This window comes from Pongo abelii, chromosome 2 (genome assembly GCF_028885655.2).
Source record: "Pongo abelii isolate AG06213 chromosome 2, NHGRI_mPonAbe1-v2.0_pri, whole genome shotgun sequence".
Lineage (NCBI taxonomy): Eukaryota > Metazoa > Chordata > Mammalia > Primates > Hominidae > Pongo > Pongo abelii.
Genome location: NC_085928.1, coordinates 81,137,304 through 81,262,000, shown reverse-complemented (window position 1 = coordinate 81,262,000; position 124,697 = coordinate 81,137,304). Strand labels below are relative to the sequence as shown.

At 41.8% G+C, this 124,697-nt stretch overlaps 2 protein-coding genes, 1 non-coding gene and 2 pseudogenes across 6 annotated transcripts; 4 read left to right on the top strand and 1 right to left on the bottom strand.

Moving 5' to 3' along the window:
* Nucleotides 1–9,219: 9,219 nt before the first annotated feature.
* Nucleotides 9,220–79,349, top strand: PPP4R2 (protein phosphatase 4 regulatory subunit 2). 4 transcript variants are annotated; one of them, XM_024244067.3, is made up of 9 exons: nt 9,220–9,869; nt 10,501–10,582; nt 59,368–59,538; nt 71,214–71,307; nt 73,183–73,220; nt 75,831–75,905; nt 76,161–76,304; nt 77,009–77,298; nt 77,553–79,349. In XM_024244067.3, the coding sequence occupies exons 1-9, from the start codon at nt 9,458–9,460 to the stop codon at nt 77,876–77,878; spliced, it is 1,632 nt and encodes a 543-aa protein (XP_024099835.2). In that variant the 5' UTR covers nt 9,220–9,457; the 3' UTR covers nt 77,879–79,349.
* LOC112132869 (U7 small nuclear RNA) lies at nt 39,924–39,989 on the top strand (annotated as a pseudogene).
* EBLN2 (endogenous Bornavirus like nucleoprotein 2) lies at nt 73,227–75,798 on the top strand. The gene has a single exon (XM_002813517.5). It carries the CDS (start codon nt 74,334–74,336, stop codon nt 75,057–75,059), a length of 726 nt encoding a protein of 241 aa, XP_002813563.3. The 5' UTR covers nt 73,227–74,333; the 3' UTR covers nt 75,060–75,798.
* Nucleotides 79,350–94,101: 14,752 nt separating the features above from the next.
* On the top strand, nt 94,102–94,205 carry LOC112132919 (small nucleolar RNA U13). The gene has a single exon (XR_002914620.1). It is a non-coding gene; the product is annotated as a small nucleolar RNA U13 (small nucleolar RNA).
* Nucleotides 94,206–112,033: 17,828 nt separating this feature from the next.
* Nucleotides 112,034–112,101, bottom strand: LOC112132862 (U6 spliceosomal RNA; annotated as a pseudogene).
* Nucleotides 112,102–124,697: the final 12,596 nt, after the last annotated feature.

Below are 124,697 nucleotides of genomic sequence, written 5' to 3'. Positions count from 1 at the left end.
CCAACCTGTGACTCTGCCTGAAGGCTCCCTTCTGCCACTGCAGCCTGCTCTGCTTGCCTACAGGCAGGCTCAAAGTATTGGGAAATTAACACCTCTGGGAGTAGTAACAATCACTGACTGACAGGAGTTGGTAGATAAGTACCTCAGCTTCTCATCTTCTCTGGAAGGGTAACTCTGGTCTGTTCCAGAATTGCATCCCAGAATTTCCCAGTGTGAAGAAGCTCAAATTGCCCACAGTAGTAACTTCTTTAATAATATATATTCTTTATTGGCCTTCTTGCCATCCCCATCTCACTCCCCACTCCTACCAGTGTTTTCTTGGATTTGGCCCCCAAATAGACCACTTGAACTCAAATCTTTGTCTTGTCATTTGCAATTGGTAATTTTTTTTCATGTGAATAAAAAATGGAATTTTGGTCGGGTGCAGATGGCTCACGCCTGTAATCCCAGCACTTTGGGATGCCAAGGCAGGAGGATCACCTGAGGTCAGGAGTTTGAGACCAGCCTGGCCAACATGTTGAAACCCCCATCTCTACTAAAAACACAAAAATTAGCCGAGCGTGGTGGCACATGCCTGTAATCCCTGCTACTTGGGAGGCTGAGGCAGGAGAATTGCTTAAACCCGGGAGGCGGAGGTTGCAGTGAGCCGAGATCCCGCCACTGTACTCCAGCCTGGACAACAGAGTGAAACTCAGTCTCAAAAAAAAAAAAAAACAAAAAAAGAATTTAAATAATAATACCTATATTGTATCTAAGTTTACTAACCGTAAAAATAATTATCCTCCTCCCCACTCTACTGCTTCTTCACATCTGTTTCTGTTTGTTGTTGTTGTTGTTGTTTTGTTTTTGAGACCAAGTCTCACTCTGTTGCCCAGGCTGGAGTGCAGTGGTGTGATCTTGGCTCACTGCAACCTCCACCTCCTAAGTTCAAGCGAGTCTCCTGCCTCAGCCTCCCAAGTAGCTGGGACTACAGGCGTGAGCCACTATGCCCAGCTAATTTTTGTATTTTTAGTAGAGATGGGGTTTCACCATGTTGGCCGGGCTGGTCTTGAACTCCCGACCTCAGGTGATCTGCCCACCTCGGCCTCCCGAAGTGCTGGGACTACAGGCATGAGCTACTGCGCCTGGCCCTTCATCTCTGTTTCTATTTTTATTTTTATTTATTTATTTTTTTGAGATGGAGCTTTGGCTCTGCCGCCCAGGCTGGAGTGCAATGGCACGATCTCAGCTCACTGCAACCTCCGTCTCCTGGGTTCAAGTGATTCTCCTGCCTCAGCCTCCCGAGTAGCTGGGATTACATGTGCTTGCCACTATGCCTGGCTAGTTTTTGTATTTTTAGAAGAGACAGGGTTTCATCATGTTGGCCAGGCTGGTCTCGAACTCCTGACCTCAAGTGATCCATCCACCTCAGCCTTCCAAAGTGCTGGGATTACAGGCATGAACCACTGTGCCTGGCCAATCTCTGTTTCTATTTTGGAAAGTTTGAATTAACTGTGCACAAAGTATTTAGAATTTAGCATTCTTATATATTCTCTTATTTTTCTCTCATCATTGGATTTTACTAGCTATTATGATGTTACATATTCAAGGTTTATAACATTTCTCCTCCAGTTTGTAGCATAGCTATTACTTTAATTTTATTATGAATGATAACATAGTTGGGTGATTTATTTTTAACTCCAAAAATCCCCCAATGCTTTTATTATCCCTATTTCCCCTTTTAAGGTATGTACTTTAAATGCATTGTATTCTAAACTAGTTTTTTTTTTTTAATTTCTGACTTGTGTTTAGGGAGTCAGTATTTTTGTACAACTCTTTTAAGATATAATTGATATAGAATAAACTACATATATTGCTTTTTTTTTTTTGAGATGGAGTCTCACTCTGTCGCCCAGGCTGGAGTGCAGTGGTGCAATCTTGGCTCACTGCAAGCTGCGCCTCCTGGGTTCACGCCATTCTCCTGCCTCAGCCTCCCGAGTAGCTGGGACCACAGGCGCCCGCCACCACACCCGGCTAATTTTTTGTATTTTTAGTAAAGACAGGGTTTCACCGTGTTAGCCAGGATGGTCTCGATCTCCTGACCTCGTGATCCGCCCGCCTCGACCTCCCAAAGTGCTGGGATTACAGGCGTGAGCCACTGCGCCCGGCCTCAATTGTTGTATAATAATAATTGTTGCACCATTATGTTTAGCAATTATCTACTAAAGTTTTTGGGGGGTTGGAGGTATCTCTTCAGCAACTTACTCTCAAATAGTTCAGGAAAACAAATGTTCGTATTGTACTTGCAACTTGTTTGTTTGTTGGTTGGGTTTTGAGATGGAGTCTTGCTCCATCACCCAGGCTGGAGTGCAGTGGCAAGATCTTGGCTCACTGCAACCTCCAGCACCTGGGTTCAAGCAATTCTCGTGCCTCAGCCTCCCGAGTAGCTGGGACTACAGGCATGTGCCACTATGCCTGGTGAATTTTTTGTATTTTTAGTAGAGACGGGGTTTCACCGTGTTGGCCAGGTTGGTCTTGAATTCCTGACCTCAAGTGATCTGCCTTCCTCAGCCTCCCGAAGTGCTGGGATTACAGGCTTGAGTCACCATGCCTGGCCTGTACTTGCAACTTTTATGTGAGATTGAAATCATTTCAAAAGAGAAAGAAAAACCATAAATTATTTTTGTAATTCTCAACCTATGTAAGTATGAACAATACCTAATATTGATTGAGTCAGATCACTGGCTTAATTCTCTCAGCAAACCAATGAGTAAGTCACCACTATTAACTTCAATTTATACATAAGGAAACTGAGGCATTTTGATATTAATCATTTACCTGAATTCAAACAGCTAGGAAGTAATAAGCCAGGAATTAAACTAGATATCTGATTTTAGACCTTTTTCTCTTAATACACTATTCGATTTTATCATATTCAATTATTGAATATATGTATATGTGTGTATTTGTGTATATACAGTCATGCACCACATAACAATGTTTCATTCGACAACAGATCACATAAATGACAATGGTCTCATAAGATTATAATACTGTATTTTTACTATGCCTTTCTATGTTTAGGTATGTTTAGATAAACAAACATTTACTATTGTGTTACAGTTGCTTACAATATTCAGGACAGTAACGTGCTGTATCGGTTTGTAGCCTAGAAGCAATAGAAAGTACCATAGCCTAGGTGTGTAGGAGGCTATACCATCTAGGTTTGTGTAAGTACACTCTACGATGCTTGCACAACAATGAAATTGCCCAATAGCACGTTTCTCAGAATCTATCTCTGTTATTATGTGACACATGACTGTATATGTATAATCAGGGTTCTTCAAAGAAACAGAACCTATAGGATGTGTGGGTGTGGGTGTGGGTGTGGAGAAAGGGAGAGAGAGAGACAGAGAGAGAAAGAGACAAAGTGTGCAGAGTTGAAGAAGAGAATGGCTGTTGGGTTCAGTGAGCGTCCTTGATCTGTGGAATACCCTACTCTCCTCATAAATTCCCATTTTCTTTCACACAACTTGAAGTCAACTTCCACTACTACAGTCAGACCTAATCAAGATGGCCACCTAGGCAGCTTCACTCTGCCAGTTCCCTTCTCTGACACTGCTCTTAAACAGCCAACATGGCCACCAGCAGCCATCATGCCTGTGGTGACTCCAGAGAAAACAACCCAGGGTTTTTTGCATAGACTCTTTGTTACCCTTGTTTCCACTAAAAGAGTGGAAAGTCTCTGGGAAAAAAGTGAAGCCTGATGGTTTGTGAAACTGCCCTCATACTTGTTTAGAAAAGTGTATTCAGTTTAGTTCCTCTTCCTATCTCAACTTCATTTGGTACCCATTATATATACAAATAAGGACTTCAGGGCATGAATAAAAAGCCACGAGAATCAAAGAACGTCTAAAGCTTTGTGTAGCGGTATTGTAACCCAATCTGTCCTCTGTTCTCCAGCTTGTTTAGACTGGATATTGGTTTTTCCAGATTTTTCTTCAATCTCTTCTTGTCCCTTCCCACAGACCCATCTCAGAAGGACAGCCAAGCTCCAGTACTTTTCCCTGGGGTTAAAAAAAGATCCACCCACATGTTCTCTGACATAGTTCTGGCTGTTTTCTCCCTCCCATCTCTTTCTGTCTCCATGTTCTACAGCCTACTTTGTGTCTCCTCCATGTTCAGGCCTTTTCCCTCTTGTGCACACCCAGAACATGGGCCTTCATCTTGCCAGTCTTCCTGAATGTTCATATTTATTTAAGGTCTACCTCCCCTATTAGACTATGAGCTCTGTGGGGGAAAAGAGACTATGCACCAACTTTTCCCGAGCACCTTGGAGACCCTCACAGACTGTTTACCTTGTTAACACCATTCCCTCTGCCTGGAGGGCTCTTCTCTGTCAGTACAAATCTTTTCCAGTCTTTAAGTGAGACCCTTCCATCTCTTCCTGGAAGAAATTTTGCAGGCCTCTGAATATCTGATACACAGCTTTGCCTTCTACCTTGCATGAGGGCCTACACTTACATCTTATCTTTCCTAGTATTTTGCAAACTTCTTGAGGACAAGAAAGTGTTTGGGGGCTCTGAAGCCAGTCTAGGTTTGAATCATGGGTCAGTCACCTGCCTATGTAGTTGTGTGATTTTGTGCAAGCAATTTCACCTCTTTATATTTGTTTTCTTTCTTTCTTTTTCTTTCTTTTCTTTTCTCTTCCTTCCTTCCTTCCTTTCTCCCTCCCTCCCTTCCTTTCTCCCTCCCTCCCTTCCTTCCCTCCCTCCCTTTTTTCTCTCTCTCTCTCTCTTTCTTGAGTTTCGCTCTTGTCACCCAGGCTGGAGTGCAGTGGCGTGATCTTGGCTCACTGCAAGCTCTGCCTCTTGGGTTCAAGCAATTCTCCTGCCTCAGCCTCCCAAGTAGCTCGGATTACAGGCGCCCACCACCATGCCCAGCTAATTTTTGTATTTTTAGTAGAGATGGGGTTTCATCATGTTGGCCAGGTTGGTCTCCAGCTTCTGACCTCAGGTGATCCACCCGCCTCGGCCTTTCAAAGTGCTGGAATTACAGGCGTAAGCCACTGTGCCAGGCCTCTATATTTCAGTTTTCTTTTCTGTTAAGTGAGGAGGATCCTCATAGGATTTTGTGAGGATTCAATTAAATACTTTTGTAAACTGCTTAGGAGACACTTTTTGATAGTTTTGTAAACTGCTTAGGAGACACTTTTTGATAGTTTTGTAAACTGCTTAGGAGAATGCCAGACACGTGAAAGTATTTAATAAATATTAGCTGTTACTATTAAATTTCTTATTTGTTGCAGTAGTTTCTAAAATTTAGAGGCTTAGAACAGTTATAGACATTGTCACCTTTTACAGTTTCTGTGGATGATGTATTGGGAAGTGACTTAGATGAGCCGCTCTAGTGTGGGATGTCTGCTAAGGTTGTGATCCAGATGTCAGCTGGGGCTGCAGTTACCTGAAGGAATTCCTGAGGCTGAAGGATCCACCTCCAAGGACAGTTCTCTCTGTGGGGCCTTTCCATAAGACTGTCTAATGTTCTCATGACATGGCAGCTGGCTTCCCCCACTGAGGCCCCATTCACCAATTCAGGAGGCCAAGGCAGAAGCCGTAGTGCCTTCACACAGACAGCTGTGACTCAGTGTGCCGGATTATACTAGGGCATGAATCTCAGCAAGTGAGGATCGTGAGGGGTAACTGGGGGCTGGCTGCCACATTTGTATTCTGTTTTCTTCCCAGGAAATTGGCATCAGTAGGAGGCTTTTTATTTTTTATTTTTGAGTCAGGGTCTCACTATGTTTGTGGCCCAGGATGGATTACAGTGGCATGATCCCGGCTCACTGGAGACTTAAATTCCTGGGCTCAAGTAATCCTCCTAGCCTCCCAAGTAGCTAGGACTACAGGTGTGTGCCACTACCCCTGGTAATTTTTTATTTTTTGTAGAGACATGTTGCCGGGCTGGTCTCAAGTGATCCTCCAGCCTTGGCTTCCCAGAGTGCCGAGATTACAGGTGTGAGCCACTATGCCCAACCAGTAGGAGGCTCTAGTAATTGCAGATATTGCGATACAGGCCAGCTGGAGAAGAATTCAAGGAAGAAGGAAGGAATGAACCAAACAAAGTTATTTTTTCGGCCTCATCTTTTGCCTCTTCTCCCCTTGTAATCTTGACTTCCAGACACTGGATAAGGTCTATGACAGGCGACAAAGTGCACACAGCAATGACAACCTAAGGGAATCGTGGAAAGTGTACCAGAGGAAGTGGTGTTTAAGTAGAGATCTGAATTTGCAGAGGAACGTAGCAAAGTGCATTGGAGAGGAGGAGCTAACCAGAGAGGCACAGGCCTTGATTATCTGAAGACCAGGTGGGATCTGAAAAACCATAAGAAATTCAGTTAAGCGGACAGCAATGAAAGGGACAAAACAAAGTGTTAGAAATTAGCATAACGTGTTCTCCAACACAAAGTTCCAATGGAACTTTTTGCAATAATGAAATTTTCTTTATCTGAACTGTCCAATACAGGAGCCACTAGCCACATGTAGCTACGGAGCACTTAAAATGTGGCTGGTGTGACTAAAGAATTGGATTTTTAGGCCGGGGCGGTGGCTCACACCTGTAATCCCAGCACTTTGGGAGGCTGAGGTGGGTGGATCACGAGGTCCAAAGTTCAAGACCAGCATGGACAATATGGTGAAACCCCGTCTCTACTAAAAATACAAAAATTAGCCAGGCGTGGTGGTGGGAGCCTGTAATCCCAGCTATTCGAGAGGCTGAGGCAGAGAACTGCTTGAACCCTGGAGGCAGAGGTTGCAGTGAGCTGAAATCACGCCACTGCACTCCAGCCTGCACGACAGAGCAAGACTCCGTCTCAAAAAAAAAAAAAAAAAAGAAGAAAAAAAGAATTGGATTTTTATTGAAGAACTCAGGAACTGAATTTTAAATTTTATTTAATTTTAATTAATTTAAATTTCAATATTCACACATGGCTAATATCTGCTGTACAGCAGAGCTCTTACAGTAAGAGACTCTTCTGAATAGTAGAGTGGCAGACAGAAGGGGAGGCTAAGCTTTGCCATGTAGGCAGTAGGCCCTTTCAGACTGGAAGGGACCTGGATAAACTAAACCTGGTGCCTGGTAAGTGCTGGCCAAGTGCTTGATGATGCTACCCTATTCCCTCTCTCTGCAAGGATATTTGTAATTGAGCTAGATGCTCTGAACAATGAAGGTCTAAAGACACAGGGGACTGGTTCTCTGATGGCACAATTTGAGAGAGCTATTTTGGGTGTGAGTGTCTTTTGCCTACATCTACCACCTAGGATCAGGGTCAGACCCACTGTCTTTTAAGAGGGTCAACAGTGTAAAGGCTGTTTCCAAACTTGCATCTTCTTAGACCAAACAATAACCTTCCCTCCCTCCCTTGGTCCTTCTCTCCCCTCCTTCCTTCCATGACTTTGTGCTATGCTGGGTTTTGGGAAGAGGAGGTGGAACAACTCAATACCTTTTCTTTTCTTTCTCTCTCTCTTTTTTTTTTTTTTTTTTTTTATGAGACAGAGTCCTACTCTGTCGTGCCCGGGCTGGAGTACAGTGGTGCTATCTCGGCTCACTGCAACCTCAGCCTCCCAGGTTCAAGGGATTCTCCTGCTTCAGCCTCCCGAGTAGCTGCGATTACAGGTGCCCGCCACCACGCCCAGCTAATTTTTTATTTTTATTTTTTGTATTTTTAGCAGAGACAGGGTTTTGCCATGTTGGCCCCACCTGGTATCAAACTCCTGACCTCAGGTGATCCGCCCGCCTCAGACTCCCGAAGTGTTGGGATTACAGGTGTGAGTCACCGTGCCCGGGCAGTACCTTTTCTTTTAAAAGCTCACAGATGAGTATAAAAATGTCCACGCACTGGCTGGGAGCCAGATGATTTGGGTTCTGGGTTCTAGTTCTGTCTCCCCAGACTTGCTGTCTGTGACACAGCTTTCCCATTTGTAAAATGTCAGGGCTGCAGAGGACTTCTGAGGTTTCCACCCTCTCCTACCGCCTGGGAGATTATGTCATGTAATCATGATAACAGTGGTAATAAAAACCCAGCCACATTGAGTGTTCCAGGTTTCACGCACTGTGCCAAATGTTTCACATTTGCCATTTCACTCAATCCTCGTGGCCATTTTACAACCCCCATTTTATAAATAAGAACCCTGAAGCTGCCTGAGTTTAGGTAACTACTTCAGGGCCATACAAGGAGTAAGTAGTTGAGGTGGGATTTGAATATTGATTCCAAACCTTGAGCTCTTAATGACTTTGCTGTATACATTACTTCTTGCCACAGGTGGGCCAGTGACGAACGAACGTTGGGTTAAGCAGGGAGGTATTCTTGTTAGGATTATTAACAATGCTTAGTGTATGTATGTATTTTTAATTTTATTATTATTTTTTGAAACAGAGTCTCGCTTTGTCGCCTAGGCTGGAGTGCAGTGGCGCGATATCGGCTCACTGCAACCTCCGCCTCCTGGATTCAAGCGATTCCCGTGCCTCAGCCTCCCGAGTAACTGGGATTACAGGCACGAGCGACCACGCCCAACTAAATTTTGTATTTTTAGTAGAGACGGGGTTTCGCCATGTTGGCCAGGTTGGTTTTCAACTCCTAACATCAGGTGCTCCGCCCGCCCCAGCCTCCCAAAGTGCTGGGATTACAGGCTTGAGTCACCGCGCCCGGCCTGTATTTATTTTTATATAGAGAAGGGCGAGGGAGCGGGCTCATTTTGTTGCCCAGGCTGGTCTCGAACTCCTGGGCTCAAGCGATCCTCTCGCCTCGGCCTCCCTCCCAAAGTGTTGGGATCACCGGCCTGAGCCCCCTGCCCGGCCTCGTTGAACGTTTTTTAGGCGCATTCTGAACGTGAAGTGTATACTTCTCGTTGAATTCTCACAACAACTGCATAGGGCATCGGTACCAGTGCCCTCACTGTACAGATGGGGAAAATGAGGCTCACAGAGGCGAAGTAAGTAGCTTAAGTTCACACAGAGAGCAAATGGCAGGGATTCAAAGCCTAGGAGTCCGCCTGCAACCCTCTCGCCTGACCGTCCAGTCTTCAGCTCCGCGGAGCGTGGGCACGGGGCCAGGGCTCGGGCAGCCGCCGGGACGCAGCCGCCACTGGGGCCCCAGCGTCACGCCTCTGCCGCGCACGCGCTCTCGGGTTCCGGGCCGGAGCGCGCGGCGGGAGCGAGGACGGCGGCAGGGAGCGTGCGCGCGGTGACGTGCCGGGCGCCATGTTGGAGGGTTGGTGGTAGCGGCTTGGGGAGGTGCTCGCTCTGTTGGTCTCGCTCTCTCGCACGCTTCCCCCGGCTCCCTTCGTTTCCCCCCCCCGGTCGCCTGCGTGCCGGAGTGTGTGCGAGGGAGGGGGAGGGCGTCGGGGGGGTGGGGGGAGGCGTTCCGGTCCCCAAGAGACCCGCGGAGGGAGGCGGAGGCTGTGAGGGACTCCGGGAAGCCATGGACGTCGAGAGGCTCCAGGAGGCGCTGAAAGGTGGGGGTAGCTGCCCCCTCTCCATTCCCCCTCACCTTCTCCGGCTCGCTCTTCTCTCCTTTCAGGGCGGATGGTTCCGAGGACCGGGGCCGGGCGCGGCGTGGGGAGAGTGCTTCCCGGGCTCCCATCCCCCTCCACCTCCCCAGGGGCGGGGAGCCCTGTGGGCAGCTCCCTCCCGCCCCGCTCTGGCTTTGTGTCGGCCGCCGGCGTCTGGGCTGGGGGAGGGGAGCCGGGGAAGCTCTTGCGGGGGCCCCAGTCTTTCTCCCACCCGTTCAGGGGACGAGTCGTGGACCCGCAGACCCCCTCCCTCCCAGACATCCTCCTTTCTCCACCAGGCTACCCGCACGCTAGGCGTTGGGGTGGGAGAAAAAGTAAAAGGTTGGTGGGGGCGGGGGTAGGGGGTGGCATCGCAACTTTTAAGTTGTCTCAGGATGCCTTTTTCAGGGCTTTTGAAGTCATCCTTCCGCGCCCTAATTTCAAGGTGGTTGTCTTCACTGTTCTTGATTGCATGCCTTCCACGCAACAGGCTTGAGAACAGTGGCTTTCAAACTTCGAATAGAGAGATTTCAGCGTTTTGAGAATTATTCTTTGACATACAGAATCATTTGGGGACGGCTACTTGGGATAGTTGGTGTTTCTTAAAAAGGCAGATTTATGGACTTAGATAAACAATTGGTGGGAGTCGGGGCCTGGGGATTTTTATTTTCACTGGATTCCCAGCTTAATATAATGCTGGTGTATCCCCGGACCACACTTCGAGAAGCACTGCGTTAAAAATGGTTTGTGAAGTTGAGTGCCCCCTTTAGGAGGATTCTTGTTATCTGTAAAGAGGGTGACATGTTGGAAGTAGAACTTGGAGGATTGAGGTGGTTAGTTATTTGGTTGAGAGGCCTTATTTTTTTAATTTTGTATTTAATTGATTCTTAATAAGGGAAAGGACTAGGAGGAAAGTTTGTTTTTAGAGCGCTTTTGAGAAAACTGATAACATTTTTTTTCTTCCTTTATCTAGATTTTGAGAAGAGGGGGAAAAAGGAAGTTTGTCCTGTCCTGGATCAGTTTCTTTGTCATGTAGCCAAGACTGGAGAAACAATGTGAGTTGAAAACATGCATTTGTCGTTGTAGACCAGTGCATTATTCAGAATTGCTCAGGAAAGGGAAAAAAGTGTATTTTGGGATAATTAAATAATTCATTCTAAATTGTAGAAGTCCTGGTCATTTAAATAATTTGTATATAAATTTACATTTAAAGAACGTATACACTTATTTACCCTACACATGGTCTCTAATGGATTTTAAAAACTTGTGTATGTTAAAATTTTCTTTATAGCTAGGCTTTGGCACGCTTAGAGAATGTATTAGTCTTAACGAGCCAGAGAAAGGAAGAATGCCTATTCCATTATGACCCTTTTTGGCCATAACAAATAGGCTTATTCCTAGAATTTTGTGGCTTTGATTCTCTTTCAGAGTCTTGGTGGTATTTTCTCATACTGTTGTGTGTCCAGCCTTTTTTTGGTCGTATTTGCATATGTAGGTGTTTAAAGTGTCACTTCTGTTTATGTCTTGAGGACTCTGTGATTATCTGACAAATTCCAGATGCTACAGTTTTGACCTGTAGACTTTCTAAGATAGCTAACTTGTTACATATGCTCAACATTTTATTAAGCTCGTTTCCAAATGTTCTGAATCTGAAACTTACACTATAAAGTTAGGGCTGTGTTCAGAAGGAACATTCCAGGTCATTGTTTTGCAGTTTGTGTGGTAGACACAATCTGGCTAAGTTTATTTGTAGAGGACAGTGCATCTTTGATGACTTCTTTTTGTAGTCTTTGGGTGGGGGCTGGGGCAGCAGGAAAGGGGTAGGTTTCTATGGTTTCAGTGTTAATAAGTGGGTTATCTGCCCAGTATGAGTGTAGCTTTCAGCAAGTATTGTATAATTTCTCTGGCTTTATTATTAGCAAGTGTTCATTTCTCACAATATTTGCTTATGGTTGTAGCCTAGTCTTTTAACAACTGGCCTAATTTTAGAAAGAAAAAACCTTTGCTGCCTCAGTGCTTGATTTAATGGTCATGCCTGCAAGCTGAATCTCCTTAGTATTCTATTAAAATATACCAGTCATTTTGAGAACGACACTGTGATGTGTTCAATCTTGTATTTCTATTTATTACATTAAAAAATGGGACCCTCTCGTGGGGGAGCCATTTTTACCTTCGCGTTAGGGTTTCATATAGAACGTCTTGATTTAGAACAATATAAAACTGTTAATTTGTGCTTATATAGATAAGCCTAAAAATGACCACGTGCCATCTTTCAAAAATAAATTAATCCCTAAAACAAATGCTTAGACTGCCACTATTCCTCTTGAATTGCTAGTCGGCACAGACTTAGCCCTGTCAACAATGTCAAGCCAAATAGCATTTTACTTTTGGCTGTTTTTTGATATACAAGATTTTATCAAACTTTGGAGATGAGTACTTAAAACCTCTTATTCAGTTTATCAGGTTTGTACACACTGCTTTCCCTTTTTGATAAAGTACATTGCCTATAAATGTATAAATAGTTGAAAGCTTCTAAAAGATAGCTTTTTAATATCCTGTCTTACTGGAACACCAAGTGGTTGGGGAAGTTATCTGATTTTTTTTGGACAGTTATTTTATCCTGGTAGAAGAGGACTTAAAATTCCCAATCCCCCACCCTTTATTAGGTGTCTATATATTCACTAAGCATGTTTTATACTGAAATGATTGGTGTACTTAGATTCTTATATTCAATGGAATTTGGAAAATATTTTTTATTTTATTATGTAAATAGCAGCCAGTGTTTATGCATTTAGCTTTAAGCTTTGATTTCTTTTTATCAACATGGCATATCTTTGATACTGACATTTGCAGAATTTCTGTTACCCATTTATGGCTAAACTAAGCTTTGTCTAGTATGTGAGATTGTAACAAGAGAATGAGAATGAAAATTTAAAGAACAGCAATTTAGACTTTTCTGATGTTTTAGGATGGGTGGATTGCTTAAGATAAGCATTTCCACCGGATGTGGTGGCTCATGCCTGTATTTCAGCACTTTGGGAAACGGTGGATCACTTGAGCTCAGGACAAAAAATTTAAAAGTTACCTGAGTGTGTTGGTACATGCCTATAGTCCCAGCTTCTCCAGAGGCTGAGGCAGAAGAATTGTTGGAACCTGGGAGGTTGAGGCTGCAGTGAGCCATGATGGTTGGTGCCACTGTACTGCAGCCTGAGTGACAGAGTGAGACTCTGTCTCAAAAAAAAATTTCATAGTTGTTTTTATTTTCACTGATGCATTATAGTAAGAAAGCATTAACAGAAGTAGCATGTGAAACTGTTTATGGATCAAAATCAGTGACCCCCGCCCCCCAACAGGCTACTTAGTTTTCTTTTTAAAAGACAATTGATTTGACACTTGTTTTCAGCTTTAGAGATGTTTTAGAATTGTAAGTGTAGGCTTTTACAATGGAGGAGGTTGTAGGAAAAATTTGAACATTTTTACTTCTTAGTCTATTAAAATTACCTGTAAACATCTGATGTAGGAAGTTAGGAAAGATGCCAAGACATACTAAATTGATGTGAAGAGGGAAACTATATATGTATATAACTAAAATAATTAATCCCCAAGTGAATTGTTTCTGGCCACTTCAAAAAATTGTTTTTATGTTGGAAAGAATACACTCTTCTGAAGGTTGACGTAGTTTCTGACATCATGCTAAATACATAGTATGCGCTGAATAAACAGGAACATATGGCGTGTTTCAATCATGAATTTAAACACTTGATGCATTTCAGTCATGGATTTAAAGGTATTTGATGGGTTTGAGTTGCAATTATTATCTTTTTTGACGGTCAAGTTGTCTCCCATTTGGCCAGTAGTAGCCTTTTCCAGTTGGCTCCTGAGTCCTTTTGACATGACCTTAGTAGTCTTTGATGGTATCCTTATTCTCTGGTATAAGAATATTTTCCAAGCTCATTTCCTGCCCCAGATGTGAATCAGATAATTCTCAAGAAGACCTGCCTTTTAGTGGGAAATGGTGTTTCAAGACTACAATCCTAGTGGTAGAGATGTTTATTATTACTCAGCTAGATAAAATACTAAAACTTGGAATTCAGAATCAGGAATACAGTGTTTTCAAAAGTTTTTTTTTTGTTTAGGTAAAATATATTTATATAATTTACTGGCCAGGTGCGGTGATTCATGCCTGTAATCCCAGAACTTTGAGAGGCCGAGGCAGGTGGCCCAGGGTCACTTGAGCCCAGGAGTTCGAGACCAGCCTGGGCAACATGGTGAAACCTGTCTTTACAAAAAATACAAAAAATTAGCCTAACGTGGTGGCATGTGCCTTAGTCCCAGCTACTCCCAGCTACTTGGGAGGAGGAGGTAGGAGGATCACCTGAGCCTGGGAGGTTGAGGCTGCAGTGAGCCGTGATTGTGCCACCACACTGCAGTCTGGGCAACAGAGTAAGACCTTGTCTCAAACACACACACGCACACTTGCACACTTATATAATTTACCATCTTTACCATTTTTGTTTGTTTTTTTTTTTTTTTTTTGAGATGGAGTCTCGCTCTACACCACACTGGATTGTAGTGGCACGATCTTGGCTCACTTTAACCCCCACCTCCCGGGTTCAAGCGATTCTCCTGCCTCAGCCTCCCGAGTAGCTAATTTTTGTATTTTTAGTAGAGACAGGGTTTCACCATGTTGGCCAGGATGATCTCGATCTTTTGACCTCGTGATCCACCCGCCTTGGCCTCTCAAAAGTGCTGGGATTACAGGCGTGAGCCACCGCCCCCGGCCCCATCTTTACCATTTTAAGTGTACAGTTTGGTGGTAATAAATACATGTATATTCTTTTTTCCCCCCTTTTATCTCTCCTGTTCCTTGCTCAGTCTCTAGTAATCACCAGTCTTTAGACTCTTACCTTTGTGAGATCCACTGTTGTAGCTCCCACATATGTGAAAACGTGATGTTTGTCTTTCTGTGCTTGACTTAACTTCACTTAACATAATGGCCTACAGTTCCCTCCGTGTTGTTGCAAATGACATGATCTAATTCTTTTTTATTGCTGAATAGTATACCACATTTTCTTATCCGTTGATGGGAACTCAGGTAGGTTCCTTGTTTTAAAAAAAATGTATTTTTGAGGCAAGGTCTTGCTGTTGCCCAGGCTTTAGTGCAGCAACTCAGTCATAGCTCACTGCAACCTCAAACTCCTAGGCTCAAGGGATCCTCTTGCGTCAGCCTCCTGAATAGCTAGGACTTACAGATAGGGTACATGCCACGATGCCTGGCTAACTTATAATTTTTTTTGTAGAGACAAGGTCTTGCTATGTTGCCTAGACTGATCTCCAACTCCTGGCCTCAAGCAGTCCTCCCAAAGTGCAAAGATTACAAGGCATGAGCCATTGCGCACTGAGCTTGTTTCATATTTTGGCTGTTGTGAATAGTGCTGCAGTAAACATGGGAGTGCATAGGGGTTTTCCTTTTTTTTTTTTTTTTTTTTTTTTTTGAGACGGAGTCTCGCTCTGTCACCCAGGCTGGAGTGCAGTGGCGCGATCTTGGCTCGCTACAACCTCCGCCTCCTGGGTTCAAGCAGTTTTCCTGCCTCAGCCTCTTGAGTACCTGGAATTACAGGCATGCGCCACCACGCCTGGCTAATTTTTTTGTATTTTTAGTAGAGATGGGGTTTCACTGTGTTAGCCAGGATGGTCTCGATCTCCTGACCTCGTGATCCATCCACCTTTGCCTCCCAAAGTGCTGGGATTACAGGTGTGAACCACTGTGCCCGGCCCAGAGTTTTTATAACTTTTTGCATACCAAAAATCCTGGTTCTCTCAAGAACACAGGCAGGGTATGATAGAATCAGGATGTCTTGTAATTACTGACTGTAACCAACATTACACATCAGAAAGTCTAAAATAATAATGCGAATATTACTGCCACCAATATAATTACTAGGAATGTTAAAATTTTTTTTACATATTCTCTATTTCTAGCCCCCATTTAAAAGTTTTTCTGTCTGCATTGTCTGAGCATATTGCTGTTACATAATTTTCCCTTTTGTTTTTTTTGAGACAGAGTCTCATTCTGTTGCCCAGGCTGGAGTGCGGTGGTGCGATCACAGCTCACTGCAACCTCTGCCTCTTGGGTTCAAGTGATTCTTGTGCCTCAGCCTCCTGAGTAGCTGGGGTTACTGGCACGTGCCACCATTCCCTGGCTAATTTTTGTGTTTTTAGTAGAGACGGGGTTTTGCCATGTTGACCAGGCTGTTCTCGAACTCCTGGCCTCAAATGATCCTCCGCCTGCCTTTGCCTCCAAAGGTGCTGGGATTACGGACATAGTCACTGCCCCGGCCGACTTTCCCTTTTAACTGTCACTCTTAGTTTTACAGTAGGTATATATCTCATGCCTACAACCAGTCTTTATGTCATTGTCATTGTATTGTCTCTGTCTCTAGTTAGTTTGGTTGTCTGAATGAAGCTTATTCTTTAATAGATTATTGAAAAGGGGCTAATTGAAACAATATTTCTGGAGTTTTTTTTTTTTTAGACAGAGTCTTGCTCTGTTGCCCAGGCTGGAGTGCAATGGCGCCAATCTTGACTCACTGCAACCTCCACTTCCTGGGTTCAAGCGATTTTTCTGCCACAGCCTCCTGAGTATCTGGGATTACAGGTGCATGCCGCCACGCCCGGCTACTTTTTTGTATTTTCAGTTGAGACGGAGTTTCGCTATGTTGGCTGGGCTGGTCCTGAACTCCTGACCTCAGGTGATCTGCCTGCTTTGGCCTCCCAAAGTGCTGGGATTACAGGCATGAGCCACTGTGCCTGGCCTAACTTTTGTATTTTTAGTAGAAATGGGGTTTCATCATGTTGGCCAGGTTGGTCTCGATTTCCTGACTTCAAGTGATCTGCCCGTCTCGGCCTTCCAAAGTGCTGGGATTACAGGCATGAGCCACCGTGCCCGGCCTGGAGTTCTTATGTGTATGTGTTGTATGTTGTCTGTGCCTTTTATTCTTTTTTTTTTTTTTTGCCCCCCTTTTTATTTCCCCTTTTTGTTGAGCATGGGGTCTCGCTATATTGCCCAGGCAGGTCTCAAACTCCTGGACTCAGGCTATCCTCTCATCTGTGCCTCCCTAAGAGCTGGAATTACAGGCATGAGCCACCATGCCTGGCATGTGCCCTTTAATCTTGAAGGTCACTTTGACTGGAGATAAAATCTTTGGTTCACATTTTCTATCCTTGAGTGTCTTAAGTTTGTTTATTCTATTGTTTCCCTCAATAAAACTGTTAAAATCTATTTATTTTTGAGACAGAGTCTTGCTCTTTTGCCCCGGTTGGAGTGCAGTGATGCAATCATGGTTCACTGTAAACTCTGTCTTCTCACCTCAGCCTTCCCAGTAGCTGGGACTACAGGTACATGCCACCACACCTGGCTAATTTTTGTGTTTTCTGTAGAGATGGGGTTTCACCATGTTTTTAGGCTGGTCTCCTGAGCTCGAACTCCCGAGCTCAAGTGATCTGCCCACTACGTTGGCCTCTTAAAGTGCAGGGATTACAGAGGTGTCACCGTGCCTGGCCAGCTGTTAACATCTGATAATTTTTTTTTACCTTATAAACTGCCCACTCTTTTTGCCTACCTTCCTAAAAGATTTTTTTTCTTTAAAATACAGTGTGGGGTGTGTGTGTGTGCGCGTGTGTGTGTGGGGTGTGTAGTGTGTGTGTGTGTGTGTGTGTGTGTGTGGAGTCGGAGTCTTGCTCTGTTGCCCAAGGTGGAGTGCAGTGGCGCCATCTCGGCTCACGGCAACCTCCGCCTCCCAGTAGCTGGGATTACAGGTGCCCACCACTATGCCTGGCTAATTTTTGTATTTTTAGTAGAGACAGGGTTTCACCATGTTGGCCAGGCTGGTCTCAAACTCTTGACCTCATGATCTCCCCGCCTTTGCCTCTCAGAGTGTCGGGATTACAGGTGTGAGCCACTGCGCCCGGCTAAAATACAGTGGTTTTTCTAGACTAGATCTTTAAAAGCATTTTGAAAATCAATGTTGGATATTTTGGAGTCATTGTACTCAGGTGTATGGTGTGGTCTTTTTTTTTTTTAATCCACTTATCTACACACTGGTGGTACAGTCTTTCAATATGAATTTTTAAATTTTTAAAAAATATTAAATATTTCAAGAAAGTGATTGGATTGTTGTCTTTGGTTTTTTTGTTGGGGAGGGGAGGGAGACTATATTGCTGCATGTTTGCATATCTTCAGTACTTATCATTTTGTCTTGAATTCTTCTTTTGAGTCCTTTTTTAAAAAGTAGTGTTACTGGCTGGGTGCAGTGGCTCACGCCTGTAATCCCAGCAGTTTGGGAGGCTGAGGCGGGCGGATCACCTGAGGTCGGGAGTTCAAGACCAGCCTGACCAACATGGAGAAACCCCATCTCTACTAAAAATACAAAATTTGCCGGGTGCGGTGCATGCTTGTAATCCCAGCTACTCGGGAAATCACCTGATCCAGGGAGGCAGAGGTTGCAGTGAGCCGAGCTCACGACGTTGTGCTCCAGCCTGGGCAACAAGAGTGAAACTCTGTCTCAAAAAAAAAAAAAAAGCAGTGTTTTTGAGGTATAATTGACATACAATACACTGTATTTATTCAAAATGTACAAGTTGCTAAGTTATAATATCTACACTCAGGAAACCATCACAACAGTCAAGACTGTGAACATGTTCATTCATTACTCCCAGAAGTTTGCTCATGCCTCATTGTAATCTTCCCTCCCTGTGTGTGCTTCCTTCCCTCCAAGAAACTTTTTGTCAATGTAGATTAGTTTGTGAGTTCTAGAATTTTATGTAAATGGAACCATACAGTATGTATTCTTTGGCTTCTTCTATTCAACATAGTTTGTATTTCTTTTTATTTCTGAGTAGATGTGTCGTATGAATATGCCACAATTTTTTTTTTTTTTTTTTTTTTGAGACGGAGTCTCGCCCTGTTGCCCAGGCTGGAATACAGTGGTGTGATCTCGGCTCACTGCAACCTCCGCCTGCAGGTTCAAGCTATTCTTCTGTCTCAGCCTCCCTGGTAGCTGGGACCACAGGCACGCACCACCATGCCTGGCTAGTTTTTGTATTTTTAGTAGAGATGGGGTTTCACCACATGGGCCAGGCTGACTCCTGACCTCGTAATCCACCTGCCTCGGCCTCCCAAAGTGCTGGGATTACAGGCGTGAGCCACCACAGTCGGCCCAGAGTAGCTTTTCTAACTATATGGAGTACTCTCGTTGCTTTTGTGAAGTGTTTTAAGAACGTGGCAGTTTGCATTCTGAAATTCCAGGCTGTGTTCACCACTCCTGCTCTTTTTTGAACCTTGTCTTCATTTCTCTTGACTCTCTTCTCATTGTGGGGCTTACCTCTAGATTGGAGCATTGTTGGGTCACTTTCAAGAGCTCAAGTGAGCAAGACCTGCTTCGTCTTTTTGAACTCAGAGCAGTTTATTCACTCATTGCTAGAGTTGGCAAAATCCATCTCAGTTTCAGCTGCTGTTCTCAAATTGGTCTGCAGTGATTTCCAGTGAATACCTGTTGGCTATTTTATGATTCTCCTGTTCCTAGGCCTTTGAGATACACCTTGACTTCTCTCTGTCACAGATCCCAGTAATGTTGAGGTCATGTGACTCTCAGTTTTTCCTCATCCACTTTTTGGGGTCTGTGGGAATACTGTGTCAGCTAGTTTTGTTGTAAATATGGTCCACTGGTTTTTGGTTCTGCTCTCTAGTTTGGTCGGCCATAAGGTTTTAGAGAGATGAAAAACTGTAGCACCACTGCCATCTTCTTAGAATTCTGCTTTTTAGAAAAACTTTTACATCCCTGTTAAGTCACTTCCCTCATTTATAAAATGGGATAATAATAGTACCTTGAAGTGTGGGCAGGCAATACATAGGAAACTCAGCACAGTGCTTGGTACGCAGAGTAAATGCTCGATAAATAATACTCGTTGTTATGTTGTTGATAATGCATATTTTGATTCTGCTTTTTTTTTTACCCCTCTACAGTTTGAAGTTCTTTGTGTTCAGGTATTTTGACATAACAGTAAGAAAATAAAAGTTTGTTTAAAAGTAGTTATCGACAACTAATACCCGCATTATTATAAAGAAATTCTCCTTAAGCCCATGAGGCTGTTAGATCCTTTTTTTTGTGGGGTTTCTTTTATCTTTTTCTTTTCTGTTTTTTGTTTGTTTGTTTTTTTGTGATACAGAGTCTCACTCTGTCACCCAGGCTGGAGTGCAGTGGTATCTTGGCTCCTTTGAACTTCTGGCTCCTGTGTTCAAGTGATTCTCCTGCCTCAGCCTCCCAGGTAGCTGGAACTACATGTGCACACCACTACGCCCAGTTAATTTTTGTATTTTTAGTAGAGATGGGTTTTCACCATGTTGGCCAGGCTGGTCTCGAACTCCTGACCTCAAGTGATTGACCCGTCTCGGCCTCCCAAAGTGCTGGGATAACAGGTGCGAGCCACTGCATCCGGCCTCTGGGGGGTTTCTTAAGAGGGAATTTTGTTTTATTTTGTCTAACATAGTATTTCTTGGACACTTTGAAAATTGTTTCTAAAATGTCAGCCAAGTACTACCTTTATGAATTTTTCCACATTCTTGTAACATCTGTACAATTACTTCTTTAATGCTTTTCTTCAGGTCAGGTGAGTTTTTTTTCCTCAAAAGTTTTTTTAAGTGGAAAGAATATTACAGATAAAGGTCAAGCCCTCAACCTCTGGCCCCTGCCCCCCGTCCCATAACCACTGTGTTAATTTTTTTCCCTTAATCTTGCTTTGGGAAATAAGATCTGAAGCCATTGGCTTGGTATAGTGGTTACGTTTTCTGAGTCACTTTACAATCTATAAATACTAAAATTACTAAAATATGAATTATCCACGTGTCACCTAAAGTCTTCTCATGTGCTATCATCACAGTGGTACACAGAGGAAGCCCAATAGATTTTCAGTAAATATTAGTTGAATAGATGCCCTTTTGCTTCTAAATAGTCCAGTGAGTGAAGTTATTAAGGTATGAACATGAATGAAATTATAGTTTCTTTTTCATCACATCATGTAAACCTGAATGGTACACTGGAAGTTAGGCACACCAACTTTCTGAGTAGAGTTAATTTTTCTTATCTTCATTCTTTTGGGTGCCCAAATAAGCTCATGTTTTCCATGGTCAGTTTAGTTTTTACTAGTTGTTGGCTAGTTTCCTAATTGCATGTGAGTTAGCATGTGGTGATGGTGGAGTAATGTCGTGTCTTGGAGAGAACATTGCTTGAGTTCCAAACTTAGCTTTTCTACTTCTTGGTGAGACTTTGGACAAATTATTTGTGAGCTTGTTTCCTCACTTAAAAAAATGGGATTTGTACCTTTAGTTGTTTCAGCTGTTGTGAGGACTTGAATAATAAAGTATATAGCTATAGATACGAAAACTTCGGGGACAGTAAAAATTATCTGTATGCTGGGCATAAATAGAATGAATATGGCTCAAGAAACAAGTCTAAAGTACTTAATCTTGTGGAATGAACTCTGATTGGACAGTCAGGAGAGCACTAAACAGATTTAGGTTTGAATTCTGAATTTCATCACGTAGTTACTATATGACCAAGGCTGACTTCTCTCCCTTAATTTCCAGATGTGTAAATATAGGTAATAAAGTAGGTCTATTTAAAGGGATGTTGTGGGGATTAAATGAGTTTATATTTATAAGGTGCTTAATGCAGCGACAGGCATATAGTGAGTGTCCCATAAGTGGGAGTTACTGTAACTAATTATTCTACTTTTAGTGATTTTCATCACTTAAGTTACTATTGGTCACAGTTTCCTCAGAACTAAATGAGAGGCTTGTAATAGATGATCTCCAGGGTTCCTTCCAGCTTGAAAGCTTAGAGGAATCTCTGTGCTGCAGCACTGTTTGTCTGAGAGTGGTATTGTAGCAGTAGCGACTAGAAGTGGGGAATGGGGACATGGTGATAGTGCTTAGTGTTAAAGTGTCTGATAATAATGTGAGATGTTAACTGTTAGGGAGTAATTAATAATTGGTTAATGGTGTGGAGACATTAAAAAGTTGAGAAGCAGTTGTCTATATTGCATGACAAAGAGCAGTCACCACTACTACTAAACTCTTTAAAGTCACAAAGAGGTTCTCAAAATATCTGTTAGTTTTACCTGTATGCACATGTGTATCTATATCTACGGATCCACTTTGTGTCTGCCAGTGAATGTATGGGTTCGTAATGTTTATGGACTATTACTGTATATGACATTACTGGACACCTGTCAAAAACTTCACGTTGCTTCAAAACATCATTAGTAAGCTTCAGATCTCATTAGTAAGAAGAAAAGGAATTTATAGTCCACAGAACACCATGCTTTCTCTCTGCTTGTAGACTGAAAGTCTTTTCCCTTTTTGATGTAGAAGTTTATTATTCAGGATCCATAGCAAAAAACTGAATCGCTGACTAAAACATAACTGTAGATAATTGAGGAGAGTGTTTACTGTTTAATTACATGTGCCTATGGAAAGCATTATATGTTGAGAAATGTATTTTAGATCTTCATTTTCACTAGCTCTCTGATGTGTTCGTTTGCTTGTCTTCTCTCTGGTTTCACCCAATAGCAGTCCTGTTGATGTGTCAGGCTGCCCAGGTTTTGCATTGCTTGTAATACATGTGTGTGGCAATCTACTTGTAACCACTTGCACATTCCATCCCTATCGGATACCTTGGGTAACCTATTACCTGAATATTAAATATTTTTGAGAACTCACACCATTGACTATAAAGTGAATAATAGCTCATTTAAGTCTCAAATTAGTAATGATATAAAACAATAGTAATAATGCCTTTAGTGGTTTTTTAAAAAATGTGGCATGGAAGTAGGGCTTTTTTGTTATCACTTACCACTTAACGCAAAAAAGTAAAAAACTTTTTTGTTTTTTTTTTTTTGAGACAAGGTCTTGCTCTGTCATCCAGGCTGGAGTACAGTGGTGCCATCACGGCCCACTGCAGCCTCGACCTCCCAGGCTTAAATGATCCTCCTGCCTCAGCCCCCGCCCCCAGTAGCTGCCAGAGGCATGCGCCACCATGCCTGGCTAGAAAAATAAAAAGCTTTATTAAGAGGCTCTGTAGAGTGAAGAGCCATTTGGAGCTATAAGTGTCATAGTATCTCTCTTGTCTCTATTCTTGTAATCTGTTTGACCGTTGCTTAGAAGACAGTCATGGTTAAAACTCTACTTCTTTCAGTATAATTTACTTGTCTCTCTCTTTTCTTTTTTTTTTAAGACAGAGTCTCACTCTGTCTCCCAGGCTGGAGTGCAGTGGCGCAATCTCAGCTCACTGCAGCCTCTGCCTCCCAGTTTTGAGCGATTCTCTTGCCTCAGCCTCCTAAGTAGCTGGGATTACAGGCGCCCACCACCACACCTGGCTAATTTTTGTAGTTTTAGTAGAGACAGGGTTTCACCATGTTGGCCAGGCTGGTCTTCAACTCCTGACCTCAGGTGATCCACCTGCCTTGGCCTCCCAGAGTGCTTGGATTACAGGCGTGAGCCACCGGGCCCAGCCTTTCTTTTATTCCTAAATGGCAAATATTTAATGAACATTTATTTTGTGTCAGACATTATCAAATATTTCATATGCATAACCTGATTTAGTCTTTACAACTACTATCTGAAGTAGGTCTTTGTCTTTTTTAAAAATGAGGCTGTTGAGTCTTAGAAGGCTTAAATAATTTGTCCAAGGTTGTACAGCTGATAAGTAATGGAACTGGGTTTTATACTCAGGCATTCTGGCTCCAAATCCTCTTGTAATTTGCATTTTATTAATATATACCACTTGCTCCTTGTTCAGTTGTCTTACATCCTCCTCCCCTACTGTAACAGTGCCAGAATCTTTTCAAAACCACTGTTAGAATTCGGAGCTTTTAGGCCAGGTGCGGTGGCTCACTCCTGTAATCGCAGCACTTTGGGAGGCCGAGGCGGGTGGATCATCTGAGGTCAGGAGTTCGAGACTAGCCTGGCTAACATGGTGAAACCCTGCCTCTACTGAAAACAGAAAAAATTAGCTGGGTGTGGTGGCGGGCGCTTGTAGTCCCAGCTACTCGGGAGGCTGAGGCAGGAGAATCGCTGGAAAGCGGGAGGCAGAGGTTGCAGTGAGCCAAGTTTGCACCACTGCACTCCATCTTGGGCGAAAGGGTGAGACTCTGTCTCAGAAAAAAAAAAAAAAAAAGAATTGGGAGCTTTTTGCTTTTGTTAGGACTCTTAAAATCGTTATTTCTGTAATTTCTGAGATTTTTCAAGTGGCTTACCTAAGCTTGACCTCATGTACTGTGGGGGATTTTGGGGCAATTATGAGAAGGTTGAGTGTGGAAGGGTCAATAAGATAGATGACTGATGTACCCTTAACATTTGTAATTTTGACTATTTTCCAGTCACTTCAAGGAAAAAGCTTTTCAGTAATTGTAATTTTGTAGAGACAAAATTTGAAACATACAGGTGACGAGACTGATACATGTATTTTTAGCTTGAAGTGACTCTAAGCTTTCTATTTAATATATGCATCTTGGATTTGTTATTCTCAGTTAAGTAAAAATCTTACCACACCAATATTGGGGGGTAGTTCTAATATTCCCATTTGTAGGTGATGAAACTGGAGAAAAATATATGCTATAGAAGTATTTGAAATATAAGGAAAGTGCGAGGTCTTAAAGAACATCTGTAATTTTTGCACTATTGTGTATATGGGAGGAAGGGGGAGGGTGAGGTAGCTTTCCGTCAACTAATGGCAAAGTACGGTTGTCCCTTGTTACATGTGGGGGATTGGTTCCAGGACCTCCTTTGGACATAAAATCTGTGGATGCTCAGTCCCTGATGTAAAATGGCATAATATTTGCATATAACCTTTGCACATCCTTGGTGCATCTCTAGATTACTTATAATACCTAATACAATAAAAATGATACGTAAATAGTTTTTATACCTTATATTGTTTAGGAAGTAATGACGAGAAATGTCTCCACATTTCAGTACAATTTTTCTCAAATATTTTCTTCTTTTTTTTTGAGACGGAGTCTCGCTCTGTCGCTCAGGCTCGAGTGCCGCTGCGCGATCTCGGCTCACTGCAACCTCCGCCTCCCGGGTTCACGCCATTCTCCTGCCTCAGCCTCCCAAGTAGCTGGAACTACAGGCACCCGCCACCACACCTGGCTAATTTTTTTTAATAGTTTTAGTAGAAACGGGGTTTCACCATGTTAGCCAGGATGGTCTCGATCTCCTGACCTCGTGGTCTGCCCCCCTCGGCCCTCCAAAGTGCTGGGACTACAGGCGTGAGCCACTGCGCCCAGCCCTTTCTCAAATATTTTCAATCTGAGGTTGGTTGGATTTGTGAATGTGGAACTCGTAGATACAGAGGACGCACTATATTTCTATTTAAAATTGTGCAACTAAAGGGAATTTAATATTTTTGGAGATTGTTTTATTAGGGATACGGTTGTCTATGGTGACTTCCAGGGTGGCTTTTGAGGTGGTGGCCATTTTTGTTTCAAAGTGATTTGTTAACTGGAGACTGGTCCACCTTTTCTAGGGCTTTTGCATACTAGAGTGTATCTTGCTGTAAGGAGCAATCTTAAATGTAGATAGAAAGTAGGCTTTTTTTTTTTTAAACCACCCTTACCAGTGAATACTAGTGTTGAATTTGAGATTTTCATGTTTGTAGGGTCATTGCAAGATAAGTCGTGTTTCTTTTCCTCTTCTGTAGATACTGATACTTTTCTAGTCTTGCCCTGCTTGCTTGTTCATAGTAGAGAGTTTTTGGGGATGATACCTTGTTAAGTTGTCATCCAGTTTTCTTGTAAATACTGTGTGTGGTCTTTGGTTTTGCTATGTTGCTTTTGGTAGGATATGGCTAAAATCAGTGCCATAGCCAGCATGTGGTTACTTTAAAAATTATTTCTGACAAAATATTAGATGGTTAGATGAACAGGTAAGATTTTAAAAGTAGTTTTAAAAACTTGGATTTAAAATATGGAGAATATCTTGATACATGCTTTTTCTATTTACATCTTCATTTTGGTTAAGGAGGAATTCGGTGAGAATAACTGCATTTTGAGTGTAATGGATCCCACGAATTAGGTAATTCTTGTGCCTATAAATGTGGAAAACTCATGTGCAGAGATGATTGAAATTAATACTGCTTTAGATGTTTCTGTCTCATTTTACAAAAATATAAGAAAAGAGAAAAACTATACTGTTACCTGTTTCTTGTATATTCTTAACAGAATTTTCTGTACACGTAAGTATATGTGCGTTAATCCTCTTGTTAAATGCCATGGAACTTCAGTTTGCCTTTTGTTACTTTATTTAGATACCTTTTTTCTTTTTCTTTTTTTTCTTTTCTTTTTTTTTTTTTTTGAGACAGTCTTGCTCTGTTGCCTAGGCTGGAGTGCAGTGGCACAACCTCAGCTCACTGCAACCTCCACCTTCTGGTTTCAAGCAATTTTTCTGCCTCAGCCTCCCGAGTAGCTGGGATTACGGGCACGTGCCACCATGCCCAGCTAATTTTTTTGTATTTTTAGTAGAGACGGGGTTTTACCATGTTGGCCAGGCTGGTCTCGAACTCTTGATCCCAGGTGATCCGCCTGCCTTGGCCTCCCAAAATGCTGGGATTTCAGGCGTGAACCAATGCGCCTGGGCTTATATTTAGATATCTTACCAAAATACAAAAATTTACCTCATTGTCTTCATGGGCTGCATAATATTTTATAGTTTTGGGTGTTCTTTATTTAACCTGTCGTCTTTGATGGTTTTTTGGGCGGTTTACAGTTACCAACCAATTCAAACAGTGCTTAAGTTAATATACTGGCACAGATGTAAGAGTGGGATTTATGGGTTCATGATTATGTACGTTACTATGTTTGACAGATACTGCCAGCTGGCTTTCCAAAAAACTTGTTCAGTAGGTGCTTCTACTAGCAGTGTATGAAAGTTATCTCTATATCCATGTGAACACCAGGCGTTATTCAGCTTTTAAAATTATTTTTATTTTTATATATATTTTTGAGACCGGGTCTCACTCTGGCCCAGGCTTCAGTGCAGTGGCATGATCATAGCTTACTGCAACCTCAGACTCCTAGGCTCAAGTGTTTCTCCCACCTGAGCTTCCCCAGTAGCTAGGACCACAGGTATGCACCACCACACCCAGCTAATTTATTAATTTTTTTGTAGAGATGGGGTCTTGCTCAGGCTGGTTGCCAGGCTGGTCTCAGCTGAGAATTGCTGAACTCAAGCAATTCTCCCACCTTGGCCTCCCAAAGTGCTGGGATTACAGGCGTGAGCCATTGTGCAGAGCCCGTTATTAGGCTTTTAAATCTGAAAATCTGGTAGGTGAAAAATGCTTTATTTAATTTGCGTTGTTTTATTTTGTGCTAACGTCTTACAGTTTTTTTTTTATTGCCACTTGTAATTTTCTGTCTGATTCTTCATTGATACAGTTGTTCCTTTTTCAGATTTTTTGGCTAGACTAAAAAAATTGCCTGTATCATTTCTTTCATTGGAGATTTGAAAGTGGTAATATTCTAAATCTAGCATTGCTTTATCATTTATTAGTTGGAATCCTTGTTTATTTATTCATTTTAATGAGATGGGGTCTTGCTGTGTTGCCCAGGCTGGCCTTGAAACCCTGGCCTCAAGTGATCCACCTGCCTCAGCCTCCCAAACTGCAGGGATTGCAGATGTAAGCAGCCTCACCCAGTTGTAATTTTTTTTCCTCGAAATACACTCCTGGCCTGTTCATTAATAAACATGCCAAAGCAAGCCATTTAGGATATAGGAAGAAAATAAATACTGAGAGCATTCTGAGATCTCAGAAATGTCATAAAGTCCTATAAAACAGAAGGAATGAAAACACTACCCACAAGATTTAAGATTGCTCTCTACTATCTTTTTTTGAGACAGAGTCTCTCTCTGTTGCCCAGGCTAGAGTGCAGTGACTTGATCTCAGCTCACTGCAACCTCTGCCTCCCTGGTTCAAGCAGTTCTCCTGCCTCAGCCTCCCGCATAGCTGGGATTACAGGTGTGTATCATGCCCAGCTAATTTTTACATTTTTAGTAGAGACAGGGTTTCGCCATGTTGGCCACGCTGGTCTTGAACTCCTGGCCTCAAGTGATCCGCCCGCGTTGGCCTCCCAAAGTTGGGATTACAGGCATGAGCCACCACGCCCAGTCTACTGTCTGTTTTTTTTTTTTTTTTTAGAGTCTCTCTCTGTTACCCAGGCTGGAGTGCAGTGGCTCTTGGCTCACTGCAACCTCTGCCTCACGGGTTCAAGTGATTCTTGTACCTCAGCCTCCCAAGTAGCTGGCACTACAGGCGTGTGCCACCATGCCTAGCTTTTTTTTTTTTTTTTTTTTTTGTGACGGAGTTTCGCTCTGTCGCCCAGACTGGGGTGCTGTGGTGCAATCTCGGCTCACTACAAGCTCCACCTCCTGGGTTCACGCCATTCTCCTGCCTTATCCTCCTGAGTAGCTGGGACTACAGGCTCCCACCACCACACCCGGTTAATTTTTTTGTATGTTTAGTAGAGACGGGGTTTCACCGTGTTAGCCAGGATGGTCTCGATCTCCTGACCTCGTGATCCACCTGCCTCGGCCTCCCAAAGTGCTGGGATTACAGACGTGAACTACTACGCCTGCCATGTTTTTTTGAGTAGAGACAGGGTTTCACCATGTTATCCAGGCTGGTCTCGGAACTCCTGACCTCAAGTGATCTGCCTGCCTCGGCCTCCCAAAGTGCTGGGAATACAGGCGTGAGCCACCATGCTTGGCCTCTACTATTTTAAAAATAGTTTTAAATGACATATTTTAATCTAAATAAAAATAAAACATTTAATTTGACATATGCTGTTTAAGCTAATAATAACCCTTAACAATAAATTAGATCTGAAATTATTTGAAGATGTATGAGATTCTTTGAGATGTGGGGGTTTTTTTTCCACATTTTCCTTTAATTCTATAGTATTCTCGTTCACTTTTTTTTTTCCCAATGCCTTATAGCAGTGGTTCTAAACCAGGGCTGACAATGTCTAGAAATCTTTTTGGTTGTTACAGTTTGGGGGCATGTTGCCGGCATCTAGTGGGGTAGAGGGCAGGGATGCCGCCAAACATCCTATATTGCTCAGGACACTCCCCAGCAATGAAGAATTGTCTGGCCCCAAATGTCAGTAGTGTCAAGGTTGAGAGACTGCTTTGTAGGAGAAAGCATACCTTAAGGTTTTAAAAGTGTCTTGAAGTTTTCTTCTAGGACCTCTGAAATTTAAAAAAATGGTAAGACCACCAATTAAGGTCTTTAACTAAGTCTTTTAGTTTTACCTATCAGAATTCTATTTGAGACGCTAAAGTCTAATTTTGAGAAATAAATAATATGAATGTCCTAGATGTCTGTTAACTGGCTTCATTGGTTCATTGTTGTTGTTTTTTTTTTTTAAATACAGAGTCTCACTCTGTTGCCCAGACTGGAGTGCAGTGGCACACTGAAACCTCCACCTCCCGGGTTCAAGAGATTTTCATGCTTCAGCCACCCGAGTAGCTGGGATTACAGGCGTGTGTCACCACACCTGGCTAATTTTTGTATTTTTAGTACAGATAGGGTTTTGTCATGTTGCCCAGGCTGGTCTTGAACTCCTGAGCTCAAGTGATCTGCTTGCCTTGGCCTCCCAGTGCTGGGATTAATAGAGAATGGGGTATGGCCTATGTTGCTTAGGCTGGTCCCGAACTCTGGGCACAAGCTATTTACCACCTCAGCCTCACAAAGTGCTGGGATTACAGACATCAGCCACTGTGCTCAGCCAGGTCATTCTTTGTACCTGTGGGGAGAGAGCCTTTAATTCCTCACTTTCTTGATGGATTAGTAGCCTCATGGCTTCATTAACCACAGGTAACCCTAGAGGTATACCTAACCTTTAGTTTCCCATAAACTCTGCCTGTTGTTAGCCTGGAAGCTGTGTGTATTTTACAGTCCAGGTCACAGGCCACTGCTGATACACCAACCAGTCTTCAGTGACAGCAGTGCTGACCACTTCCCCCACCCCCAATTAGCACCCAAAGGAGCTAGCTGCCCTAGCCACTGGTGGGTCCCCTGCATGCTGTCCTTGAAAGGGAAGAGTTAGATATATTGAGTCTAGAAAGAGAGAGAGAGAGATTGGTTATTTCTGTCATCTTTCAGAATTAAGTGTATGTTAAAGTGAGGACTCTGTTCCTTATATATGCATCATATATATGCATTTCGGAAACTCTTGACAAAGTTGGAAGAACCTGGAAGTATAAGGTGGAGAAGTCTACTAAATCCATACCAGCTTTTTTTTTTTTTTGAGATGGAGTCTTGCTCTGTCGCCCAGGCTGGAGTGTAGTGGCTCAATCTTGGCTTACTGTAATCTCCACCTCGTGGGTTCTAGCAATTCTCCCTGCTTCAGCCTTCCGCGTAGCTGGGATTACAGGCGACCACCACCATACCTGGCTAATTTTTGTATTTTTAGTAGAGACAGGGTTTCACCATGTTGGCCAGGCTCATACCAGCATGTTTTAATGCAACTATTAACAATATTTTGTTAATGTGTGGTAGAGATGGTAAAGTGGCTGGGACACCAGGTGTGCAGATATAGACCACGTTGGTTTTGGGGAAACTAGGAGGTATGGTCACTCTATTTTGTTTCCTTTGATGTCCTTTGTACATCATTGCTAGTTAATATCTTTCTTATATTTTTATCCTATCTTTCTTATACTTTTAGCCAGGCAGATACACTTGACCCTTACGCAACACAGGTTTCAACTGTGGGGGTCAACTTAAACGTAGATTGAAATACAATATTTGTAGGATGTGTGAAACCCGCCTACACAATGGACTGCTTTTTTTGTACTCGTGGGTTCTACAGGGTTGACAGCGGGATTTAAGTATGTGCAGATTTTGGTATACACAGCAGTCTTGGAACCAGTTCCTGAAGTATACCAAGGAATGACTGTGCTGTCATAGTCTTTATTTTATTTTGTTTTATTATTTATCCGAAACAGGGCCTTGCTCTGTTGCCCAGGCTGGAGTGCAGTGGTGTGTCCACGGCTCCTGGCAGCCTTAACCACCCGGGCACAAGCAGTTCTCCCACCCCAGCCTCCCATGTAGTGTCTTGGACTTTAAAATTTTTTCTTCACCTGGGTTCTTTTTACCTTTCCAGTCTTCTCTTGCCACCATTCGTAACTTTTTCACATTACTTGAAGTTCACTGAATATGCAGTGTTCTACTGTGCTGGTGTTAAATTCTCATAGCCCTTTGTTAATTGCCTCATATGTTCTTCCTTATGGGATACCTTCAACTTGTCTTTTAAGACTGTTCAGATGGCCCTCATTGAAATATATATTATTTACTGAGAAGTTTTCTTGGGTCTCCTTTTCTCAATAAAAACTGCCATATTTCTGACATGCATCTGTTGCATTTTCTGTTATAGTTGTTTGCTTACTAGTCTGTTTCTACTTGTGGTTCTGTAAGTTTTGAGGGGGCCGAACTTCCCTTACTCAGAATGTGTCACACAGTAGGAGCTGGGTTAGATAAATGAATAGAGGTATGTACCATATAATGACATTTTAGTCATCGATGGACCACATATATGATGGTGGTCCTATAATAGTATAATGCCGTATTTTTACTGTACTTTTTCTATTTTACCTATGTTCAGACATACGAGTACTTACCATTACAGGTTTGCAGGCTAGGAGCAATAAGCTATATACCATATAGTCTAGGTGTATAGTAGACTATACCATGTGGGTTTGTGTAAGTGCACTCTGTGATGTTCACACATTGGAATCATCTGATGACACATTTCTCAGAACATACCCCCGTCATTAAAAGATACATCACTGTAGATGAAAAATAAAACCCTGTCTTCATCTACAAAGGAACTATTATTTTATTTTATTTTTTGGGGGGGACGGAGTCTCACTCTGTTGCCCAGGCTGGAGTGCAGTGGTGCGATCTCAGCTCACTGCAACCTCCCCCTCTTGGGTTCAAGTGATTCTCCTGCCTCAGCCTCCCTAGTAGCTGGGATTATAGGCATGTGCCACCACACCTGGCTAATTTTTGTATTTTTAGTAGAGATGGGGTTTTGCCATGTTGGCTAGGCTGGTCTCGAACTCCTGACCTCAGATGATCCGCTCCCCTTGGCTTCCCAAAGTGCTGGGATTACAGGTATGAGCCACCATGCCCAGCCCCTAGAAGCTATTATTTCTAACTTTAGAAAATAATAGAAATTATTATTGGGATTGGAGTCATGAGTGTGAGTGGGTGAAAGGGTATTCTGAGTGAAGTATACTTGCTCTCTCTCTTCTCTCCCAATTTCCGTATGTCCAGATTCTGTCTATTCTTTGTCCACTTGGCTCTTGTCTGAGAGCTTCCCAGATTTTCCTAGAATATAATAGCCTTGCCATTTAAAATTTTGTCTTACTTTCTGCTCTATGTTAGGGGTATTTTGTTAAAAATATTCTGCCAAGTTGTAGGCTTCTTCTAGAGGGCATAATTTGGTTGTTTTATCATTATTTCCTTCTGCATCATATGTCACTATTCCTTCAAAATACAGATTTACTGTCTTAGCTTGGGATGCTATAACAAAATACCATTCACTGGGTGACTTAATAGAAATTTATTTCCTCATGGTTTTGGAGGCTGGCAGTCTAAGATAAGTGTGCCAGCATAGTCAGGTTATGTGGTAAGGCTTTCTTCCTGGCCCTGTTTTTTTGTTTCGTTTGTTTTTGAGACAGGGTCTTGTTCCATCACCCAGGTTGGAGTGTAGTGGTGGGACAATAGCTCACTGTAGTCCGAGACTCAAGCAGTCCTCCTGTCCTTAGCCTCCTGAGTAGCTGAGACTACAAGCACACGTCCCCATGCCTGGCTTATATTTTAAAACATTATTTTGGCCAGTTGTGGTGGGTGGCTCATGCCTGTAATCCCAACACTTTGGGAGGCAGAATCAGGCGGATCGCTTGAGCCCAGGAGTTTTGAGACCAGCCTGGGTAACATAACATGCTGAAACCCTATCACTACAAAGAAATGCAAAAATTAGCTGGGTGTGGTGGTGTGTGCCTGTAGTCTCAGCTACTCAGGAGGCTGAGGTGGGAGGATCACTTGAGCCTGGAAGGTCAGGGATGCAGTGAGCCAAGATGGCACCACTGCACTCCAGCCTGGGCCACAGAGTGAGACCCTGTCTCTTTAAAAAAAAAAAAAACAGAAAAGAAAAGAAAAGTTAAAAGACTTTTTTTGTAGAGACAGGGTGTTGCTATGTTGTCCAGGCTGGTCTTGAGCTCTTGTGCTGAAACAGTCCTCCCACCTTGGCCTCCTGAAGTGCTGGGATTATAGGTATGAGCTACCATGCCTGGTGTTTCTGGCATAATTGGTGTGTCCTCACATGGTGGAGAGAGTATAAGTTCTCAGGTCTCTTTTTGTAAGGGTGCTAATCCGATTATGAGTGCTCCTCCAAAAGGCCTGGGCTCCAAATACTATCATATTAGGAGTTGGGGTTTCAGCACATGAGTTTTAGTGGTGTGAGGCAGGCGGGTAAGGGCACACATTTAGTATAACACTTGTCAAAGATTTGTGCGTTAGTCTATCTTGCTTAATGTTTACTGGTTAAATTCAGGTATGGATTGCTTTATGCAGATAGGTTTTTGAAAATTATGTTAACTAAGTTGTGCGTAGTAAATGTTTTAAGTGAACTTATATAGCTCACTTAAAAAGAGTGGGAAGGAGAAGGGGCTGGGATTCATTTTATTTCATATAAAAAAATTTTTTTTTGTTTTTTGGAACAGGATCTTACTGTTTCACCCAGGCTGGGGGTGCAGTGGCAAGATCACTACTCACTGTAGCCTCAATCTCTCTGGCTCAGGTGATCCTCCCACCTCAGTCTCCTGAGCAGCTGGGACTACAGATTTGCACCACCATGCCTGGCTAATTTTTATATATTTTTTTGTGGAGATAGGGTTTTGCCCTTTTGCCCAGGCTGGTCTCAAATTCCTGGGCTGAAGCTTTCCTCCCACATCTGACTCCAGAGTGCTAGGATTACAAGCATAAGCCGTCACGCCCAGCCTGGAATTTATTAAATGTATACCATGTGACAGGTTAGATACTTTCAACATAAATTAGGAAAAAAATACTGGTGTGAATTTTCTCAAAGGGGAAGCTCTGTTTATCACAGTGTTTGTGTAATTCCTGATTTTGCATTGTTTGCTCACATTCCTTCTCATGTTTATTAAGGTATCACTTAAGTCAACAAATATTTATTGAGTATATATTCTGTTCCAAATACTGCGCTAGGTATCGGGGGTGCTGTGGTCAGCAAACCACAGTATCTGGTAGGAATTTTAAAAATTATTTTAACAGTGAAGTATTACATTTCTCTCTGTATATGTGTGTGTGTATATATATATATGTTTTTTGTTGTTTTTTTTTTTGGAGACAGTCTCGCTCTGTTGGTCAGGTTGGAGTGCAGTGGCACAGTCTTGGCTCACTGCAGCCTCCGCTTCCCAGGTTCAAGTGATTCTCCTGCCTCAGCTTCCCAAGTAGCTGGGTCTAGAGGTGCCTGCCACCACTCCTGGCTAATTTTTGTATTTTTGGTGGAGATGGAGTTTCACCATGTTGGCCAGGCTGGTCTCGAACTCCTGACTTCAAGTGGTTTGCTCTCCTTGGCCTCCTAAAGTGCTGTGATTACAGGCATGAGCCACTGCGCCCAGCCTGTTTCTTGTAATATTTTGCTTATTGCTTTTATCAGCATTGGCCTGTACGAAATACATTAACTTCATTTTAAAAATTAGGCCTGGAGGAAATCTTTTATAAATGTAGCCCTTTAAGAGAGTAATTTTTTTCAATTGAGTTTTAGATAAGCTTAGGTTAGGGGCCTAAGACTGGTGAGGTATAGAAGGTCAACAAACAATTATTACTTTTGTTATGCATTGAAAAATTTTAGTTATGAGGTGAAAGTTGTAGTGTCAAGTGATAGTAGCCTCATAATGTGTGAAGTGCTTAGTGCATAATGTGAGAGAGCTTGGTTAGATTAGATGGGAGTAAAATTGAAATTTAAATTTTTGCCTTTAGAATTTTTTCTGCTATATGTGTAAATTCCAAAGATTTTGACGTAATTACAAACTTCCATAAAATGAAGTTTAATGCTATAATATCGTTGCTACCAAGTTTAAGAACTTCAAATATCATCATGTTTTTCTCTGCATTTTAATATCTCTGAAATTGGAAAGTCTTTGAAACATCAGTAGTGACCTAGAATTGCAGCTTGCCCCATTTCTTTATTTTTTTAAAACAATGCAGTCTTACAGTTGATACTGACTTAGATTTAATGGATACAATATTAATAACTCTTGGAAGGCTTAGGATATTGGATAGTACAAGCAACTTGGAAGAGACATTCACTCTTGAAGGAAAGACTTCTGAGTATTCAGTGTAAATAGGCTGATTTAAATAATGGTGTGTTTCAGGTAAGAAAATGTTTTAAGAAACATTTTAGTATGTTGCTTTTATATTTAGTTGGTATTGTTTGCTCTCTGAAGTTCAGGTCATTATGAGGATTTGGGTAAAATTGCATCCTTACTTTGTGACTGTTTAAGAGATTTTGCCTTTTTAAAATTGTTAATGGAACAGTATAAAAACTTTAAATTATGGAATCATTATGGAATGAGGTTTCTTTTCTTTTCTTTTCTTTTCTTTTTTTTTGAGATGGAATTTCGCTCTTGTTGCCCTGGCTGGAGTGCAATGGCACGGTCTCAGCCTCCGCTCACTGCAACCTCCGCCTCCTGGGTTCAAGCAATTCTCCTGCCTCAGCCTCCCGAGTAGCTCAGATTACAGGCATGCGCCACCATGCCTGGCTAATTTTGTATTTTTAGTAGAGACAGGGTTTCTCCATGTTGGTCAGGCTGGTCTGGAACTCCTGACCTCAGGTGATCCGCCCGCCTTGGCCTCACAAAGTGCTGGGATTAGAGGCGTGAGCCACAGTGCCTGGCCAGAATAAGATTTCTTTAATGTGCCCTTTTTAAAAATCACTGAATTTGGTATTAAGATGAGGCATAGGGTGTTAAAAAACACGGCTGGATATTTAAAATATGTTTTTTATTACAAAAGTAGGAGACCTTGTTTAAAACAATTTAAACAGTGCAGTACTTCATCAAAGGAAGACATGACAGTCCCTCCATTTCTATCCCATGTAATATAGCATATTAATTTAGAATATACTTAATATTTATGTGCATTCAGTAAAATAAAAAATGGAAGTGGACCATTTAGTAAGTTGCTTTTTAAAAAGTCACCATGAAAAATGAAAGTGTAGTTGGGCAAACCTTTGTATGTTAAGGAATTAAATTCAGATTTTTCAGGTGTAATATACTTGAAAGAGAAATGCCAGAAGCCACTTAAAAGAATAATTTGGATTACCTTTGCTTTTTGGTATTCAGTTTGAATGTTTTTGTTTCTGAATTACAAAGTTTCATCATTAGTAGCTTAATTTTTCTTAATTTGTATTTTCACTAAGCATTTACCTTTTTAATACTTTTAAAAGGTAAAAAACATTAAAAATAAAATAGTTTTTGTAGCTATGATTGGCTGAAATGAACAGCCTTTTTCAGACTAGAAACTTAAATTCATAAATGTATACATAATAAATTCAGATCTAATTTCTAATGTAGGAAAATCAGTGTTTGGGTCTGATGCAGGAACATTTATATATTTTGAAGATCTAGGATACTTATGTTGGAAGAAGGTAAAATTCACCAATTTATAATCAAAGGTAGAAAGGAAAATTTATCAAACTAAAATCAAGGGATAAATTTCTAGGAAGAAAGGAAAATAGCAATAAAGTTACTTTATTGGTAGTGATCTGTCTTAGGAGGATTGTCAATGTGTATAACAACATAGAGGATCTTTTACATTCTGTAGGGTTACCTGCAGAGAACCAAACTAAAACCTAAATTCTCTGAATATTTTGGTGGACCTTAAGGTGTTGGGTAGTCTGCTGGACTGAGTGTTTTAAATGGTTCATTTGGGAATGTCCACCCAGATTTGAATTAATTTAGTAGTCTCATAGCGTTTTAAATATTAAATAGGAAATAAACTTCTAAATTATAATTTGAAAGCACAAAGGAGTTTCTTTTCTCTCTCCTTCCTTCCTTCCTTCCTCCCTTCCTCCCTCCCTCCCTCCTTCTCCTTTCCTTTCCTTTTCCTTTTTCTTTTTCTTTCTTCACAGCTCAGATTTCTGCTTTTAAGCTCAAGCATTTCAGATTTAGTCCCAAAATAGTACTTGGCTTTTTGAAAGCATCAAATTCATTTAAAAATTTTTGCTTCCAAGCAGCACAACTGATTTTGGTTCACGTAAGCCCAAAAGAAAACCAGAAAAGAAGGGAAAGAAATATTTATTAGAAGGATATTGAAGTAGCACTTAGAAACAAGGGTTGAGCTACACTACCAAGCCAAAGAGTGTGAGGATGGAGCCCAGGGACCTCAGCAGCAGAAGTTGTTAGACTTGTTCTTCAGGTTCTAGCAAAGGACTGGGTTCCAGTCTTGGTATCTTCCGTATTTCACATTTTTGGAGGAAAATATCTGATTGGCCTGGCCCTGGTCAGGTGGGGTGATGAGAGAAACAGAGCTGGCTACTGGAGGCCCATCCTTGTGTATTTAGTACCTTTTAAAGAAAATGGGAACCATGAGCTGGGGAGCTGACTCATTAGTATGTGCTATAATCACCATATATGTGTATACAGTACCTGCAATTCATCATATTGGTAAAATGTGTTAAAATTATTATCTTAAAACTGTTGTGAAGGTAATAATGGCAACTTAACTGTGTCAGTGGGAATCACCTTCTGACCTTTAAGGGTCCAGATAAATTTAGCACTGACCCTTGTTCTATTATTGTGAAACGTTTATTGTTCCTACTAAGATCTTTGAATTGTTGAAATGCTTATATTTCTTGATACTGTAGCTTCTGTTAGCCTAGTATCATGGAACCTGATCTTATAAGGAAAAAAAGACATGGAACTGGTGATTATGGTCTGGGGAAGAATATAATAGTTGCTTTAAGGAAGTTATAAACAGAGTGCTTTGGGAGCAGTAACTTAAGTTTATTTCTGGCAAGGAATATTTAGCAGTGCATCATGGTGCAAGGAGGCATTTCAACTTAGTCTGGGCAGAGGGAACAGTGAGCAAAGGAATAGTAAAGTTCAGAGCTGTGGAGGAAGAATTAGGATAGATTAGAAAGGGTCTTGCTAATGCATAGAATTTTGGCTTTAGAAAGACATTAGAAATTAATGAAGGCTTTTGAGCAGAGAAAAGATAAATCAGAGCTTTGCCCTGGAGAAATTGAGTCTAATTCAAAGGAATTAGGGAAATCACTCAGGAGACTATTATGGTATTTAAGCTAGAGGAGATGAGAATTTGTAATGGTGCAGCATTAGTGGGAATGAACATGAAGGTTCACAGACAACATTGGGTTATGGTTCTGTAGATAATATCTGTTCGTCATTCTCACTTTGCCTGGGTTTTGTATAGGTTTCCTAACTTGATTTTGCTTGCCCTTTCCAGTCTTGTCTAATATATGCTATTAATAGTAGTCATGCTACAGTGTAAGTATGTTATTCCCATGATTAAAATCTTTCTGCACCTTCTCCCTTGCTCAAGTTAAAACTTAAGGTTCTTATGAGATTTAAGGCATAAATAAATAATTGTGGCTCTACTTAATTTGATATTTTTCTGTTTGTTCCCTGTGTTTTTCTTTTCTCCTAAATTACTCAATTCTCTAGTAAATCCGTACTGCCTCATCCCAGTGACTTTGTATGTATTGTTCCCTTTGCTGGAACAAAGACCTTACTTTTCCTTTGTGCACATTTTTTCTCCCTCTTCTGTGTAGCTCTTGACTTTGTGGTCATTTTAAAAGATACATGCTAGGGGTCGTCTCTTCTAGAAAACCTCCATTGACCCTGAATTAGATGTGACTCAGCCCACTTCTATCATCATATATAAAATTTGCTGTGCCATTATTTTTTGTTTAGATTGTGAGCTCCCTGAGGACAACTAAATTCTTTATATATCTTTTCTTACCACATAATAGCTTAGGGATGCATATTTGCATTAACTGTTTTTTGGCCTATACTGAGCTTATACAGCCCGCAGGCTGCATGCAGCCCAGGGCAGCTTTGAATGTGACCCAACACAAATTCATAAACTTTCTTGAAACATTATGAGATTTTTGCGATTTTTTTTTAAAAAAAAGCACATCAGCTATCATTAGTGTTAGTGTATTTGATGTGCAGCCCAAGACAATTTCTCTTACAGTGTGACCCAGGGAAGCCAAAACATTGGATACTCCTGGCCTATACTGTTCCTGTAACTAGATGTCGTGATGTAATTAGAGTATGGATTCTGAAGCCATAATGGCTGGGTTGAAATCCTAGCCGTTGCTTATTACCCGTGCAATTATGGGCAGTTTATTTAACCTGTTTCGAAGTTGTCTTATTGATAATAAAATGGGGAGAGTAGTACCACCTAACTCATACATATGCTTCTGAAGATTGAGTTAATATGTCCACAGTGCTTAGAACAGTACCTGGCATTTGTGATTATGTATGTGCTTGCTATTTTTATTATGCATTACAGTTCAAATATGAATCTATTCCCCTGTTTTTTTTTGTTTTTGAGACAGAGTCTTGCTCTGTCGCCAGGTTGGCGTGCAGTGGCGTGATCTCAGCTCACTGAACCTCCACCTCCCAGGTTGAAGCTCTTCCCCTGCCTCAGCCTCCCGAGTAGCTGGGACTACAGGCACGCGCCACCATTGCCTGGCTAATTTTTTGCATTTTAGTAGAGACGGGGTTTCACCATGTTGGCCAGGATGGTCTCGATCTCCTGACCTCATGATCCGTCCACCTTGGCCTCCCAAAGTGCTGGGATTACAGGCGTGAGCCACTGCTCCCCGCTATTCCCCTATTAATTGCCAAAGCAGTTCTACACATAATTCCCAGATCTGCTTGGAAGGTGGCATTTTTTCTACCTGATTTCTTTTTTCTACTGTAGATGGTTTGTAGACATTATTCCCACAGAGTGGGCTTCAGGATATTCATTTATTCAATCACCAGATAATTATTGAGTGCCTACTATTTGCCAGACTTTGTATTTGTTTTATACATATGAATAAATTCTTGGTACTTGTAAGATGTGTGTGTGTGTGTGTGAGAGAGAGAGAGAGAGAGAGAGAGAGAGAATAAATATGTGGGCAGACAGTAGATAATTAAATAAATTATATATTATGTTACTGGATAGTAAGGGCAATGCAAAAATAAGAAAAAGGGTAAGGGAAATGAGAGTTAAGAGTGGAGAATGTCACAGCTCTTTTAGAATTTGTCTAGTAGGCTTTCTGGGAGGTCTTTACTAGAAAGCCTCCCCACCGCTCCCCTCAAACTCCCATGTTAAAAAAACTTTTTTTTTTTTTTTTTTTTTTTAAAAAAGAGTGAATAGGTAGTTGGATTTTTTTTTTTTTTTTAAAGAGACAGGGTGGGCTGGGCACTAGTGGGTCACGCCTCTAATCCCAGCACTTTGGGAGGCTGAGGCAGGTGGATCACCTGAGGTCAGGAGTTTGAGACCAGCCTGACCAACATGGTGAAACCCCGTCTCTACTAAAAATACAAAAATTAGCCAGGCGTGGTGGCACACGTCTGTCATCCTAGCTACTCAGGAAGCTGAGGCAGGAGAATAGCTTGAACCCCGGAGGCGGAGGTTGCAGTGAGCTGAGATCGCACCACCACACTCCAGCCTGGGTGTCAGAGCAAGACTCCGTCTCAAAAAAAAAAAAAAAAGAGGCGGGGTCTTACTCAGCCTTCCAAAGGCTGGGATTACAGGTGTGAGCCACCATGCCTGGCACAGGTAGTTGGAATTTTGAATAAGATGGTCAGAGGAAGTCTCAGTTCAAAGGTGACATTTGATTGAGGCCCAAGAATAAGGGAGTCAGCCATGCAATATATAGAAGATAAATCCAGGTAGAAGACTTTTTTTTTTTTTGAGATGGAGTCTCTTTCACCAGGCTCTAGTGCAGTGGTGCAATCTGTGCCTCCCAATTTCAAGCAATTCCCCTGCCTCAGCCTCCCAAGTAGCTGGGACTACAGATGCGCGCCACCATGCCCAGCTAATTATTGTATTTTTAGTAGAGACGGAGTTTCACCATGTTGGCCAGGATGGTTTTGATCTCCTGACCTTGTGATCCGCCTGCCTAGGCCTCCCAAAGTGCTGGGATTACAGGCACTTTTGTGAGCCACTGCGCCCGGCCAAGGTAGAAGAATCTTTCAGTGCAAAAGCCTTAAGTAGGACTAGTGTGTCTAGCCCTTTCACAGACAACAAGGAGGCCACTGTAGCTGAAGTAGACTGATCAAGGAGAGGAGGAGGTAAAGGGAATGGGGGAAATACAATGTAGGGCAATGTGGAGCACTGTAAAGGCTTTGGCCTTTGAGTGAAATCCAGAGCAGTTGCAGTTTTTTGTTGTTGTTTTTTTGAGACAGTCTCACTCTGTCATGCAGTGTGAGTGCAGTGATGTGATCATGGCTCACTGCAGCCTCGAACTCCTGGGCTCAAGCAGTCCTCCTACCTCAGTCTCTTGAGTAGCTGAGACTACAGGCTTGCGCCACCATGCCTGGCAAATTTTTAATTGTTTTGTAGAGACAGGATCTTGTTGCCCAGGCTGATTTTGAACTCCTGGATGCAAACTATCCTCCCAGATTGTCCTCCCAAAGTGTTGGGATTACAGGCGTGAGCCACTGTGCCTGGCTAGGATTACAGAGTTTTGAGCAGGGAAGTGACACTATCAGACTTAAGCGTTAAAAGAATTGTCCAATGAATGGCTGTGCTGAAAATATATTTGAGGTGAAGTAAGCTGGAAGCAGGGGTATTGAAATCAGGCTAAGAGATGTTCGTGGTTTGAATTAAGTGGTAGCAGGAGGTGTTAAGAATTAGTCACATTGTATATGTATTTTGAAGGTACAACCAACAGGAGTTTCAGGCAAGGTAGAGTGTAATGTGAAAAAGAAAGGAGTCAGTAGTGACTGAGGAATTTGTCTGAGCAGCCGAAGTGTGGAATTTCATCACATCTGAGAGGTGAAAGGCTGTAGAAGGAGCAGTATGTGGGAAAGATCAGAAGTTCAGTTCTGGACATGCCAAATATTAGTTGGCCAAATGGTTGGGTGGATGACTGGGGATCAGGAGTCATCCTGATAAAATTGGCATGCGGATAGTATTAAAAACTCCAGACTGGATGAGATCACCAAGTGTAGATAGAAAAGAGAGAATTGTGAGTGCTCCAGCGTTAAGCAGTTTGGGAAACCAGAAAAGGAAAATGAACAAGAAAGATAAAAGCAAACCCAGGAAAGTAATTAAGGAGGAGTGATCAACTGTGTAAAATATTGTTAGTGGGACATTTAAGAAAATTGTCCACTGACCAGTGGATTTAGCAGTTGGTGGTCATTGGTTATCTTGATAAATGCAGATCATTTGTGATCTTGATAAATGCAGATTAGGTTTAGTGGTGGGACAGAAAGCTTGGAGTAGATTTGAGAGATAATGGGAGGGAGACGGCTGTTTTAAGGACTTTTATTACAAAGCACAGCAAATTTTTAAATGGTATTGGAACTGGGAGGGTAAGTGGAATAAAGAGTAAATTTTAAAAGGGAGAAATATCAGTGTATTTATATTTGTATGCTGGTGGGAATGAATCCATTATTAGCAAATAAAAAGTTGACGTAGATGATAGGAGAAAGGGGATAATTGCTCAAGTGATAGTCTTGAGTAGGTGATCAAATGGCAAATCTGGTATATAAATAGACCAGAGCATGGATAGTTCCATCTGTGATAACAGGTGGAAATTCAGGGTGTGTACATGTACATGATAGTAGGTAACTGGTGGGACTCTGGAAATTCCCTATTGTTTTCAGTTTTATAAGTGCAACAAGAAGCAAGGTCATTGAGTGTGAGGGAGGGAAAACTCAATGTAGGGTTGAGGTGAGAAGATGTGAAATAGTTACTGGGAGAGTCAGAGAATGAAATAGACTGGGGATAATGTCTGGTAGCATTTATAGTGTACTCAAGATCAGCCAGCATGATTGTGGATTTTTCTTTGCTTTCTTCCCTATGTTTGTATAGGCACAGATTTGGTGGGGATTACGTTGATTTTTTTTTTTTTTTTTTTAATTACAGTGAATCCAGAGAAGGGCTAGAGAACCAACTATATCTGAGGGAGTGATTATAATTTTTTTTTCCTCTTTTCTCTTTTTTTTTTTTTTTTTTTTTTTTTGAGACGGAGTCTCACTCTGTTGCCCAGGCCGGAGTGCAGTGGCGTGATCTCGGCTCACTGCAACCTCCGCCTCCCGGGTTCAAGCAATTATCCTGCCTCAGCCTCCTGAGTAGCTGGGATTACAAGCATGTGCCACCATGCCTGGCTAATTTTTGTATTTTTAGTAGAGACGGGGTTTCACCGTATTGAGCAGGCTGGTCTTGAACTCCTGACCTCAGGTGATCTGCCTACCTCGGCCTCCCAAAATGCTGGGGTTACATGTGTGAGCCACCGCACTGGGCCAGATTATAATTTTTACAATTGAAGCTGGGTAATGAAGGGAGAGAGGTTGTCAGAGGATTGAGGGACAGTAAAAAGGTAATAGAATCAATGGATAGGAAATCCTGGTGGAGTCAAAGAATTTTTGGAGTAAGTATAACATATGTAAATATCTTTTAGCTCATCAAGAACTATAAAAATGTAGCTAAGGTTTGACAAAGCTAAGTGATATACCTCTTCTCTATACTTTTCTGTTAGTTGAAATATTTCATTTATTTTTATGGCTCGGCGCAGTGGTTCACGCCTGTAATCCCGGCACTTTGGGAGGCCGAGGCAGGTGGATCACCTGAGGCCAGGAGTTCAAGACCAGCCTGGCCAACATGGTGAAACCCTGTCTCTGCTAATAATACAAAAAAAATTAGCTGGACATGGTGGCATGCACCTGTAATCCCAGCTACTCGGGAGGCTGAGGCAGGAGAATCACTTGAACCAGGAGGTGGAGGTTGTAGTGAGCCGAGATTGTGCCATGGCACTCCACCCTGGGCAACAGAGTGAAACTGTGTCTCAAAAAAGAAAAAAGAAAGAAATATTTCATTTATTTTTAAAAAACAAGCAGTTTTGTGAATGGGTGGAAAAGCAACGTTGGGTAGAGATTTTATCCTCTCTGATGAAAGAGGATATTTAAAGTGCCTTTAGAAGTATTTCTAGGCCAGAGAGAATGCCAGTATAAGCCCAAGCATCTTATTATGGTCTAACACAGGTCTTTCTCACTGTTACAGTCTTCCTTACTAATGCCATCTCAGAACACTACCCTCATCCCCAAAGCTGTCTGCATATATCTACCGTATTACTCAGATGTTCTTCCCATCCTGAGTTTCTTGAGGAAAAACAACCATTGGGTGCTTACTAGGTGTCAGCCATTTTGCTAAGCACTTTGCTTACACTAATGTTAATCCTTACAGCAACAGAAGTAAATATTATTATCCCTGTTTCACAGATGGGGGAAACAGAGAGGCTAGGGTTATCTGCCTTAGGCCCTACAAATGAGAAAGTGGTTGAAATACCTGGTCAGGCTTCCAGACTCCAGAGCACCACCTGACTCTTTTTAAATTGATTTTTTTTATTATTTAGTTTTTACTTTTATTAAAGTTATATGCACATGCATTAGTGAATTTATTAATACGACAGAGGTCACAAAAAAGTCTGTGTACTTTCTCTTATTTCTTTTACTCCTGAGAGACAACCACTTTAAATTTTCTTTGTTTTTTATTTTTTGAGCTGCAAGTAAAACTGCTTTAAAATCATTTGGTTGTTTCTTTTGGTGTTTACTTTCCTATTTCTTTTTTTTTTTTTTTTTTGAGACGGAGTCTCGCTCTGCTGCCAGGCTGGAGTGCAGTAGAGTAGCATGATCTCGGCTTATTGCAAACTCCAACTCCCTGGTTCAAGCGATTCTCCTGCCTCACCCTCCTGAGTAGCTGGGATTACAGGCATGCACCACCATGCCCAGCTAATTTTTGTATTTTTAGTAGAGGCGGGGTTTTACCATGTTGGCCAGGATGGTCTTGATCTCCTGACCTCGTGATCTGCCCGCCTTGGCCTCCCAAAGTGCTGGGATTACAGGCGTGAGCCACCGTGCCCAGCCTACCTTCGTATTTCTAAGGTACAGTCTTTTTACTAGTTACTTTTTCTGTTAATCTTACAGTCTAGTTACTTTTTCCCTTAATGTCTGATTTCTTAACTAATGAAAGTTAAGATTTAGTTTCTTTTACATACTCCTTCTCCAAGCATACACACAAACTTCCCACTTTAACTGCTCATTTTTTCCAAGATAATTACATTGAAATTTTGGTCACATTAGCTTTCAATATATACATTGTCTCTGTGAATGCTATTTTTTTCATTTAATTTTCTGCATGCTTATGACTAATTCAACCCCAAATTTTAGTTTGTTTATATATCAATTTCATGTTTAAAAAAAAATCTCTTGTCGAGACTTCTTAACTGCTCCATTTTGGACTGGTTGCTCTCTAGACATGCCTTAATCCTACCGTGTTATGATGAAGATGGAAATCCTACCATCTTATGGTGGGAGACCCGTTTTTATCATCCTGTAATTAACCTTTTGTGTTGGAGTCTCAGTATTCTAGATGCCATATCATGCTGTTTCTTGGTTTACATCATTGTTTTGGTGGAATGACAGGAGGCACAATAACAATTTTTTTTGATTTGTACTTTCAGTGTCTGAAAATGTGTTTATTCTACTTATTTGATAGTCTGGTTATTCTAGGTTGAAAAATTATTGTCTCTGAATTTTGAAGGAATTTTTTCATTGCTTTCTTTGACACCTGTTGATAAATCTGGAGCACTCTTTGTATGTGACCTGGTTTATGTCCCTGGAGTTCCGTAGAGTCTTCTCTTTGATTCCAGAATTACACAGTTTTACTACAGTGTGCTTTGCTGTGAGTTTATTTGTCAACTCTTGTGTTGGTCACTCTTCAGCAACTCTTGTGAGTTCTCTTAATTTGAAAACTAGTATTTTTTAATTCTGGGAATTATTTATGGATTGGTTGGTTGAGGCAAAACATGCATAAAATGAAATTTACCACTTTTTAACCATTGCTAAATGTACAGTTCAGTGGCATTAAGTACATTCACAGTGTTGTAGAGCCATCATCACTATTCATTTCCAGAACCTTTTTATTGTCCCAAATATAAATTCTGTACCCATTAAACAAAAATGACCATTCCTCCTTCATTCCCATCCCTGTCTAGCTTTTGTGTCTTTGAGTTTGATGGATTTTAGGTGCCTCACTTAAGTGACATTATAAAATATTTCGGGTCTGGCTTGTTTTACTTCACGTAATGCTTTCAGGGTTCAGGGTTGTTTTCACCTTTTAGCCATTGTGAATAACACTGCCGTGAATGTTGGTGTGCGAGTGTCTAAGTCTCTACTTTCACTTCTTTTGGGTATACACCTAGAAGTAGAATTGCTGGATCATACGGTAGTTCTGTGTTTAACTTTTCGAGGAACTGTTTTCCACAATGGCCGCACCATTTTACGTTCCCATCTGCAGTGCCCAGTGGTCCCAGTTTCTCCATATCCTCACCAGTGCTTGTTATTTTTCATTTTAGAAAATGTTTTTGATTTAAAATAATTATTGGTTTCTTCTCCACATTTCTGTGTGTGTATTTTTTTCTTTTTAAACTGGTCATTTAGACTTTGGACCTCTTGTACTACTATTATAATTTTCTGATTACTTCCCTCCTTTTTATAAATGTCTTTAAACAATGCACCTTTAAAAAAGAGTGTCAAATGGTATGCCATCATTGAGTCAGTAGTTTTGTTTTATTTTAACTCCTCCTCTTCCCTCCGAATCTATAGTTTTTTTTGTGTAGAATTTTCCAGGTAACTCAGAACACTTGCTGACTATTACTACTCAGGATATGGAGATTCCTACCAGTTAGTGGACCCATATTTTCCTCCAATTTCTTAGTCTTCAAGAATCCTAGTTCCATTTGATAACTATGAGTAGTGCTTTTTGAATAACTTCTTTTGGAGGGATGAGACCGCAGCAAGATATAGTTTTGTTTTGTTTTTTAGAGACTGTTCCTCTTTTGTCCAGGCTGCAGTGCAGTGGCACAATCATAGCTCACTGCAGCCTTGAACTTCTGGGTTCAAGCAGTCCTCCTACCTCAGCCTCCCGGGTAGCTAGGATTACAGGTACATGCCACCATGCCTGGGTAATTTTTTAATTTTTTGTAGAGATGAGATCTCGCCATGTTGCCCAGGCTGGTCTCAAACTCCTGGGCTCAAGCAGTCTTCCTGCCTCAGCCTTCCAAAGTGTTGGGGTTACAGGCATTGGCCACTCTGCCTGGCCCTAGTTTTGTTCTTAAACATTTCCAACAGTTCAGATCATTGGTCTGGGCAAAGGTAGGTGAGACCTCAAAAGCACAGACAACGAAAGCAAAAATAGACGAATGGGATTACATCAAGCTTAAAAAGCTTCCGCACGAGGGAAAAGTCAGTAGAGTGAAGAAAATGAAATGGGAGAAAATATTTGCAAACTATCTTTCTGACAAGGGATTAATAACTAGAATATGTAAGGAACTCAACTCAAAAACAAAAACACCAAATTATCCAATTAAAATGGGCAAATTATCTGAATATTTTTCAGAAGACATACAGGTATATGAACATATGTTCAACATTACTAATCATCAGGAAAATGTAAATCGCAACCACGATGAGATTTTATACACCCCAGTTAAATGGCCATTATCAAAAAGACAAGCCAGGCATGGTGGCACACACCTGTAGTCCCAGCTACTCAGGAAGCTGAGGTGGGAGCCTCACTTGAGCCGAGGAGGCAGGGGTTGCAGAGAGGTGAGATTGCACCACTGCACTCCAGCCTGGGTGACAGAGTGAGACCCTGTCTAAAAAAGGAAAGAAAAAGAAATAGCAGATTCTGGCAAGGGTGCAGAAAAAGGGAAACACTAGTACACTGCTAGTGGAAATGTAGATTGGTACAGCCACTATGGGAAACAGTGTAGAGATTCCTCAGAAGCCTAAAAATAGGTCTACCATCTGACCTAGCAATCCCCACTGCTGGATGAATGTCCAAAAGAAAAGAAATCAGTATGTCAAAGAGATACCTGCACTTTCTTTTTTCTCCATTTTTGAGATGGAGTTTCGCTCTGTTGCCCAGGCTGGAGTGCAGTGGTGCATTCTCGGCTCACTGCAACCTCTGCCTCCCGAGTTCAAGTGATTCTTCTGCTTCAGCCTCCCCAAGTAGCTGGGACTACAGGCACACACCACAATGCCTGGCTAATTTTTGTATTTTTAGTAGAGACGGGGTTTCACCTTGTTGGCCAGGCTGGTCTTGAACTCCTGATCCGCCCGCCTCTGCCTCCCAAAGTGCTGGGATTACAGGCATGAGCCACTGCGCCCGGCCGATACCTGCACTTTAATATTTATTGCAGTATTATTTACAGTAGCCAAGATAGAGAATCAATCTAAGTATCTATAAATGGATGCATGGATAAAGAAAATGGTGTATATATACGCACACACACAGTGGAATACAGTCCAGTTCAGATATAAAAAGAATGAGTGAAGTCCCATCCTTTGCACCAATGTGGATGAAACTAGAGGTCCTTATGTTAAGTGAAATAAGCCAGGCACAGAAAGACAAGTATCACATGTTCTCGTGCCTTATGTTGGAGCTAAAAAAGTTGATCTTAACGGAGGTAGAGAGTAGAATGAGGGTTATCAGAGGCTGAGAAGGGTGGGGGGCCAGGGATGAATAGAAATTGGTGACTGGGTACAAAAGTACAGTCAAATAAAAGGAATAAGTTTTAGTATTTGATAGCACAGTAGGATGACTATAGTTAATAATTTATTGTATATTTCAAAATAGCTAGAGAAGATTTGAAATGTTCCCAGCACAAATGATAAATGTTTGAAATGGATATCCCAAATATCAATTTGACCAATACACATTGCATACGTGTATCAAAAGTATCACATGTATCCCATAAATATGTATAATTATGTGTCAGTACAAATTTCCAGTTTATCTTTTTAGTTTTGTCATATGTAGATGGAGATTCCCAGGAAGGAAGGGTTAATTCATTTAGTAGCATTGACATGTTCATTTTCCATGTATTCAGTCCTTAAACCAAAGTACAAATTGTTCTTGTGATAGGTACTTGGCTTTTAATGATTTTTTTCTTCTTTTTTTGAAAGTATGAGATACAGAAAAATGCATTCCAGATAATTATTACTTGCTTGATTGGCAGTTTTAAAGTAGCACATAACTCTGGGGTATACTTTAAAGTAGCAGTGAAAGTAATCTGTATATAAAATTACACAAAATAAACAAATACCAAAATATTAAAAGCTAACATAGCAGACATTGTTAAGATACTTTTGTTTTACTTTCAAACTCAAGATTCTTCAGGATAAAACCTTTGTATTAAAATATACAGTAATCTCTCACCACTTGTGGCAGTGCCAGCTCATTTTTATATTTCAGTAACAGATATTTTAAGCTTTAATCATTTACATATGTCTTTCAGTCTCCCTAAATTTAAAAATGGAATGATTATTGTCTTCTTTGCTGTATATCGCATGGATTGGTCTTTGGGTTGGATGGAAGGGGGATTTTTTTCCCCCTCCACTCAATACGCAGACGACTGCACCCAAGAAAAAAATTCTAGATTAGATCTTCATAGCACATTGTCCTGTACAACTGAAAGTGATTCATGAGATAGATTTTAATGCTAATGAGTATTTATTTGTTTAAATGAATCATCTGTATATTAGGTTTAGATTATTTAGATTTCTCTTTCCCTCTTTCTTTAAAAAGATGTATATACGTGTGCCACAAATTTTATTCCTCAAATTTTGTGACTTTGATCTTGGCAGTTCTGATTTCCCCAGCCTTATTATTTTAAGGTAACCAGTAAGATGTTAACAAAAGGGATTGTGTATTGCAGTGTTCTCCACCAGGAACTACTTCCCTCCCATGGTTCATTTGGCAATGACTAGAGACATTTTTTTACCACTTGGAGTGAGGATTGCTGCTGGATAGAGGTCAGGGATGCAAATATCCTACAGTGCACACAGCAGCTCATCACAAGCTAAAACCCTTTGGCTCAAGATGTCCATAGTGCTGAGTTTGAGAAACTCATTTATTGTTTATATTAAACACCTGCTCCTTGCTTTACTTTAGTCATATATTTCCAATTCCTTTTTCTGTAAGGTTCAGGTTAAAGTTCCAGCTTTGTCCTGAGGCCTTTCCTTGATGAGCCCTAAACCTACATTGTGATCTTTAGGTTCTCTTGTACCATCGCTGAAATCTCTGCAATTAAGTGTTTATGATGTCTTATTTTCTATTTAATATCTGTAAGTCTGGTTTTCCAAATGAATTTTGTTTTATTACTTTAAGCACACCTGCCGGCAGTAACAAAGTAATTTTGTTAGTCAAGGATTGTCGCATATTTCTTCAGGACTTGCTAACTGCTGTTGACCTTCATGTTAGGGCTGAGTTGGTAGAATGAAAAAAAGGGCCCAGGTCCTACCTACCCGGTCCTATCTGACACATGTGGGGGTGAAGGGATAGATCAGTCCCTGTTGATGGCAGATTGGAATTGGTTATCAACTAGATTGTAGAGGAGGTGGTAAAAAGCAGTAGCAAAAGTGGTGAGAAAAGTGACTCCCTAGTTGCAGGGAGGAAGGTAGATTCACTTCAGCCATTAAGCTAGTACAAGTTAAAAAACTCAACATCTCTTTGTTGGCTGTGGTCATTGTGAGCCATGCTGTTAGAAGAGTCATCTTTGGTACAGCACTTATGTAGAAGGGAGGAGTCTGTGTTGGTATAGTAATAGATTCTAGGGACATTTTTTTTTCTTTTCTTTTCTTTTTTTTGAGACAGAGTCTCACTCTATCACCCAGTGGAGTGCAGTATCACCCAGGCTGGAGTGCAGTGGCATGATCTTGGCTCACAGCAACCTCCACCTCCCAGGTTCAAGCAATTCTCCTGCCTCAGACTCCTGAGTAGCTGGGACTACAGGTGCATGCCACCATGCCTGGCTAATTTTTGTATTTTTAGTAGAGACAGGGTTTCACCATTCTGGCCAGGTTGGTTTCAAAATCCTGACCTCGTGATCCACCCAGCCAGGGACATTTTCAATAAGGGTTCAAAGGCTAAAAATTAAGCACAAGTCAGGCTAACCAGAACATACTGTTGGTTGGACTTTTTGTTTTCATTGGTAGGGAGAGATGGGTGAATAGATAGTAATTTGAATCTTTAGGCATTTTTAGAATCCTTATCATGAATATGTAAGTTGCCAAGAAAGAAACCCAAGTTTACACTGAGCTATTGTCTGAAAGTTTGTGTTACCTTCTGAAGCTTTTTTTTTCATCTGATTAGATCCTTTATGTGTACAACCATTTAGCACTCTAATTTGAAAAATTCACTTTCAGTGGCAAATACTTTCCCTTCAGAATTTTTGTCAAAACTTTATTGTTTCAAAGAAGGTACTATGCCATCTTCAGATAGAAGTTTATGAGCAAGAAAATATGTAACACTTCAAGGATAATTTCAAAATAGGAGACATGAGAAATATTTTAGTGTCATTTCATTTATATAAAAAACAATACTTTTTTTTATGAGGCTGAGTTTTGCTTTTGTTGCCCAGGCTGGAGTGCAGTGGTGCCATCTTGGCTCACTGCAACCTCGGCCTCCCGGGTTCAAGTGATTCTCCTGCCTCAGCCTCCTGAGTAGCTGGGATTACAGGCATGCACCACCACGCCAGCTCATTTTTGTATTTTTAGTGGAGATGGGGTTTCACCATGTTGGCCAGGCTGGTCTCAAACTCCTGACCTCAGGTGATCCACCTGCCTGGGCCTCCCAAAGTGCAGGGATTACAGGTGTGAGCCACCATGCCTGGCCAAAAACAATACTTTTTACCTTTGAAGCAGTCAGTACAAAATGAGAATCCAAAAATTATGTTCATACTTGTATCACATAATTTACCTTTTCCATAACACAAAAACAAGCAAAAGACAAATAATTTTAGAGAGGTGGGGAATGGATGGGCCCATGGTTCTTAACTGGGGATAATTTTTGACTCCCAGGGAACATTTGATAATGTTGGGAGACATTTATGATTGTCACAACTGGAGTGGGTGGTGTGCTACAGGCTTCTAGTGGGTAGAGGCCAGGGATGTAGCTCCACATTCTACAATAAAAAGGACATCCTTCTGTGACAAAGAATTCTATCCAACTTGAAAATGTCAGCAGTGGCCGGGCCTGGTGGCTCACGCCTGTAATCCCAGCACTTTGGGAGGCCAAGGTGGTGGATCACCTGAAGTCAGGAGTTTGAGACCAGCCTGGCCAACATGGTGAAACACCGTCTCTACTAAAAATACAAAAATTAGCCAGGCATGGTGGCAGGTGCCTGTAATCCCAGCTACTTAGGAGGCTGAGGCAGGAGAATTGCTTGAACCCAGGAGGCGGAGGTTGCAGTGAGCTGAGATCGCCATTGCACTCCAGCCTGGGTGACAAGAGTGAAACTCTGTCTCCAAAAAAAAAAAAGAAAGAAAAAAGGAAAGAAAATGTCAGTAGTGCCAAAATTGAAGAAGCCCTGGGATGAGGGATTGCAAAGGACCTATTAACACACAAAACAAGTGTCTTCTGGTCAAAATCAGGTAAAAATATTCCATTTCACTAGCAATGAAGGAAATGTAAATTAAACTGTTTCTCTACTAGCATATTGACAGAATTTTTGAAAGGTTATCATACTCAAATGAAACATGTTGCTTTATATTACTGATGACACTATAAAGTGTGGTACATCGTGTCTGGGGAGTTTTTGAAGGTCGAATCAAAAGTCTTGATATATGTACTTCATACTTTGGACTCAATAATTTCACTTACAGAAATCTATCCTCAGGTGATAAATAGATGCCTACGGAGTTTATTATTAGGCTGTTAATCACATAACTACATAATTATTTTTAATTGTAATGAAGTAGATGTGACCGATTTTTTTTTTTTTTTTTTTTGAGACAGTCTTGCTCTGTCACTCAGGCTGGAGTGCAGTGCAGTGGCATAACCTCGGCTCACTGCAACCTCTGCCTCCTGGGTTCAAGCGATTCTTCTGTCTCAGCCTCTCTGTAATTCCAGTAGCTGGAATTACAGGTGCTCACCACCATGCCTGGCTAATTTTTGTATTTTTAGTAGAGATGGGATTTTACCATGTTGGCCAGGCTGGTCTCGAACTCCTGATCTCAGGTGATCTGCCTGCCTCAGCCCCCCAGAGTGCTTGCATTACAGGCGTGAGCCACCGCACCCAGCCCTAAATATTTTTTTTAAACTGTGATTAATAAATTATGGCACAAATATGTGGTGCAGTTAAAAATCTTGCTTTCAAAGACTATTTGTCCCATGCAAATACCCATAGTGAGTAAGGAGGGGGGAAAAAGAATATCAGGATGTCAAATTTGAAAAATATATTAAAATGTTACTTTAGTGATGATGATTGACTGCAGATTATGGATACATTTTACCTTTATGTCTTTATTATTTCTTACAATGGCTGTACTATTGATGTAATCAGAAAAAACACATTATTTAGTTTTTAAATCCTATTAACATTTTGGAGTAGTCTCAATATTTTTCAGTTTACTGACTAATCTGTCCTTTACCATATATCAGATTTTCATATATTTGTGGGTCTGCTTCTCCGCTCTCTTCTGTTCCACTGATCTGTTTTAATGTTCAGTTAGTCGACAAGATGTAATATGATGTGGAATGATAATGTAAAAGAATCTCTTGTTTCGTGCCCCATTTATAGAGATAGTAATTTGTGTTTTAAAATTAGTCCTTAAAAATGTCATAATTTTATGTAAGCAACTCACAGGGTTTTCTTACTTTTGCAGATCTTTCACTTACTTAATTCAATATTCAGATTAAATATACTTGTTTTGTTTGCCTCAGTCATATAATTGACTGAATTATTTGACATTTTAAGTCATCTGATTGAAATATCTGCCTTTTAAACATTAAGTGTATTTTAAGCCTGTCACCTTTAATGAATGATCATCTCCATTAGATTTTATTTATTCATTTTTCTCAGATTCCCGTTTGATGTTTATAAATGGTGCAGTATTTGCTATCCTTTGGAGTAGCTAATAGTAGTAGGACTCTACTGAGCTTTGTTGTGTTCTTAGTGTTCCTCACACTTTGTGTGCAATGCAGATAGGCTGAGTAAAGAGTAGTCTTAGTAGAATTGGAAATGGTAGGAAGCAGTACGTTAAGGTGGTTGGCCGCTGGCCACTAAATTGTTGTAGCACCACTTGGGAAAAGAAAAGATGGATTTTCTCTCCTTAAGCCTCTGGAAAATACCTTTAGCCTTTAGAGAATTGTGAGAGAAACATGTTTGAATATGAACTTGTGAGTTCCTATGGAGAAAAAAGGTCAATGTAGAATCTAGCACCAGGATGTATTTATTAGAGATATGAATTGTACTTTCCTACAGGAGAAACTGCAAAAATGGGAAAATGGAAGGGGAGAAGAAAAAGGAAATGAAGGGAGGTGAAACTACTTAAAGTTAATGGGTGATTAATTTCAGTACATTATTGAGTTAATTTCAGCAAAGTAGATTTAAATTTTGAGTATGTATTTTATTGGAGGGGATTTTATGTGGAGAAATTTGTTCTGAAGCTGAAAATGTGTTTATGTTTTATGAGCATCTTTTTAGAATAATTTGATTTTCATATTGAAAACTAAGGGGTTTTTTTGTTCTCATTTCTACTCATCCAGTGAATGTACATTCCTAAGAAATTGTTTTTGTTGCCAAGTTTTTAGTTGATTTGCTTGTGGCCTGTTTTTTGTGCCTGAATATAACTTCTTTTTTTTTTTGAGATGGAGTCTCGCTGTGTCGCCCAGGCTGGAGTGCGGTGGTGCAATCTTGGCTCACTGCAACCTCCGCCTCCCAGGTTCAAACAATTCTCCTGCCTCAGCCTCCCGAGTAGCTGGGAATACAGGTGTGTGCCACCACACCCAGCTAATTTTTGTATTTTTAGTAGAGACAGAATTTCACCATGTTGGCCAGGATGGTCTTGGTCTCTTGACCTTGTGGTAAGCCCGCCTCGGCCTCCCAAAGTGCTGGGATTACATGCGTGAGCCACCACGCCTGGCCCCTGAATTATATAACTTTTAGGGAAGCATTTTCTGTTTTTGTTTTTATCAAATAGTTGTCCTCCATCAAAAAGCTGTATCTTTCACATTTTATGAATGCCCTCCCCATAGATATATGTGGAATAGTATCACTTGAATTGCATCGTATTGATCTAATTTAGAGTAACTGCTTGATTTATTTGAAAGTTAAGACTACAGTGTGTTCATAATTCATGTCAATTTATGGGGCTTAATTTCTGTCTCTTGAGTTAGTGCCATAGAGTCTTTGAATCTCTTCAGAATTTCCATTACCTGGGGTCCCATACCTCTTGTCTGGCTGTTCCCATTAATGTGCTTTTTTTGGACCTCAAACATGTCATGTCAGATGGTTAATGGAAAGATGAGATTAAAACACACCACAAGACTCTGTGCATATGGAAATCTGAACTCATGCTATGAATTAGTGGGTGATTATTAAAAGTACAAAAAATTATTAATTTAAGAAATGAAAAGTATAAGCGTCCTATTTCAGTATAGCTTTCTCTGGTATGTTTAAGTATGAAGTGCGTGTGGAGAGTCTCATAAAATTTAAAGATAAATTTTAGGAACCAAAAGCAATTGTACATTAATAAGGATTAATATTAGGCATATCAAAAATTCTGTGAAATTAAAAATTGAAAATTCTGCTTGTTAAACCTCAAATTCCCCTTTCTAAAATAGGATAGGGAAAGGTGGAAAAAAGTAATCATGCAAATAGCTTTTAATTATCTTCACCATTTTTAAAAATAATAGTGGTAAAATACATAATTTACTCATTTAATAGAATGGAATTGTTGGATTTCAAATCTGCATTTACCTTTCTGAGGATCTGCCCAAGTACTTTCCAAAGCAGCTACACTATTTTACTTTCCCACCAGTAATGTATGACATTACCAGTTTCCCCACATCAACCCAGCACTCGTTTATTATTCATCTTTTTGATTATAGCCACCCTAGTGGGTGTGAAATGGGTGGTTTTGATTTGCATTTCTCAAATAGATAATAATGCTGAGCATCTTTTCATATGCTTATTGGCCATTTATGTATCTTTGTGGGGAAATACCTATTGAAATATACGTAATGTAAACCTTACCATTTTAACTATTTGAAGTGTACAATTTATTGGCATTAAGTACACTCACGATGTATGTTACCATCACTATCATCCATCTGCAGAACTTTTCATTTACCCAAACTGAAACATTGTACACATTAAAGAGTAAGTCCCTGCACCTTCCTCCCTACCGTGCCAGACGACTCTAAATTGACTATTCTTGATAGCTCATATAAGCAGAATCATACAGTAGTCGTTGTTTTTGTGTCTGGCTTATTTCACTTTGCATAATGCCATCAAGCTTAGTCCATGTCAGAATTTCTTTCAGATTAAAGACTGGATAATATTCGTGTGTGTGTGTGTTTATCTCTCACATTTTGGTTATCCATTCATGGGCTGATGGCACATTTTGGGTTGTTTTCACCTTTTGGGGATCTACGGAGAAATGGGATTCCTGAATCATAGGGTGGTTTCATAATTGGTTTTTTTTTTTTTTTTTTTTGGGAGGAACCAAACTGCTTTCCACAGTGACTGACTGCATCGCACCACTGCACAAGAGTTTGTTTCTTGGCCAGGCGCAGTGCCTCACGCACTTTGGGAGGTCAAGGTGGGCTGATCACGAGGTCAGGAGTTTGAGACCAGCCTGGCCAACATGGTGAAACCCCGTCTCTACTAAAAGTACAAAAAGTTAGCTAGACATAGTGGCAGGCGCCTGTAATCCTAGCTACTTGGGAGGCTGAAGCAGGAGAATTGCTTGAATCCGGGAGGCGGAGGTTGCAGTGAGCCCAGGTTGCACCACCACACTCCAGCCCTGGCAACAGAGTGACACTTTGTCTCAAAAAAAAAAAAAAGTTTCAGTTTCTCTACATCCTTGGCCAGCCAATACTTGTTCACTTGTTTTTTGGATAATAGCCAACCCTAATGGGTGTAAAGTGGTATTGTGATTTGGATTTACATTTCCCCAAGATTAATGGTGTTAAGCATCTTGTGTGTTTGCTGACTATTTGTATATCTTCTTTGGAGAAGTGTGTATTTAAGTACTTTGCCCATTTTTAAATTGGGTTGTCTTTTTTGTTAAGTTGTAGGAGTTCTTTATATATTCTGGATATTAACCCCTTATCAGATAAAAGATTTGCAAATATTTTCTTCCATTTCACGATTTGACTTTTTGCTCTGTTGATAGTGTCGTTTGATGCACAAAATTTTAAATTTTGATGTAATTCAATTGATCTGTTTTGTTGCTTGTGCTTTTGGTATCACACAATATCTTTAAGAGACAGGGTCTTGCTCTGTCGCTCAGGCTGGAGTGCAGTGGTGTGATCTTGGCTTACTGCAGCCTCTACCTCCTGGGCTCAAGCAATCCTGCTGCCTCAGCCTCTTGAGTAGCTGGGACTACAGGTGCATACCACCATGCCTAATTTAAATTAATTAGTAATTAATTATTTTGTGGAGACGGGATATTGCTGTTTGCCCAGGCTGGCTTCCATCTCCTGGGCCCAAGTGATCTTCCTGTCTCAGCTTCCCAAAGTGCTGGGATTACAGGCATGAGCCACCACACCTGGCCTTGTATAATATTTTTGTGTCGACACTGGTTGCCTTCAGAATATTTTGGGAATATATCAGGAAGCTTTCAAGCTCACAGTGAAGAATAAAAATTTTCCAGGCTTTTAGTTTTTTGCTTAGAAGTTCAAATTTTTATCATTGGTAACAAATACTGTCATTTATTTATCTTGAAATGACAGGTTCGCTTTATTTATTTTTGAGAAAATGTCTACCACATTCTCCTAATTTTTTTTTTTTTTTTGGGAAATGGAGTCTTGCTCATCGCCCAGGCTGGCGTGCAGTGATGCAATCCTCAGCTCACTACAACCTCCGCCTCCTCAGTTCAAGTGATTCTCCTTGCCTCAGCCTCCTGTGTAGCTGGGATTACAGGCATGCACCACCACGCCTGGCTAATTTTTGTATTTTTAGTAAAGACAGGGTTTCACCATGTTGGCCAGGCTGATCTCGAACTCCTGACCTCAGGTGATCCGCCTGCTGGGATTATAGGTGTGAGCCATCACACCCAGTCTGCTAATCTAAATAAGCTTTATTTGTGTGGCAGCCCTTTCAGGTAAAAATGCTGTTCTATGAAAAATAGCTAGTTCAGCTGGCAACAGTCTAAATAAAGGTATTGTTCTTTCAGAATCCCATACCTCTTTGATATGCAGCATGATTTTTTTAATATCTATTTCTCATTTTGTTACATGGAATATTTAAAAGATGTATTCAAGGGTTGGGATTTAATGAAATTAGTAATTTTTATATCTTTTACACTTTAAGTGAAACAGATTTTTTAAATTACGAGTTTGTGAAAATTATGGCTTCTACTACAGCTAGTAGTACAGTTTGGTGCTACTGTCTTGACTCTTGCTACATGGATTATCAGTTTTATCCATCTTGCTTTTATACCATCAGTGCACATATTAATAGTGAACTAGTCAGCCCTTATTCTTTTGACAATAGCTTTGACCTCTTGGACCACAATTTGAAAACCGCCACCCTAGTTTATAGGGTTGCTGGATAGGATGGAAGGTGATTACAGATTGGCTCCCGTTAATTTGTGTAAATTTGTTTAAGTAGTCAACCTGTGTAAAGAGATTGATCTGCTGTCACTAATGGTAGTACTGTCTGCCTGAGGAAATGGTTAGCATTCCTGACTCCTGTGTCTCCTGGAATTTACACTATTCAGGCAGGTATCCTCACAAAATTCGCTTTTATATTAGTGGTAAAATGTGAGGAAAGAGGGATAAAAAGGTGTTTATGTTAATTTGATAAATGAATAGATGTGAAAAGTACATAAGCAAATTATGTATTTTTATTGTGCAGGTACTGGTTGGCTAGAACCTGTGATTATGTGCCTTAATCATAGGTACATGCCTTTTGTCTCTTAAGTGACAAAAGAGCCTGAAGATATTAACTGAAAGGGAAAGAAAAAGGAGAAAGTAAAGTTTATTTTGTTATTTAGTAGATAATAGACAAATTTTACTAGTCCATGCAAACATTGTAACTTGAATGATTAAGGTATGGATTCATTCTGACTTAATAGGATAGTGTAACTAATGCCCCCCTAATTAGGCTTGTTATGAGGGAAAGAGTCAAAATACTATTTTAAACATACTAAGAATAGGACCTAACACACCATGGACTTTCAAGCAGAGGTAGTTCATTTAAAAGATGTAAATCAGAGATCTGGGTTTTGTTTGGGTTGGGAGTTGGATAGCATCAGGATGGAGCTTGTGATAAACGAGGTATGATGCGTGCTCTTCAATGACGGCATTCTCATCACTAATTGTTGACATCTTAATTTTGTTAGTATTAGTGTCATAGTATATTCTGTATTTGTGTTTTGTGTTCAAGAATTGTAAAGCTACATGGTATTATATATTTTTTAATTTTTTGCTTATAGGATTCAGTGGTCCCAATTTAAAGGCTATTTTATTTTCAAACTGGAGAAAGTGATGGATGATTTCAGAACTTCAGCTCCTGAGCCAAGAGGTCCTCCCAACCCTAATGTCGAATATATTCCCTTTGATGAAATGAAGGAAAGAATACTGAAAATTGTCACTGGATTTAATGGGTATGCACTTAATACTGTTTTAAAGATTTAATTTTTAGCAGAAGATCAATAGATTTTTCTTTTAGTTTTATGTGTCTGGTTGATAATTGATTGATTATCCATTAGAATAAATTCTTTGTTTCTAGTGACATGTAGTACTTGATGATTTTTAGCTTACAACTATTTAAAATATTTACAGCCTCTTAAAAAACTTGAACCACCTTTTTATAGGTATCAGTGGAAACAGTCATTTATCAGGAAACATTTTAATGGTTTTTCTTTCCTGTTTTATATTTGGTGTTGTGTCTTCATACTTTATATAGAATCTTTATATGATTGAGAAATCACATTTCTTTTAAAACGAAATACTAATTTATGGAAGTATTTTAGTGAGTTTTTGTTTAGACTCTTTTTTGGAGTCCTCATTTCTCTCCCAAGTAACGGCTTGCTTGTTAGTTACAAGTAACCATTTTTGGCCGCTTGTAAAACATTAAAAACACTAAAAAGATATTCTATACAAAAGTAAAACTCCCTGGTTTTTTTGTTTTGTTGTGTTTGTTTTTGAGAAGGTGTCTTGCTCTGTCACCTAGGCTGGAATGCAATGGCGCGATCTTGGCTCGCTGCAACCTCTGTCTCCCGGGTTCAAGCAATTCTCCTCCCTCAGCTTCGCGAGTAACTGGGACTGCAGGCGCATGCCACCACACCCGGCTAATTTTTTGTATTTTTAGTAGAGGCGGGGTTTCACCATGTTAGCCAGGATGGTCTCGATCTCCTGACCTCATGATCCTCCTGCCTCGGCCTCCCAAAGTGCTGGAATTACAGGCGTGAGTCACCACGCCCGGCAGTACTCATTTTTAAAGAAATGTTACTGTGTCTCATATTCTGTCATTTTAAATTCTGTTTTTTTTAGGACTTTGATTTTTGTTGTGTTTTGTTTTGAGACAGAGTCTCGCTGTCACCCAGGGTGGAGTGCAGTGGCATGATCTCGGCTCACCGCAACCTTCGCCTGCCAGGTTCAAGCAATTCTGCCTTAGCCCCCTGGGTAGCTAGGCTAGAACTACAGGTGCGTGCCACCATACTCGGCTAATTTTTTTTATTTTTTAATGGAGATGGGGTTTCACCATGCTGGCCAGGCTGGTCTCCAACTCCTGACCTCGTGATCCGCCCACCTCAGCCTCCCGCAGTGTTGGGATTATAGGCATGAGCCCCTGCACCCAGCCAGGACTTTGTGTTTTTACGGTTTCCTTTATTGAAGGGAAGAAATGTTTGTGGAGTTGAATTATTCGATATTTAGTTTGGCGTCAGTTTGGGGTGTGGAACAACAACAATACCAAATATAATGAATTGTAGTTTTTCTAACCAGTGAATTCATAGTTAGAATTAGTTAGTATTTGAAGGGTTTCAGTTGTATTTTTAGATGGCATAAATGGCTTGATTCTTTAGGTATTTAATTACATGGGATTTTGAAATAAGATAGTGTAATCCAGTTAACGATTTGCTTTATATCATATTGCACTGTTTTTAGGTTTAAGAATTTTGCTTGAAATGTCAAACGCTTATGCCTTGACTTTGGGTCTGTTACAAAAATATTTTGGGGGGAGAAATCATAGCTTTTGTCTTTGAGGTTCATCAGTTATAGTAACCCCTGGGGGCCTGGGATGGGAAGGAGACCTGTTTTCACTGTGCACCCTGTTGGACTGTTGAAATTATTTAACCAATATGTGTATATTTCCATATCAATTTTTAAAATTTTCAGAAAAAGGAAAAAAAGTAAAAAACATTTTAAAGGCACTTATCCAAGAAATAGCCACATGATACATTTTAGAAGCATGTTGCATAAGATTTACTATTGAACTAAATGAGTACATTCAAGATAAGAATACTTCTCGGGGCCAGGCGTGGTGGCTCACACCTGTAATCCCAGCACTTTGGGAGGCCGAGGTGGGCGCAGATCACTAGGTCAGGAGATTGAGTCCATCCTGGCTAACACGGTGAAACCCCGTCTCTACTAAAAATACAAAAAAATCAGCTGGGCGTGGTGGCGGGTGCCTGTAATCCCAGCTACTCGGGAGACTGAGGCAGGAGAATGGGGTGAACCCAGGAGGCGGAGCCTGCAGTGAGCCAAGATCTCGCCACTGCACTCCAGCCTGGGCGACAGAGTGAGACTCCATCTCAAAAAAAAAGAGAATACTTCTCATGGTTATTTGTAAATTGTACATATATATAAATAGTACTTAGACATAGTGGCTCATCTTTTATTTCAATAAATTATGGCCATCATTCAAAAATAAAAGTTAAGGTGAAACAGGTCAAATTATACTGCTGCTTTGTAAGCAGATTTACTTCTGATTCTGAATTAGTGATAGCAAATACCATTTTCAGTTGTTTCACATTAAGTTGGGCTAGAAACAAATACATGTATTATATATAAATATTATAATAAATATAATTGTGTATTATATATTTATTACATAAATCTAAATATTTGTAATTTCTTAATCTGTAAAAGAGGTAATTCACATACTTCAGAAAATGATTTGAACAGTCATTAAATGCCTGAGCATTCTTCTTTTAAAACTTTATTTTTTAACCGTATTTTGAAATTCTGTTTTGTTTTATTTTATTTTATTTTATTTTATTTATTTAGAGATGGAGTCTTTGTCACCCAGGCTGGAGTGCAGTGGCGCCATCTGGGCTCACTGCAACTTCTGCCTCCCGAGTTCAAGCTATTCTCCAGCCTCAGCCTCTCGAGTAGCTGGCATTACAGGTGTGTGTCACCACACCCAGCTATGGTTTTTTTGTTTGTTTGTTTATTTGTTTTGTAGTTTTAGTATTGATGAGGTTTTACCATGTTGGCCAGGCTGGTCTGGAACTCCTGACCTCAAGTAATCTACCTGCCTCAGCCTCCCAAAGTGCTGGGATTACAAGCTTGAGCCACCGCGCCTGGCTCGAACTTATATTTTTTAAATTTGATTTTTCAGTTTACACTTTCTCTGAGCAGGCAGAATCTAAGTCTTAATCAGTGATACATCAAGATTTTTCTATTTTTAATTTACTCTTTTTTTGTCTGTATTTTAATATATTGGTATGTTGAAACATGTCTACAAAATGTTCAATTTTTGTGTTTTTTATTATATATATAGTTTTTAAAAATACTTACTAAGAAGTAACACTTTCTTGGTTTTCCAGCAGTTTGAGGGTTTGTCCATTCTTATACACTCCTCCCCCCGATTTGTAGTAGTTTACAAAAGTGGTTTATGTTCATGCTTTTTTAAAAAGATCCCCACTGTTACAGAAGTACATAAAGAATGAAAGTAGAATCATGCTATATGCTAGTTGTATTTTCCTTTTAGAGAAGCTTCAACATACAGAGAAGCTTCTGTATTAGTACATTTAAAGCTATCTTTTTATTTATTTGAAATGGCTGCATTGTTTTCTATTATGTGAATAGATTATAAGTTTGTATTTGCCTGTCCTGGTTGATGGTAGGCATTTATTTTTTTGGCTGTTAACGAGCAGTGCTTGTAGTGAGCATCCTTCCACATATCTTTTGTTGATGAATGTCATGTTTTGAATATATGTATAGATTGTTGCCTTTTTTTTTTTTTTTTTTTTTTCCTGGAGACAGAGTTTCGCTCTTGTTGCTCAGGCTGGAGTGCAGTGGAACGATCTGGGCTCACCGCATCCTCCCCCTCTTGGGTTCAAGTGATTCTCCTGCCTCAGCCTCCCGAGTAGCTGGGATTACCGGCATGCGCCACCACACCCGGCTAATTTTTGTATTTTTAGTAGAGATGGGGTTTCTCCATGTTGGTCAAGCTGGTCTCGAATTCCTGACCTCAGGTGATCCACCCACCTCGGCCTCCCAAAGTGCTGGGATTACAGGCATGAGCCACCGCGCCCGGCCAGATTGTTGCTTTTTTTAATTTATAGAAATGTGATTGCTAGGTTAGCTTATGAACACTTAATTTTCAGTTTATCAGTGCTGCAAAATTGACTTAGCAAAATGTGGTTGTTGATGCTTTCGTTTGTAATAAGTGCAGATATTGTAATTCTTCAGTACTGTATATGTGTCTCTATTTGTGTTTCTTTGATTGCAAGTGAAATGGAACATCTTTTTATGTACTTACAGCCTTTCTGTGAATTGCCCTTTATAACCTCTTTTGGCTTTCTTTTGCTAATTTTCTTACTGGTAAGTTTTTGTTTTTAATTTGTAAAAGTTTTATATTGAGTGCTTCCTAGTATTTTGCCATAAGAAAGATTATCCGTTTTCTAGAATTATTTTAGTTTATTACCAAAGTACAAGTTTGTTTGTTTTTCGAGACGGAGTCTCGCTCTGTTGCCCAGGCTGGAGTGCAATGGCTCAATCTCAGCTCATTGCAACCTCCGCCTCCCGGGTTCATGCCATTCTCCTGCCTCAGCCTCCCCAGTAGCTGGGACTACAGGCACCTGCCACCACACCCAGCTAAGTTTTTGTATTTTTAGTAGAGACGGGGTTTCACCCTGTTAGCCAGGATGGTCTCGATCTCCTGACTTTGTGATCCACCCGCCTCGGCCTCCCAAAGTGCTGGGATTACAGGCGTGAGCCACCGCACCTGGACAAAGTACAGATTTTTCCCTCTTTGAAGTGGAAATTGTCCATGCACTTGTTTACTTGATTTCCTGAACTATAAGCGTCTGGAGAGCTGGGGTAACAGTCTTTTCCAAACAAGGCCTAGAAGAGTGAGTGCCTGAATATAGTAGGTTCTCAAACAGACAAGTATGGAATGACTACGTGCATGGATGGATAGATGAATGAATGAGTAAAGAAAATAATAAATATTGAGTAACTGGGGACTAGAAAAAAAAGAATAAAAGTATATTTATATCTGTATTTTGTCTGTTGAGGCATAGAAGAATCACAGTGGAATGCTTAATTTCTTTTCTTTCTTTTTTTTTTTCTTTTTTTTTTTTTTGGTCATTTTCTTGTCTTTTAAAATTACTTTGGAACTTTAAAATTTCATAGAAGATGGATTATAGCTACTCTCCAAAAGTGAAGTTACAGTTTGTCAGGTGAGAAACACCAAAAATTAAAATGAACAAAACTAAAAATTTTAATGAAATGGTCAATTAAAAGACCATTTTATGCCCTCTGGAATTATAATAAAAAAGAGTATATGGGTTTACTCAAACCAGGGCCATTTATGAAAATCCTCCTCCTATTACAGAGACCATGAATATAATTTAGGAATTGCTAATAGGTAATGGTTCATTCCTATAGTGGTATACACAAAGAGGCATTTTGAGGGATAGAGAGCATGTGAGTTACATTCCTGGCAGTTTTAAAAGATACCATTTTATGTTCTCTGAATTTTTCAAAATGAAAGAATAATGAATATAAAAGTAAATTAATCTCTCAAGTCTTGACCCTTTCTTGTCATTGCTGTTACCTCTAAGACCTCTCTAAAGTAGGCAGTTGGCCTCCTCACTCTGTGAATAGTAGACTAAAATAGCATTCCTATATATTTATGAGGAGGTCTGGAAAAAGTGGAGAACTTTTGATACCTAATAATTTTTATATCATCTGTTAAGCAGGTACAGTCAGTCACAGCTGAGAGTACTGCTCATGATCTTTTAAAGTTATATATGAGACTTTTATACTCCAAAATCTGCATTGTAGAATAAAACAACCCCCATTTGATTTTCAGTTGTGTTGTTTGCTTTACGATTAGCTCCAGATGTTTCAGGGACTGAGAGAATGGGTCCTTAGCCATTTATTACATTGTTCTCTGACACTGTTGATCCACTTTATTGCTTCCTGATTTTTTGTGCTCCCCAGTTGGCTGGGGAAAATAGGTTTTTGTGCTGTTAATTATTTGTGTCAGTGTTTGTTGAGTGTATTAGTTAAAATGTACTTATTTGTGGCAGATTTATGTCTCACACACACAAACCCACACCCACCCACCCCTGCTTGTTTTTTCTTTATCCCCTTTCTTTCTCTTAGAATAATTACTTGAGAATTGGCGTGATTTTGTAACCATCCCTCCTTACTATTCCCCACCTGGTCTTGTCTAGTGGTAATATGGCTTGATGTGATATTCTCTTTAATAAACTTAAAAATGGAAAATAACAGAAAGCCTAATTAACTTTTTATTGCTAGTTATATTTGATGCAAATAAAATAACAGTTCAGACTATAGGAACTCCAAGAGATGATTAACTTTATTAAAAGCTTTGACAGTTGCTATAGATTAATTTTGGGTCAAGGAGTGGTGCAGACATTAGTTTACTTACATCATTGGGGTTCCTTATCATTATTAAAAGAGGCGAAATTAGCCGGGCGTGGTGGCTCACACCTGTAATCTCAGCACTTTGGGAGGTCCAGGCAGGCGGATCACAAGGTCAGGAAATTGAGACCATCCTGGCTAACACTGTGAAACCCCGTCTCTACTAAAAATACAAAAAATTAGCTGGGCGTGGTGGCGGGCGCCTGTAGTACCAGCTACTTGGGAGGCTGAGGCAAGAGAATTGCTTGAACCCAGGAGGCAGAGGTTGCAATGAGCCAAGATCGTGCCACTGCACTCCAGCGTGGGTGACAGAGCGAGACACCGTCTCAAAAAAAAAAAAGCGAAATCTGTCATTTGATTTGAGACATAAGATTATATGTGTATGAATTTTTTTTTGGTGAGGACCGAGTGTTGCTCTATTACTGGGTTTAAGCAATTCTCCTGCCTCAAGCACCTGAATAGCTGGGATTACAGGCGTGCATCAACCATGCCTGGCTAATTTTTGTATTTTTAGTAGAGACAGTGTTTCGCGATGTTGGCCAGGCTGGTCTCGAACTTCTGACCTCAGGTGATCCACCCGCCTCGGTCACCCAAAGTGCTGGGATTACAGGTGTGAGCCACCGTGCTCAGCTAATTTCGCCTCTTTTAATAATGATAAGGAAACCCCAATGATGTAAGTAAACTAGTGTCTGCACCACTCCTTAACCCAAAATTCATAAATATAAGTATTTATGAATGTGTATGTTTATGTAAATATTAAAGCCTGAGTACAGAAAGAACATATTGCTTCAAGTAAAGCTAGTATCACAGGATTCTAATGGTATTTCTGACTTTTGTAAGACTTTGTAGGTGTAAACAAAATTATGAAATTACTCAGTCTTTGATAACAGAGATATTGTTAGTTTCCATGTTGACAGTTAAGTTTAACTCAGTATTTCTGTTAACTAAGACACCACTAATGTGGTCATTTAGTCAGAAAAGACAGTAAAATCCACATATACATGGGTAAAACAAAAGTGAATGATTGTTTTGACTTTTTTTTTAGTAGGATGTCAGATTGTATGGTCATTTCTTTAGCTTTTTACTCCAGTAGCCTCTGTGCTACATGTTACATTGCTTTGTCTTTCATGTGGAAAAGTTGCTTATATAATTTAAAGTTAAGGTAGTTAAACTGATTTTCTTAGAGTCTGAATGAAGTGTGTACTTATTTTTTGAGTGCCTTCTTTTCAACTTAGTACTTTTATAGAAATTTAGGTTAAAATACATGCTTAAGACATTTCTTTAGTGTTTAGCCTTATGACTTAAAATTTATCTTTTAAAAAATAGCATTGAATTGCTACTTTATGTTGAGATGTCTTTCCCTGATATTCAGCAACTTTCTTGGTATTTGAATTTCCATAGCTTTTAGGTGTACAAGACTTCTGCTTTAAAAAAAAGTAAATAGGGACAGCTTGCATTTAAATTAAGATATATAAGGTAAAATGTGTGATCCTATTAATTAGGGTTAGTTATTTTCCTTGGAATTAAAGGGAATATTTTTAAAGACAGAGCTATACTTTTGATTTTGTTGGTCTTTGGACCATGTGTGCCTTCCCACAATCTCTGTCAAAGAGTAGATGGAATGATGACAATAAGAACTAAGATTTATGGTGAACTTTCTAAAATATTTTAGGCACTGTTAGGTGATTTAATATACCATATACATGACGTATTTAGTTGTCATGATAATCTTTGAGGTGTACTTGTAGAACCCTTGTTTTCAGACAAGACCCATGAGACCCATGAAGATTTAGGTAAATTCAGTTTGAGTAAGGTCTCCTAGTGGGGTAGCGTGTGTGTGTATTAAAATATATATATATATTTAGCAAAGGTGGATCCTTAATGTGTGGGGCGGGGGGTTTAAAAAAATGTTACTGGATGTTGTAGGCACTGTTTTAAAAAATTTGAGATGCTAGCTAGTCATGTCCTTTTTTCAGTTCCTTGTATCATCTTAGTTTTCCATTGTACAATATGAATAAATCAGATGATATATCATTGCAGAGTAAACCAAATGCTTTTTTTTTTTTTTGGAGACAGTCTTACTCTTATCACCCAGGCTGGAGTGCAGTGGCTCGATCTCGGCTCACTGCAACGTGCAACCTCCACCGCCCAGGTTCAAGCAATTCTTTTGCCTCAGCCTCCCGAGTAGCTAGGATTACAGGCCAGGCTGGTTCTTGAACTCCTGACCTCAGGGGATCGCCTGCTTCGGCCTCCCAAAGTCCTGGGATTACAGGCGTGAGCCACCGTGCCTGGCCCAGAGTTTTTTATTTTACAGTATAACTTTGCTAATGAACATCTGGTCACCACTCCCTACCAAATTTAAGGATTTCTGAATAGACTTTTCATTGAGAATGAGTGGCATGTGTGTTTAACGCTCCTCTCCCTATATTTGCTTTTCTTAGTATGTGTGGGAAAAGCTTTAATATTTTCAGAAGTTAGAATAACCTATTTTGTATGCTATGTCTAATGGATGAGTATCAGAGAGCAGAGCTTTCATATACTTGTACCAAATACATTCATTTTGTACTGGTTTATCTGGTTTATTCTTGTGCCTCCTTTTAGAGGCCTACCTCAAATTAAGTTTTCCCAGTGTCATGCTTACTAAGCTTGGCATACAGTTTATTCTGTCTCCATAGCACTTTTTATACAATATTGTTATTTATTATCGTAATTGTAATTATTTACATGTCTTTTGACTGTGCTGTTGAGCAAGGTTGGTATTTCTAGTTTGTAATAGGCTCTTATATTTATGGAATAAGTTTAAAAGTACAGTCTGTATGTAAAGAGACCTTTCAATGCTGTTGTTACGTTCATTTATCATACTAATATTTCCAGTGGATACAGTGATTTGCAGGAAGTGTTTGGTTGGATTTTAGCCTGTCATGTGAGAAAAGGAAGTGTTGTGTGACATTTTAGTGCCATCTATTGGATACTTGGTAAAATGACTTTTAAAAGCTTCTTTTACTTTGTGAAATAAGGATCTTTTGAAAAAAGCTTCTGAAATTGTCTAAGAACTTAAATTCGTTTTATCATAGGCTGTTATTGCTGGCATTGCTGTGTAAACACATACCCCCCTCCAAAGCAGTATTAATATTAACCAACATATAAAGTATTAATAATTGGCTACAATTTAACTTACATTTCTAAAGAAAATTAGCCAAAACATTCAGTGTAAATGTTGTTAAACAAGAAGTTTTAAAATATTCATCTGTTAAAACTAATTTTAATTAGTGAGAAAACATTAGGTTTTAATGTGGGAAAGAATTTTAGTTGGAAGAAAAAACGTAATGACTAGACAGTATTTTTCAGTTAAGTACTATTTGAATACCCAAACACTTGTTGAATACCAAAACTGTTGGTGCTATTTTGTATATTTTGAATAATAAACTTATAATGACAGTATCACTATGGGGTGATTAATGAGGAAATAGCTTAGATGTGTTGTGTGCGTAAGGTTTGAAGAGCTGTGAACTAGAAGAGGAGCTAAGGTGAGTTATACCACTAATCTGAAATCCACGATGATACTGGGTTTCACGGACAGACAATTGAGAAACTGATACTGTTGTTATACATGTGGAAAATGCTTAAACATTTTTAATGTGGAGTTAGTTTTGTGTATTAGCTATAGATTTCTAATGTGTTGTCTTTATAGGAATGAAACAAAAGATGTGTAAGCTTATTGTTTCATAATTAGTAATGCTGTTGGTGTGCTTTGTACTTCCCCATTTAAAAGGATTCTTCGTTTTGACCGTGTACTTCACTCTGAGTAGATTTTCAAAAGCAAAAAAGTATTCTTCCTCAGAAACCCAGAGGAATTTCTAGTTGGTTCTGAATGTTTGGGATATCAGGCAAACATTTAATCTTTTATTCTGTGCCTTGTCTTTTGGTAGAACAGTTTTCTCACTTTTAGGTTTGGATTCGATTTTAGGTTTGAGACAAAAGATTGATTCTTAGACGCTCAAATTTATCTAAAAACATTTGTTCTCATATGAATAACATTCACTTCAAGCACTTTCAGAATTTTTTGCACATCTTATACTTTGAACATAAGAATAGTATTGACGCAAAGAATATGAGAACCAAATGTAGTTTATCCAATTAGAAAATAAACAACTATAATTTTGTAAAATATGTGTGGTGCAATGGAAAGGACATGAGATTTGAAGTTAGAGAGACTGGGTTTGAGTCCTGGCATTGTAACTCACTAGCTGCTATATCTTGTGGTGGAATAAAATTCTGTATCACACTGCCTATAAAAAATGAAGACCTTTGTGAATGTTAACTATTAATTTGAGGCTTTGTAATTCTTTTCATTAAAGAGAATAAATAGATTGGTATGGCAGACACTGAAGTCTGAAGGTTTATGTTTGTACTTCTTAGCTGCGTTTGTCGTACCTCGTGCTCCTAACTCTGCTGTTCTGTTCAGCTTGTAATTCTTATGAATGCTAATAGCTACATGAGCTCAAAACTTAAAAATATTTATAAAATGATTTTAGTTCCAACTTATATCAGTTTTGTATTTACTATGATCAAGGAAAAATTGAAGTATAGTGAAATTATTAGGTAAAGTTATATATTGTTGTGTATATTTTAAGTTGGATTAAACGTAGATTATATATGAAATTGTAATAATGGAGCGGAACCACATTTAAAATACTTTATTTGTAGTTTTGTTTGAACATTTTAAAGAAACCTTTGAGTGCAGAAGAATACTTGAGGAAAAATATATACATTAACCCCCAACTTGATTATTATTTGTGTTACCTCTCTTGTAAACTTAAAAATCAAATTATCAGGATCTAGAATTTTCTATTGTATAAAAATTTTTTCCTCAGTTTTGAAGCTTTCTGTTGATTTTGGGTGTTCTAAGTTTTTTTTAAAAAAAAACCAGGAATTTCTGTGGGTAAATAGTAAGTTTACATATTTATGGGGTACATGAGATATTTTGATACAGGCATACAATGCATAATAATCACATCAGAGTAAATGGCGTATCCATCACCTCAAGCGTTTATGCTTTGTGTTACAAACAGTCCACTTATACTCTTATTTTAAAATGTACGATAAGTTATTGTAGTCAACCTGTTGTGCTGTCAAATGCTAGATCTTATTCATTCTAACTATATTTTTGTACCCGTTAACCATTCCCCCTCTCCCCCCCCCTCCACCTTTATTGCTTTTTAAAGGAAAGGAGAATGGGTTTTTTGTTAAATAGAAAGGTATGCTTATTTTATTGTCTTTTTTTAAATGACTCATCCATTTATTTCCCTATTATAGCATTTTCTTTTGTAGCTTAATACATGGGTGACTAGATACAGCTTTACCTAGCAAAAGAAATAATGTTCCTCGTTCTCTTATCAGTGATCTCACACTATAAAATTATATTTTTTTGCAGTATCCCTTTTACTATTCAGCGACTATGTGAATTGTTAACAGATCCAAGGAGAAACTATACAGGAACAGACAAATTTCTCAGAGGAGTGGAAAAGGTATTTATTTTATTATTGGAATTATATTATGCTGTGGTGTAATAGCTTTTATTTTAGAAAAGAACATTGAGTAAGATCTGTTTCAGGTACCACTTCTTGAAATATGTTTTTCAGCCTACCTTGAGTTTCCCAAATTGTTTTCCAAATTGCATTCTGTTTTACAGAGAGATTTAATAGGAGCGGGTAGAGGAGGGTTTGTGTGTTGATCATTGAAGTTTGGGGAAAGCAGCATATTATTTCTTGGAAATTCATAGTGTATATCAACTTATTAAAGGTTCTGAGAAGTTACAATTGCTATTTTAACTTTATAAACTTACCCATGGAATTCATTTTCTCAATTCTGGAGTTCAAAGGTACATAACTTTGGAAACTTATTGGTGCCAAGCATGTAAATGAGGTATTGAGTAGAAAGATGCAGGTCAGATTTAAACATTAGTGTTTGTGTGTGGAGGGGGTTGAGGGAGTGTTAGAATAAGGGAAGGGTATTCTGAATAAAGGAAATGGTGTGGGCTGGGTGTGGTGGCTCATGCTTATAATCCCAGCACTTTGGGAGGCTGAGGTGGGTGGATCATCATGGTCAGGAGTTCGAGACCAGCCTGGCTAACATGGTGAAACCCCGTCTCTGCAAAATATACAAAAACTAGCCGGGCGTGGTGGTGCACGCCTGTAATCCTAGCTACTCAGGAGGCTGAGGCAGGAGAATTGCTTGAACCTGGGAGACGGAGGTTGCAGTGAGCTGAGATGGCACCATTGCACTCCAGCCTGGACGACAAAGTGAGACTCTGTCTCAGGAAAAAAAAAAAAAAAGGAAATGGTGTGAAGAACAAAGACTCAACGTGTTTAAGGGAATGAAAAGTAAGAAATTGACTTGTCTTGAGTGAAAAATGAAGGAGCCCTGTGAGAACCGAGATTGGACTAATGAGTTCTAATTTTCAGTTGATGATTGGTTCGAAAACACTCCAGTGTTCATTTAAGGATCTGGTTCAAATCCACTTCATTTTACCCTGGGAACAGGAATCAAAAACCATTACATAGTGATTTACAGTAGTTCTTATGGCCATACTGGATTAATGTATTTTGTTGATCCTCTGTACACTGAATTGAATAATATCCCCAAAGTCCAGGAAACTGAGATGGCTCATCAGTAGTTATTTTTCAGCTCCAGGAGTTGTAATAATTACATTTTTGAGATTTTCAGATAAAGAAGCAATATGTTAAAGTAGTCATACCAGGTGCCCTGCCTTTAAATCAGGGTTGCAGTGCTTCATAGTTGTGTGACCTTGGGCCAGTTAAGTTTTCTCCTCTGTAAAATGTGGTTAATAATAGGGCTGTGAGGGGGATTAAATGCAGAACACTTACTGTGACTCATAGTAAACTTTCAGTGAACACTGAATATTAGTAAAGTTATTTTTACTGGGAAGATCATAAATATATTACAATAAAGGTTTGAATCTCTTTCTGTGGGATATATGATGCAACACAACAAGCCGTGGATTGGGTGTTGCTTTGTAAGGAAAATCAATTACATAGGTCCTAAGTATTTCAATCTCTCAACATCTTTGTTGATTCCATCTGAGCTTAGTTCCTCTACTACATATAGTATATGATGTTAGGGGTCTAGAATAACTAGATTAGGGTAAAAAAATAAGTATAGGAAAAAAAATCAGTGGCTAAGTAGGATATTCTCTTTTGGTCGTTTGTTATTGTTTTAGTTTTTATTGTTTTACCAGTTTTCATTTTTAACCATTTTCCTTTACTAGCAAAATTAGAATCAGTGGAAATTTAACCCACCAGAGTGATTTTAGAAACAAAATGATTAAACTTTATGTTGTAGTACTTTTCTTCATACTAAATCACTGATTTTTGTTATTGCAGAATGTGATGGTTGTTAGCTGTGTTTATCCTTCTTCAGAGTAAGTATATTTTTTCTATTTCTAGTATGTTATTTACTATATTTAATCATTTTATTGCTTCTAATATATTATTCTTAAAATAGACTGAATTTATTTTATATGTAATTAAGTGTGATAACATACTTGTGAACCTACCATACAGTCCCCAAAGTAGAATATTATTGATAACATTATCTATATGTTTTTTCCAGTAAAGAGATTTGGATTAAAGAGATTGGTCATTTATTGTAATTTTAATATTGTTGGATTTACATACTGTGGTGGCACTCATTGCCCTGAGATGCCATTCTAGATGCCTTTCCAGGGTGTCTCTAGGGCATAATTCCCATGTTTGGAATAACTACTTGATGGCTTTTGTCTTTATGATGGAAAATATTTCCAGTTGTCAAGATTCAGATATAGCAAAGTAAGAATTAAATTTGGATACAATTTCTCAACCTTGGAACTATGGACATTTTGTACCAGATAATTCTGTTGTGAGTGGGTGTCCTGGGGATTATAAGAGGTTTAGCAGTGTCCTTGACCTCTACCCACTTATGCCAGTAGTGTTCCCCCCTCCAGATATCTTTAGACATTGCCAAATGTCCCTTGGAGATGTGAAAGGCGGGGAGGTGAGGTTGTCCCCTGCTGAGAACCATTGGTTTAAGGTTAATCTGGCTCTGCTTTCATACACTACTCTGTTACCCAGGCTAGAGTGCGGTGTTGAGTGATCATAGCTCACTGCAGCCTTAAACTCTAGTGATCCTCCGGCCTTGGCCTTCCAAAGTGCTGAGATTACAGGTGTGAACCGCAACACCCAGCCCAGTCAATTTGTTTTTAAAATGTTCTCAAGAATATACTTATGTTGCTAAATAAGATACTAAAATAATCCCATACTGTATTTCTTGACAGAAAAACTATTAAAATTATATATGATAAAAATTTCTTTTATGAACCGAAATATGTTTTGTTTTGCTAATGAACGTGAGGTATTTTGGAAAAATGGTAAAGAAGTGCAGAGTCAAGTCATAGCGACTAATAAGGGATTCTTTTCTTAAATTGTATGCTTATGTTAATTCTCACAGTCTTTTTGTTTGGGTCTGTGACAGATCTTACAAAAGATCTTTTAGACCCATGATTCTTACCAAAATTAAAGAATTAAGTCAGAACCAATTACCCACAATGTCTCATCTGAGAAAGGACTCACAGCCCAGCAGCCCAGCAGATGACGCAATGGACAGGAGTGGGCTCACTGACCTTCAAGGAAGATTTGAGCTATCTGGGAAAAACAGACAGTATCCACTGGATGCATTGGAACCCCAACCCAGCATTGGGGATATTAAGGACATTAAAAAAGCAGCCAAGTCTATGCTAGACCCAGCACACAAATCTCATTTCCACCCTGTGACCCCAAGTTTAGTATTCTTGTATTTCATATTTGATGGGTTACACGAGGCATTACTGAGTGTTGGTGTGAGCAAGAGGTCTAATATTGTGGTTGGGAACGAGAACAAGGAAATGGGTACTCCTTATACTAGCGGATTCAAAGATATGCCTAACTTTATTGCCCTTGAGAAGTCATCAGTTCTGCGCCACTGCTATGACCTTTTGATAGGCGTTGCCGCTGGATCAAGTGATAAGATTTGCACCAGCAGTCTCCAAGTTCAGAGACGATTCAAGGCAATGATGGCATCTGTTGGAAGACTTTCACATGGTGAGAGTGCTGATCTGCTAATCAGCTACAATGCAGAATCAGCCATAGATTGGATCAGCTCAAGACAGTGGGTTGGAGAACTAATGTTCACATTTCTATTTGGAGACTTTGAATCCCCTCTACGCAAGCTACACAAGTCAAGTTAGTTGCCAAGAAAGCACAGATGACAACCTATTATGCTGTGAGAATGTTTCTAGATCAGTGCATGGATGGCTCCATTGCTCTGCGGGCCATTGTGTCGGAGATCCCAGTCTTTGGGGAGAAAAAAAACAATGGTTAAAAAGGCATTGGGGAAATATTTTGAGTTTGGGGGTCTACTTTGCCACCCCATTATTGGGGATCTATCACCATGAATGTTCCCAAACATAGCAACAGTGGCAAACTACTGGGCCAAGATGAGCAACCCCACATTTTTGGGATTTAAAGCTCCTGATGTTATACCAGGATCAACCATCACACTCCCTTTGCTTCAGGTGGCATCTACCACGTAAGATCTTGAGGGGGGGAGTGTTGGGTAGAATCATAGATCCATGCACTCCTAACATGAACTAATTCTCATTATTTAAAAAAAAAAAAAAAAAGTCCAGGTGTGGTGACTTAACGCCTGTAATCCCAGCACTTTGGGAGGCTGAGGTGGGCCGATCACTTGAGGTCATGAGTTCGAGGCTAGCCCGGCCAACATGGCAAAACCCCGTCTCTACTAAAAATACAAAAAATAGCTGCGCATGGCATCGCACGTCTGTAATCCAGCTACTTGGGAGGCTGAGGCACAAGAATTGCTTGAACCTGGGAAGTGGAGGTTGCAGTGAGCCGAGATTGCGCCACTGCACTCCACCTTGGGTGACAGAGCCAGACTCCGTCTTAAAAAAAAAAAAAAAAAATTAAGTCATCCACTAGTATATTTTCTTTTCTTATAGGAAAAACAATTCCAGTAGTTTAAATCGAATGAATGGTGTTATGTTTCCTGGAAATTCACCAAGCTATACTGAGAGGTGAGATTCTACATTTTTAATACCTATAGAGTTTGCATTGTCCTGATTTTGAGTAGCAGGCCGAGTGTACTTTTTTAAAATTGGGCATTTTATGGACACTATAGGATGAACTACAGAGAATTAGTTAATTTGGTAAGGCATGGGCCTGAAAACAAAATTGCAGCAAATACTTCTGTGATGTATTCACATCAACATACCTTAAGAGGGATGACTTTTTATAAAAATAGGAAATGATGTTCATTTATCTTATTATAGGTCTAATATAAATGGGCCTGGGACACCCAGGCCACTTAATCGACCAAAGGTTTCTTTGTCAGCCCCCATGACAACAAATGGGTTGCCTGAGAGCACAGACAGCAAAGAGGCAAATTTGCAGCAAAATGAAGAGAAAAGTCACAGGTTTGTATGTTTTATATTTAAAAACAGTGTTTTTATTAAAAGTTACAGTTAACATTTAATCAGTACTTATCACTTACTATTTATAAGTTCTGAGGGACAGAACAAGGGTTTCTTGCATTTTATAGGAGCACTGGCTTCTCTTTGCAGCTGTAGCAAATGTTGAAGGTGGACATAGACGACTTAAAACTGCTAATTTGTGGAGACTGTTTATGTAGGGTCTAAAAGTAAAGTAGATATGATGATCCATTTCATTTGTTGTTTCTGAAAGTTACTTGAAAAGAGAAATGATCTTTATAAATAAGTTGATTTTGTGACTCGTTACTCGTTGTAGTTTATAAAAGGACACCTTTTATTTATATCTTAAAATTTTCTGTATCACGTTAAGGGAAGGAAGACTAAATGAGGGAGAGGACTTAAGAGAGTATGTCTGTATGGAAGACTTGCGGGTTTATTGTAGGAGAATATTTAACTTACTGGAGAATTGCACAGAAAGGTCATATAGCTTTTCTGAGTCCTACTGGGAATTATTCATCAAACAGTTTAGGTTACCTTGAAATTATTCTCTTGTGTTTTTCTTTGCTCAGGTGTTATAATTTAACTTTGACACTGAAATACAATTTAAAACATTATTTAACCTTAAAAATGGGGATGTACAAGATGGGGAAAATAATCTTATTAATGACACTTTAAAAAAACATTTACAGTGACTCTTCGACATCTGAATCAGAAGTTTCCTCAGTGAGCCCTTTGAAAAATAAACATCCAGATGAAGATGCTGTGGAAGCTGAGGGGCATGAGGTAAAAAGACTCAGGTTTGACAAAGAAGGTGAAGTCAGAGAAACAGCCAGTCAAACGACTTCCAGCGAAATTTCTTCAGCTGTGGTAGGAGAAACAGAAACATCATCTTCATCTCAGGATAAAGACAAAGATAGCCGTTGTACCCGGCAGCACTGTACAGAAGAGGATGAAGAAGAGGATGAAGAGGAAGAAGAAGGTATTTAGAGACCATCTGTAAAAGGGTGGAGTAAGGAGATCTCAAATTCTTGTACTTCATTTTTTTCGTGAAAGAATTTTACATAATGGAACTCCTTATAATGCTGATGTTGGGCTTTTCTCCCACCTGTATGTAGTTGCTGCTGAATTTCAGGGGATGTGATTTGAACTATAGAATATCAGAATTCATGAAACTTAACTGTGGAGGTATTTTGAAAATAAAATTTAACTACAACAACATTTGCTTATTTTTAGAGTCTTTTATGACATCAAGAGAAATGATCCCAGAAAGAAAAAATCAAGAAAAAGAATCTGATGATGCCTTAACTGTGAATGAAGAGACTTCTGAGGAAAATAATCAAATGGAGGAATCTGATGTGTCTCAAGCTGAAAAAGATTTGCTACATTCTGAAGGTAGTGAAAACGAAGGCCCTGTAAGTAATGATTCTTCTGACTGCCATGAAACAGAAGAATTAGTAGGATCCAATTCCAGTAAAACTGGAGAGATTCTTTCAGAATCATCCATGGAAAATGATGACGAAGCCACAGAAGTCACCGATGAACCAATGGAACAAGACTAACTATTTAGAAACATTTAGATGCAGTATTTTACATACAGTTCTGGTTTTAACACTGTATAAAACTTTTATGTAATAAAGTGGACCTTTAGTTTTACAAGAGAAGCAGGTTGTAAAATAAAGTACTTTATGGATAATTCCTGAAAGAGTTGTACATGTAAGAACTGTGAATATCAGCTCCTCTGGGTCCTGCTTACCTTACCGCTGACTTTTCTTTCTTTCTTTTTTTGGTCTGGGCAAATCAGTGGTTTGTGTATAGATTTTTTTTTTTTTTTTTTTTTAATTTAGGATTAAAGTTTTTAAACTGGAAGGTAATTATAATTTTGAAAAGTTTTTTGAGATTATCACATTTAGTTTATACATATGCAAGAAGCTTTTTGTCTTGTCTCTTTCTGATAGCTCTAGCAGTTTTCATATTTTGGTCATAGTTTCAACATTTTAACATGTGAATTATAGGGTTTCATGCTGGTTTTCAGATTTTATTGTTTGGCTACGTACAATGGAACTTTAAGTCATATATACATACATATATATATATATAATTCTAAGGGGGGAAATGTTATATTTTTCTGTTTCTATAAGAGATGAATACAGTGGATACTTTTTCTATTGGTAATGATTGAGTTCACCTCTTTCAGAAGACATTTTCTTTCTCTTCTGAGTAATTGAAATCTGGCCCTTGTGAAACCCTGGAAATCTTAAGTCTGTTGAAATACCAGGTTAAACACATTCCAAGAGATCTGTTCAAACTCAAATTCTTTTGTATACTTCTGAGGTGCCTGAGAAAAAGAAAACAGACTTCATTATTTATGAGAAAATATGCTTTATCTTGGAAATTGTGTTCAAATGTTAGCTTACTATTTTGTAGAATGAATGTTTATGAAGCTGATATGAGACCATCTCAGAAGAACCAAGCAGGTTCCTTGACCTTTTGCTTGCTTTTCTGAACATTGTGAATATTACACATGTCTTTCTAAATTATTCTAGGGTATGCAAATGTCAATGGTATGAAACACCACTGTACTGGAAGAATTAATATATTACTTTAGTATGTACCTGAGCTAAATGACTGAAGCTTTAGGGGTGCATAGAAACCACCATAATTTGTATGACATTTTGAAGTGAATTAAATATTTTTGAACATGCTTCTTCGACAGCCAGTGTTATATTTTTCAGATCAACACAAAGCACAATGATTACTCTAAATTCAATATTTTCAAATTTACATATTTAAAGTCATGCAAGCTGCAACTTCCCTGTCAAAATTACTGGCTGCCAAATTTATACCTGTTTCTTCAGCTGTACCTTTTGATATTTAGAGTTTTTAAATTTCTGTAAAGTAGATTTTGTAGAATGTAATGTGTTCACTGCCTTTGTGAAGCGGTATATAATTGTATAATTTCTGTGTGTAAACTGAATGCTTGGGCTTTCAATACAGTATTCATATAAAGCAATAAATATTAATGTTATGAAATATTCGAGTACATTTTTATCAAAATATGAAAGAATCCCCCTTTTTTTAGTTTCAGATACCTGAACTACACAGATGAGCTTCTAAAACTGATGCAAACAGTTTCTGACACTGTATAATATGCTTTTGGGTGATTTGGGGGGCAACCACAAGTTTTGCGTTTTGACTACTTAAATCATCATGACTATGAATACCAAAACGATTTGGATCCATTTATGTTTGTAGGATAATATACTACTGACTGACTTGACTGTCAGGTTCACAACAGCTAGATGATATGTTTATGACTATGTCTGATAGTTGAAATAAAATCTGAATATTGATTTACTATATCCAAGAGGGGAGAAAAATTAAACATTGTAAATTTTTAAAAATTTTTTCAAAAATGTTAAAATGAAGCAAATTTAAGTTTACAAATTTTGAAATTTTCTTTTGAATATTTATGAAATTGTCAGTAAACCTACCTAAGATCCTGTGACCTTTGATATTTTTTATTTTAATTGTAGTGCCATGGACCATTTGTAAACAAATTGATTTACTTTTGTTGGTTATAAGTTGAAGATTTAGCATTATGACTTTGAGGTCTGTGGTTTTATTTGTAAACTTGCAATTGCTATATTTGCAAGGGCAAATGTATTTCTTTATTAAATAAAGTACAATAATGGTGAATGTACCAAAATGACATCACTTAACTCTATGAGAGATCTGCATTTTAATCTATAGTTTAATAGTTTTAATATTTATTAGATATTCATATGTTGATCATAGATCAAACTTGTTGCTGTTTATACAGATAATTGTAGAATGCTCATGGAATATCTTTAGGGTAGGTGGAATACTTCTGTAGTTAAATTGGGAAACCTTGTTCAGCTGGTTTTAGATATTGATGGCTATTTGGAAGTAAATTTCTGCAGGTATTCATAGGTGCACTTAACACAGACTTTGCTTAATGAAAATGTCAGTTCTAATAGTAACTGATTCATTTATGAATCAATTCTAATAGTAACTGATTCACTTCTGAACAGAAGTGATTTTAGGCATATTTCTTAACATATATCAAGCAAAGTCCTGTTAAAAGATCTAAATGAAGAATGGAGACCTCAGTGATTAAAGATATTTTGTTTCTGACCTTGAGCAGATTGCTTACCTGTTCTCTAGACTATAACCCAACATGTAAAAAAAATTTGAAGATGGTGATGAGGAAAGTGAGATATATATATATGTATTATGTTTTTAGCACTTTTCCCTTTTAAAAAGTGAAAATATCCTTGTACATTTTTGAAAAATATATTTTCAGTTCTGAAAAATGTAGCAGAAGTAGTGAAAATGTCATATTTTAAATGTTGATTATTAGATAAATTTAACCTGCTTAGGGTTTATTGTAACTACACCTTTCAGAAGTGTGTTTTGGAGTAGTGGAATTGCCAGCCAGGCCCTGTGGCTTGGAAAGGCATCCCAGAAATCCTTGGCCAGAAGGTGTGGCCTGTTAAAGCATTGAGATTCAGAGTATTTTGTTTTGCCGGTGTAGATAGGCATGTATTTATGCATTTTTGCATTTGTAAAATCAACTTTTCAAATAATGTAAATGTAATATACTAGTTTACTTAAAGGTACTTGGGCAGAATCTAAAGCTGCTACAATGTTTGATTATGAAAAAAATGTAACATGGTAAGGATGAAAATGCAACTTACAAAACCAAAGGAATTAAAAATTTTCGGTAGTGTTTCAAATTGTCTTCTGAACAGGAATTTAACATTGGTTTTGATAAAATGAGGGTCAGTTCTCAAGATTTGTGCTAATCATAAAATGAATGAATGCAAAACACCTTGTAATTTCATATGGAATTATAAAAATTAGGTTTACTGGGTTTTGGTCTAATAAGAGTGCTAGTATGTATTGGTTAGAATACATCTTACTATTTCACATTTTAAAAATCAGTACACTCTTCAGGATTTTCTTTTATTTCAACTTGGAGCCTGGATTACTTTGCCAAATGTATTATTTTCATAATGCAATAAAATATAAATTAGAATATTTTTATGTGTGTAATTATTTTATGTGCCATAATGGTTTATTTGCCCTGCTGCCACTCCCGACTCCCCCACCCCCCCCACCCTGCGCCACCACCCACCTCAGATCCTCAACTGAGGAAACTTAATGCATGACTTTGTTACAGCCCTGTTTCTTACGTGGTGACAAGGTGTTCCAGCAGGGGGTGCACCTGACTTGACAGTTGTGGTTCTTTGCCAGGCAAGTCATGCTGATTGTCAACAAAATCCAGATTTAAATAAAAGTCTTCATTGGTATAATTTGGCACTAGCTTGCATGTATATATTTACAATATTTGTGTTAATCATTTTAAAGGCTGGGCGCAGTGGCTCACGCCTGTAATCCCAGCACTTTAGGCCAAGGCAGGTTGACCTCTTGAGGCCAGAAGTTCGAGACCAGCCTGGCCAACATGATGAAACCCCGTCTCTACTAAAAATACAAAAATTAGCCGTGTGTGGTGTTGGGCATCTGTAATCCCGGCTACTCAGGAGGCTGAGGCAGGAGCATTGCTTGAATCTGGGAGGCAGAGGTTGCAGTGAGCCGAGATCGCACCACTGCACTCCAGCCTGGGCGACAGATCGAGACTCCATCTTTAAAAATAAAAAAATCATTTTCGAAATCCCACCTTCAGGGAACTACATGGCAAGAAGTGTAGAATTACCTGAAGTGGAGAGGAGGGTTCTATTTTCAACTCTGGGTCTCCTTTCCTATGCTTTTTTTTGTTTTTGTTTTTGGGACGGAATCTTCCTCTGTTGCCCAGGCTGTAGTGCAGTGGCATGATCTCGGTCTCGGCTCACTGGAACCTCTGCCTCCCGGGTTCAAACAATTCTTCTGCCTCAGCCTCCTGAGTAGCTAGGACTACAGGCATGCACCACCATGCCCATCTCATTTTTGTATATATATATTTTTTTCATAGAGATGGGGTTTCACCATGTTGGCCAGGGTGGTCTTGAACTCCTGACCTCAGGTGATCTGCCCGCCTCAGCTTCCCACAGTGCTGGGATTACAGACGTGAGCCATTATGCCTGGCCCTCTAGGCATATTATCGCACAGTAGCTACAGTAGAGGGTAAGATCTGTGGCTCTGAACTAAGGAGAGTACTAGTCAGTGTGTTTCTAACCTTAAGAATTTCTTAGTTTTCAGCTTCTCATATTTGATCTCTTACCCCCACTTAATTTTATTTACTAAATAGTATAACTAGTACCTAGTTCAGGGCTAATGATGGGAAGACTGATTTTTCCACTGGCTAGGAATAAACTGCGTGAACTCTTCCCTATTTAAAATGAAGAGTATGTAATTCCCTTTTATTCTTCCGAATGTTTTAAGTTTAAACTTTAGCAGTAGAGTTTGTCGTCTTTAGGTTTTATTTGTACATTTTCAGAGTTTTTCTTCCCATAACTAAAAGTAATGAATATTCCAAAATGCCAGCAATTCCCTGTATACTATTCTGCCAACTCCACTGTTTTACTCATCTTTGTAACCTCACAGGCTAGCCCCATGCTTGACAAGTGATAACAAAATTGAAAGCAAGTGGTAGATCCACAGCCCACTTAGATTCCTATGTTTTACCAATTCTGTGTCTACTTTGCCCACTTCAAGCGTGCTAAGGTCACCCCTGCAACTTTGCTACTAGGTTTGTGGGATTGGGAGCAGTACGTTCTGTTGAATGCCCTTGCCAGGAAATCAGTGGGCAGTTGGACGGTATCACCAGAAAGTGAGCATCTTAACAAAGGAAATTTCTGTGAATGAGGCCAGCTACACCCTACCTATAGAAAGCACAACAGCACACCCACCTCTTATAGGGGATAGGTGCTGCTGCAGGAGGACGTATCATTAAATTACCCCAAGTCCTGCTTTAGACATGGTATAATAGGACTTGATATTCAGTAATACTTGCAGCAAGAAATTTTTGCAGTTGAGTAGGCTTGTGAGACTTTTGATGCTGCCTATAGTCGCTGAGAATTTGAGAGATAAATATGGGTTCAGTATTCTGTCTTCATTTTGGATGATACTGTTTTTCTTTGCATTTCATGCAATGCTACAGAATGGAAGGGTAAGCTTAGTTGGTGACTAACAATTCCCATGTGTATTTAAGAATGCATGCAATTTCCCACTTTCAACCTGAAAACATTGTTACTTGATTGGAATTCAGAATACAGTTTCTCATGTAAGTTATTTAAAATGTGGCTAACTTTCAGGCTATTATACAAGAAGCTGTTTAGGCCTTAATGTTGAGTGTATTACTGTGGTTAACTGTAGCAATTGTAACATTTCTATTGAAATATGTGGGTCAGTTTCCACTGTGGGTTGGTCAAAAATGCCTCTCCCACAGCTCTGGCAGTGCAAGTAAAGACTCTGAAGGTGGAAGTGTGTTAAGATCCAGCAGCTCGCCAAATATCTCAGTTATTTTAAAGTCAGGGATTTAGCATAAACTAAATATATCTCAATATTCGGTGATTCAAACTGCAATAGAATTTGCAGTGTCTTGGGATCATTATAATGATGGTTTTGTTTTGAATATTAGAAGTGTATCCAGATATAGGAGGTAGGGAAAATTTTCAAGTATATTTTCATAAGTTCCCTCTAAAAAACAACAGAGCACAGAAAGAATTCCAGGTGTTTTGAGTATTCATTTGGAATTTCATGAAATGATGACTATCAGATTTCACTTATCCCAACAAAGGGAGTTAAGAAGAGGTACACACAACATACAGATGGAGAAAAGCATGTCTCTTGTTAGGTAGCAACTTTTATGAGTTGTGTATTCGGGGGGCTAAAAGTAGATTTAGTCCAATTTCATATTTGAGGAATTCAATCACCCTGAAGAAAATAAGCGATGCAAGATTTTAACAAATTGGTGTGTGACTTGCATAGGTGCACAGGAGAACCATATTGGTGCAGCTGTGGCAGTCTGGGAAGGCTTCTCAGTTGAGGCAGGTTCTGCTTGGCCTTAGGTGAGCAGGACCATCAGGTAGCATGGTGTAATGGGCAGAGGAGAGCGGCATGGGAGTCGCATGATATGGGTTAAGTCACAACTTCACCATTCCCAGCTGAGGCATCTTGTGTAAGTTACAATATTTCTTTGAGCCTAGTTTTCTCATCTGGAAAATGGGTATAATTAAATCTACCTGGTAGGATTGTTGGAAACATTAAGTGACTATGGGTATAAACTAGATCTGGTCCAGCACCTGATGTTTCTTTTAAGGGAGAAAGGAGAAACATGAAGGGAAGAGAGGAAGATACTGTTTGTCCCTGGGGAAGACAACAGTTTTTTTGGAATCAAAGTTGAGATTTCAATCCTGGTCAATGCTAGGATAATAATAGCAAGCACTAATTGAACACTTTATGCATGACATTATCCTTAGCACATATCATGTAATTTAACCATACTATCAACCCTGTGAGGTGCTTAATCTTATGCCCATTTTATGGATGAGGTATTTAAGGTGAAGAAAGGCAACTTGCCCAGAGACCCTTTAAAAGTGGAGGGTCAGAATGAGAATCAGTGGCTCTGACTCCAAAGCCCAGTGGTTGTTATCCATTATGCTTAGGTGCTGGCTAGTCTTGGAGGGCTTGTAGAATTAGGGGGAGGGTGACCCTGAGGAGGTGAACAGCAGAGAGGAAGCCATTCCTGGTGGCTGAAGATTCTCAGAGCCACTTTCAGTTGCCCACATTCAGAACATCAAAAAGCTTCCTCCTCATTCACAACAAACCCAAGCTCTTGGTTTCACGTTCCATGTATTTCACCATCTGTTTTCACCTGATCCTTCTAAATGGATCACCCATGTTTTTCCAGCTAGACATTTTGAATGCATTATCTATTTTAAAAATAAAATTTAAAAATTATTTTAAAAATAGGTAATGTTTACACCTGACAAAAATTCAAATATAACAAAATAGTATATACTATTTCCATCCACCTACCCTTGCTTCCAGATCCCTTGGTTACACCCCTCTCCCCCATGCCCCAGGCCAGTCTTAACAGTGGGGCAGAATGCTCCAGGACAAGGAGCCAGATTCCCCGGGTTTTAATCCCAGCTCTGCCATTTTCTGGCTGTGTGATCTCTGTGCATCTGTAGAATAAGGGGGATGAGGCCCTTACCTCACAGGGCTGTTAAGAGGATTAACCGTTAACTACTAGAAAAAAAACATACTTACGCACTTTCAATTACTAACTGGTAGATAGTAAGCCCTACCTACAAATGAGTTCAAAAAACAGCATTTTGCAGGCCAGGAGTGGTGGCTAATGCCTGTAATCACAGCACTTTGAGAGGCCAAAGTGGGTGTATCATTTGAGGTCAGGAGTTCAAGACCAGCCTGGCCAACATGATGAAACCCTCTCTCTACTAAAAATACAAAAACATGAGCCAGGAATGGCACAAGGAATCACTTGAACCCAGGAGGTGGAGGTTGCAGTGAGCTGAGATCACGCCACTGTACTTCAGTCTGGGTGACAGAATGAGACCCTGTCTCAAAAGGAAAAAAAAGCATTTTGCAGAAATGTCCTGTATCCTTCAGCCTGGGTGACAGCAAGCCTCCGTCTCACCAAAAAAAAAAAAAAAAAAAAAAAGAAAAGAAATGTGCTGTATCTTTCTAGGGATAACTGCATACTCTGGCAAGGACAAGGTGGCCATCACTCCCTCTCCCCTACTCCTCTTTTTTTTCTTTTTTTTTTTTTGAGGCGGAGTTTCATTCTTGTTGCCCAGGCTGGAGTGCATGATCTCGGCTCACTGCAACCTCCGCCTCCCGGCTCCAAGCAATTCTCCTTCCTCAGGCTCCCGAGTAGCTGTGACTACAGGCACCTGTCACCACACCTGGCTAATTTTTGTCTTTTTAGTAGAGACAGGTTTCACCAGGTTGGTCAGGCTGCTCTCGAACTCCTGACCTCAGGTGATCCACCCGCCTTGGCCTCCCAAAGTGCTGGGATTACAGGTGTAAGCCAACATGCCCAGCCTACCCCACTCCCCTTTTCATAGTGAGTGCACACTGAACCCATTGAGATAGATGCACCTGGTCTTTTTTCTCCTTCCCCATTTACTAGAGTTTTGTGATATTCCAAATCAGTACCTAGAAAGTGCTCTAGTCACCTTAGCAGCTTCATAGTCTTTCATAATTAATTTAACCAGTCCCCTTCTAAATGATCTCATAGTATTTTGACTTGTGATTATTACTGGCTCGGTTCAAGCAGTTTGAGATGGAGACATTTAAAATCAGCGCCCTCTGGAAAGAAAAAAACGTCATTAAACTTTTAAGTGTTCTTTGTCGAATTATTAGGTAATGTGAAATAGACATCCTTGCACCTAGGGATGTGGTTGGAGGTGAGAATGGAACCTTATCTGGCAGGCAAACCACATGCTATATTCCCAGTCATCTAAGATGGTAACATACACCATTATTTTATGTAAAGTAAGGAAATAAGCCACCCACTGAAACAGGACATGTGCCTGCACAATGCATGGACCGGTCACAACAGCCTCTCCTGGCTTGACATTTTCATTTCTTCCGAGGAATTTTGTGGGTATTTTCCTCTTTTAAGCTCTGCATAGCTCTTGGTTTTGGCTTGGCAAGAAAATGCGGAATTTCAGTCATCCCCACAATGACAAATACATGCTCTCCTAATGTCAAAGTTACTCTTTGCTGCTCTGTTTCCTTGACTTTTCGAAGGACATGCTAACTTTTTGTCTCGCTGTGGAGTCAGTATAGTCCTCCTAAAGACATTTCCAGTGGTGATTAATTTCAGTATGTGTGCTACGCCAGCAACGCATATAACCTCGATTGGATCAACGGCGATGACCAACTTTGCATACGTTCTTGCAACAGCAGCAGCCACAGGGATTCATGCATCGAGATTTCTGAGACAACAAAACCAGCGTTCTGGAGTCAAACATCTCAGAAAGAGCCATCAATCAATCCAGGCAGCGATCTGCTCATTTGTTCATCCACAGATGTTTATTAAGGGATTTCTTATGAGTATGGCCCTGGGGTAGTTAATGAAGACAGACAAACAAGATAAGTAAAAATATATGTAAGATGGTGATAAGTTCAATGATCCTAAATAAAGCAAGAAAGAAGGAAGGGTTGTGGGAGGAGGTAGTTCTATTTCAAACATAGTGTCTCTGAAATGACATTTTATGTTGAGTACAGTGGTTGTCCCCCACAGAGGGGCTCGGTTCCCTTGAATGCAGCAACTGCCATCTCTGAGAACGCACTTTCGTCTCGAATAAGGTTTCTAATTCTTCCACCTCTCTTTCTCATACACATGCACTTTTAATTACTAACTAGATTTGGTTTCTTAATCATGTAACTGAATTATTTTCCATTGCACCAAAGCAGATATTCAGAGATATATTTTTAACATGTAGAAGTATACATATTTATGAGCATACTGTCACATTCTTTTTTTTTGGAGACAGAGTCTTGCTCTATTGCCCAGGCTGGAGTGCAATGGCGCAGTCTCTGCTTACTGCAACCTCCGCCTCCTGGGCTCGAGCAATCTTCTGCCTCAGCCTCCTGAGTAGCTGGGATTACAGGCACCCACCACCACGCCCGGCTAATTTTTTGTGTGTGTTTTTAGTAGAAACGGGGTTTCACCATGTTGGTCAGGCTGTTTTCAAACTCCTGACCTTAAATGATCCACCTATCTTGGCCTCCCAACATGCTGGGATTATAGGTATGAGCCACTGCACCTGGCCAACTGTCACATTCTCTATCTGCCTCCACTCCTCATCGACACCCAGGTATTCATGAATGCCTGGGGCCTTGCTCAATTAAAGTTTGTTAAATAAGTGAAGTCATTAAAAGAAAATTAGACAATTTTAAATGGTTAAAATGTCAAAATGACACAAAATTCTCCTTCCCACTCTTGTCCTTATCCCCCTTGCTCCCAATCTATAGGTAACCATTTTTATTAGTTTCTTGCTTTTAGTATTTCCTGATGCAAATACAAGCAAATTAAAATATATAGTGGCTGGGTGCCGTGGCTTATGCCTGTAATTCCAGCACTTTGGGAGGCCAAGGCAGGAGGATCGCTTGAGCCCAAGAGATTGAGGTTGCAGTGAGCCATGATTGTGCCATTGGGTGGCTGGGCAAGACCCTGTCTCAAAAAAAAGAATTAAAACATATTATCTTAGAGCTGAGTTTGGCGGCTCATACCTGTAATACTAGCACTTTGGGAGGCTGGGGCAGGAGGATCACTTGAGGGCCAACCTGACCAATATAGCAAGACTCCCATCTCTACAAAAAATAAAAATTAGCTGGGCATGGTGGCATGCACCCGTAGTCCCACCTACTTGGGAAGCTGAGGTGGGAGGATCACTGGAGCTCAGGAGTTGGAAGGTGTGATGTGCAACAATCTTGCCTGTGAATAGCCACTGCACTCCAGCCTGTGTGACACAGCAAAAACCCTGGTCTCAAAAACACCCAAAACAGTAAAAAGAAAATGTCTAGTCTCTATCTGTCTATCTATCTATCTATCTATCTATCTATCTATCTATCTATCATCTATCATCTCTATCTCTATCATCTGTCTATATCTCTATCATCTGTCTATATCTCTATCATCTATCTCTATCATCTATCTATTTCTCTATCATCTGTCTATATCTCTATCATCTATATCTCTAGCATCTGTTTATATCTCTATCATCTATCCAGGTCTATCTATCTATCTATCTATCTATCTGTCTATCTATCTATCTATCTATCTATAGTCTTATTTCTCTTCCTTACACAAAAGTAGCATACACCTTGCTTTTTACATTTTTTTTTTTTTTTTTGAGACATTGTCTCTCTCTGTCACCCAGGCTGGAGTGCAGTGGCGCAATCTCAGCTCACTGCAACCTCTGCCTCCTGGGTTCAAACGATTCTTGTGCCTCAGCCTCCCGAGTAGCTGGGATTATAGGTGTGTACCACCACGCTCGGCTCATTTTCTTAGTATTTTTAGTAGAGACAGGGTTTCACCATGTTGGCCAGGCTAGCCTCAAACTCCTGACCTCAGGTGATCCACCCACCTCAGCCTCCCAAAGTGCTGGGATTACAGGCCTGAGCCACCGTGCCCGGCCTTTTTTCACTTAATATATCCTGCTGCTCACACCATACTCCATGTAGAGATCACTCTTGTTCTTTCTTTCCTGTAGTCTCTAGAGTGGATGTACACTCCACTTGTTTCCAATCAGGATTCCCAGAAGTGGGTCCTGTCAAGGGTAACTGCTTCAGTAATTTGTGTAGTTCCCATCGAGTTCCCTTTCCTTGGGGTTTATGCTGTTCTATTCTCCCACCAGCTGTGTATGGGGGTGCCTGTTTCTCATGGCCTCACCAATAGTGTGGGTCTTTCCCCAGGTTGAAGGGCTATTGGTATTTTTCTGTGACCTCTCAGTTCACGTCCTTTGACCATTTTCCAGATTGGATTGTTGGTCTTTTTCTTTAGAATTTCTAGAACATTTCAGAATTTTCTTTAGAATTTCTTTGATAGATTATGGAAATTAATCTTTGTGATGTTACAATCATGTTGTTTTTCCAGTTTGTCTTTTTCCTTTGATCTTTGCATAACAAAAAAATCATAAGCAAATTATTTTTATATATTTGAATTCATGAGTTTTTTCTTTTTAACGGTTCTGGATTTTAAATTAGTTTTAGAATGGCTTTTCCCATTTTATTTTATTTTATTTTGAGACAGGGTCTCACTCTGTCACCCAGCCTGGACAGGGACAATGTGTGATCACAGCTCACTGTAGCCTTGACTTCTGGGGCTCAAGTGATCCTCCCACCTCAGCCTCCTAAAGTGCTGGGATTACAGGCATTAGCCACTGTGCACCATCTGGCTCCTCCCATTTTAACTTATATGGTTTCATTTCTTACATTTAATATTTGGTTTACTTGGAGTGCTTTTTATCCTGATGCATACTATGAGGTTTGGATCTGTTTGTCTTTATGGCCCAGTACCATTTATTAAAAACTTCATCTTTAGCACCCTGATTTGATATGCTGCCTTCATCACACAGTAAGTCCTGGGTTCATTCGGATGTATTAATATTTCTGGATGTGTTCTGTCTGTCCATTCGTGTGCTAATACCACACTGGCTTAGCTGCTGATGTGTATAGTGTTTTACATTCTAGTACAGTTGCTTCCTTTTTGTTCTTCTTTTTCTGAATTTTCCAGACCTAATCTTGCTAATTTATCTTTTCATATCAACTTCAGAGTCAGCTGTGTGATTCCAGAAAAAAATGATCTCTTGCTACCTTAATTTGGATCATAATACTTTATTTATTTATTTATTTAAGACAGAGTCTCGCTGTGTCACCCATACTGGAGTGCAGTGGTGCGATCTTGGCTCACTGCAACCTCCACCTCCCGGGTTCCAGCAATTCTTCTGCCTCTGCCTCCTGAGTAGCTGGGATTACAGGCACCTGCCACCATGCCTGGCTAATTTTTTATATTTTTAGTAGAGACAGGATTTCGCCATGTTGGCTAGGCTGGTCTCAAACTCCTGAACTCAGGTGATCCACCTGCCTCAGCCTCCTGAAGTGCTGGGATTACATGCGTGAGCCACCATTTCCGGCCTCGTAATACATTTTAAAATTAATTGTGGAAGAATTTGCGTCTTCAGGATGTTGAATCTCTCTAACCAAAAACATGGTATATCTTTTTATTCAAGTTAACTTTTGTGACTTCAAAAATGTTTAAATTTCCTCATGGAGGTTTGCATATTTCTTGTTCAATTTGTTCCTGAGTGCTTTATCTATTTTATTCTCTAGTTCAGGGATCATCAGCAAACTACAGCCCGTGGGACCACTGCCTGTTTTCTTATGGCCTGTCAAGTAAGAATAGTTTTCATATTTTAATGATTGGAAAAAACACAAAGAAAAGTAGTATTTTGTGACTTGTGTAAAAATTACTTGAAATTCAAATGTCAGTATCCATAACAAAGTTTTACTGAACACAGCCACTGCCATTTCTTTATGTATTGTCTGTGGCTCCTTTCTTGCTAGGACTGCAGTAGAGCTGTGACCATGTGGCCCACAGAGCCTGAAGTGTTTACGATTTGTGCCTTGACGGAAAAGTTTACTGGCCTCTGTTCTTTTTTTATTTTTTATTTATTTTTTATTTTTTGAGATGGCGTCTCTGTCGCCCAGGCTGGAGTACAGTGGTATGATCTCAGCTCACTGCAACCTCCCACTCCCGGACTCAAGCAATCCTCCCATCTCAGCCTCCCGAGTAGCTGGGACTACAGGAGTGCACCATCACTACTGGCTAATTTTTTATATTTTTAGTAGAGATGGGGTTTCGCCATGTTGCCCAGGCTGGTCTTGAACTCCTGGGCTCAAGGGATCTGCCCACCTCGGCCTTCCAAAGTGCTGGGATTACAATTGTGAGCCACTGCACCTGGTGATCTCTGTAAGTAGTGGTTTTTGTTTGTTTGTTTTTGAGACAGAGTCTTGCTCTATCACCAGGCTGGAGTGTAGCGGCGCGATCTCGGCTCACTGCAACCTCCGACTCCCTGGTTCAAGCGATTCTCCTGCCTCAGCCTCTTGAGTAGCTGGGATTACAGGCATGCACCACCATGCCCAGATAATTTTTGTATTTTTAGTAGAGATGGGGTTTCACCATGTTGGCCAGGATGGTCTCCATCTCCTGACCTTGTGATCTGCCCACCTCGGCCTCCCAAAGTGCTGGGATTACAGGTGTGAGCCACTGCACCCGGCCAGTAGTGATTATTTTCATGCGTATTTCTGTCCTCCAAATTTACAGTCACTCATAACTAGCTTGGTCCTACTTTTGAAAATTCAGAACGCAACAGAAGAGGTTGAGGGAAAATTAGCAGAAAAACAGTTTTGAAGGGCTGCTGCCAATAATCGGAATGCCTAGAGTGTTCTCAGTGAAGAAATGACCTTTAATACTATTAATGACCGATTTCAAGTCTGCTCTTCCAGGCAAAATTTGCGTTCTTCCTTTAAATGGGATGGTTTGTTTGTGAAAGGTACAAAATCTTCTTTGGGAAAAGGAGGGAAAGATTCAAACTCCCTAGCCACGTGACCTACTCACTGAAGAGAAATGACAGTATGACCCCTTGAAGCTACCATCCCACCACGGTTTGCGTCGGAGTTTGCATGAACCAGATGCCTTGAGTGGAGTCAGCGTTCCCGTCCTGGGAGGGCCAGCTGTCTGCACTTTCTGTCAAGACCTGCCCAACCTGCTGCCGCCTTTGTGAAGGCCTTCTGTGGCTGACAGCTGCTCCTCATGTATCCTTCCTGAAGACATTTCCCCTCCCCTCCACCTTCTACTTCTCATTCCATTTATGACAACTCATATAAGTTTGTAATAAGACTTACTTCCACGGTCGTTTGTATGAAGAAATCCAAAAAACATCATTTTTCCAGTTTCTGTCTCCGAAAGCCATAGGCCCTTCAGTGTTGTGGTTTACGCATCTCGCTGCGAATGCAGGGCCACCATCGCTCAGCACCACTCCCAGGACTGACGTTTCACTGAAAATGTCTCAGAAACTAAGAGCAATGGGGGGAATTTTGCACAAAACGAAAGTGATGGTGCACTGTGTGAGCAGATCATTATTCTGAGATTGTCTTTCCTCCTCTTTTGGCAGGTTTTGTGGGGTTTTTTTTCTTTCTTTCTTTTTTTTTTGAGACAAGCTCCCTCTGTCACCCAGGATGGAATGCGGTGGCGCAATCTTGGCTCACTGCAACCTCCTCCTCCCAGGTTCAAGTGATCCTTCCACCTCAGCCTCCTGAGTAGCTGGGACCACAGGCGCCCACCACCATGTCTGGCTAATTTTTTTTTTTTTTTTTTTTTTGTATTTTTAGTAGAGATGGGGTTTTGCTATGTTGGCCAGGCTTGTCTTAAACTCCTGGCTTCAAGAGATCTGCCTGCCTCGGCCTCCCCAATTGTTGCAATTACAGGCATCTGTGCCTGGCCTTGGCAGTGTTCAAATACCCTTTCTTTTAGGAAATGATAGGGGTAATAGGTGAGAGTTGCTGGTAGTGTTTTAGTGTCTTTAACTGGCAAAGGAAAACAGTGAAAACTCTTGGCTGGGTCCCTTGATAGACCATTGATTGATATCCCAAAGCCATTATCTGTCACTCTCCACTTGCCTAGTTTTTTTTTTTTTTTTTTCTAACAGGGTCTCACTCTGTCGCCCAGGCTGGAGTGCAGTGGTGCCATCTTGACTCACTGCAATCTCTGCCTCCTGGGCTCAAATGATTCTCCCACCCCAGCCTCCTGGTAGCTGGGATTACAGACATGCACCTCCACGCCCAGCTAATTTTTGTATTTTTGATAAAGATGCGATTTTGTCATGTTGGCCAGGCTGGTCTCAAATGATCCGCCTGCCTCAGCATCCCAAAGTGCTGGAATTACAGGTGTGAGACACCGTGCCTGGCCATTGCCTACCTTTTCTATAAAAGGTGGAAAGGCGACCTGCTGGCCAGCCAGCTTCCTAGGAATAGCCGTGTGATACAGCCCTGGCCGACAAGATGAAAGCAGAAGTCCGGAGTGATGTTTTCTTGCTGGGAGAAAGTTCTGCGCCCTTGGCCCCTTTACCTTTTCCCTTCTCTGACCTCTTCTTCCTACACGGAACTCAGACTCAGGTCTTGAAGTGAACAGCTGCTTTCTGTCTCTGAGGAGACTAGCCTGAGGATGAAAGCATGAAGCTTGGCAGAGCAAAACCCAGAAATGTGTTCGTTAATAAAATCCAGGATCCTTTTATAGTTCATAAGTGTGATGATTGGGTTTTCACGCTCATATGTGAGATGTGCCTCCCTCAGACTTTGTTACGATGTTGGCACATTCCCCATTTGATGTGAAAAAAGAAAAGTAAAATGAAAAAGGTATCCAAAATCAAACTGGTATATAAAGTGATTAATTTGCCAAAAAGCCTTTTACACGTGTTGGACACAGACTCTTGTGGTTGATACAAACCCAAAATTAGAATTTGTGGATGTGATTCTTCCAGTGAATGCTTGAGGTATCTGTTATATTTTTAAAACTCCTGTATTATTTATGGAGAAAGACTTTTTGAAAGCAGGCGGTGGGTCTTGAGTTTCCCTCTTCCACCCTTTCCTTGCCCAAACATGGCACTCCAAGCAGGCTTGGATGTTCTGTGCAACTCATGTCATTCAATTGCTTTGTGAAATATTTTGAAGATGCTTTTATTTCAGCCATTGATCTGACATTGATGTCAACAAAGTCTAAAAGCAGGTCCTTGACAACATCTTAGTCCCTATGGTAGCAATGTCTGGGGCAAATGGCAATGATGGAGGTGTTATAATCATTTTCATAAATTTATTTGAGTTAAAAGCTATTGAAAGCTTTCCTGGTATCTCTTGAGGAACTTCAAAGGGGACCCAGTTGGTAATCCTTAATAACATAGAGACATTTCTTTTAAAATTGACACCAGAGAGTGGCGCTTCTCAAGTCATACAGCTGGGGATGTGAAATACATGGTCATTAGTGGAGCCATTTTGGCATTTTATGCACCAGGTGATTTAGATTTAATTTCCTGGCCTGGCACGGTGGCTCATGCCTGTAATCCCAGCACTTTGGGAGGCGAAGGCAGGCAGATCACTTGAGGCCAGGAGTTCGAGACCAGCATGGCTAACATGGTGAAACCCCGTCTCTACTAAAATTACAAAAATTAGCCAGGTGTGGTGGTGGGCACCTGTAACCCCAGCTACTTGGGAGGCTGAGGCAGGAGAATCGCTTGAGCCCAGGAGCCAGAGGCTGCAGTGAGCCAAGATGGCAGCACTGCACTACAGCCTGGGCGAGAGTGAGACCCCGTCTCAAAAAAAAAAAAAGAAAAAGAAAAAAGAAAAAAAAAGATTTAATTTCCTAATCCTTACACTCCCAGAAGTGGGGACTGTTATTATCTCCATTGTAGAGATAAGCAAGATGGTGGCTCAGAGAGGGAAATTAATCTCTCTAATGACACACAGCCAGTTAACAGTTGAGTAGGATTCTCTGATGCCAAAGTCTCAGCCTCCCCTTTGCCTGAACCCTGTGTAAGGGCGATTTACAAAGTTTATGTGCAACTTATTTATTTAACTTTCTGTTTTTCATCCCCTTTTATGTGAAAACTGTCAATAAGTGCATATTGAAAGGCTTTTTCTTCTTCCTTTTTTTCTTTTTGAAATGGAGTCTCGTTCTGTCACCCAGGCTGGAGTGCAATGGTGCCATCTCTGTTCACTGCAACCTCTGCCTCCCGGGTTCAAGCGATTCTCCTGCCTTAGCCTCCCAAGTAACTGGGATTACAGGCGCGTGCCACCACTTCTGGCTAATTTTTTGTATTTTTAGTAGAGATGGTTTTCGCCATGTTGGCCAGACTGGTTTCGAACTCCTGACCTCAGGTGATCCACCTGCCTCGGCCTCCCAAAGTGCTGAGATTACAGGTGTGAGCCACTGCACCCGGCCTTGAAAGCCGGGTCTCCCCACTTCTTGTCTCCCCACTTCTTCCAAATCCATCAGACCATCTCATTTACAGTATTACTGAAGGTCAAGTGTTCTCTTTGAGGTTGTCATTGATAAAATTGATGGAGAGGCTGGGGGTGGTGGCTCACGCCTGTAATCTCAGCACTTTGTAGGCCGAGGCGAGTGGATCACTTGAGGCCAGGAGTTCCAGACCATCCTGGGCAACCTGGTGAAACCCCGTCTCTACTAAAAATACAAAAATTAGCTGGGCTTGGTGCCACATGCCTATAGTCCCTTGGGATGCTGAGGCAGGAGAATCGCTTGAACCTGGGAGGTGGAAGTTGCAGTGAGCTGAGATCACGCCGTTGCACTCCAGCCTGGGCAACAGAATGAGACTCTGTCTCAAAAAAAAAAAAAAAAAAAAATTGACAGAGATGAATGACTTTTTTTTCAAGGTCTGGCTTGCCCACACTCAAGTTCTCTGCCCTCTGCCTCACACCTGTGCATGTTGCTCTACCATGACTCCATGACTTCTACCTAAGTTTAATTTTGGGCTTACTCTGATGCAAAATCATTGTCCCAGAAAAGCCACTGTTACAGAGCATGTCAGAGCCAAGATGTCTTTGGGTTTTCTGATTTCATTTCACATCAAGTGAAAAGGTCCTGTAATATAGCCAACAATACACTGCTTCAGGTGAATTGCAGATGACTTACACAGGCTTTGGTAAGATGAAATAGATTGAACCACGATGTGAGTCAATGATTCTGTGGAAGAAATGTAATGTTGTAAGCCACAAGAGTGCAAGAAAATATTTGGTGAATAATGTTTTATTAGTTAAATTTGCCTATAATATAATGCTTTTCCACGATCTTGTGCATTTGTTCCACTGGAATACAGTATTGCCCAACTGTGGTAGGCATCAGATAATTCACTCACATTATTTAAGTAGATTCTATTTTTTTTTTTTTTTGAGATGGAGTCTCACTCTGTTGTGCCCAGGCTGGAGTGCAGTGGCGCTATCTCGGATCACTGCAACCTCCGCCTCCCGGGTTCAAGGGATTCTCCCGCCTCAGCCTCCCGAGTAGCTGGGATTATAGGCATGCACCACCACACCCAGCTAATGTTGTATTTTTAGTAGAGATGGGGTTTCACCATTTCGGCCAGGCTGGTCTCGAACCCCTGACCTCAAATGATCCGCCAACCTTGGCCTCCCAAAATGCTGGGATTACAGGCATGAGCTACCATGCCCAGCCTAGATTCTAAATTTTTAATAGCAGGGAGCATATTTTCTATTTGCTTTGCTACCTTTGGTGTTATATTGAATAGGTGGGTAAAATGTAGGTACTAAGTAAACTTCTTGTTTAGTAGAAGAATGAAATATTTTTAAACTTTGTTTTGAATTCAAGGGAAACTATGACGATAGGCAAAGTAGATAGACTGCTAGAATCCATGAGGCAGTAAAGTGTCATGGTTAGGAGCACAAACTGCAAGGCTTTGTCTATGCCACTGCCATTCAATAGAATTCTCCATGATGATGGAAATGTTCTATATCTGTACTATACAACAGAAGCCACAGGCGTCATTTTGCTGTTGACCTCTTGAACCTGTGGCTAGTGCAACTGAAGAACTGAATTTGTAATTTTATTTATTTATTAATTTATTTGAGATGGAATTCCGATTTTGTTGCCCATGCTGGAGTGCAATGGTGCAATCTCGGCTTACTGCAGCCTCTGCCTCCCAGCTTCAAGTGATCCTCCTGTCTCAGCCTCCCAAGTAGCTAGGATTACAGGCATGCACCAGCAAGCCCAGCTAATTTTTTGTATTTAGTACAGATGGGGTTTCACCATGTTGATCAGGCTGGTCTCGAACTCCTGACCTCAGGTGATCCACCTGCCTTGGCATCCCAAAGTGCTGCGATTACAGGTGTGAGCCACCTCGCTCGGCCTAATTTTATTTACTTTTAATTAAGTTAACTTAAAATTTAAATATGTGCACATGTGACTCGTGACTCCCATATTAGGCTATGCTGAACATGGAGTGTAATAGCAGAACACAGACACTGTATACACAGCCAGGATTTGCACCCCAATCCTGTCACTTTGCTAATTTTTTTTTTTTTTTACTTCAATAGAGGACATTTTCCTGAAGTCTGTCATTACAGGAGTTTCAGATTTCTTCCATTTTTGCTCATAGCTGTTGATCCATACACTTTTACTCAACCCTGATAAAAATAACTTAAAACAAAGTATATCTGAGTAAATGTGCTTTTACAGTTTCTACGAACTGGAAGACCTTCACAGCTTATTATTAATTATTATTTGTTAATGTTGTATCAGTATTTGATTTTCTCAGCCTGCTCCCCAAAGGGTGTGTTACCACTGGGCAGTAGTTTCATGCGCGTCTGTGTGAAGAGACCACCAAACAGGCTTTGTGTGAGCAACATGGCTGTTTATTTCACCTGGGTGCAGGCGGGCTGAGTCCAAAAAGAGAGTCAGCGAAGGGAGATAAGGGTGGGGACATTTTATAGGATTTCGGTAGGTAAAGGAAAATTATAGTCAAAGGGGGTTTGTTCTCTGGCGGGCAGGAGTGGGGGTCGCAAGGTGCTCAGTGGGGGAGCTTTTTGAGCCAGGATGAGCCAGGAAAAGGACTTTCACAAGGTAATGTCATCACTTAAGGCAAGGACCGGCCATTTACACTTCTTTTGTGGTGGAATGTCATCAGTTAAGGCGGGGCAGGGCATTTTCACTTCTTTTGTGATTCTTCAGTTACTTCAGGCCATCTGGGCATATACGTGCAGGTCACAGGGGATGCGATGGCTTGGCTTGGGCTTAGAGGTCTGACATTCCTGCCTTTTTATATTAATAAGAAAAATAAAATAGTGTTGAAGTGTTGGGACGGCGAAAATTTTTTGGGGGGTGGTATGGAGAGAGAATGGGCGATGTTTCTCAGGGCTGCTTCAAGCGGGATTAGGGGCGGCGTGGGAACCTAGAGTGGGAGAGATTAAGCTGAAGGGAGGTCTTGTGGTAAGGGGTGATATTGTGGGGATGTTAGAAGAAACATTTGTCGTATAGAATGATTGGTGATGGCCTGGATACGGTTTTGGATGAATTGAAAAACTTAATGGACTAATTGAAGGAGAAAAACAGGTATAAAAGGACTAAGAATTGGGAGGACCTATGACATCTGATTAGAGAATGTCTATGGAGGTTCAGCATAGTCCTGCCAGCAAAGATTATTTATTTATTTCAAGAGTTAAGAGTGGCGGTTTGGGGATAGCAGGAGGAGATATCAGCTGTGATGGCTTGGAGAAACAGTGTAAACCGGCAGTGTAAACAAGAGCAGGGCATGTATGAGTAGTTGAGAATGGCGAATAGGAGTATGACTAGACAGAAGATAGTAGGGATGAGAAGTTTTTTTGGGGGCACAGTCTAAGTTGGTCTGGTGTCGAATGAGACTGGGGCCTAATAAAAAGGAGCGTCTATACAGGAGCTTAAATGGGCTGTACCTTGTAGCATTCTGAGGACAGGCCTGAATTCTGAGAAGCGAAAGTGGTAAAAGTATTGTCCACTCGTTTTTAAGTTGGTGGCTGAGCTTGGTGAGGTGTTTTTAAAAGACCATTAGTCTGTTCTACTTTTCTTGAAGACGGAGGACCGTAAGGGATATAAAGTTTCACTGAATACTAAGAGCCTGAAAAACTGCTTGGCTGATTTGACTAATAAAGGCTGGTCTGTTATCAGACTGTATAGAGGTAGGAAGGCTAAACTGAGGAATTGTGTCTGACAGAAGGGAAGAAATGACTGTGGTGGCCTTCTCAGACCCTGTAGGAAAGGCCTTTACTTATTCAGTGAAAGTGTCTATTTAGACTAAGAGGTATTTTAGTTTCCTGACTCGGGACATGTTGAGTAAAGCTAATTTGCCAGTCCTGGGTGGGGGCAAATCCTCGAGCTTGATGTGTAGGGAAGGGAGGGGGCCTGAATAATCCTTGAGGAGTAGTAGAATAGCAGATAGAATAGCAGATGGAACACTGAGAAGTTATTTCCTTGAGAATAGATTTCCACGATGGAAAGGAAAAGAGAGGTTCTAAGAGGCGGGCTAGTGGCTTGTACTATAGCATAGCCTGCCTTTGCTGGTGAGTGGCGATTAGGCCTGGTGGAACTGCCATCAATAAATCAAGCATGATCAGGGTGAGAAACAGGGAAGAAGGAAATGTGGGGAAATGGGATGAACATCAGGTGGATCAGAGAGATGCAGTCATGAGGGTCAGGTGTGGTATCTGGAATAATGTGGGAGGCTGGATTGAAGTCCGGGCCAGGAACAATGGTAATTGTGGGACTTAATGAAGAGTGAGTACAGCTGAAGGAGCCAGGGAGCAGAAAGTATATGCATCAGGTATGAGGAAGAAAATAGATTTTGGAAGTTATGAGAAATGTAGAGAGTGAATTGAGCACAGTTTGTGATTTTGAGGTCCTCTAAAAGTATTAAAGCAGTGGCAGCCACTGCACTCAGATATGAGGGCTAGGCTAAAACAGTAAGGTCAAGTTGTTTGGACAGAAAGGCTACAGGGTGCGGTCCTGACTCTTGTGTAAGAATTCTGACCGCACTAACCACGCCTAGGAAGGAAAGGAGTTGTTGTTTTGTAAGGGATTGGGGTTTGGGAGATTAATCGGACACGATCAGCAGGGAAAGCACGTGTGTTTTTATGAGAATTATGCCGAGATAGGTAACAGATGAGGATGAAATTTGGGCTTGACTGAAGTAATGGGGTCTGTCTGTGAAGCCTTGCAGTAGTACAGCCCAGGTAATTTGCTGAGCCTGATGGGTGTCAGGGTCAGTCCAAGTGAACGTGAAGAGAGGCTGGGATGACGGGTGCAAAGGAATAGTAAAGAAAGCATGTTTGAGATCCAGAACAGAATAATGGATTGTGGAGGGAGGTATTGAGGATAGGAGAGTATATGGGTTTGGCACCACGGGGTGGATAGGCAAAACAATTTGGTTGATAAGGCATAGATCCTGAACTAACTTGTAAGGCTTGTCTGGTTTTAGGACAGGTAAAATGGGGGAATTGTAAGGAGAGTTTATAGGCTTTAAAAGGCCATGCTGTAGCAGGCGAGTGATAACAGGCTTTAATCTTTTTAAAGCGTGCTGCGGGATGGGATATTGGCGTTGAGTGGGGTAAGGGTGATTAGGTGTTAATGAGATGGTAAGGGGTGCATGATCGGTCGCCAAGGAGGGCGTAGAGGTATCTTATACTTGTGGGTTAAGGTGGGGGGATACAAGAGGAGGACGTAAAGGAGGCTTTGGATTGGGAAGAAGGGCAGCAATGAGATATAGCTGTAGTCCAGGAATAGTCAGGGAAGCAGATAATTTAGTTAAAGTGTCTCAGCCTAATAAGGGAACTGGGCAGGTGGGGATAACTAAAAAGGAGTGCTTAAAAGAGTATTGTCTAAGTTGACACCAGAGTTGGGGAGTTTTAAGAGGTTTAGAAGCCTGGCCGTCAATACCCACAACAGTTATGGAGGCAAGGGAAACAGGCCCTTGAAAAGAAGGTAATGTGGAGTGGGTAGCCTCTGTATTGATTAAGAAGGGGACGGGCTTACCTTCCACTGTGAGAGTTACCCGAAGCTCGGCGTCTGTGATGGTCTAGGGGGCTTCCGAGGTTGATCGCGCAGTGTCAGTCTTCAGCCGCTAAGCCGAGAAGATGTGGGAAGGAGTCAGTCAGAGAGCCTTGGGCCAGAGTTCCAGGGGTTCTGGGAGTGGCTGCCAGGTGAGTTGAACAGTCCGATTTCCGGTGGGGTTCCATACAGGTGGGATGCGGCTTAGGAGGAATCCCGGGCTGCGGGCATTCCTTGGCCTGGTGGCCAGATTTCTGGCACTTGTAGCAAGCTCCTGTGGGAGGAGGTTCTGGAAGAACGCCTGGCTGCTGCAGTTCAGGCATTTGGAAGTTCTTGTGTGCTGGAAATGTGGCTGGGGTTTGTCTCACAATGGAGGCAAGGAATTGCAACTTTTTTCTATTATTGTACACCTTAAAGGCGAGGTTATTTAAGCCCTGTTGTGGGGTTTGAGGGCCAGATTCTAATTTTTGGAGTTCTATTTATTTATTTATTTATTTAGTATTTATTGATGATTCTTGGGTGTTTCTCGGAGAGGGCGATATGGGAGGGTCATAGGATAATAGTGGAGAGAAGGTCAGGAGATAAACACATGAACAAATGTCTCTGGTTTTCCTAGGCAGAGGACCCTGCGGCCTTCTGCAGTGTTTGTGTCCCTGGGTACTTGAGATTAGGGAGTGGTGATGACTCTTAAAGAGCATGCTGCCTTCAAGCATCTGTTTAACAAAGCACATCTTGCACCGCCCTTAATCCATTTAACCCTGAGTTGACACAGCACATGTTTCAGAGAGCAGGAGGCTGGGGGAAAGGCCATAGATCAACAGCATTCCAAGGCAGAAGAATTTCTCCTAGTCAGAACAAAATGGAGTCTCCTATGCCCACCTCTTTCTACACAGACACAGCAACAATCTGATCTCTCCTTCCTTTCCCCACACTTCCCCCCCTTCTTTTCAACAAAACTGCCATCGTCCTCATGGCCTGCTCCCGATGGTCGCTGTCTCTTTGGAGCTGTTGGGTACACCTCCCAGACATGGCGGCCGGGCAGAGGCGCTCCTCACCTCCCAGACAGGGCGGCCGGGCAGAGGCGCTCCTCACTTCCCAGACGGGGAGGCCGGGCAGAGGCGCTCCTCACCTCCCAGACGGGGCGGCCGGGCAGAGGCGTTCCTCACTTCCTCCTAGACGGGGTGGCAGCCAGGCAGAGGCGCTCCTCACCTCCCAGACGGGGTGGCCGGGCAGAGGCGTTCCTCACTTCCTCCTAGACGGGGTGGCAGCCAGGCAGAGGCGCTCCTCACCTCCCAGACGGGGCGGCCGGGCAGAGGCGCTCCTCACTTCCTCCCAGACGGGGTGGCAGCCAGGCAGAGGCGCTCCTCACTTCCCAGGCGGGGCGGCCGGGCAGAGGCGCTCCTCACTCCCAGACGGGGCTGCCGGGCAGAGGTGCTCCTCACTTCCTCCCAGACGGGGTGGTGGCCTGGCAGAGGCGCTCCTCACTTCCCAGACGGGGCGGCCGGGCAGAGGCGCTCCTCATCTCCCAGACGGGGTGGGGGCCAGGTAGAGGTGCTCCTCACCTCCCAGACGGGGCGGCCGGGCAGAGGTGCTCCTCACTTCCCAGATGGGGCAGCCGGGCAGAGGCGATCCTCACATCCCAGACGATGGGCAGCCGGGCAGAGACGCTCCTCACTTCCTATACGGGATGGCGGCTGGGCAGAGGGGCTCCTCACATCCCAGACGATGGACGGCCAGGCAGAGACGCTCCTCACTTCCTAGACTGGGTGGCGGCGGGGCAGAGGCTGTAATCTTAGCACTTTAGGAAGCCAAGGCAGGCGGCTGGGAGGTGGAGGTTGTAGCGAGCCGAGATCACGCTACTGCACTCCAGCCTGAGCAACATTGAGCATTGAGTGAGCGAGACTTTGTCTGCAATCCCAGCACCTCGGGAGGCCGAGGTGGGCAGATCACTCCAGGCCAGGAGCTGGAGACCAGCCGGGTCAACACAGTGAAACCCCGTCTCCACCAAAAACACAAAAACCAGTCAGGCGTGGCGGCGCGCGCCTGCAATCCCAGGCACTGGGCAGGCCGAGGCAGGAGAATCACAGGAGCCCGAGGCAGGGCGGTTGCAGTGAGCCGAGATCACGGCAGTACAGTCAAGCTTCGGCAACAGAGGGAGACTAGAAAAAGAAGTAGAGGGAGACCGAAGAAAGGGGAGAGGGAGAAGGAGAGGGAGAGGGAGAGGGAGAGGGAGATGAGGGAGAGGGAGAGGGAGAGCTTGGAGTTTTATTTAATGTCGGAAGCAGATTGGGTAATAAAATGTATATTGAGAATAAGACGGCCTTTTGACCTTTTAGGGTCTAGGGCTGTAAAGCGTCTCAGGGTTGCTGCCAAACGAGCCATGAACTGGGCTGGATTTTTATATTTGATGAAAAAGAGCCTAAACGCTTCTGATTTGGGATAAAGAAAAAGGAGCATTAACCTTGACTATGCTTAGCTCCAGCCACCTTTTTAAGAATAAATTGCTGGGCAGGTGGGGAAGGGCTAGTCATGGAATGAAACTGTAAGCCAGACCAGGTGTGAGGAGGGGAGGTGATAAAAAGATTATAGGGTGGAGGAGCGGAGGCTGAGGAAGAATTGGGACCTAGCTTGGCCTGGCGAGGAGGGGAGAGGTCAGATGGGTCTGTAGAAAAGGAAGATTAGAAAGACTCAGCAACGCTTGGGGTTGGGACTGAGGGGACAGGCGGGAGGGAAAGAAGGAAGATTTGGGACGAGTTGCACTGGGCACCCAGACTAGGAAGGGACTGATGTGTAAAAGAATGCCTGGACGTCAGGCACCTCAGACCATTTGCCTATTTTACGACAAGAATTATTTAGATCTTGTAGGATGGAAAAATTGAAAGTGCCATTTTCCAGCCATTTGGAGCTACTGTCGAGTTTGTATTGGGGTCAAGAGGCATTGCAGAAGAAAATAAGACGCTTAGATTTTAGGTCAGGTGAGAGTTGAAGAGGTTTTAAGTTCTTAAGAATACAGGCTAAGGGAGAAGAAGGAGGAATGGAAGGTGGAAGCTTGCCCATAGTGAAGGAGGCAAGCCCAGAGAAAAGAGAGTAGAGACATGGAGAAGGGATGGGGGTTTCTTGCCCTCCAGAAAAGCAGAGAAAGGGCTGGGGCACGGAAATAAGGGATTGGGGTGCAGAGATGAGAGGTTGGGGCACGGAAATAAGGGATTTGGGGCACAGAGATAAGAGGTTGGGGTGTGGAAATAAGGGATTGGGTTGCAGAGATAAGGGGTTGGGCCATGGAAATAAGGGATTGGGGTGCAGAGATAAGAGGTCGGGGTGCGGAAATAAGGGATTGGGGGTTCTTGCCCCCTAGAAAAGCGGGACTTGCCGCTAAGGGTGAAGGAGAAGGGGTTGAGGGGTACTTGCCCCGCTCCCAGAAAAGCAGAGAAGGGGTAGAGACAAGGAGAGAAGGGGTTGGGGTACTTGCCCTGTCCCCGGAAAAGCAGAGAAGGGGTAGAGACAAGGAGAGAAGGGGTTGGGGTACTTGCCCCTTCCCCAGAAAAGTGGGACTTGCCGCTAAGGGTGAAGGACCAAGGCAGGCGTCCCTGCGTGGTCTGACACCCTTGAAACGTGGATGTATAATTAGAGAGGCGTCCCTGCAATGATTAAACACCAAGGGAAGGCTGCCTTCCCAGTCGTGACCGGCGCCGGAGTTTTGGGTCCACGGATAAAACGTGTCTCCTTTGTCTTTACCAGAAAATGAAAGGAATTGAAATTAAGAGAAGGGAGAGATTGAAGTGTGACGCCAAGATTGAAAGGAGAAAGAGGTTGAGGGATAGTGAGAGAGGTTGGAGAAGAGAGTAAAAAGAGGCAGCTTACCGGATTTGAAATTGGTGAGATGTTTCTTGGGCTGGTTGGTCTGAGGACCTGAGGTCATAGGTGGATTTTTCTCACAGAGCAAAGAGCAGGAGGACGGGGGATTGATCTCCCAAGGGAGGTCCCCTGATCCAAGTCACGGCACCAAATTTCGGGACCAAATTTCATGCGCGTCTGTGTGAAGAGACCACCAAACAGGCTTTGTGTGAGCAACATGGCTGTTTATTTCACCTGGGTGCAGGCAGGCTGAGTCCAAAAAGAGAGTCAGCGAAGGGAGATAAGGGCGGGGCCGTTTTATGGGATTTCGATAGGTAAAGGAAAATTATAGTCAAAGGGAGTTTGTTCTCTGGCGGGCAGGAGTGGGGGTCGCAGGGTGCTCAGTGGGGGAGCTTTTTGAGCCAAGATGAGCCAGGAAAAGGACTTTCACAAGGTAATGTCATCACTTAAGGCAAGGACCGGCCATTTACACTTCTTTTGTGGTGGAATGTCATCAGTTAAGGCAGGGCAGGGCATTTTCACTTGTTTTGTGATTCTTCAGTTACTTCAGGCCATCTGGGCGTATACGTGCAGGTCACAGGGGATGCGATGGCTTGGCTTGGGCTCAGAGGCCTGACAGGTAGATCTTGGAATGAAGAAAGAGATTAAGAATAAAAGTCCCAGAGTTTTGCACCGTCCCCACCGTCAGGTCTCAATTTTCCACCCACTTTGCGTAGAGCAGAAGTGTGGCCTCATGGTGCCCTCCTGTGGCCATACATTTAGTTGCAAGATGATGGTAGAGTTTTATCTTTTTTTTAAAAAAAAAAGGAAAGAAAGAAAAAGAAGGAAAAAAGGTCCTGCATATGTTTTTAGTCAGCAACACGTTTTGAGATGTGACAGTTCTGTCAAAACAATATAATTCAACAAACTTCAAAGTAACCACAACAGAAGATATGTAGACACAATTTGGAGCGCTGTCTCAGAGCCTTACCGTGAAATGTGCCACAAACATTTTGAGGGACGAACAGTGACATCTGCAAGGGAAGCAGGGTAAGTCACACTCAGGTGTGTGAGAATCAGAACAGAGACCCAGAAGAAAACCAGCTTAGAAATGGAGGCAGAGCATTAAAGAAAAGGCAAAAGAGAATTTCAATTTTCTGGTGCTGGAAGCTGTTAGCTGCCCATGTTTGAAGAAGGCAAGTTCTGCAATGCCTTCACTTGTATTCATCTAGGCAGGTGTGAACCAGACAGTGTCTCTGTCTTCAGGGAGCTTACATTTTAGAGGAAGGAGAGACAGAAAATCGTCACACAAGGAATTGAACAAACAAGATACTTTCAGAAAGCAAAATGCACCGTGGAGAAAATCAAACGATGTCCTGAGATGGCAATAGATAGAAATTAAGAGCCATGAGGAGGAAAGGGAGAGGGAGAGAGAAGCGAGAAGGTCTCAATGAAAGAAGTGGTTAAATTATGGCTACATTAAAATAAATTATTTCTGAAATTTCATTTTTTTTTTTTTTGAGACAGAATCGTTCTCTGTTGCCCAGGCTGGAGTGCAGTGGTGCATTCTCAGCACGCTGAAACCTCTGCCTCCTGGGTTCAAGTGATTCTCCTGCCTCAGCCTCCAGAGTAGCTGGGACTACACGGCATGTGCAACAACGTCTGGCTAATTTTTTTTTTTTTTTTAGTGGAGATGGGGTTTTGCCATGTTGGTCAGGCTGGTCACGAACTGCTGATTTCAAATGATCCACCCGCTTTGGCCTCACAAAGTGCTAGGATTACAGGCGTGAGTTGCTGTACCGGGATTTTTTTTTTCTTTTTTTTTTTTTGGAAATTGAGGCAGAGTTTATGTTGTCCAGCTGGTCTTGAGCTCCTGGGCTCAGCAGTCCTACTGCCTCAGTCTTTACCTGGGACTACAGGCCCAGCCTCCCAAGTACCTGGGACTACAGATGCACCCAGCTAATTTTAATTTTTATGTATACATAATGTTTGCACACACTTATGGTGTAAGTGTGATATTTTGATCCATGCACACAATGTGTAATGATCAAATCGGGGTAATTAGCATATCAATCACCTTGTATCAATCACCTTGAACATTTGTCATTTCTCTGTGTTTGGGAACTTTCCAAGTTTCTTCCAGCTATTTTGAGATATATAGTACATTATTGGCCAGGTGTAATTGCTCATGCCTGTAATCCCAGGACTTTGGGAGGCCAAGATGGGAGAACTGCTTGAGCCCAGGAGTTTCAGACCAGCCTGGGCAACATAGTGAGACCCCATCTCTGTATTAAAACACACACACACACTCACAAAATATTATTTTTAACTATAGTAACCCTACTGTGCTTTTGAACATTAGATCTTATTCCTTCTTCTTCTTTTTTTTTTTTGAGACAGAGTCTTACTCTGTCACCATATTGGCCAGGCTGGTCTCGAACTCCTGATCTCATGATCTGCCTGCCTTGGCCTCTCAAAGTGCTGGGATTACAGGCGTGAGCCACCGCACCTGGCCAGATCTTATTCCTTCTAATTGCATTTTTGTGCCCAGTAGTCAATCTCTCTTCATCCCCTGATTTTCTTCTCAGACTGATAACCATCATTCTACTCTCTACCTCCGTGAAATCTATTTTTTCTTAGTTCCCGCATATGAGTGAGAACATGTGATATTTCTCTTTCTGTGCCTGGCTTACTTGACATAATGACTTCCACTTCCATCCATGTTGCTGCAAAGGACAGGATTTCATTCTTTCTTATGGCTGAATAATATTCTACAGCATAAAATATTTTTTTGTTTTTATTTTATTATGTATTGGATACATTTTGCAGATGGACCTGACAAGACTTGTTGACCGATTGAATATGGACTATGACAGAAACATAAGCCAAGAAACATGAACCAAGCAAGATTTTGGCCAAAGTCACTGCCCTATATTGAGGTGGGGACGGGTCCACATGGGGCCACGTTTGGGAGCTGGGTCTTGAAAATATCGGAAATGCCTGCTGGACACATACCTGAGCTGTTGCATAGACAGGGGACATACAGGTAACTGACATGAGCAACCTCCTGTCTTCAGGCTTACCTGTTGGCCTGCTACAGGTGGGAGCTCCTCACTTTAAGGGCCCTGGTGAAGAGGAGAAACAAAGGGAGGAACGTTCTAAACTTGTAAGCGCAAGATTGGGTCAGGGTTCAAGAGAAGACATGGAAACACGCAGAACAGGTGATCGCCGCTCAGAAGGGAGCTGAGAGAAGAGAGAGAAAGTGGATGTGTCAGTCTGGACTGAGACCCCGAGCAACCCCAGGGAAGGAGAAGGAGGCTGAGGGAAACCATCTGAATCACTGGACTCAACTCAGAGAGATGGAGAAATCCCCAGAAATCATGGAGGGAATTGGAATGAGATGAGGTTACATCTTCTTTCAGGTGGCATAGGGGAGTCAGGCTTGGAAGATAAATTTCCCCTCAAAAAATGCAAAGAAAAAAATTATTACACACTTGATTGCGAGCCTATATAATATATATATATATTTTTGTCTGAGACAGTGTCTCACTCTGTTGCCCAGGCTGGAGTGCAGTGGTGCTATCTTGGCTCACTGCAGCCTCGACCTCCTGGGCTCAAGTGATCCTCCCACTTCAGCCTCCCCAGTAGCTGGGACCACAGATGTGCACCACCACAGCCAGCGAATTTTTGCATTTGTAGTAGAGACGGGGTTTTGCCATGTTGCCCATGCTGGTCTTGAACAGCTGGCCTTAAGTGATCTGCCTCCCTTGGCCTCCCAAAGTGTGATTATAGGCGTGAGCCACTGTGCCTGGCCATGTATAATTATTAAAGTTTAAAAATTTGCAGGGCCTGGGAGTGAGTGCTTCTCTTGGCTCACCCTTGCTTGGCCCTGCTGAGGAGCTCTTTGGTGTAGACTGCACCCCACAGAGCTATTCTCCCAGTGTGAACACAACTGGGACATTTACCCACCAATACGGGTGAAGCGCTGCTTCTGAGGGGGTTTAATTCCCTGTGCTTCTGACCTGCCTTGTGGGTGGGCAGAGCAGACAGTGGCAGCCAAGGAAGCTCCCAGGTAAAGAAATGCAGGACGCCCGGGCGCGGTGGGTCACTCCTGTAATCCCAGTACTTTGGGAGGCCAAGGCAGGTGGATGACTTGAGTTCAGGAGTTCGAGACCAGCCTGGTCAACATGGTGAAACCCTGTCGCTAACTAAAAATACAAAAATTAGTCGGGCATGGTGGTGGGTGCCTGTAGTCCCAGCTACTCAGGAGGCTGAGGCTGGAGAATCTCTTGAACCCAGGAGGCAGAGGTTGTAGTGAGCCAAGATCGTGCCACTGCACTCCAACCTGGGTGACAGCGAGAAAAAAAAAGAACAAAGAGAAAGAAAGAGAGAAAGAAAGAAGGAAAGCAAGCAAGCAAGCAAGAAGAAAGAAATGCAGGTTCTGGCCGTGGAGGGTGCCTGTGCCCTGAGGTGGTGAGGACAGGGATGGGGTGGGGACACCGAGGGCATCCCATCCACTGATCCACTGGTGCCCTAAGTGCATCTTGGCTGCTGCTCCAGGGCTTCCTTCTCCACGGAAGCTCTAGGCATGGTTAATATTTCTTCTTTGGGTGAAGCCCCAAAGCTACCTTGTCCTACCTGGCCACGCTGCATCTGAGACCAGGATCCCCCTCCCGCAGCCCATCACCTATTTGATGGCAGCGTTCATTCCACTTTGCTCTTGCCCTCTAATCCCAAATTTTCTTTCCTCAGGGATCTATGGCCCCAAGTTTTTCAACATTCCTCCCATCCTGGCACCAGACTGATGGCATACCAGTTCGCTGGTTAATATTCCTCTTAACACAGGTGCCCCGAGCTGGACACACCCCTAAGCTATAGTGAGATCACTGCAGAAATGAAGAGGCCATCACCGTAGACCAGGAGTTGGCCGATTACAGCCCTGTGAGCTAAGAATGGGTTTACATTTTTAAACAATTGGGGGGAAAATCAAGTGAAGAATGCTTCATGACATGTGAAACTTCCATGAAATTAAAGTTTCAGTATCTTCAATAAAGTTTTCTTGCAACGTGTCCACACCCATTCCTTTACTTACTGTCCATGGCTGCTTTTGAATTTCAAAGACATTGCTGAGGGTGGTGGTGATTGAGCTCTTACTAGCCTGAAAAACTTAAATGTTTACTCTCTGATCCCTTAGGAAAATATTGGCCAAACCCAGACATGGAGTGATCCTGGATTTCTTTTGCCTATTTAATTAAAAAAGTTGCCCTTAGCTGGGCGCGGGGGCTCACGCCTGTAATCCTAGCACTTTGGGAAGCTGAGGCGGGCAGATCACGAGGTCAGGAGATCGGGACCGTCCTGGCTAAAACGGTGAAACCCCGTCTCTACTAAAAATACAAAAAATTAGCTGGGTGTGGTGGCAGGTGCCTGTAGTCCCAGCTACTCGGGAGGCTGAGGCAGGAGAATGGCGTGAACCAGGGAGGCAGAGCTTGTAGTGAGCCGAGATCACGCCACTGCGCTCCAGCCTGGGAGACAGAGCGAGACTCCGTCTAAAAAAAAAACAAAACTGACCTTAATGTTTATATTGAAAGGTGAATGCAATCATATGATTCAAAATGTTAAAGACACCAAAAAGATTCCATCCCTTGCCCACCCAGTTCTCCTCTGTGAGGGTGTCCGGGGTTCCCAGCTCGTACAGGTCCTTCCAGATACATTGCATGCAAATGTAATCAAATACCTGGACCTACGTCTTATCTCATTCTTGTTTACACAGTGGAAGCATCCAATAGAATTGTTCTGAGCTGTGTCTTTTTTTTTTTTTTTTTTTGAGACAGAGTCTTGCTCTATCTCTCAGGCTGGAGTACAGTGGCATGATCTCTGTTTCCCGGGTTCAACCTCCACTTCCCAGGTTCAAGCGATTCTCCTGCCTCAGCCTCTCGAGTAGCTGGGATTACAGGCTTGTGCCACCATGCCCAGCTAATTTTTGTGTTTTTAGTAGAGACGAGGTTTCACCAGGTTGGCCGGGCTGGTCTCGAACTCCTGACCTCAAGTGATCCACCCACCTTGGCCTCCTAAACTGGTGGGATTACAGGCGTGAGCCACCATGCCCGGCCCCTTTTTTTTACCCCTCACGTCTAACAGTGTATTTTCAAGATGATTACACAACAGTTAATACGGACCCTCTTTTTTCTTTCTTACAGCTGCAGTGTATTCCATTGTACCTGCTTAACTCCTAATACTACAGATTTAATCCATAATTAATTTATCCCTTCCAGATGAAATTTTAGGTTCTTGTCAATTTTTATTTTTTGCTAATACAAAGAGTCTTTTAATCTTGTATATGTATCATTTCACAAGTGGACAAGTGTGTATGTAAGATGAGTTCCTAGAAATAGGAATCCTGGTTTAATGAGTATATGTTACTTGCTTTTTTTTTTTTTAAAAAAAAAATATTTTTTATTTTTTATTTTATTATTATTTTTTTGAGACAGTGTTTTGCTCTTGTTGTCCAGGCTGGAGTGTAATGGCACAATCTTGGTTCACCGCAACCCCTGCCTCCTGGGTTCAAGCGATTCTCCTGCCTCAGCCTCCTGAGTAGCTGGGATTATAGGCATGTGCCACCATGCCCGGCTAATTTTGTATTTTTGTAGAGACGAGATTTCTCCCTGTTGGTCAGGCTGGTCACAAACTCCCGACCTCAGGTGATCCGCCTGCCTCGGCCTCCCAAAGTGCGGGGATTACAGGTGTGAGCCACTGCGCCTGGCCTATTTTTTATTTTTAAATGCAGGGGCCATGCTAATCTTGTCTATATTGTTCCAATTTTAGTATATATACTGCCGAAGCAAGCATGCTATCTGCTTTTTAAATTTATTTTTATTTATTCATTTTTGAGATGGAATTTCCTTCTTGTCGCCCAGGTTGGAGTGCAACAGCGCGATCTCGGCTCACGGCAAACTCCACCTCCCGGGTTCAAGAGAGTCTCTTGCCTCAGTCTCCCAAGTAGCCGGGATTGCAGGCGGCCGCCACCACGCCTAACTAATTTTTGTATTTTTAGTAGAGATGGGATTTCACTACGTTGACCAGGCTGGTCTTGACCTCCTGATTTCAGTTGATCCGTTGGCCTTGGCCTCCCACAGTACTGGGATTACAGGCATGAGCCACTGCACCCAGCCCTGCTTTTGAAGTAACCTAAACTGCTTCTTTCTCCCATTCCCCATATCCCTCTCTCCCTTCCTCTTTTGTTCCTCCCTCCCTCCCTCCTTCCTGAAGTAGGAGCTGAGAGTTCTTATGGGACATTTGGAGGGGGCATAAGGAGTGTGGAGAGTGTAAGATTCAGGTTCATGATTTCAATGATGATTGTAAGTCATGGCCAACTTCCATCTGCTTTTGGAGAAGACAAGCCTTGAACACAGGATTATAATTTAAAGGGCCTGCAGGATCCCGAAAGTTATGTTTTCAAAGGTTTATACCAGGAACAATATTCACCCTCACTTTCTTCAGAAAATAGACAAAACATAAGTACTTAATAGTTTTTTGGAGGAGCCATTCTCTAGGTGAACTGGAAACATACCAGGATATTATCATAAAATGAAAAACATAGAAGAAAACATAGTTTTGAGACCAGGCATGGTGGCTCACGATTGTAATCCCAGCCCTTTGGGAGGCCAAGAAGGGAGGATTGCTTGAGGCCAGGAGTTCAAGACTAGCCTGAGCAACACAGCAAGAGGCCCCCATCTCTACAATTTTTGTTTTTAGTTAGGTGGATATGGTGGTGCAAGCCTGTGTGTGGTCCTAGCTATTCAGGAGGCCAAGGCGGGAGGATCATTTGGGTCCAGGAGGTGGAGGCTGCAGTAAGCCGTGATCATGACGCTGCATTCCACCCTGGGTGATGGAGCTGGAGTCATCCGTCTCTCTCTTTCTCTCTCCTTTAAAAAGCTTATAAAAGCGAAATTTTCAGTGTGCCACAGAATTCTTCAGTGACGAACACAAAAGCAGGACTTGAATTAACTCAATTGCACAAGGTTTCCTTGTTACTGAGGGGTACTTTCCCAATTCTACTCTAAAATATTAAAGGATGGGCTTAAAATTTTAAAAAATTAAAATAAAAATGCTCTTATACTTACAGTTTTATATTTATGTAAAAATTCCTGGAATTCAGAAAATATTTGGCTTAATCAAAATTTTGCTAACTTTTTCTATGTCTTGTTGGTCAAGGAAATATATGTTTGTCTCCTCTGACAGAGTTCTAGTCAGTTCCTGTTGTTTACATTTATGATAAAGTTTCAGTATGCTACAACATTATTTTTTTGTCCCATATTTTATGACATCAAGAATGGATGAGAAAGAACCCATAGCATAGGCTTACTTTTTTTTTTTTTTTTGAGACGGAGTCTCAACTGAGTTGTCCAGGCTGCAGTGCAGTGGCGTAATCTCGATTCACTGCAACCTCCGCTTCCCAGGTTCAAGCAATTCTCCTGCCTCAGCCTCCCAAGTTTAAGCAATTCCACTGCCTCAGCCTCCCAAGTAGCTGGGATTAAGGCGTGCACCACCACGCCCAGCTAATTTTTGTATTTTTAGTAGAGACGGGGTTTTGCCATGTTGGCCAGGCTGGTCTCGAAATCCTGGCCTCAAGTGATCCGCCCGCCTCAGCCTCCCAAAGTGCTGGGATTACAGGTGTGAGCCACCGTGCCCAGCCAGGCTTACATATTTGGATGTTTAGTCTATGACTGAATGGACCATGTGAATTTGTGCTTGTGTAGACCGTTAATGGGATTTGCAATAATCAGGGAAGAGTGTGCTGATGGTGGCCACACCTGTCGCTGTATTCTCAGATACAACCCAATGAGATGCACAGTGAATCTCTTAGAAGCCTTTGTTTTCCAGCTGCCGGGGAATTTTGGTATTTCAATTAACAAGGACCCAGGGCAATCATTTTCTCTCTCCCGGTGAAATCCCATTTCCTGCTGCAACGCCCCTGCTGCTGGGGTGCACTCCCTGTCTTCCCCTTCTGGTGACCCCTCCTCTCCACTCAAGTGTGCCCTGCTTCCTCCCAGATGCCCATGAGTCATTTCCTGTGCTTCCTGCCTTTTCTTTTCCTTTTGAGACAGTGTCTTGTTCTGTCACCCAGATCTCGGCTCACTGCAACCTCCACCTGCCTGTGGGGATTCTCCTGCCTCAGCCCCTGAGTAGCTGGGATTACAGGCGCCCACCACCATGCACAGCTAATTTTTGTATTTTTAGTAGAAATGCGGTTTCACCATGTTGGCCAGACTGGTTTTGAACTCCTGACCCCAAGGGATCCCCCAGCCTTGGCCTCCCAAAGTGCTGGGATTACAGGCGTGCACCACCACGCCCGGCTAATTTTTGTATTTTTAGTAGAGACCCTCTATAGTAGAGCACATCCTCGGAAAAGCTACGCTGCACTCACTATCTCAGGACCAGCTTGGGTCTTCCCGAAGGGCAGAACAAAACCTTTCCAAAGGCAAAGCCTCACTATCAAACAGGGAAGAGGCCAGCGAATAACAATAGCTGATTGAAGAGTTTCGGTGGAAAACACCTCACTGGTTTAGACCAAGTCCCTTCAGGGGACTGGACTGGGAGTAACCGGAGGCCATCCTTCCTGCCTGGCTTGGCAGGAGTGAGGGGCTGCTGGATGCCCTCGGGGTTGCTGGCTCTGGAGAGGGAACTGGTAGCGCTGGAGGGTGATCCAGGGGGAGCAGTCCCCACCTCCACCATTGCACTGGTGTGCTAAGTGCCTCCAGCTCACCCTGCCCATCATGGTTTCTGATCTTCATTTGCCCTTTGCCCTACCTTTTTGAAAAAAAAAATAAGAACTATCATTTTTATTTTTCTGTTTGTTGTTTTAACCATTTTGGTTAAAAGGGGTATACGCCCAAATCCATAAATCGTCTTTTAGCATCGATTATATCGTATTTTGCTTCCCGCTCGTCTGCACCATTCTCGAGGGCACGGAGGGTGCGTCTTGCTCCTTGCTGGTGACAGTAGGTCCTTGCTAAACCTGATTTCCAGTGAGTGAGAAAGTGCTAGCCCCTGTGGTACTGACAATACACAGCCAGGTAAAATCCAACACCTATTTGTTGAAGCCTCAAGCTCAAGGCCACTCAGGTGCACGTTGCTATAGTGTCAGCTACAACCACAACCCGAGGAAGATGAGACGATCACTACCACTGATTGTGGCCTTCTTTATGTGCCCGCTCCTGGGCACAGCACTGACACTGCGCAAGGCCAGTGCTGCACCACCTTCATTTTACAAATGAGGAAACTGACGACCAGAGAGACGACAAGACTCAGCGAGCTTACCCAGCTCTATGCGTGGGAGTAGAGACTTGAACCTGCACCTCCCAGCTGCAGGGCACGCCCTCAGAAATGCTAAGCTGTACTCACTATCTCAGGACCAGCTTGGGTCTCCCTGAGGGGCAGAACAAAACCTTTCCAAAGGCAAAGCCTCACTGTCAAACAGGGAAGAAGCCAGCGAATGCCAATAGCTGATTGAAGAGTTTCGCTGGAAAACACCTCACTGGTTTAGACCAAGTCCCTTCAGGGGACTGGACTGGGAGTAAGCAGAAGCCATGCTTCCTGCCTGGCTTGGCAGGAGTGAGGGGCTGCTGGACGCCCTCGGGGTTGCTGGCTCTGAAGAGGGAACTGGTAGTGCTGGAGGGTGATCCAGGGGGAGCAGTCCCCACCTCCACCATTGCACAACCACCTGCCTGCTTTCTGCTCAGCTTTCCCCAAAGGCCTGCTGGGGGCTTGCTGCGCAGCCGCAAACAAAAAGGCCTCTTTGTAGATCCTCTCCAAGGATGCTCAGGAGGAAACAGCTCCCCTCCAAGCCGAAGCCGTATTCACCATTCACAGCTGTCTTCCGAGTCCCTGCTGGGTGCCAGGCCCAGTGCCAGGAGCTACAAAGGTGAGGTGTGGACCGCAGGTACTATCTGTTTCCAAGAGAGGCTGAACGTTTCAGTCTTTGTCATGTTGAGTTGGATTTAATTGCATTGAACTGGATTATTGGAAGACCTACAGCGTGCCAGCCGCTATGCATGTGTCTGGCATTGAGGAAAAATGGTGGGCAAAACCACACTTATACTATATATAAGTTACTTATGATACGTAGCTTATAAGTTATCTATTAGTATATAAGTTACATAAAGAATGTAAGTTGCCCATAGGGAGCTTACATTCTCCAGATGAAGGCAGTACACTGTCCATATACTGTTTTCTTTTGGACACAAAGTCTCACTCTGTCACCCAGGCCAGAGCCCGTGATCTTGGCTCATGGCAACCTCTGCCTCCTGGGTTCAACTGATTCTTGTGCCTCAGCCTTCCGGGTAGCCGGGATTACAGGCATGAGCCACCATGCCCAGGTAATTTTTTTTTTTTTTGTACTTTTTAGTAGAGATGGGGTTTTACCATGTTGGCCAGGCTAGTCTCAAACTCCTGGCCTCAAGCGATCCTCCCACCTCAGCATCCCAAAGTGCTGGGATTACAGGTGTGAGCCACTGCACCCAGCCTGTCCATATACTATGACAAGAGCATCAAAACATAGGTGCCTATGCCATTTAGCAGCTGTGCAAATTTGGTCAAATTACTCACTTCTCCAAACCTTGGTTTCCTGATCTCTAAAATGGGTAGAGCAATGGACCTTCTGTTGAAATAATTAAATACCACGAAGAATGAATAGCACCTGACAAAGCACCTGCTGCATAATAGGCCTCAATATATGTTAGTGTCAGTGGATCATCAGTTAAATAGGAATAATAAGAGTATATTTAGTGTGACATAGATCTGACACAACTCTAGACTTTGTAAAAGGCTTAAACCGGTGCCTGGGAGGTGAGCTTAGCTATTAGGGAAGTGGAGGCAGCAGTGATGTGGTGACTTAGTTCTATTTGAGCCCAGCTAAAACAGATGTCTTCTCAAGTTCTCTGTGTCCCAATCTGTGAAATGGGCATGACTGTAGTTTTGCCTCTTGGCCTGTAGTGAGGATGAAATAGGCAAAGTGTATGATTGGAACAGCTTGTCCTGCACCAAGGTCTGGTGGCCTTTGTGACTCTGTCCTGGAAATTTGTTGTTGCCATTCATTTATTTTAAGCAGCTCAGCCTGATAAACCAACAAGCTCATGGCACACGTTGGAGCAGGGAAAATGTACTTTAAGGAAATCTTAGGGAGGCTGCTGGAGCTGGGGTCCCAGCCTGGCACTGACCTTCTGGGTCACTATGTGGGGGCCACTTGCACGCCTGGTTTTCTGTTTACCAGCTGCATAATGGGCCTCAGACTGGATCATTGGTTTACATCCAGGGTGGTCAATAGAGTCACGTGGGGAGCTTTAAACACGTGCCAGGCCCCAGCCTGCAGATTCTGAAGCTCTGGTTGGGGGTCCTGGGAATTTGTATTTCAAAAAAGGGTTCCCAGGATTCTGATGCCCACAACAGCCCGAGGTCTCCAGGGTCCCGTTCACTTTTCTATCCAGCAATTCAGGGAAATCTTGAAAATGCTCTGTGCAGGGCTGGGTGCGGTGGCTCATGCCTGTAATCCCAGCACTTTGGGAGGCCAAGGTGGGTGGATCACAAGGTCAGGAGTTCAAGACCAGCCTGGCCAAGATGGTGAAACCCCGTCTCTACTAAAAACTACAGAAATTAGCCGGGTGCAGTGGCAGGCGCCTGTAATCCCAGCTACTCGGGAGGCTGAGGCAGGAGAATCGCTTGAACCCCGGTGGCAGAGGTTGTGGTGAGCCAAGATCGCACCACTGCACTCCAGCCTGGGCGACAGAGTGAGACTCCACCTCAAAAAAAAAAAAAAAAAAAAAAGGAAGATGCTCTGTGCTTGGACTCCAGTGACTTGGATCTCATGTGCTCACGTGGTTGGCGTATTCATGTGAAGTAGGGAAGGGGAAGGGTAATTATTTCTGCTCTTCAGGTGGAGGGGAAGAGAAGGAGAAAGTCGGGCTCATCTGGTCCTCCTGGGATCCAAGTCCCACGACCTCTGGGCTGTCTCCATGCTGAAAGTCTGAGAGAAGCTCTTTTAGCTGGGCAGGCAGCAGAGGGGAGCTTTGTGTCTTCCCAAGGTCCTGGAAAGTTGATTGATTCTTGCTTGTTATTTCACCTTCTTTCTCATAACTGCATTAGGCAGAAATAAAAACTAGCCTTATGCTTGGGAAACGTAAAGTAAGAATGTCTCTTTCTGAGAACCCAAAAAAACTCGTAGTGGATGAATAAGTTATGGGAATTACTTTCTGAATATGAAACATTATGATTTTTTTTGCATTTAGCCACTTTAAATTATTTTTAAAAATAAGTTTGAGTATAAATGAATTATATATATATGTACACACACACACACACACACACACACACACACATAACATACACATATAGATTATCTATCTATCAATCAGTCATGTAATTTAGAGTCAGGGAGACCTAGGATTAAGTCTTCACTTTGCCACTAACTAGCTGAGTGCTCTTGGGCAAGTTACTTAACCTTTCTATGTCTTAGTTCTCATAAATTTAAAATTGAGAACAATAAAATCGATTTCAGAGGGGTGCTGGGGCAGATTGTATTTTCCAATGATGGCTGCAGTACTAGCTCCCCTCCCACATGTTCTTCATATAATGTGACCTTGACAGTCCTGCCATCAAGAGGTGGGGTTCACGTCCCCTCCCCTTGAATGTGGCCTTGGCTGTGGTATGGCAGAGTGATGCTGAGTGACTTCTGAGGCTAGATCATAAAAAGGCCATGTGCTTTCTCCTGGGATGCTCACTCCTGGACCCCAGCTGCCATGTTGTGAGGAAGCCCAAGCCAACATGTGTCAAAAGACCTCAGGGAGTGACATCCCCACTGCAGTTCCCAGCTGACAGCCAGCATCAACATCACACCTGTGATGAAGACACCTGCAGGCGATCCTGCAGCCCTCAGTTGCCCCAGCCTTGGCATCGCCAGGTTGAGGACCCAGGTACTGTGGAACAGAGATGAGCTGTCCCTACTCTGCTGGACAAGAATTCCTGACCCATAGAATCTGTGAGCATGAGAAAATGGTGGGTTTTTTTGGCCATGAAATTTGGGGTAATTTACTACATAGTGATAGTAACTGGAACAATTACTATGATAAGAGAGATAATGTATGTAATGTGCCTAATTGTCACACATTTGTCTACTATTAGTCACACAATGTCTACTATTATAGTGGGAGATTTTGCCACAAACAAGTAGGCAAAACTGTAATAGGAATGTAGAAAGTTTCAATAATATCAGCAATAAGCTTGACTTACGGGGCATTTGTGGAATTCTGTACTCAACAGTTAGCAAAGACACATCCTTATTGATATTCAGGAAACAGTTATAAAACTGGACCATTACCAAGCCATAAAACAAGACTCAATGAACCCCAAATTACTGAAATCATAGTTCATTCTGTCACTCCACAAATTGTTCTTGAGGCTTGGTATGGTCCAGGCACCCAAGGAATAGCAATGAGCCAAAGAGATCAAATTCTCCACCTCCTGTCATCTTCATTCTAGAGGGAGACAGAAGACAAGCAGCAAAGTGGGTAAATACCTAATGTTAGGTGGCAATTACTATTACAGAGACAAAAAGTAGAGCAGGGTAGAGAAGACAGGAAGTGCTGGGTCAGGCTGCAATTAGGTATGAGGTGACTGGGAAGGCCTCTCAAAGGGTGACATTTGAGCAGAGATTGGAAGGAAGTGAAGGAGTGAGCCGCTTAGCCTTCTACTCTATTCCATGCAAATCCACCCTTGTTTTTCTCTTTATCTTCCATTCTGGTGGTGTTTTCCATTCTCTGAAGTTTGAAATATGTGTAGGTGAATCAGTAGTTCCCAAACCTGGCAGTGACTTAGACTCACTTGGGGGAATTTGTTTTAAAAATAGACTCCTGGGCTCCACCGTCAGCTTCGGAGGGTGACCTCCTTGGAATCTACATTTCAGCACGCTGGGTGGGCCTAATTCTGATGTGAAACCAAGTCCCAGAACTGTTGGTCCAATCTCCCTTTTCTGTTTTAATTTATTCCTTTGCTTGAAATGGAGTAATTTACCCTAAGACCGTAGGACAGCGGTTCTCAGCAGATGGTCCCTGGCCCAGGAGCATCAACGTCACCTGGGAAGCTACTGGAAAGAGCACACCTCAGATCCCATCACAGACCTATGCAATCAGAAACTAACAAACCCTCCTGGTGATGCTGCTGCCTGCTGAAATTTAAGAACCACAGTGATGCACTGAATATTTGGTTCTCTCTATTCAGTTCTTTAATTCAATTGGAGTTCCATTTGTGGTGTGCTTCCAAGTCATTCACTTCTCCCAGTTGCTAGGAAACATTTACTAAATGTTTCTTCTCATTCCAGGGAGTTTGAAAGAATTTATTGAGCATCTATTGTAGGCCAGGCTGGCCTAGATATAGGGGCTACAGAGACATGTCCATGCGTTGCAAAGTTCAAAACATAGGGCAAATAGGACTGATGTATGAGTGCTAAAATATGCCACGAGCCATGAGCCACGTTCCAGTGAAAGCTGACAACATAGCTCAAAGGGGAAATCAAGGTGGGAGGGAGGGAAAGGCTCCACGGAGGCACATCTGGGACCCACCTGGCAAGAGCTGAGTCCTCTTCTTACCAGACTCATGACACCCAGGTGTAGAAAGGACATACCAGTCTCCCCTCCCTGTCAAACAACCTGGCTCCCTTGAAGTAGCAAGTGCTGACTATTTGGGGTGTGTCCTCTTGTTCATACAGATAAGTTAGACACCTTGCTGGCCACTTACAGGGTGTCTGACATGGAACTGTACAACTTTTCTGTGTGGTTTTTTCTCACTCAGTATACCTGGCCATCCCTCCAGGCCCGGGGTCGAGGCTTACACAACTTCTTTCCCATCCTGGGCCCACTCCGTGGTGTGGAATGCCGTCACCCTCTCAACTGTCCTCCCATGGACGGGCTTCAGCCTTGTGTCTGGGTTTTGGCCATTTATGGTGAACAAGGGGTAATCTCCATAGGGAAGGAGGGAGGGAGGTTGGAAAGAGCTGTTCAGAAGAGGACAAGAAGGAAAGTCGGGGACTTTTCAATTTAGCAGCAGAAAATCCACTTTTATCAAGAATGACGGGAAGACATTGTTTCTAGTAGGCAATGTCTACAACTAAAGGTATGGTTGAAAGGAGTGAGCTTGATGGGGTCTCGCTAGTGACCTCATTCTGGGCCTCATTGGCCCACCCTCCCACCCCTATATTCGAGTGACCGGGGACCCACCTCTGCACCCCAGGGAAAGCATCCGCCTGCTGCCCTCTGTCCCAGGCTTGGCGGCACCCCAGCCCCAGCTTTCTGCCTCAAGCCTCAACTTCCCTCAATTCTCAGCCCGGTGGATTTCCAGGGAAATCACCTCTGTGCAGTTTCATTCATTTGCACCAAGGCGATCAAAGGGGGTTGTGTAAGAAATGTTGGCAGCCCATGGAGGCTCTGGGAGCTTCAGATCCGGCCTTCTTAGCAACAGGAAGCCCTTTCTTGCTCAACATAAACAGGCCCAAACACTCCCCCACCGTCCCTTCCCCTCAAGGTACCAGTTTGCTTTGAAACACACAGCAAAGGATTTCGAGGTGTGGCTTCATTTTGGCAAAAGCCTTAATTCCCATTAAGAGTCTGCACTCCCACCTCACATGTATAACTTAATAAAAGTCACATGTGACAGGGGATTATCTTTCATTCAGTGGAGTAAAAGGTCGTCGTGTGTCCCCATTGTCCCTGGTAAGTAGCAGGCACTCAGGAGGGGGCTGATGTGGATACTGGAGTTGCAGTTTAAGCAATGTCCAGCAGAGGGAGCACGATGCTTTGAGAACAACCTGGCTCCTGGCTGTTCTGGAAGAGGAGAAAGCCTGTTTGCTGCCAACCCCATTCATGTAGGAGTTGTCTTCTCTGCATGTGCAGCAGCTAATGAAAGAAATCCAAAGTTTTCTCGCTGGGAATTTGAGAATTCAAGGATAGATGCATCCAACAATGGTTAAATTCTGTAAAAATTAATCCTGCTGGTCATGGGTGTGGCCCTAGTTGGCTGTAATCATTGGCATTTAAATCTGTAAGTGGATGGTGGAGAGAGGCTTGTTTCCTGCCTTACTGAGTAAGTCAGAACCTGACTCGGAGGCCCTGTTAATTGTTAAAAACTGATCTTTGAGCAGGGTTGTAAAGAAGAAGAAGAACGGCTTTTTGTTGTTGTTGTTGTTTTGAGATGGAGTCTTGCTCTGTCTCCCAGGCTGGAGTGCAAAGGAGCCATCTTGGCTCACTGCAACCTCCGCCTCCTGGGTTCAAGTGATTCTTGTGTCTCAGCCTCCCAAGTAGCTGGGATTACAGGCACCCGCCACCACACCTGGTGGATTTTTGGTCCGCAGAACCTGTTTGATAATTATCTTCAACTGTCTACAGCAGCCATAAAGAGACTTGCACTGTACCTGCTCCGGGTAGAATTATGGATTTGGAAGCCTAGGGAAGAACTGAATGTGGCACTGGTTCATGAAAAGGCCAGGTTTCCTCTGGAAAGACCTCTGTTCCCTGTTGTTCTGCACAAAACACTTCCTGCAGCTGGCACTGGGATTGGGGCATGACAGGCATCATCTTGCTTAATTCTCATGACCATCTAGTGAGGTGGGAGCTTTGATCATACTCATTTTAAAAATAAGGAGCTAGCTTAAAGTTGTTAAATATTTACCCAAGGTCATATAATGGCAGAGCTGGAATGTGAACCCAGGTCTGTGTGACTCCATTCATTCATTCTTTCATTCATCAAACATATATTGTGGGCTCCTTGTCCCAGGCAGTGTGCTAGGCAATGGGGAATAAGAAATAAGAAAGACAAGACCCCAGTCCTCACAGAGTCTTCATCCTAGGAAGGGATGGTGGACTCAGAGCAGGTAAAGTAAAAATCAAGATGCTTTTGATGGGTGCTCTAAGGAGAATAAAGAGGGTGATTTGACAGACAGTGTGGGGGTGCTGCAGGGAAGAAGGACGGCTTTTTTTTTTTTTTGAGATGGAGTCTTGCTCTGTCTCCCAGGCTGGAGTGCAAAGGAGCCATCTTGGCTCACTGCAACCTCCGCCTCCTGGGTTCAAGTGATTCTTGTGTCTCAGCCTCCCAAGTAGCTGGGATTACAGGCACCCGCCACCACACCTGGTGAATTTTTGTATTTTTTAGTAGAGACAGGGTTTCACCATGTTGGCAAGGCTGGTCTCAAACTTGTGACCTCAAATGATCTGCCTGCCTCCACTTCTTAAAGTGTTGGGATTACAGGCATGAGCCACCATGCCTGGCCAGAAGGACTGCTTTAAATAGGATGTTTGGTGAAGGCATCATGGAGATGGGACAGATGAATGAGACCTGAGGATGAGAAGTCTCCATCCATGGAAAGATGTGGAAAGAGCAGTCCAAGTGGAGGGCCCAGCCCATGCAAAGGTCCCGAGGTGGGGCAGGCCGTACAAGGCAGGATACGAGATTGGAGGGCTGCTGAGGCTGGGGCATGGTGGATGAGGATGGGTGAGATGGGCTGGGCCTCGTTGACTCTGTACCCCTCTCCACTCTACCATGGGCTCCCCTGAAAAGTGTACATGACAGAGTCCAGCTTCCTCGGACATATGTGCTGCTGTCAGATGCAAGATGAGCCCGTGGCTGAATTCCAGCTCATTTCACCTTTTTTTTTTTAAACATTTAATTCATCCTCGCTGGCCTCCCTCACTCCCAAAGGAAGACCCAGCTGCCAATTCCCTATTTATTCTAATCTCTCTCCGGGTCCCTCCATCTGCTTTGGACCAGGGTAGAAACTGCCATCTTCACCCCTGCCAAATAAAGCCATACGTCTTGTTTAGCCCCACTGGCACTCAGATGCTAAACCTTCAGATCAAGGGCAGGCTAGGCCTTGGGATGACCACATTTGAGGAAAAGGGAATTCAGCCACGCTGAGGTTGAAGAAAAACTGCAGTGGTGCATGTGTGAGGATGGCACTGTCGTGGTGTCCACAAAGGGAGGGAGAACAAGACAACCCCGATGTCCATAGACGGAGGCTGGAGAGCCAAGTTTTGATCCCTTAATGTCATGCAACAATAAGCAGCCATTAAAATAATGACACAGAGCCACATGCATTGACCTGAAGTGATGTCCACCATGTATGGCTAAGAGGAAAAAGCAGTCTGGAAAAAAGACTGTGTCATGCCGGTCTGCATTCAAAAAGGCAATAGCTCTATGCTTGTGAATGTGAGTGCCTGGACCCAAGTTGCAAAGGACACACAGCAAGGCATGTACAGTTATTACTCTGGGTGGTGGCATTTGGGTGATTCTAAGAGATTCATTCTCTTGCTTGTAACTCTTCAGTGGGGCCCATTGTTCTAAGGATGAAGCCTCGTGGACCGCACAAGATATGCTCATGAGGCCTCATGTTGTCTGACCCATGCCTG

Coding starts and splice junctions, on each gene's coding strand:
- EBLN2 (XM_002813517.5), top strand. CDS start 74,334: ATGATTCTTACCAAAATTAAAGAATTAAGTCAGAACCAATTACCCACA.
- PPP4R2 (XM_024244067.3), top strand. CDS start 9,458: ATGGACGTCGAGAGGCTCCAGGAGGCGCTGAAAGGTGGGGGTAGCTGC. Junction 9,870..10,500: donor GGTGGGAGAAAAAGTAAAAG/GTTGGTGGGGGC, acceptor TCCTTTATCTAG/ATTTTGAGAAGAGGGGGAAA. Junction 75,906..76,160: donor TCACCAAGCTATACTGAGAG/GTGAGATTCTAC, acceptor ATCTTATTATAG/GTCTAATATAAATGGGCCTG.